Source organism: Scophthalmus maximus, chromosome 9 (genome assembly GCF_022379125.1).
Source record: "Scophthalmus maximus strain ysfricsl-2021 chromosome 9, ASM2237912v1, whole genome shotgun sequence".
NCBI classification, from domain to species: domain Eukaryota; kingdom Metazoa; phylum Chordata; class Actinopteri; order Pleuronectiformes; family Scophthalmidae; genus Scophthalmus; species Scophthalmus maximus.
The window spans coordinates 9,330,506-9,473,443 of NC_061523.1; the positions used below are offsets into that span (position 1 = coordinate 9,330,506).

The following is a 142,938-nucleotide window of genomic DNA, read 5'->3' on the forward strand; positions in this document are numbered from 1 at the left end:
AAATATGCCTCTTGTACATGCATATGAATCAGAAATGCCGGCTTGGCCCCCTGTCTGGTCACATATTGAATCACTGGTAAACAGAAGGTGGGCTAAGAAGGGGAACAGACTTCCAGATGGGACAATTAAAGAAGATTAACATAGCCCTCAGAAAAACCTACGCTTCCTCTCCTGCATTTTGTCTCCCCAGCGTTGATGTAAACCCTTTGAAAATACATCCTTTTTTTTTTTTTAAAGGCCTACAGCTGAATGTGTTTATTTTAACCCTTTGTTAGCAGAGTGACTTTTGAGTAACCGTTGTTTGGTTGATCAGTCCACCATTTTGGTCCAGACTGACATCTAAGTCAACAGCCATTGTCATAGACATTCATTGTCCCAAGAGGACGACTCCTACTGATGCTGGAAAATCCCCTGACTTTTAATCTAGTGTCACCAGCAGGTAAATGTTATACTACAACATCTCATCATCTTCTACAGTTAATGGATTGTCACCAATGTTGTACTGGCATTCATAGTTCCCAGACCCAAGTGCACAGTTTGAGTTGGGCACGACGCTGAACTGCACATTGCATCAGACCAGCATCTTGCACGGCGCCGCTCTGCCCCCAGACTGAGTTTGTGTGAATAGATGAACGAGAGGCAAAATTGTATTGCACTTTGAATAAAATCCTTTGCAAAACTCCCTGACAAATATATTGGTAATTGTAGCAGTCAATATTGGCCTCGACATGAAACCTTTTTCTAAAGAACATAATGCAAAGAAAGATGCTATGGTTAATTTAGAAATGTTGAAAATATATAAACCGATGAATCTCTCAAACAAAGAAAAAAAACATGATTTGTACCTAATTGTGCACTGAGCAAAACGAATCGTCTCCACTGCAAAGTGACCAACCGCGCACCACCCTACACTGTCACTAGCGACTGAAACCATGAACTTCACAGGAAATTGTTTGCTGACGTTATAAATCAAGTCATTATCTTCTATTTTGCAACCAGTGGATTCGCCCGCCGCTGGGCATACCAGAGAATACAGGCTTCGGGTAATTCCGCATTGGCTTCACCCTCTGGCGTCCATTTTTATAGTGTATTGTCCAGACTGAAATATCTTTCTCAGATGGATCTCCATACATGTGCAAAGTTTTGCTGTTTCCCATAGGATGAATTTTTACAACTTTGTAGAAACCTCCACTCTGACTCTATAGTTGTGGATGTACAACCTGCTAAACGTCAGCATTCTAACATTTTCACTGTCCGTGTGTTTGTATCCTGGCTGTGGATTCTTCATCCCGTTTCCTGACATGACTTGGTGATATATCTAAGGATGATGTAATTATATTAGTTCATCCTGGCATGCACTAGAGCTGTGAAACGGGTCATACAGCAGCGGGGGGGGGGGGGTTGATGATTAGGATGAGTTGAGGATCAAGACTTCTAGCATCTTTTGTACACTGTTGTGTCCTTGAGCAACACAGACAAACCCTCCCAACGGCTGGGAGGCCGTTCTGAGGGCGAACCTGACGTTTGACCTCTGTGTGGAGGAGCAGCAGGGGAAAGAGATTTGGGTCATATGACATTGTCACATGCACAGTGAGCCCTAAAGCGGCCTGCAGCGGGTTACATGGGTTACATTTGGTCAGCTGGTGAATCATGAGATTTTCTTGTTTTCGAGCTCGACACTTTATTTCCTGTCGTGTAGCTGCTTTGAGTGTAGAGAGCAGACAGCTGCACTTGTTCATCTCCTGGTCTGTTGTTGGTTATTCAACAACTTTCAACTGTAATAAAATCTGCCCGCGAGGTGGAGGCCACAGAGAAGCTGTCAGGCGTTTTTCGCATGCTTGACTTTCTCTCAGTGATGTCATCAGAGGTGAGGGAAGAGGCCGGGTTTTTCAGATGGCTGGAGTGGGAGACTCAATTTCACGGTTATGTAGCAGAAACAGAAGTGGTAACATGTTTTTTGTTTTGTTTTTGTCTACGACCAAATGAAGGATCCATCCAGATGGATGGACAGCTGTGTCTCGCTGGTGTGTGTGTGTGTGTGTGTGTGCATGCATGCATGCACCTTGCTCATGTGGTACCATCTGAACTTTCTAGAGGGTAAAAGAGGCTGCTGCTGTGCTCCTGTTTGACAAGTACATTCCTAAAATAGATTAAATTGTGTCTGCTGTCTACTTCCCTCCTATGGAATAATAAATAAAAAAACAACACAAACGTACAGCCACAGCACCGTCCTGCTGCATCTGTGAATGTTTGAGGTGTTTCTATTCCTGGACCTTCAGAGGCCTGAAGCTGTGTTGTCCTGACTCTTCCTCTCTTTTCATGTGTTTCCCTCTGCCTATTACCTCCTCCAAGGAGGTTATCTTTTCGCCCCTGTCTATTTGTTTGATTGTTTGCCAGTAGGATTGTGCAAAAAAAAAAAATCTGAATGGATTTCCACAAACTAAGAAAGAACCAATTACATCCTGGAGCAGATCCGGACAAAGCGGAAGATCCAGGAATTCTGGTAAATTTTACTACTGTAATGGCTCAGTCATCGCATCAAATATCACTGATGGCTCCTTTAAAAACAACCAGCAGCATGAGCCACTTTGGCCTCAGCAGTTAACCTCATTGGAAAAGCTTTGAGTCTTATTACTTGTAATTCTTTGTAACAACTAAAGTTAGGTCATCTATTTTTATGAAATCCATTTTTTTTTTTACACTCACCATCACTCTCCTGAAGTGACGGTACTACTTGGTCCTCATATAAAACTCATTCTTTAATTATATGCTTATAAAAGAATAAGAACATCCTCCTCAGCACACTTACTCATTTTACAAGATTTTGGTCTCAATGTTTTCCTGAGCCTATGAAGTCCAAGGTTTTTTGGCTTCTTTGACTGTGAACTGTTAAACTGCTGTGACACATACAATCTATTCATACCAGTTTTATTTTTTAAGTTTTTTTAATGCCACATTTTTTGCAAAAAGAGAATGTAGTAAAATGTGTGCTTATTAAACTTATTAAAAATTATACTCAAACTACCAAGATGTGAATTGATTAATGATGCTGCCTGAGCCGAACATTGCAGATGTGGATTCGCAGCCCTTATAGACTTTGAAACGGATCTACCAGTAAAAGCCGAAGAATGTGAACATGATCTCTCCCCTCCAGCTATCTCTCGTTCTTCTTTCATCCTTACAGGACACCATTGTTTTAAAAAATATCATTGTTGTCGTCTGTATTCATTCGAAACAAGGCCTCTAAATAATTAACTCTGATAAACGGAAAATAACAGTTTCTTTCTTTTTAAGATCTGGTGCTCACTCCTTCAAGGAAGGAGAGAGAGGACCACAGCTGCTTTAAAGCAATATTCTTATCGTACAACTTGTCACAGTCTGCTCCAAGTTTCTTCCTCAACTCTCAAGCAGTCTCTCCACCCTGCCGTCCTTATCCCCCCCCCCCCCCCCCCCTCCTTCCTGTTCTCTCCGTCTCTCAGTTGGGGATGTTTGTTCAGCTTGTCACTGTGTCGCCGCTCAAGTGGGATGTCTGTTGCAGAGTGATCTTCTGTACTGTCCTCTCGCTCTGTTAATCCCTTTTGGATGCACAGAGCAGGACCTTACAAAAAAAATGCAATGGTTATAATTAGCATTTACTCTCCCTGCCCTCTCTGTTCTCTTATTCCTGCCACAGACGTGTTTTCCTCTATTTTATGTTTAACATAATTATGACATAGGTACAACAGAGGTTTGAAATGATTCACATAATGTTTCAGCGTATACTGAAAGACACTGAAAGGAGAACAACAGTGATTCATTATTGTTTTTCCATAAGGTTGTTGAATTCACAACAGTCGGATTAAACGAAGAACAGTGAAGCAGAGGAAGAAGAAGAGGCCCAGAATTTAATTAAGTTTCTCTGGATTCCTCCACAATGTGAAGTACTTATTATGACGAGTTACCCTTTTCACCTTTTGATTTTGTTACAACGTACAAAAAACTCCATGCTGCCTTCAGGGGGAACTCTTGCTCCGGGTTACAAAGTGGGAAGTTGTGTTCACAGTGAGCCTGGTGTTCAAGTGGTTACGCTGTGAGAACACCACTGCTGAGCAATGGCAACATGGACGCTAATATTAACGTAGCTGTCGGCATCTTGAAGCCACAGAGGCCAACTGTTGGTCACTTAATGTAGTAAATACACAGCCATAATGACAGAGGGCAAAGAAGAGACCATTCAACATTTTCTCAGAAATATTATAAAATTACAAATAAAAACTTTATATGACTAAAATTACCATGTATCAACTTACCGTCTTTTGGGCCTTTCTGAAAACACCAGCTAACACATGACAACCAAGTGGTGGCAACCCACCGTGATGTCACAGTAAACACGACCCCATTTGAAGGCAGCATTAATGTGTTTTATGAAACTGGGCCACAGTTGTGGTGTGAAGAAATGTAATCAATTATTTAAAAAAAAAAAAGGCAGAAACACTTTGGGCTCTCATAAAATCTTCACACCTATCGAGTTTTGTATGTGAGATAATGTTTTTTACCCAAAATAAAATTAACCAGGGATGATAACCAGGCACGTCTTTTCACACTTGAGCCAGAGGTCATGTAAACTACAGAAATATGGAGTTGGGGCTTTGTGAGATAAGTTGGAATTTGACACATTTTTATGAAATTGCATTGCAACTTAGTCTGGCGTCAACGGACGCAGACGAATCATGAGACGTCTGTGAAGCGACGTGACAATGTCAACAGACGTAGACGTAGACGTTTTGTGGGAGAAATTTGAAGATATGTCGGTTACTTTTGGTCAAATGCTCGTTCATCAGCGGCAGCCTTGTTGTTTACAAAAGTCACTTCAGTCCGTGTTGTGGTATAAACCCCGCCCGTTATCTGATAATCGGTTGTGATTGGACCAGCAAGTTTTCTGCCGAGGGAAATCGCTTCCCACTGGAGGGGATCCAGACCGTATTCTTGCAGAGAAAATTTAATGGAGCTCCCATAATTCGTCTGGGTCCCAGGCTATGAATCACTACCCCATCTGGGAGTTCCGCTGTGAACTGAAACTGTGGAAGAGTAACCCAAAGTTCATTACTAGTTACAGTGAGAGTTCTCTCTGTAACGATGCATCAGGCATCAGAGCATCACGTGTCTCTTGATTTGTTTGTAATTCTTATTTGAAAACAGCAAATGATTGAGTGGCCCTTTTTCTTTAAATGTGTCGCAGTGTAAAGAATTAGAGTTTTGCATTAACACTGGTTGGTGCACATGGTCATCAGCTCCTGTCCTCTGTTGGTCATCTCTGTTCACTAACACGCTCCAGACAGACAGCGGCCATCATGTATCCTTCCCTCCATCAAGTACCTAACCTCAATCATGTATCCTTCCCTCCATCATGTATCCTTCCCTCCATCATGTATCCTTCCCTCATCAAGTACCTTCCCTCAATCATGTATCCTTCCCTTCATCAAGTACCTTCCCTTCATCATGTATCCTTCCCTCCATCATGTATCCTTCCCTCCATCAAGTACCTTCCCTCAATCATGTATCCTTCCCTTCATCAAGTACCTTCCCTTCATCATGTATCCTTCCATCCATCATGTATCCTTCCCTCCATCATGTATCCTTCCCTTCATCAAGTACCTTCCCTCCATCATGTATTCTTCCCTTCATCAAGTACCTTCCCTCCATCATGTATCCTTCCCTTCATCAAGTACCTTCCCTCCATCATGTATCCTTCCCTCCATCAAGTACCTTCCCTCCATCATGTATCCTTCCCTCCATCAAGTACCTTCCCTCCATCATGTATCCTTCCCTCCATCAAGTACCCTCCCTCCATCATGTATCCTTTCCCTGCACAGTTTCCGGGGCCACTCTATCCCCTCTGTCAGTTCCGGCTGCCGGGGTTGTGCATCTGCGCTCCCCCACAAACTAGTTGATTAGCATCAGCATCTTCACAATTCACCCATGGGGCATTCTACCAGTATGAGCATTAACACTGGCATCATTAACAGCATGATCTGTGCTCAGAGCCGTCTCTCTCCCAGACAGAACCTCTCTCCAGCTAAGGCTTGACATCACCCCTAATAAAAAAAAATTAAATAAAAAAAACACAATTCATCAGCCAGCATCATTTGCACCCATCTTAATATTCACTGTATAATTTGTTCTGCATTCACCGACTTGGTGTAGTACTAATTTAACAGGCCTCAGTGGCAGTCTGTGATAGGCCATAGATGAGGATGATATGTGGCCAATACATAAAATCTCTCATTAATTCTGCGGAGGATTTGATCGGACTGAATTCAGCAAAAACCCAAGTCAACTCCATTTTCAAACCGTCTTCAACGGAGGTCTTTCCATGACACTGCACTTTGGGACTATTATCTGATATTTAGTTCAGATGATTTAGGCCACAGTACTAGCAGGAGAACAAAAAGAGATATAGGGGCTTTGGAATATAAAAGAGAGAGTACTGTGAAATGTGAACGTGCTTGATATTTACTTAACAGCTGCTGTGATTTTGTCAGGAGGATGCCTGTTGCTTCTACCCCACCTTCATGTGCGACAGTATAATTCCTTGCTTTCACTCACTGTCACTTCCTGCTATTTACAGATAGCTGAATTACAGAAAACAAAAAAACCCCTGATTAAATGAGCGAAGCTCCACTGGAGCCAGTTGTGAGTGATGAATGGCAACAGGGCACTGGCAGCGGCCCGCAGCACAAACAGTAAACAGAGTGAGGGTGAAGGAAGGGAGCGGAGGGATGTGATAAGAAAGAGGCATGAAGAGCAAGAGTAAACAACGAGTGGGACTTGCCACAAAGGACTAATACTACAGGTCAAAAAAAATGTGCAGGGCCGTCTCCGGCTGGGACTTCTGTATCTATTTTTGAATCTCTGGATGAAATAGCTCCCCGGTGAAATCTGTTCTGTCTTCACTGACTTTGTAAAATTTCTTTACAAAGGCAGCCTCCGTCAGCTCAGACATTAACAAATGTTCCCCCGGATAACTTACGGGCTGGCGTGTGTGCAGCACAGTAGCGGTTCATGTCACGTTGATCTCTCCCTTCTCTATAAGTTGAAAATGAATATAATGCTGCTGTTAACCAGACACGGACGAACAGAGCGACAGCTTTTTTCATCATGCAAAGTGCATTTGTGTCTGCCAGCATGCTGATGTACTTTAGAGTCACCAACACGCTCACTCTCAGTAATGCTTATTCTTGTGTTGTGTGAGGTATTAAAAATGCATTAGGCCCTAACGCAATTATGATAGCTCTGCCAGTGAATAATACATACAGTATTTAATGGCGAGTAATGCAGATTATTGCAAACTGTTTAAATGCATTTTAAACCCTCTGGATCCCACATGAAGTGAGAGGATGGTAATGAGAAGAATAACTACATTACCATTTCACTTTATGTGGACAGGTGTGCCTCTCTTTAAGAAACAGCATGTGAGCACAGAGGACGCTTCAGATGTGACAGCAGTCTGACTTTGGTGATACTCTGTGATATTTACTGAGCCGCCTTTGAGACTCTTCTTTTTTAAGTTGCTATTGCTTGATACTTACATAAGACTCTGTCGCTCTCCTTGTCCCTTTCTTTATCTCTCCCTGTCTCAGTAAATCATCTCCCCGGGGCCAGTCATTAGCATCATCTGAAGTTGCCATGTCTAACATCACTTCTTCGACGTGCCAATCTAAGAAGACAGTATCGCTTTGAGAATCTCAGAAAGCTCCACTGGGGTTAAAAACAAGCAAAACCAAAAAAAGATAGCGAAAGGAAACAAATTCTCTTGCAGGGACTTTGGGTTGGGCGCTGGAGCAGGTGATAGTTGCGCTGCACGACACGCACACACAAACACGCACCAGTTCACCCGCACATGCCCACATACACTCTGTCTTGTCGCCACCTCAGCCATCACTCTGAATGATGTCAGTCAAATTAATTGCTGTTCCCTTCCCGTGGCACGCTTGAGGAGGTTTCACAGAGACAAGGACAGTCCGGGGCCCAGAGAAAGCAGGCTGGAAAGGACAACTCTGTGTGTGTGTGTGTGTGTGTGTGTGTGTGTGTGTGTGTGTGTGTGTGTGTGTGTGTGTGTGTGTGTGTGTGTGTGTGTGTGTGTGTGTGTGTGTGTGTGTGTGTGTGTGTGTGTGTGTGTGTGTGTGTGTGTGTGTGTTATGGTTGTGGAGGACCAGACTCGTCGCCAGAGATATCCATTAGCTTTAATAAGCAAAACCGTTAAGGCCAAATCAATTTAGATTTCCAGGTATCATTAAAGAAACCTAGGGCAGATCGGGGAGGGAATGTTTAACTGAGTCTCACAAAATAAAATCCACGACACGATAAAATCTCCCTTCACACTCCAACTACCTAGATCTCCTTCTCTATCCCCATTCAAGCATCTGAATAGATTAGGGCGTCTCAGTTCTTGCGACAGGTGCAATATACAAAAAGTTACTGAACCCCTGAAAACTTAAATTCACTGTCACCTCTGTCTCCCTGTTTCAGTTATGACCCAAAATCCATCAATCATTTAAAGGCGAAGAACGACTTGAATGCAATGAATGAAGGAAGCAAAGCCAACAGTGGGAATGAGGAGGTGTCACAGTGGTTACTCAACTTTATTGTACCAGGCTATTCACTACATATTGGGCCTTTCACTTTTGCTAATGATGGTAATACATCACCAGGATGGACACACACACACACACACACACACACACACACGAAGATGAAGATTTGAGTTATGGGAAAGTGTTTGTTTTTTTATTTGAGACACAGCTGGTCCCGGTTTCACCCTTCAGATTTTGGTGTGAAATGTGCTTCAGGAAGATTGATGTGTGGAGGTCAAAGCTGCACAGTCACACACACACACACACACACATGCACACGCGCGCACACTCACGTCGTCATGAAAATGGACAAATACACATTTATTAAGCTGTCCACCGAGATGTGTCCACATGGCTGAAGCAGACACTGCGCTGTTTCATCTGATGTTGTCGTGAACGTGACATAACGCGTATGCAATGGCCGCACCCCTGTAACAACTAATAACCGTGTAAACGCACCATCTTTTGTGTTTGTGTCATTAAAGCTCCTCGAAGCTACCGGATACAGTAAGTCAGCACTTACATAGTTAAATAAATACAGTACACACCAAACCAGAGGTAACTGTCGATAGTGATGTCCTTGCATCCTGGTCACATGCTGCTATGCAATACTTGTCTTCAGAGGATAATTTTGGGTCCTATTTTTTTAGGGTTCCGGACGATGATCCTGCAGCGAGGAGGTTTCGAAGCTTGATACTGCTGAATGGCTCATCATTATCTAAGGCTGGCTCTGTACAAAGGTTTGTAAAAAGTGTACCAACACCTCGAAAGTTCAATAATAAACATGTTATCTCATTTGGTTTGGGGGGAAAAAAAACAGACAGGTTGTGGTTTTAAGATGAGTTACGTGTTACAGTGGGCCCAAATTCCACAGTGATACTACTCTGTTTCTTCTGATATCCGAGGACACATTACAACGCTAAGAAATACAAGCAGTCAGATCATCAGATCACAGGATTCTAACTAATGAAATTAATTCAAATAAAGTAAACAATAAAATCGACTGCGAAAAAACATTCCTCCGTTAACAGTTTTAAAATTAATTCAGACAAATTATGTGTTAGTTTCATTTGTTTCTTGTTCTGCCAAGGATTATTAGAGACGTTTCTGTCTGCTCACTTTCGGTTCTGCCTCCAAATTAAGTGGCTTCAATAATCGGCCTAAACTTTCGTCTGGTTTTGCAATTTATTTTATTGTCTGTCTGCTCGTATTTCTTGCTCTGTGTGGTCTCATTGTGGTGATATCAGTGTTTGCCAGATTTCCTCCGTGATTACTTTGGGGAGTAAAATGTTAATATATAAAGCGGCTGTCGCTCAGGAGGAAGATCACCGGCTCCCCACTTCGCATGCCGAAGTGTCCTCGGGCAAGACATTGAAACCCAAATTTCCCCTGACAGCTTTACCAGCAGTGTCAAAATGTTGTGTGGTGGGAAAAGCTCTGCATTTGGAAGCGCTGTATGAATTAATGTGCAGATCAGTGGTCGAAAAACTAGAAAAAAGTCCAATTATTATCTTATAATAACACTGACAGTCAAACCTATAAAAATATGACCCATGTTGTTGTAAACCAACATTATCCTTTAATAATTCACTGTAATGGATTTACTAAAACTTTATTAAATCAAATACAATTCTGTCTCAGCCTCAAAACGAAGCTGAGCAGCCAAAGACACCACAAGTCAGGCAAAACTTGTTTTGGTCTTTGCTTGTTCTGTAAAAGAGGTCATCGGCTGTTGTTAATGAAAAATACAGGACACAAAGTAATATGAGACACTCATCCATAAAACACTTTCAAGCAGTGAAACAAATAATTTATCACATGTCTGTTTCGTACATTTGATTTAAAATCATGACGATCTGATCTCATTACAGTGAGATATAAATAACAGCTCTGAGACATAAATAACAATTGCTTGTGGATGGACTTAACCTAAAAGTTCATCTCTGTAGAAATATGATTTGGTTTGATGCTTTACCGCAGGAATCCTCGCAGGGCCCAGGATGTGAACGCAATGATGAACAGTGTTTCTGGGTGCTGTCGTGTAATTTGTTGTAGTGTGCTGCAACTGCACTGCATTCACAGGGGCATGTTTTGACAGTGTTTGTGTTTGGGTACGTGTGTGTGATGGTATTGAAGAGAGCAGTGTCTGACAGCATTAGGGGATGTGCTGCCCAGTCATGGGATTATCTATCCCAGAGGCGTGTCAGCACTGCTGCGCTCCCTGGCACAACGGCAGAGAGTCTTAATCTCAATCCCCCCCCAAATCCCCTTTCCTCTTTCAGGAGCTTCTTCCATCTAAAGACAGCGTAGCGACCATGGTGAACATGGAAAGCTCACTCTGACAGTCTGCACACAGGCGGGCCTCTCGCCTGGCGCAAACAAGGGTACATGTCGGGTCACTGTATCCTTCAGTCACACTTGGAGTTTGCACAGAGAGTAGCGTCCTCGTCTGAAGTTGATCAGACCGGCCTCAACAGGAACGCTTGGACTCTTAGCATTAAGGATGAGTCAGTGCTGTGAGAGAGTTATGAGTCATTTCTTGTTTTGACTGACCGTCTCTATGTTGTGGCCTCCTGGATACAGTCTGTGGCAGCCCAGCAGGATGGAGAAGGCCTTGCGAAAATCTGCATTGAAGGCATAGATGATGGGGTTGAGGGAGGAATTAGCCCAGCCGAACCACACGAACACATCAAACGTGGTGGGGCTGACGCAGGGGAACGCCTCCCCTCCGCTCGACTGCTCGCAGAAGGGCACCATGCAGTTGAGGATGAAGAAGGGAAGCCAGCAGCACACAAATACCCCCATGATGACGGAGAGAGTCTTCAGCACCTTGGTCTCCCTCTTGAACGTCATTTTGAAAGAGCTCTCGGACTCTGCGATGCTGGACCCTCCGCCCATGCTGTCATGTCTGTTTTTCGCACTTTCTGCTGCTCGCTCCAGTGCAGAGATCCTCCTGATTTGTCTGTGGGCGATTCTGTAGATCTGGGTGTAGGTTGCCACCATGATGGCCACAGGAATGTAAAAGCTTATCAGAGACGTTGAGATGGCGTAGGTCCTGTTCAGGCTCGAGTCACAGTTCTCTGGACTGTGGTAGGTTGTAGCATTTAAACCTGAACTGCCAGATGACCCAGTCCGAGGGCTGTAAGATTTAGTTTGGGCCTTGTGCCAGTTGAGCTGCACCGGGATGAAAGAAATGAGGACAGACAGAGTCCAGGCCACACTTATCATCACATAGGCCACTCTGGGTGTCATCTTCCTCTCATAGCGAAAGGGGCTAGAGATGGCCCAGTACCGGTCCAGGCTTATCACGCAAAGGTTCAAAATGGACGCTGTCGAGCACATGATGTCAAAAGCCACCCAGGTGTCGCAAAAGGAGCCGAATGGCCAGAACCCAGTAATCTCTGTCACAGCCTTCCATGGCATTACCAAGATGGCAACCAAGAGGTCTGACACGGCCAGGGAGATCACAAAAAAGTTGGTCACCTTGGTGCGAAGGTGTCGAAATTTGGTGACGGCCGCACACACTAGAGTGTTTCCCAGCAAGGTGGTGAGGATGAGCAGCGAGAGGAAACAGCCGGTTAGGACGCGGCTCGACGGTGCCTCGTCCAAAACCCCATCGTCCATGACAGTTGTATAGTTCTTGAGATCCATCCCTGAACATGTGCAGGTTGGCGAGTCTTCACTTAAGTCATACTGAGGAGTCATGCTACATTATATCCACTGGATTCGAATCTAGGAGGCTCCTGTGCTGCAACCTCGCGGAAAAAAAATCTCCATCTCTGAACGATGCATGCTGAAAGATCCCTTGTCCGAGGCAAACCTGCTCAGGACCGGACATTTGTCCCCTGATGTTGTAAATTAGATCTGACATCATTTGAGCTGCAGTGCTGAAGAAGTAGTGGTCACCTAATTCCTCAGTGTCTTGAATGTAGCTCCTCTGTCTGCCCTGCTGTACCTTGAGGTTACTGCTTACTAAAGTTGCCAGCAGCTCTGTGGGTTAAAGAGAGACATTAAATATTCTGATAGTTGTCATAAAAATGCAACGTTGTTAAAAAAGAAAAATCATTTTTCCTTCAATCTTTTCTTGTTTGGGAAAGCTCTGATTATATGTAAACGTCTGGATCCGATTTTATTATGTATAGTGGCCATGATCCGATTTAAAACACCATGTTGGCTTTAACTGTCAAAGCAGGATTTCCCCATGAGCGCATTTTAATTGTTGAGGCTTGACTCTAATTGACAGTTACACCTCCTCGTGCACATCGCGCACCTCAAGTGACGAGCTGTTCTATTTTCATCTTCACCACCAGACTCACCTGCAACTCACAGAGAAGTGGTCACGCCGAAGCCTGGTTCACTATTTCGAAAAGCAGATGTCCCGTCGCCTGCGCGCAGTGACAACTTCAGGGCGCGAGGTCCGTCCAAGGGCGCACTCCGTGGCTCCACGTCGGGCGGAACGCGAGACGCGGAGCAGTCCGACTCTGCCCTCGCCGGGCTCCGCATCGCAGGGTAAATGATGCGGAGCAGCAGGATTCAAACGTCACTCAGTCCATCACCGCTGCCCGCCGCGTCCTCCCGCCGCCTCGAGTGCGCGCGTCTGCGGCCGCGGACCGCGCGGTCCGGCGGCGGCGCTCTGACGTGACGCGGACCCATTGACGAGAAAGAGAAGACGGGGGCGAGGGCACGTCAACGTGGCCCCCAGACGACCACTTTTCCCACGACTGCTTAATGCACAGCGTGACCTTGTGCATCTTCTGCAGAGATTAGAGGTTAAAATAAATATATATCATCGTGCCGACTGCAACGCCCCCCCCCCCAGTGCTTTCTCTTAGATATGACCTAGTTAACTCTGCTCTCTGGTGTGTGGACTTAAATGAAATGAAGATGCTGGTTATAAAACTGAATGAGGGCAAGGGCCAAACGCGTGTAAGGCAGTGGGCTACTGAGGCCACCTAATGGAGAAAGAGAACATCTACGCCAGCAGAGGGAAATAAAGATGGAAGGACATAAAAAAAAAACCCTCCTGTGAAGGGTTTCACTTGGGGAAATAGAGATTTTATAAGAAGAGATTAAAAACAGAAACTCACATTCTCCATCCATGAGCGCTGGTAGTTTTTCTAGACTAATGTCACCTTCAGCAACGGTCACCGTGTGTCTTCTCTCTGACTGATAAATTGTGCACAGCTTGTTTAAATCCTGGCAATGTCTGTCAGTATATATACCCCTGGTTGTTTGATTCAGTCCTAGCCTGCGTCTCGCATGCAGAGCATCATGGGATGTAGAGACAATCGTGACATGCCAGCTGTCACCTTAACGTGATGTAAGTACTTCTGACAGGAGGCAAAGAAACGGCTTTTTTCCCTTTCCCCTCTCAAACGTTCACTCTGTAAGACATTTAATCGATGGGTTAGAGCCATGAGACTCGAGGAGTGATGCAGATAAGGAAATTAAACAAGAAAACACATACTTTATTTTAGTCTTCTGCCATGTTTTAATTTCTCACTCTATTCTCCAGTCTTTTGTCCAGATAATACAGTAACACAACCTTTCCAAATAATAATAATGATAATACATTTTGAAAAATAGGTTAGACTGATCCGTTTCACACAACAAAGAAATAGAAGACAAGAGCAATTTGGCAGTCCATAACATTATAATTTTGACATGTTTTATCGATAAACAATCAATATATTAAAAAATAACGTGCAGATTAAGATTAGGAAAAATATTAATTTTAAGGCTAATAATAACTCCTTTGTTCAACTGTTTTTTCTTTGTTTCTTTTGCCCGAGTTTTTGGTAAATGTCAAGTGAAGTTGACTTCAAACTGACTATCATGTGTTCGACGTGTCACCTATCTGTGTTTGATTCACCACCTCCCTCCAAAAATCATCTAAATCTTAAAAAACCTGCAAATTGGTCACATATCAGCGATTTTTCTCCCCCTGTTTTGTAATTATTGTGTTCATTGTTGTCGTGCTTTCATAAAGACAGTGTGCTCCTCTCCATTCCCTGGTCTTTCTCTGTGCATCACATTCTGAGTGCTGCCGACCTCCGAGGACATCAAAGACCATGGCAGGCGGCCAGGGTCCACGGTTCAAAGGTCGGCGGTCAGCGAGCCGCAGTGCATTGTGGACCCTCTGCGGAGCGACTCTCTCTCTCCTCTTCTCTCCCTCTCCTCTTCTCTCCCTCTCTGCTGATTTTCCATGTTCAAAGCTGCAGCTGCTGCTCCACTAACTCCTGTCCCGTGCAGCTCTCATGCCACACAGAGGCTGCTGCTGCTGCATAATACTGTGAGCTCCAGTTCCCTAAGCATGACGATTGTCAAAGTCACTGACTCTTCCATTTCTAACAATGTAATGAGTCACTGAGTAACACTTCCTCAGTGGCCGTGAGATGTGACGAACAAGATCAAAACTTGTGCAACGCTTGTTGTATATTGGACGACTTTATTAATAGACAGACATGTCTCGGCTTGTGGCCTTCATCAGGGTCATCGCGTTTTTCGACATGTTTTCGACTTGTGAAGTTGGTCTGTGTATACTGCAAGTGTTGCTGGAGCTTTGACCTCCGCCCCTGAGATGTGCCAAAAACCTCGACTCTGCGTCTTCAGCGAGATGTGACCAAAAAAAAAAAATTGTGAGAACAGATGAGAGAAGAAACCTCATCTGTAGACTTATCTTTTCTCATCATCTGTCAAACACCACAGGCTCTCATGGAGATCAGTCTCCATGATCAGTCTGGTAGGGCTTTCTGCTCCTCTGCAGATGAAGTCCTGACAAAACTCCTGAGTGTTTTCGTTTTGATGCGGGATGGCAGGTACCCGGCCACCGACGAATCATTCAAGTGCATTGAGAAGGACGACCGAGAGCAAAGCCTCAGTCCTCTCCCTGTGTTTTTGTTTGAGTAGACATATGTGCAGGTCCATATCAGTTTGTGATTTTTTTTTTTCTTTCTTGTGCTGTCATGCAAATAGTTCAGGTAGCGTTGGGTAGTTGGGTAGCGCCACTGAGTCACTTCAGCTCTCTCTTATTATGTCTGCCTGCATGTTTTTCTCTCTCTCTTGCTTGTAGCCACTCCTCCTACTTCCACAGTGTGCATCACACTTTTGGTTTGAACAGAAGGTGTTGAAGTTTGAGCCCCTTCTAATTGTGTCTTCTTCACCTCCAACTCTTCCTCGCCCACCTCTTCCCACACCCTGGAATTATAGTATGTGAGTATTGAAAGACCTTTTAAAGATTTCAAATCTGAATTTTGTCCTTTTTTTTTTTGCGCGCCCTTTGTTGAACTTTATATAAGGTGTATTATTTTGACATGCGTCTGCCTTTTCCCCCCGTTTGGAGTCCGAATAACATGTAGCAGCAGTTCAATAGGATTAAAAAAGGATTTACAAACACTCAGTGATAATAAATTATGAATGTGAATGATTTATTTCAAGGCAGCAGCACAACATTTGTAAACTGAAATATAGTTTTCACATTAATGTGACTAGTACTTTGTCCCACCCAGTTAGCTGAGTGCATTATAATACATTTCTGAAGAAAGAAAAAAAGGCATATAAATGAATAGATAAATAAATAAAAAAACATAAATAAATAATACTAATAAATACATAAATGGCTTTTTTGAAAAATTCTGAATTTGAAACTGCATAAGAATAGGTATCTAATACATTCACTGGTCCTTTCGTTTGATTTAAAATAGCACTTTAAATGACTCTGATCATTAACAGATGAAGCTGAACTGTAGAGAACAGAGAGCAGGCTGGGACCTTCATCTTTCCCTGGAGTTCAGTTTCCTGAGTAAATTAATGAACTTTCTGAAAAATAGTGCGGGCCTTTTGACCAGTTCCGTTTGGCAGTTGGGGTCAGTCTGGAAAAGGAACAGAGAGGGTTGGGAATTAAGTCTCATCTGGATACCCCCAGTATTGAAGCCCCAGTCAGAGCTCAGTATAATTTGAGAAATCACAGTGTTGCGTTGGCTTACCTGCCCATGTGGTTTCAGTTTATTCAGGTTTTCTTTAAGTTCTTGGAGAAGATTATTGTCCCCAGGCACAATCAGTTTGTCGAGCAGGAGCTCCAGTTCCCTGGTGAAGACTCCCACACGGGAAGACTAGTGAATAAATGACAGGAGATTGTCAAACAACATGCATACCATCTGAACGCAACAGATTGAGGAAAAAAAAACGAATAATGGTCGAGACCATTCAGAGGACACATGGTGTCAAGATGTGGCACTTACCAAAGGTATGCATCCATTTAATTTTGGCACATGCACCTGTGGGAAAGACTATTACTTTCATTAAAATATTACTTCGTTGATGAAAATATTAACTGACAGATAATGAAATTACTAGAGCGAAGAGTTCCACAGGAGACACGTGTCAAATTAAAAAAAAGTGAAAATATCACTAAATTATACTTACAGATGTGAAACTGATATTGTTTTTTAGTAGCTCCAGACTTTTCTGAATCTCCTCGTTTAGGTTCCTGTCTAATTTAGCAGTGTAGCAGAGATACAACAGGATAACAAGGGCAAATACAGACTTCATCATTCTGCAGCGTCTCACTCTCTTTCTGTCTGTCGGTCTGTCTTTCTCTCTCTGTGTGTGACTACTGATGTGATAACTCTCTGCCCATTCTTTTTATCTACAGAAAAAGGAAGTCACTCATCAAATCTGCCACAGATATGCAAATTATCACTCGGTTTTTTTATTGTGTGTGTGAGTTGTTGCAGCGGCAGGTATCTGCAACACACCTGACAAAATGTTTTAAAAAAAATAAGAATAAATAAAGAAAAGTACATAAATAGTGCAATTGTATGTAATGATCCATCAGTTACCACAAAATGCATTTTTTTTAAAAACCTTTCCGACTGTCTCCCCTACTTTGATGACTGGTAGATAAGACGATAAGATGATCTATATAAGTAGTTTTTTGTGATGACATATTGAGTGTGTACATTGAAATGAATACAACAGACCCACAGTCTTACACTTTCCCTTGTGGTGTGAATTTGTAGAAGTTGTCTTATTTCTGTCCAGAATTGACAACTTACAACTTCTCAGTTACAGAAAGTGAACATCATCATCCTTATCTTCATAGCACCGCTGTGGCTTATCGCATGGGGTCAAGAAGTGATGCTGTTAATCTAGTCACTGATTGTGTGCAGTCAACTGGACTCTCCATTTAAACCTTAGCAAATACAATACAGTTTACAGTTTTTCTAACATAGATTGTGGTCAGACAGTGAGCCTTCTCTCCGCTGACATCCTATCAAGATATTATCAGTGACTAAAACGTTCATGTCTTGTTCACCAGTTAACGCTGGAGGTGATACATTTAGGTCAATACACTGGTCTTAGAATAAAAGGAAGCACTGCGCACTACTGCTTTTTCCACCTCCATGGCTCTGAAAAAAAGTTTCTGACTCAAGTTTCTGTGGTCAGGAAAATCTTGTTCATGATTGTGTATCAGAAGACAACGTAATTATTAACTGAGGGTGAAGTCATAATATCTGTTTCACTGTTTTTTGTTTTTTTACGTGGATTAGTAATGCTGATGAAATATCGTATTGCCAGTTGTAAATTCTTGTTTTTCTTTACAACAGAAGTGGTGCAAGAAGGTGTGTGGGGGGATCCCCCGCGCAGACTGTGGCCAGTGAAGGCATAAGCCGTAAAGTTAATGTTTGCTACAGTTTCACTGGGTAACTTTTACGAAACTGGGTGAATGGGGGAAAATAAAATCTAAGTCACGAGCTATGTCACATTGTACAATATCAATTTGAGGCACATCAGATTGTGTAATAATGTGTGAGGACTTGTAGCTCTGCCATGTAAATAGAAAAAAAGACAGGAGTGGCGCGTCATCCGCTTGTGTCATCTATTAATTTTTTTTAGTTGTTGTAGTAGTACTGACATGTTTGTCTCCATCATTCTAGTAGGGAGTGCCAATGTGTTGTCAATTTTTTTACCATTTAAAAAAAAGAAGAAAAAAAAAGGTGCTTATGAAATACTGCACCGGCAGATGTAGTCTGTGTAATTTCATGTCCTATTCTGATTGGTTGTAGACCAATGGCTGTATATGAAGATGGATGATGCGTCTCGACCATCACAAAAAGGAAGCCAAATGAATCCCCGGATAATGGTGCTGCCAGTACCAGCGCAAAAAAAAAAAAAGTGAACATGGGGTTGTCAGTCTTAGCTGTCGATCATGCCATTTCACCCGTTTTTGTAGCATCAGATAACTTATTAAAGTCAGACTTAGCAGAATCATGAACAGTTGAACATACACCAGTTTGATAAGAACCCCCTAAAATTACAGAAACCATCTTTGGAGTAAAAATGTTTTTGGTGTGAAATTTGACTTTTTAGTTTGGCCCGTGTCCGATCTGCTAACCCAAAGTAGTAGGGGTTTATTATATATACTGCAAGCTTCCACCAGGGGGCGATCCAGATGTTATGGATTCACGTTTAGAAGCTGCTGTGCGTCCTCCATCTTTATAGGCAGCATATGTTCTAATCATGTGTCGTTGCAGCCATCACGCAAAAATTTGGTCCCACGTTTCTGATAATGTATTATTTTATTTGTACGTTGGCAGTAATCTGTCGGTATTGTGCCTGCGCTTACCTTAACTAGCTCTTTAGCTTAGCTCATTAACCAGCGAATTAGACAAGGAATTCAGGGTTAGCCTTCAAGCAAGTTATGCTTGTCATTAACTTCCACTTTCTTGTTGTCGAGTGAGAATTGCTCCACTTTCCCCCCAGATGCCATCTGTTAAAAACTTAGAGAAACCTAACAGAAAGAGGGCTGATACAGAAAGAGGCAGTGATATTGTCAACTCTAGATAGTTTACCTTTCTGTCAGAGAATAAAACATGAAGGGTGCTGGAGGTGAAACTGCTGCAGGTCCTCCTCCATCATTTTAATCAGCTTGACGCTGCTGACCTTCCCCCGTATCGTTACCGCCACAGTGGACAACGAGTTTATCCGCTGCTGCGAAAAATGGCCATTTCCATGCAGTCCACCCCAGCCAAGTAACAGTTGAGGCTTGTTGAGGTTACCCCCCATGGCCTCTGCAGCTCTCTGGGCACCAGGCCAGACGTGGCTGTCACCAATGATCTACAATGTGACTATGGGAGGGAAATGAATGAGCATAATAAATGCCCTCAGGTAATGAAAAGAATAAAGATCACTGACAGTTTTTAAATACTTTTTTAGTCCTCTGAAGACAGACAATGTTAAATCAGCTGCCGCACCACAAGTGCCCACAGTTTATGCGGTGTGGAGCAGGTGGAAGCACCACAGGTGACCATGACCTCAGCGAGGAGCGATGGACTGAAAGAAATAAACCCCTTGTAACAAATATTAAAAAGCCCTTCTTTCTCAACAGTCACATTCAAGGTGACAATCCCACACGGCGCTGTTGACAGCAGTACGCATAAATTCAGTCCACCACAGACTACTATCAGTGTCAGAACCATAAATCTGTGCAGCGTTTGCAACTGCAGTGTGGAGAATTATAACCTCGAGAGTAAGCTGTTCTGTACCCAAGCATTATCACTGAGAACTGAGATTACAGATTTTTGAATTTCCCGTATGGTATAATTCCTTAGTAGGCAAAATAAAAAAAGCCAGTGAGCTGGTCAAGGCTGATGGCAGTGGAGTTTTCTTCTTGTCAAAAGAGGGTTTTGCTTTCTCGTTGCGCGACCAGCGAAGTTTTGGGTTCCTCACTGTGGTAAGGGTCTCAACCTTGCAAATGTAAAGGGTCCTGAGTCCTCAACGGTGGAACGACCTCCCCATTGACATCAGGACAGCAGAAACCCCTTCAGTGTTTCAGACTGCGCCTTAGTTTCTGAATCATAAAAAAAAAAACTGAAATGAGCACTTGAAGCTGTTTTTTTCTATTTGATAAATGTTCATGTACATGATTCTTGCACTTGTGGGGTAATCTCTTAATGGTTGAATGCACTTATTGTAAGTCGCTATGGGGGGAAAAATGCGTCAGCTAAATTGATGTAATGTAATGTCAATGTATGTTATGGTGTGGCCCAATGCAAATAACATTCTATTGAATAGAGCATGAGGTGTAATCGTAGACATAAATGACTTTTTGATTGAAATCTTCAACCAATTTCAAAAAAAGAAGAAGCATATTATGAAAATGGACATTTCTCCTAAAAGTGACCTCTTATCTCTTCAGATCGCTGTGGAGCTGTGACTTTGTGACTCAAACTGCATCTGTGGTTGCAGCAGTTTGCAGCTGCATCATGGAAGTTACTGGGGTGCTCTTGTCTGTAACACCATCGGTGGATGAAGAATCATGATGCGTGTGTAGGTGTCAGTTCCTGGTAGACTGAGGGGAAAAGGGCCATCGCTGTGGTCTCAGCAGTGTATTGTCTCGCAGAGGGAAAGTCTCAGGATTCCAGAAAAAAAGATCTACAGCCTAATGTCACAATTCCAAGACAAAGTTCCACGGCGTCCGCATGGACACGAAAGTGCTGTTTGCTTCAGTTATGTTGACTTTACAAGTGTTGATTGGAGACCCGGTGGAGCTGGGAGCGCTTGTTAACATTGAACAATGACATCATCTGCCCAAACTGGTGGCTGACGATGTATGTGGGCAGACTTTCTGCTCGCATGGGAAACACAGGAAAGAAAGACCTGTGCGGTGGTGTGGAAAACGTGTGTGTGTGTGTGTGTGTGTGTGTGTGTGTGTGTGTGTGTGTGTGTGTGTGTGTGTGTGTGTGTGTGTGTGTGTGTGTGTGTGTGTGTGTGTGTGTGTGTGTGTGTGTGTGTGTGTGTGTGTGTGTGTGTGTGTGTGTGTGTGTGTGTGTGTGTGAACTCTCTGAGTCCACGTTGTACTGCTTGTAAATGTGATGTGGGTGAACCTGAGACTGCTGACTCACAACTCACAAGAGATCGTGTGTTGATAAGACATGAATCTTACATTTCCGTTGAAACTACATTTAAATTTGTCCTATGGCCACACTTAAAGCTTAAACTGATCTCCAACATTACTTAATTTCAAAACTGTGTACCCAGAAACTTCAGGACAGTAAAATGTCTGCCCCACACTTTACCTATCTGGTGGGTTACAGTGTGCAGTGACAATGACTAAGCAATTGTTGCTTCTTATCTTTTTTTTTTGGGGGGGGGGGGGGGGGGGGCGTATTTTTTTATTCAGGATAATATCATTACAAAGTTATTTTTTAAATATTTTACTAATAAAAATGAGGAGCAAAAGAGGATTCAAACTTTAGGTTCATCACCTAAGTGATAAAAACACAATGTGGGCAAAGGGAGGCAGATGCCGGATGGTGTGGAGTTAGTACCTTGGAGTACGTTTAATATGCTAATATCATTTTATACGCAGTCAAACTGCTGTGTTCCAATTGTAAACCACCATTTCAAAGTTGTTTGCTTGTGTGTTTGTTTTGTCATCTGGTTAGTCAGCATGGTAGTATGAAGTAAGAGGCCTCAAAGGCTTGGTTCAGACTTTTTCTTTTTTCTGTTGAAAAAACAATGAAAGAAACCATATCGTGTTATTGTTGCTGTGGAAATTGCCTGTATTTGCTTTTTTTTGCAGGGAGACAGGAGCACCAGGCTCACGCCGGTACGGTTGACCCTCACAACAGCATGATGAACCTGGACGGAGAACGCGAGAACCTCTGAGGTGCCCCTGAGCATGGCTGTTGACTGCTCAATAGCCTGCAGGTCAGGCTTTACTGGGTTGTAATAATGTGAGTGTGAATAAGACTTTGATCGACATTATTCCCACTTTGCATCATCAACTGACCATTATCCAACTATTTCATCGAGTCACATCCTCATCACAACTCTAGTCATCACAGATGATACTTGGACACAAATGGTTCAACATGCAGAGAGTCAGGGGGAGAAACAGCAGAGATGTTCCTGTGTGCCAGGGCAACATGGTTTCTAGTATCAATAAAATGGCACAATGGCTTAATGGCCTGATTAAGTGATAGGCCTTAACAACACAATGGTCTAAGGCCCAACTCTCAGTTTCTAACTCTAGGTTTTTATCTTAATTCTATTTCTGATATTATGTGTTATCATCTTTGTAATGATGTTAGAAACACAAAGATATTACATATCTGCAAACACCACATACTTCCTTTGGAAGCATGACAACATGAAAATGTGTGCTTTTATCTTTTATTATTGTGAGCCAAAGATCAAACCCTTGAAAAGTTGTTTCATTTTCGAATGCGTAACAACAGACCAAAACACTGTCAGAGAAAACTGAGAGGATGTAATACAAACGGTGATGCATTTACATATGGAACATGAATGAAGAAAATTGTGAAACCAAATTAAACATTTGGGACCCTGGTAATCATGAAGTGATATTCTATATGTAATTTATGACTAATCCTTGTGAGGGCAACTCCTGCACTCACAAGGATAAGTCACTTCACAGATATTTTACTGTGACTCCTGAAGTCTCATCCTTTCAGATGCAAGGTTTCCAAGTCTGTAAAGGTGTATTTTTTGCCATTTTCTTTCAGTGCTTTCAGCGTAATGCTCAACCCTCCAGCATCACAGAGCTGGAACTCCTCCACTGCGTCGTCGTGAGGCTGCTGAAGAGAAGCCGCGTGGACTAAGTCTGCTTCATCCTCATGACCTTCCCTCGTCTCATCTTCCTCAAAGTCATCTGGATAGTCGACTTGTTGTGAAATGTCGGGAACCTCTGGTAATGGTGTAGGAGAGAAAGAATCTGCTTTTTAAAACAACTTCTATATTTAGATGCTCACATTGTAAAACTACCAAATGTTCATCAAAGGGCACAAAGGTTTAAAAAAAATAAGTTACTGACAAAACATGAAAGAAAAACTTTACTTCATTTAACATGGTACATTCAATATTTTGTAATGATTAATACCATGTGTGTATATCTGTTTTGTAAAAACTATAATTAGCTATAAATCAAACAAAAATTTGAATCAAAATCAGACTAAGAGGACAAAATATGTATGATATGTACCATTTGATGATACTTTATACTTCTTCCTTTCTCCTCATGGTTTCATTTTGGGTCTAGAGAAAGGGACGTTTTAACAAGCTACTGATGAATTAGCAATGATAATCTAATAATCAAATTTAAAATAAATAACACTCATGTGGCCAGTTTCTCTGCAGGATAAGTCATTTTGATAATTAAATTACCCTTTGGTGATAATATTCCTGTACATTTACTTAGGCAGAATTTTTAAAGCAGGGCTTTTAGTTAATGGCTTATTTTTACACTGTGGTACTGGCACTTAAATTTAAGCGAAGCAGCTAAATAAATACGACCTCTTTGACTACTTTTAAAAGACATCTCACTGTATGTTTTTCTGGCACTTCATTACCAGTGAGGTCAGCAGAACTGCTCCTCATCAGAGACCCTGAGAGTCCGCTGCAGTCTTCTTCAGAGGACAAACTTTCATCCTCGTCAAAGTCCTCAGGATAGCGACAGTCACAATGGATTTGTTCCCCGACACACAACGCATCACAATCTTCCTCCTCCTCCTCCTCCTCCTCACCACTGACACCCTCCATAGTGTGTTCTGTCTCTTCCCATAACTGGGGTTGGCTGAGAACTTGTGGCCCCAGTGAGGTGTTCTTTCCTTCTGTATCAATGTCCCAGCTCTCCCCTTTAGATTGAGTCTCTGTGTGTTTGATATTCTCCAGGTGATCCTGCACATAGGCCCTGCTAAGTATACATGCAGCACTCGGCCTGTTTTCAGGCTTGAGGCAGAGCATCCTTTTTATTGAAGAGGAGATATTTTCAGAGTACACGTCAGGCACGGGATCATACTCCCCTTTGGTGATCTTGTATAGCAGACTCAGGAGGTTGGTGGCTGCGAACGGAGGCCTGAGAGCACAGATCTCGTAAAGCAGACAGCCAAGAGCCCAGATATCAGACTTGGAGCTGTATGGGACATCCTGACAGAGCTCAGGACTGAGGTAGCTGGGTGTCCCGACACATGTGGAGGCCAGATCAGCTGTGTTGTTCAGTACCCTGGATATACCAAAGTCCCCTAACTTTACCACACCTTGCTTTGTTAGCAGAACATTTGAGGTTTTGATGTCCCTGTGTAGTATTTTAGCCGTGTGAATATAACTTAGGGCCATAGTCACCTGCACAAACCACCCCATCACAGTATCCTCTGTAAAAAACTCCCCCGGTTTCCTCCCCTTTACTTTGTCGTCTAATGTCCCACCATCACAATAAGCCATCACAATGTAAATGAATCCGCCGTCGGAGCTCACAAAGGCTTCGCTGCATGTCACTATGTGAGGGTGCTCCAACCTCCTGATGATCTCAGCCTCTTGGAGAACAGCACTCTGTGTTTTTGCCGCCCTTGTGTGCTCCACTTTCACCCTCTTCACTGCGTGCAGGCTCTTCCGCTCCACATGCCTCATCAGGAACACGTCTGCTGCTCCCCCACTGCCCAGACACAATACCTGCTCGTACTTCTCCATGTTTCATCCGGAGCCGTGGAACAGGGTCGGTTTTTAAATGAATAAAAAATCCAATGTGGAGGTGAGGGGGGCTCTGTATGACACTAGCGGCTGTCAACAGACGCTAGACAGGCTGTTTGTGTTGTGTCCCGTTGCCATGGTAACCACCTTGCAGTGACGGTCTGAAACTTGATAGGAGGACGGCCGGAGAGTTGGAACTGTTTTTATTTGTAGTTTTTATCAGTTGCTCCCACTGATTCAAGTGAATGATTTAAAAAAAATTACGTCATGGTTATTCTTAGATCCTTAATCTAAGAATAATCATGATATAGTTACTAGAATGGCACTCAGTAGAGTCCATACCTCTGGCCAAGACCCAAACAGCCCCTTAGATTCATTCAGGGGAACCAAATTACATTAAATATGTTATTGTATATTGAATTTGTTGTATACATTATTTCTGTTTCATCTTATTTACCTTAGATTCAGTTTTCTATTCTTAGTTAATTACTTATTACATCCCCCCTTGTGCTGCTGCCTACGGTAGATCAATAAAGGTACATCTCATCTTATTTAATGTAAAAGACGATGAAAAATTAATTCCTAGATCTGTGCCAACGTGTTATGTTTTCTTTCTTGGCCAATGCATGCATTGATGGGCCCATGTCCCATTCTTCCACCAAGTTTCGTGGAAATCGTTTCTAAAGTTTTTGCATAATCCTACAAACCAACAAACAAACGGACAGTGCCGAAAACATCATGCACTGTGGTCTGGGTGAATCGTTGCTGGTGCATTACACTAGATGGCAGTGTGGACCTCAACTGGCTGTAGTCTGCCAATAATTGGCTCAAGAAGAAGAACATCCGGAGCGCTCTGCTCTGCGCATGTCACAACTCCGCATGAGCGAATGCTATTGTTTTTCTTTTTCATCCTTCTCTGAAATTCAGTTTCCTTCCGTGTGAAATGCCACCAAAGGGTAAAGGTGGCAAGGGCGGGAAAGGTGAGTGGCCACCAGCCGTGTGCTGTTCCTCAAGTGTAACGTACTTTTTTTAAAGTCAGACACATTTACTCCCCTGTGGCGCGCGACTGTCAAACATGTTTCCTCTATATGATGATGTAATGGGTCGCAGTTGTGCTCGTGCTCACTTTACTACTGTGTGTTGTGGTGGTTGTCGTCACTGTGTAGGAGCTGCTTCCGGAAGCGCAGACGCCGATAAGAAAGAGAAGACCCCTAAGGGAGGCACCGCTGTGAAGGTAATATTAGTAGTTGGGGCTTTTTCTTTGCCTCTGCAGAAGTCTAATATTATCCAACGTAGACTGTTACGGGCAGTGACGTCACTCGCCCTCTCCTCCCACAGAGTGGCCCGTGAACGAGCTGACTCGAGGGGGTTGACAAGTGTGAATTTGTGGTCGACCTGCTCTCGGCCTTTGCACGTCTGCATTATTGTCAGCAATGTAGAAGCAGGTCGTCACCTCTACAAAAATAATCTAGAAAAATTTCCAGTCGGTCACAAGATGAGTCGTGAGGAAATGATGCATGGGGTTCCAACAGGTGGTTGTGGGGAAACAAATATTTAGCATATTTTTTTCTGCTCCATCACATCATTTCTGCAGATGTGTCAAATGCACTGTCACGCTGCCAATCTTCTCCCCTGCCAAGTCCCAGATTGGATCGGAATCGGATCGGATGTGGTGCGAAGGCCACTGAACTCACTGTCATGTACATGAAAACCAGTTTGAGACGACTTATGACCTGCTGCAAGTAGCCAAAAGAAGATGGTCATCTGTGGCCATAAAGGGATGGACATGGTCTGCAACAATATTCAGATTGGAGGTGGCATTCAAACACTCAGTGATTGGTTTTGAGGGCCCAAAGTGTGTATTCATGCCTAAGTAGAATGTGATTTTCATCAGACCAGTTTACGTTTATGATTGGTCTTAAACTGTCTAGTATTGTCAGTGTTTCCCCTACCTTTGAACCCCTCCCCTCCTACGGGAGCCCCCACCCCCCTGAAAAGTGAAATTAATTTAAATATTTCATTTAAATTTGAATAAGTATTTTACATACGATGCCAAGCAGAAGTAATTTAAGGTCACATTCCTTATACACCTTATTCTTCATTCCTGTTCAAAAGATTGTGGGTGGAACTTAATGTGATTTGTGAAACCTAACCCTAACCCTAACGAGCCCTAACCATGCCCCCAAACCAGTAAACCTAGGGGAAACACTGCTTGTTGAACCTGTGCTCACTGCAGCCGCAGATTTCAGTTCTTGGCTGACAGCAGTGGAACCTGACGCGATCTTCAGTTCGACGACGTGTTGTTCCAGCTGTGATGCTGTTGCTCACCACAGGGGTAGAGAGAAGTTATCGGAGTTACCGCATCCCTTTCCGTCAGCTCCCACCCGTTTCATTAAAAGCAAAACTGCCGCATTGATCACACGTTTTCGTGTGAACATTATCTGCAGCTCATGATTTCATGCGTTACACTGCTGCAACATGATTGATTGGCTTATTGGATAATTGCATAAATAAGCAGATGTACAGATTTTCCTAATAAAGTGTCGCTGGGGTTAACATTTCCATTTATATAAAAAAAAAAGGTTGTTTCTGAAAGTCTCTCTGTGCTTCTGCTGTCTGTGTTCTCCAGGTTCGACACGTCCTCTGTGAAAAACATGGAAAATGCATGGAAGCGATGGAGAAACTGAAGACTGGAGTCCGTTTCAGTGAAGTGGCATCACAGTACAGTGAAGACAAAGCCAGACAAGGAGTAAGAACATGCTCTCATAATCAGTTGAACAGTTTTGGTCAGGTTCAACTCAATCCCTGTCCATTACTGCTTTGTTATTGCCTGTTTGAAATGATCCCAGGCACAATGTTAGTAATTACTTACTCTACACCTGCATTCACAATCTCAACACCTACACTGATGTGTCTGAGCCACTGGGAAACTTTGAGGAAGATTGAGGCTATTTTCATTGCAAGCCTTTGTTGCTCATGTTCGGTCACTTTTGTTCTGGCTTAGTACCATATAAGGTCTGTACTGTGACTGACTGTTGTTTCGATCAAAGGGTGATCTGGGTTGGATGACGCGAGGGTCGATGGTTGGACCTTTCCAGGATGCAGCATTTGCCCTTCCTGTCAGTTCCATGGATAAACCTGTCTACACAGACCCGCCTGTCAAGACCAAGTTTGGTTACCACATCATTATGGTCGAGGGGAAAAAGTGACGTGGGCAATGGGGAAGGCTCAACATCTGAAATTAGGATGTTAAAATTCTACAGATAATGATGATTCTCTGTTTTCACCTTTTTTTAAAGAATATTTAAAAAGGGATTCTATGTAATGCTGACAAGTTTGTCTTTGTTAAATGCATATTACCGTACTGACAATTAAGCCTGAAGAAATATTTTTTACAAGCTTCATTTTTACCTTCACATAATCACCTAGGTTTTTCTTTTCAGTTACACAAATAAATACATTTTCTTTCATGTAGTTCAAAATGTGTGAGGTTTGTTTCTGTGTGAGAGAGAGAGTGACAGAGAAAGACTCACTTCGAACAACTCCTGCTTTCAAGTCTTTCAGACAGGAAAATGTTGCCTTTACTGTGAGTGATATGTCATTATTATAGATTTATAAATAAAAACATTTTAAATGATGGCTAAGTCTGAACTCTTCAGAGGGTATGGAGATCATTTTTTATCAAAACAAAAATAGACATCTATTTGTTTTGATTGATAAAAAAAGAAGAAAAACAATAACACTAACAAGGCTGACATTTACCAAGGACAGTTTTTACAAATACTGCAGCCAATAATTGTCTAAATTATCACTTAATCTGCTGATTATATTCTCAATATCTGGTTCATTTGGTCTGAGTATAAGATGATGGAGAAAGGTGATGCCAACTTATAGAAATGCAGGTCACTCTCATAAAAGGACAAAGAATCACAACAAATCCGTCTCACAGTTGTGAAGCTGGAACTTGTGAAGGTACGTGACATTATTAAATGATTTTTTAAAACAGTTGATAATTTTTTTGTTGATTAAATAATTGATTAATCGACCAATTGTTTCATCATGTACTGTGACTGTTCAGTAATAGCGCAAAAGTAGTTTTAAGACAATGTATGTGTTGCAATAATGCACATTGTTTAGAAAGTCAATATGGCGATATATTTTGAGATTGGACACTCGACTCATTAAGTTAGACGTCAAAGACAAATATTTAAATATTTGTCAGAATGTACAAGTGTCTGCTGAAACACTCTTCACTAATCCACACTACTATTGTCTCTAGTTCCAGGTCCTGAATCTGATCACTGTCTGTTGTAGAGAAAGGTTTTCTCACGCAGACCGGCGCGGGGACATCCACGCCGCTAGGCGGCGGTAGTCACAGGCTGCGGCAGCTCGGCCCGCACCGGGAAAAGGCAGCTGACGTTGTTACGACTTGCTAGATGATTGGCGAGGTAAGATGGCGGCGCCAGAGGAGCCCGAATTATCCCAGGCGCAGACTGAAAAACTCCTCCAGTTTCAGGTACAAAGCCTTCATACACAGCCAACACACGTCCGTTTGAAACCCCATATGCTAATACGTTCCCACTGACTCGAAATCATTGCGAACCGGAGAAACGGTGCGCGTTAAAGCGCCTTCTGCTCAGTCAACTTCGGTAACGTTACCCGTCAACTGGACTCACAGCTAGCGTTAGCAAAGCTAGCTAGCATTAGCTAAAGTAGCTAACAAGTTAGCACAGTTTAAGGGCCACGGGTGGACTCATAGCGGGGAATCATTTGTGTTCCACCCGCAGAAATGTGGCCACTGCGACTTTGTCCGCCAACACGACTCGCGATGCGCGTGTTAATGGCATGTTTGACCTCACGTCCACTCGGCTACCGTTAGGTTTCCACTGACGCTTCCTGAAACACTCGCTGAGTTAGCGCTAGCACAGCAGTTATGGTCGAGCTGTCACTGGAGTGTCCCAGCGACACAACTGTGTGCAGATGTGTGAAGTGAGATCCATGGCGATATGAATGATGCTGTATGGATGACCCCCCCCCCCCCCCCCACACACACACACATACACACATACACACATACACACACCTTTTGACTTTGTTGCCTGTCGTAGCTCGCTACAATAGAAAGGCTGGCCGTCAAAGGCACCTGGTCATTTTGGAGAGCTAGCAAACCTCTAACCTGAGCCTGTGCAGGTTGACGTTACATTTCACATAGCTGCTTAACTCAATGGTAGTTAATCACTGTTTCATTGAAACCCTCTTTGATAAGGGAGCCAGGTCAGTTGTGTATGATAGTGAGGACACAGCAAAGCAGCAGCACACGAGCCACCGGAGGAGGCTTGTCACTGTACGTTCAAATGTGCTCCTTCGCCTCTCTGAGCAACTCGAGGCCTTGTATCTGACTTTGGTTTCGTGTCGAACAGGACCTCACTGGGTTGGAGTCTATGGACCAATGTCGCCGAACATTAGAGCAGCACAATTGGAACATAGAGGTAGTGCTTTTTTGGTTTTTTTTGTGACTGTTTACATTTGTCTTTCAATGATTATGTGAACAATTCTGTCTTGCTCTGATTCATCTGCCATGATTGTTGAATTTCTTATGATGGGTGTAACTCTTGTGTGTTTCAGTCTGCGGTACAAGACAGACTCAATGAGCAGGAAGGAGTTCCCAGTGTGTTTAACCCTCCCCCATCCAGACCGTTACAGGTCAACACGGCAGACCATAGGGTATATAGTTACATCGTGTCGAGGCCACAACCCAGGGTAGGTCCGCAGACGTTCACATCTGTGCTTTAGGATCATATCTCTGCACATTTTCAAATTTTTGTCATCTCGCAAAATAATGTATGGTATTTCTGTCACGGCCTGAACTTTCCTAATGTATATTTCTTGTTGTTAATGGTGTCTCTCAGATACTGTTCCGACATTACGACACAGGAAAGCACTCACATTTTTGTTTTAACAAACTGTATTGGTTCTTCTTCTCAGGGATTACTAGGATGGAGTTACTACATGATAATGCTACCATTCAGATTTACATATTACACACTTCTGGACATATTCAGGTAATTCAAGCATGTGGATTGAACTTGCTGCCGCTTGATTGGGGATGGGAAGTGATTGTCACGGTTTCTTTTTCTTGCAGGTTTGCCCTGCGGTTCATCAGGCCAGATCCGCGTGGTCGGGTGACAGACCCTGTCGGGGATGTTGTGTCTTTCGTTCATAGTTTTGAGGAGAGGTATGGTCGGGCACACCCTGTATTTTACCAGGGAACATACAGCCAGGTAAGTTCAGAGACATGTAGTGCAAATGCACAGTAAGAAACACACATTTTTGTGTGCTCTGAATTGAGTTTAGTCATATAACAAGGTAACACTGCAACGTGGTTTTTAAAATCTTTTGTTTACCGTGTCACATGTAGGCATTGAATGATGCCAAACGGGAGCTCCGCTACCTATTAGTGTACCTTCATGGGGATGATCATCAAGATACCAATGAGTTTTGCTGGTATGATATCTTTCTTTAAAATATATATCACCTATGTTCTAGCCTTCAGAATGTTTCATACTAACAGTTGTCTCTTTAGACAAGTTGCTAGTTTGTTTTGACTGTTTTTTAATACTTGGTTATTGCTACATGCTTTTGAAAGAACATACACTAAAACGTATAATTATTTTTATAGTCTTGGTGTTTTCTAACCATGTGCACATGAAAAATATGTTAAATAGTTTGATTGTGCTGCTGATCTGTTACTCCATAGCTCCACACTATGTACAGAAGAGGTCATTACCTTCATCAACACACAAATGCTGTTTTGGGCATGCTCCACCAGCAAGCCCGAGGGATACAGAGGTATGGAGAAGTATTGTTATTTGACTCATAACTTTTTTGTGAATTTGCTGTTACTGTAAAGTGGCTTAATGTGATCATGGAAAAAGTGTGCTAGGTTGCAATCAGACATGTCGGCACACGCAAACAGGTATTTATGTAAGAGGTGTAAGAAAAAACTTAAAAGTAAAAACAAAGATGAAGAGATGATGTAATTTATATTCCCAGGTTTTGGTTGATCTGTCATTGGAGAACTTAAAACTTAGGCGCTTTAAACTTAAATTGTGTGCACGCTACCACAAGGGCTAACTGGTATTTGGTTTGTGTCTGAAATTTTCAAATGTGCTTTTACATCACCATAGAAACAGCTGGATTTGAATAATAATGATTTTGGTATGTTTTTTAGTGTCCCAAGCACTGCGAGAGAACACCTATCCATTCCTGGCCATGATAATGCTGAAGGATCGCAAGATGACGGTGGTGGGAAGACTCGAGGGCCTGATTCAGCCGGAGGATCTCATCAATCAGCTCACCTTCATCATGGACGCCAACCAAACATATCTGATGTCCGAGCGCCTTGAGCGGTATGGAAAATCAATGATTTCATAACAGACTGCATTCCGTTCAGACATTTCATATTATGACTTAAAACAAGACAAACTGGAAGTAACATGTTATCGTTGTTTAGATTGAGGTTCAAAAAGTGTGATGGTCTGGATCAATTGACTTAGTCTCTCTTAGTCATAGTAATGACTATTCATTTTTCTGACAGGGAGGAAAGGAACCAGACACAAGTGCTAAGGCAGCAGCAGGACGAGGCCTATCTGGCCTCGCTCCGTGCCGACCAGGAGAAGGACCGAAAGAAGAGGGAGGAGCAGGAGCAGCGCAGGCAGGAGGAGGAGAATGTTCGACAGAGTGCTCTTGCTGAGGAGCGGAGACGAAGAGTGAGTCTTTTGTTCATTTATGTTGCAGAGGCCAATTTTACACACAGAAGACCTCAACTAATCATTTTTAATACATGGAATACACACGTCTTTTTTTCCTGATTCGTGCTGTCACTTTTTGTTCGTGTAACTCCAGACACTCGAAGAGGAGAAGGAGAGGAAGTCAGAGTGTCTTCCTCCTGAGCCGCCAGCAGATGATCCAGACAGTGTCAAAATAGTGTTTAAGCTGCCCAATGATTCACGAGTAGAGAGACGATTCCTCTTTGGGCAGTCTCTGACAGTGAGTACGATTTATCTCATCCAGGGTTTTCCTGCATGTTTCATGTTGTTGAGAGCAGACTTTGTTAAAGCTAAAATAAATTTTACGTGTTTATGTGAATGGATGAGTGTTGACGGGCGTAGGAAATTAGCAGTTGCTATAAATGCTGTGATGCCATGCATTGGATTATTGTTGTGGAATTCTCTGTGTATTGTATCTTTCCTTTAGTTAAATATAATAATGTTTGTCGTGGGCTGGAAAAAAAAACGTGCACTGTCCAAAGCATGTAATGCCCGGCTCATGGTTTGACACCTATAATTTGAAGTATGTTCATCTAATACAGCCTCAGCCATCATGTGAATGAAATATTTTTTTTCCAGATCCTGTTATTCCCTTCCCTGAATAATAATACATTGATTACCTACTCACTTGCCTTTTTCCTTTCTTTTACAGGTAATATACGACTTCCTGTTCTCTTTGAAAGAATCCCCAGAGAAGTTTCAGATAGTTACAAACTTCCCTCGCCGAGTCTTGCCCTGCCTTCCGACTGAAGAGCAGCCCAACCCCCCCACACTGAAAGAGGCAGGACTCAGCCGCTCCGAGGTCGTTTTTGTTCAGGACCTCACGGATGATTAATAGATGACATACCTCCTCTGTGTGGAAACGCATTTTCCTTCAATGCCCAACCCATCCCTCTCCTCTTTTTTTTTCATTTTACTTTTGTAAATGGCCATTATGCACAAGGGGATCGTTGAGATAAAATCCTGATCTGGAAAAATCGAATTCACCCTGCATCCAGTCCTCGTTTGGTTGTGTTTACAGGGTTCCCAGTAGCCTGGAAAGTCTTGAATTTTATCAAATAAATATTTCTTGAAGTCCTTCCTTGAACTCATCTTTGTATCCCCGTGGAGAAAGAAGTGTGTTTTCCATTGTCTGTACTAGTAACCAGTTAATTCTCGTCTCTCCTCACCAGTAAATGTTGCAGCAAAGTATTAATCCTCTACTGAAACAACGATAGCAAAGCTTTGTGCAAAAACCAGAACCATATCCCAAATGAGTTCCTGTCTGTTGGGAAAGTGAGGACGGCAGGTTGTATTAATACATACTGATACAGGATGCAGCACAGAGAGGTATGGACTTCTGTGATGGTGTGAATGCCTCTGCTTTATTTTTTTTGTCAAAGACTTGATGTTTGCTCCATTTTGTCCTAATTCAACAACGTTTTGCCTTAAGTTTGCACTTGCTTCCTCCACAGCGACAGACGAGCACAGAACTGGTTTGGTTTGGTACTGCTGTGATGTTGATCCATGTGGTGTGGAGAGCTACTGTACTACTTCAGGGAACAGTTGGATGGATTTGGACATAAAGGAAATATGGGAACCCTGTTTGAAATGAGCCATGACCTGTACATAAGTTAGATATTTAAAACCTCCAAAATTTACCTGACTTCTTTTTTTTGTTCTGTTTTATTTTGTTTTTGACTCATCTGTGTCATAAAATGACCAAATGCAGGTTGGTAACTATGTCAAGCAGACCGCCTCAAGCTCATGAAGTTTAAAAAGACAATTTAACAGAGGCCACAGCTTTTACATGTGGCTTTATCTAGCATAGTTCACGTCTGCCCATAGTGTGCCTGTGGTTACTCATAAATGCCTGTTTTGCCTGTAACATCTAAATGGGCTCATGTAAAGATGTAATTTTCCAACTATAAATTAAACTGATTTTAAAAACGTGGGTTTATTGAGAATGAATGACTTGCTTGTATCTAGATGCATCACATTAGCAGATTTTTTTTACATTTTCACTTAGTGTCATAACTACACCAAGTACAACAGTTTAACCTTTCAATAGCTTCAAGTCAACCACGAAACGTTTGATATTGATATACATCATACATTTATTAGTGAACAACCCTCTCAGATCAGCCACGACAATTAAAAAAAAATATGATTGCACTACTTGGTAAAGCATAACTAGCAACTTTCATTTAAAAAAAGTACAAATCTTAAAAATTTCAAACAGTATACAGATGTATATATAATACACTAACTAGTTATGTTAAATGCTACAAACAATATGATTCCAATGGAATGAAAAATTATAACAATAAGAACCATTTCCTATATATAATATATATTAGTCGTTTTCTCCCCCCCACCCACCCCCAATACAAACATGGAAAAAATGAGGTAACTGTAAATGTGCAAGTACCAAAGCAAAATATCTGCCTAACACAGGACACATGCCCCTGGCTCTGTTGGCGGGTGGGTAGTCTGGTGTTCAGGCAAAAGGACCCCAAGGGGCCAGGGAGAGTAAGAAGAGTAAACCACTATCCCACCACAGCAAAAAATCATTGGTAAACAATAAATGGCATCTACGGAGCAATCAATCACAAATCCTAAATAAGGTTTAGCTGCTTATTGGAACATATTTTTGCACCACACAAGCTGTGAGATTATTCAAGAATGCTTAACAGAAAGACTACAAGACTCTATTCTCAGTTGTTATTAAAAGTGACTTTGTTGGCTAGGCCTTAACAGGAGGTTCTCTTAATTTAACAGGGCGGCTGGATATTGTCAATTCAATATTTACTCCAAAAATGAATAGTGCCAACATCAACAGGAATCAAGGTATCTATATGTGAACCATACATTTTAAGATATTGATACACTGAGAGGAAGAGCCTGATATGCGGGTATAGTACTACACTGAAATAATTATGACAACACCATCCTTTTTTTTAATCCCTTAAACTATATTGATTTTCACTGACATTGTTAAGGGGTATTAGTATTACATGCTTTAAGAATACATGGGGTCCATGACAAACTATTGCATTCACGCAAGTGAGTTTTTCATACCTAAAAGCAGAACATCTAGCACCTTTTCACTATGGCTTTTGATAAACTACAGTAGTTTCAGAGCATGTTATTTTTCAGTCGTTAGGGCAATAACAGTAACACAATGTATGTAAGAATTTCTGGATTCAAGACCAGTTGTTTTTTTCTTTCTTTCTTTGTGTTTTTTTTCTATAAAATGAAGTTTAGCGCAATAAAATCTTGTAGTCATTCAGTTCTATTACAAATGTGTGCAGTACAATGCATGGCAGTTATCAGCTGAGCGTTAAGATCCAAACCCCCAGAATCCAAAGCCAACTAGAGCTAAAAATCAGTTGGGATCTGGTTGACAAGCATGCATATTGTGCACCACTAAATAGATCCCCCGCCAGATTTTTGAGATATCCTCCACTATAACACACTTGGTTAACTTTTTTTTTTCTTTTTTTCAAAGTCATGCAAACACCTCTGAAGTCGATTTGGGAGTGAATTAGGTAGGATAGTGTGCACTGCTGCACATTTAGAGATGGGATCACAACCGCTATGTGTCTCAACATGTGGTCCGAGTACAAGAACAAAAGTCAAACGGGTTTGAATAATACACTTGTAATGAGTTGCAGTGTACATCGCCTCTTTTCAGTGAATATTAATAACATATTTACTGATCTTTTTTTCGTGCATGCCTGTCTTTAAATGATATAATATCTACTATTTCAGACAAAACAGAATATTATAATTGATTACATTAAATTGTTTATGGTCTGAGGAAAAAGACCAAACTAAATTCAGATATACCCTTTTCATGGCATCCTTTCCATTTCAAATGGACTGTTCTCCTTTATTTTTTTATATACTGAGAGGCCCTGAGTGATTTTTTTTTTAAAACTTACAATATATGCCAGCGAATAGATATGTACACATAGGTTAATTCTCAAAGCTGTGGGTTTAACTCATTTAACTTTAAATGGCTTCTTTTTTCTCTTGAAGGTGGCACAGACGTCAAAGACTCACATTCACTTGAAGAAACAAAGGTAAAGAAAAAAAAAAGAGGCAAGAACCGTTCACACGTAAAAAGCAAAGGTTACAGTTGCCTGTTAGTGCTTACTGGGGCAGCTAAGAGACAAGAGTGAATCCAAAGCAAAAGTTCATTTGTTGCTCTTCTCCCTCCTGCCCCAAATATATTCTTTTTTTTTTCTTCTTCGTGTGACCACAAAAGCAGGGGACTAGAAGTCTAACAGTGTTCCGACACTACTGAGCACTTGACCACTGTGGGACACAGACGGCTGGCATTGCACAGAGTGTCACCAGTGACTTCTACAAGGGTTTTCAACATTCTTCTGTCTTCAAACGTTGATCTAAAATCATTCACACTCGAGCTGTACATACAGTTGCTCTATTACAACACCATCACCATGGCCTAAGACAATGACCTGACCAAGTTACCAGAATATAACACATATCATACCATACACAAACAGTGTTAGTGCTCCAACTGTTTCCTTCAAGGTTTTTTTCTCTCTAGATGATATAACCAATAAATAAACTTTTTTTTTTTTTGAAACGGCATACTTTTAAAAGTAAAGTAAAAGTGAGAAATGTCAAAGTATTTTAAGGGTTAGTAATAGGTTTGTGCTTGTCAAGGTCATTAGAAGGCAGATCTGAAAACTTGAACAGTAGGCTATATCTGTATCTTGGATTTGGCTCACAGACAAAAGAAATAAAAAGCTCAGTCTTCCTAAAAGGGCAAGAAAATGTTCATTCAAAACTTGCCACTCACTGCACATATTGCTTTCTGCACAGGCCTCCAGAGCTCTATGGCAACAGCATACCCTTTAGACGAGGGCCCCCATCCTTAAACGCAGTCAGGGTGGAACCACATGCAAGTCTTCCCTCGCGGCGCTTTCTGAATAAGCAAGCAGTTCTTTTAGTAAGCTTCTGTGTGATAGTTTGGTGGCAATGCTTGATTAAAATATTGCTAGTCTGAATCAACAGTTCATGCAAATCCTAGCATGCTGCCCTGTATCCAGTGGTTACACAATGCATCGGGTCTGTGAACAGGACAAACATACACACACAAAATGCGCCCGCGTGCGCGTACACCCTTGCCGGAGGAACTATGCTGATGTGGAGGGTGGATGTAGCACTTGTGCAGTTATGCCAGATGACCTCAAAAAGACGCAGTCCATTAATCCATGACTGCTTCTGTACAGATCTGTGTTCCAGAGTGGATTATCTGGGGTAGAAGAGAACCCGAATTTGCATGTCCCACAACCTCAGGCTCAACAGAATCTGCATTTAAACACAGCAAGTCACACTTTCACGATAGCATTGGCAAAAACCTTAAACAGATAAGGGGTAAAACTGTTGAAATGATGAATATATTATTGCAGAACATACATTATTAACAAGTGAATTCGCCCAACACCGTACACAATCATGCATCTATGATGGTCAGGCGTCGCCTCCAAACAAAGATACCCATGTTGAAGTTTTCCTATTATTTGTCTGCTAATTGCACAAGGTGTCCAGCCTATGATCCTCCACGCTCCTGACTCCTCTCCTCCAAAGCAGGACGCCCGCTATTCACGTACACCACAACCGAATCCATTAAAAGAAAAATGAAACCCTGTAAACAAAAGCAGCAAACAATGCTTTGTTGGGAAAATCTTTGGAATCTGCAACGAGGGGGCAGAGAAAGAACTGGCTGGCGATCCCAGAACTCTGGCTATAGGCTGCGATAGGCAGTGGGTTTCATGAGACTCAGACCATGAAGCACAGCAGAGGTACAACAGGCTCCAGAAACAATCCTGGATTGCTTATCATTTAGGGAGGGGGCAGGAGTGGTGGGTTGGTAAGCTAGATTTACTGGAGGACGCAGGTAAGGTGGCAGGTGTCCCCAGCTCTGGGACAGACTCTGGTGTGTGCAGCTTTCCAGTTCAGCACTCAAGAGACAGTTCTCACTCCACCTCCCGGTGTATGTCCGAGGCGTCGGCTCGGCAGATGGGACAAGTGCGATTGGTCTGGAAGTAAAGTGCAAACAACATTAAGTATAAAAACAGAGAAAAATCTTGAAATGGTTTTACTGCCATCGACTTACCTTTAACCATTTATCCACACACTTGGCATGGAATTCGTGGTTGCAAGGTAATACCCGCAGTAGCTGCCTACACTCAAAGTCACTAAAGCACACAACACACCTGCGAGGAAGAGGGGGAAAATGAGCAGAATGTAGACACGTCGATATGGACTGAACATGAGTGGTTTGCTTCATAAAGAGACGAGAAGACTCACAGCGTTTGTTCAGATAGATGGTTCTCTGAGTTGAATCTGTAGGACGGAAGTTGCTCTATATCTGCTTTTGTGAGTCCGCGTGGCTTCGCTTCACCCAACCTCTCTGCCAGATTCAGTAGTGCCTACACAGAGAGAGGGAGAGGAAACATAATGTTGATTACATTTGGACTGTTTGGACATTTTTTACGTGGGAAATATCACAAAGCATCCACGACCGATATATCGGTAAGCCGATATTATAGGCCGATGAAGTTCTTCACAATGCAAACAACGTAGAAAAGATGTGTATTTATGTTAACTTTTTTTTTTATTATTTTCTCACTGAAAAGTTCTATATATTTGGCTGTACTTGTTTTTATTTATAGTTCTAGTTTGTAATTTATGGTTAAACTGTAAAATATCAAGCCTCAATTACATTTCTTTATCTTACAGGTTTGATAATGACACCATTAGGAATCCCAAAAAAATGTATAGGTCGATAATATCAGTATTCAAAATCTTATTTCCCTAATATCAGGTTGGCCCCCCAAAACATCCATATTGGTCGGGCTCTTATCTACATCCATGACCTGTGCTCCACACAGCCACACTGCCCAACCTTTAAAGGGGGCAATGTGTACTAACTACAAACTTTCAAATTCATTCTCCAAACAAATAGGGGGCAGCTTACAACCAGAAACTCGGGGTGTCCACCCTAATCGTAAGAAATGAAGAAACGCGCTCCAAGACAGACCGAGTGTGGCCTCATTCTACTATCCTCTAACCAACACACTCACCTCGTAGTTCTCCATCTCCACATCGTCCACGTCCAGGTCTAGACTGATGGCTGGGCCCACCGCTGTTGGAGGCACAGGAAGCATGGACCTGAACAGAGAGAGAGAGAGAGAGAGAGAGAGAATTCGTTGAGCAAACTTCACTGTATAAGCAGAACCTTTTCTGAAATGAGTGCCAACGACGGACCCATTGCTTTTTAAATAGGAGAGGTGCCTAAGGAACCTAACTCAGCAGCAGTATTCTGACACAGTTGATAATAACAATAATAATAATAAATTTCATTTATAGATGATAACTGAGGCCAGTGACTTAATATTGCCCGGCATTTTACTTTCAAGTCAATAAACTGCACGATGAACGTATCTGTACTTCATAACAGGGTACTTCTACCACAGGTACTCACAGGAAGTACGGGAGGAAGCCTGGGTAGTAAGATGGAGGGGGTGGAGGAAGGGGAAGCGGTTGCTGCAACCGGTATCTCTGGGCGCTCACTCGTCGGGGCAACATGTGGGGATATGGCTGCGGAGAAACACAAACATTCATGTTAAATATGAGTCCATTACGAAAGAAGGAAAGTTCAAGATGTTGGAGAAAGAAAAGACTTTAAAAGCAGCATCGACAAGAGCAGGTTTACATTAATGTGACACTGTGTGACAATTGTTTTGGTAGCAAGTAAAGGGAATCAGATTACAATTTCAAAGTCAGTTGTTGAATGACAGTACTATGTATAAGCTACAAGTGTTCAATGTAAAAGGCTTTGGAGTTGTTGGAAAGTACTTTGGACGGAGCTGTGCTGAGCAACAGCAGGTTATGTTACATACGTTCTGTTAAGCAGGAAAAGCACAACAATAATGATTTTGTTAAAGCAATTACTGCAATGAGATGTAGCAATTTGTATTTTTAGTTACAGCTTTTCTTTGTCTGACGTTTTACTCAACATATTACCCTTGGCTTATATGCAGCCTTTTGGGTGAGAAACACTCTTGTTCCTCCTCTACCACCAAGGTGACTGTGAACAAGTTAGTTAGGCCCAAACTGCTGGACTAGAAGAGTTTGGGAAATGCAGTTTTCCTCAGGGTTTCAGCAGGATTCTTAAAGTTAAATTCAAGACATTTGAATTGCCAATAGATGCAATTTAATACCTGTTTCACTACCATACCAGCCCAAGTATATAATATGCATGTCTACGTTATTTATGAGACTTGGAACTGTACAAAAAAAAAGACTGGATGGATGATGGATGGGTAGCTGGGATCAGATTTAGAGATTGGGTAAGAAGCTCCAATATCCGAGATGAGCGGGAAGTGGAGCAGCTGCCCTTTCGCACTGAAAGGAGTCATTTGAGGTGGTTCAGGCATCTGATTAGGATGCATCTCCTGAGCACCTCCCATTGGAGGACTTCCAGGCTCATCCAACTGGGAGGAGGCCCCAGCAAAGACCCAGAACACACTGGAATCATTATATATCTCATCTGTCCTCAGGACCCCCAGGGGAAGCTGGAAAACGTTGCTGGTGAGAGGGATTTCTGGAGTACTTTGCTGCTACCCTGAACCAAACCCAGCAGGGTTAGATAAATAAATAATGCATATATATATATATATAATTTTTTGTCCATTATAAGATGATAAGTTTCATAGCTATCGTAGCAAGCAGATGTGACATTGTTTGCTCTCAGTCCGTTGGTGCATCATTCCATCCCACTTTTAGTTTATAGTTGTGTAACTTCTCTCAAATGTATATAACTAACTGTACTGTCTGCAGCAAGCAGGAGAAAATGTTGACTGAGACTTTTACAAGTTTAATTTCAAACTTTTTAATAGCCTATAATGCATTTTAAAAAGGTAACCATGGTCAATTCAAGGCTTTTTAAGACTTGCAGATTGCACATTTACTCAACCACCACCAGCTTCTGAAAGCACTGTGCTGAAGGTGTAGGTCAGGTCATGTTAAAGAATAATTGTATGTATCAATTTCCCCATGAAATAACGGACCAAAAACTTGCGAGAGGCCATCTTACCACTCCAAAGGGAAGCTCCTGATGCAGAGGCTCTTGAGGAAGGTACTGCAGGGGCAGAGAAGGAGGCAGCGCTGGTGGGTGATGAGAGGGAGGGTAGGAGAAGGTCCCTAATGGGTGCTGGTCCCCCCTTAGGTCAACTTCATTCTCTACCCTATGTAGAGGCTGAGGAGAGAGAGAAACATTGTCAGTAAGACACTAAAAACATAAAAAATTACATAAATGTGTGTAGCATATACAGTACTCACCATGCGTGGGTGCTGAGGCTGTAAAGGGACAAACTGGCTCAAAGGAGTAAGGTGCGGCGGCTGGTGGGGGGGTACAGACGGGGTTGGGTGCAATACAAAATGTTCGCTGGAGATCAGGGGTGGAAAGGCTTGATAAGACACTGGCATATGCTGCATGGTACATGCCTGTATGAGCTGAGAATTGGGGGGGAAAAAACACAAGAAGGGACATACATTTATATGTCAATTGAATTTTTTGGGGATTTCAACAATTAAACTAAATTTTTTGGAACAGCCTTCATCTAACAAAAGTAAATTAGCTCCTTTAATAGTAAAGCACTTACAGTAAAAGCATGATATAAATGTGTAGTGAACAGAAGCAATGCATTACATAAAGCCAGAGTACTGACAATATTCCCACAACGCCAAACATGTTATTATTTTTTCCAACGTCAAGGCTACATTACAAATCCTGCATAGTGACAGCAGCGGCTTATTTGTTAGTCGTGAACAGTGACACATTGCATGGCTGGTATGATGGTGTGCTATACATGGAGGCCACTGACATTTGGGCTCTTCCTTTTCAAACTCACAGGAGGAGGAAGGCAGCAGAGCAGAGAGAGCTGTCCGCTGAACATTACCGAGCATGCTGGGAGCTGCTGAGTGTTGCACCCTGGAAGGGGCTGCCCGGTGTGGATGGGAAATCCGTGTGTCGTCACCGTCGTAACAGTGTATGATATTGGAACTGATCCCTGGTGCATCTTTTGAGAAAAGAGGGGAGAGGAGATGGGGTGACTCCACAATCAGCCATAAACCAGAAGACTGTCTGCCAAAAAAAAACCAACTCATGTAAACTACACCACACCCTGCATGGTTTTTTACTAAACCTTTATATTACTGCGACATTTGGTCAGGCAACACAGCGAATCATATTCAATAAATGTTTTGCCTTCCTAATCCTCACCCACCAGGCTGGTCTAGTTCTCTTACCTGGTCATGTAGATCCACCATGATGGGACTCTGCTGGGGCAGGTGAGCAGCAGGGTGAAGCATGCGTGGTGGTGTGCTGGTGTGGCTGTATTGTCTGGACTCATCTAAAGGAACCTGTTGGTGATGCTGGGAAAAAAGCAGATGGTGGAAGTTCTCATCGTGGACCAGGGAAGTGTGCAGCACCGGTCTGTCTCGTCTCCCCCACTGGCGTCTCACTGGTGGGCTTTAAGATCATATGGGGAAAAAATGAATCATTGCCGCAGACAGTTCAATACATACAATAAGCCCTCAAGACTTATCAGGTACATGGACAGAATGTTGTTTTCTTAAAATGAGCTCTCAATGGCCTTAGTCAAGGTGGACAGTTGTTTCACACTATGACCAATTAAATGTTTTTAAATGTAAAAAAAAAAAAGAAAAAGAAAGAAGATAAAGATAAAAGTTGTTAGTCAATCACGACGCAAATTGATCAGTTACAACACTGGTTTGGTGATTTTTTTTTTTTACATCCTGAAAAATGTATCAATTTGAGCAAATGCCACTATTTACAAGCAAACTATTGACAGACACAACGTGGCCATATTTTTCCTTCCACATAAAGTATCTTGTAAAGATCAGAGTCATGTGTTTCAGTGTTTCATTATGTTGGCACGTCTTACAGTGGGGGTTTGAATATTGCTTAAAAAGAACAACAACTCTTATTCCAATAATAAAGAGATTATACCTTCTCCTGAGATGCACCGGGGCGTTGCAGGGCTCTCCGAGGAACCTCCTCGGATTCAAGGGGGCTGTTGGTGGCAGCCTATTTACTGCTATTTCCCATGGTCGCATTGGTGACGTCGTGCAGACGAGTCACTCTCTGGGAATGGAAACTGTACAGTGGAGGCACTTGAATGTTGCCTCTGATTGTCTTAACCCTGAAAAACAATACAAAAAAAAACAATAAATGGACAACTCAATACATTTCGCTTCTTATGCCAAAGAGTTTATCATATCCTTAATCTTATTAACTGGACATGCAGTTGAGAAAAATAGAAAATAAAAGTCCACCTTTTAAACTTTAAAAAAAGACAGATTTTTAGATGGATCACACCACACTGCAAAGTGGGTGTACATTATAATAATCATAATAATTACAGGGTAGTAAAAGAAAAAAAATAATAATTACACTGTTAGTATTTCTCCAAGGTACAACTACTCGACTTCTTATATTCTATATTTTCACCGTGTTCTTAGGCACATCATGCATCAGCCAACTTCTCCACAGTTGCATGACGACGACTGTTATAAGCATCCTCTACATGCATCAACATAAACGCAAGTCTGCCAAACCAGCCCAGGTGCTTTTGGACAGCAAAAGCTACATGTCCCAAAAAAAAAAAAAAAAAACTCCAAGTCATGTTGTAATTGCTTAGTGAAAAGATTTAATTCTACAAATCCCACCTCTCTCTCTCTCTCTCATGATTAGTGATGGCTGTTTCACCAACTGTCTTGTGAATTTGTGCTTTATTTGCTTGGAAAACGCACTGACAAAAGGTGAATGCACTGTTCAAAAACACAAAGGATATGCATGGACAACTATGTTGACAAACACCAGCATGGTGTCTGCTACTCGAGTCCAATGAGACGGATCAAGATCTAGGCCATATGCAAAAGAGGAAACAAACACGTGACAGAAATTAAAATATTTCATTTTGTGTTATAACAAACACTTAAAAGAATGTATTGGTTCATTCGGCAGTATAAAGGAACCTGATAAATAGGGGTCGCTGTGGCCCGCCCGGAAGGGAACATGGAGAGCCATGTGCTCAGAAGACAAAGCAACAACAAAAGATGCGGTAGGTCGCACGGACCGCTCGCCACCACACAGTCGACGAGGCCGCAGGACGAGTCGCCGTGTTCCTCACTAGCACCGCGCACAGCCGAGCCCCGCGTCGCAGCGGCGACGAGACGTGATCGCCGTTATCTCACTTCAAGGGGTAAATTCGACGTCCGCTGTTGAAGGAGGCGGGGGGGGGCTGCTAACTTTAGCCAAGCTAGGCTAACGCTTTGTCCGAGCACAGGTTGCTGCTGCAGCGCGCTAACTAGCCAGCGTGCTCGTGTGATACGAGCTCGGTCAAACCGCTGCTGGCTCGTCCCCTGTCTGTGTGTCCTGCCCACAGCAGCGGACCTGCCGCGGCTCGGACCAGGGTTGTGCGGAGACGTCCAGCTGTGTGAGTTCCTTACTTTCTTTGCTAGTTCGCTCGCTCCGGCGAGATGGAGATGGGCAGGTGTTCCAGCCTCCGACACGTCGCCTCCCTTCAACTTATCCTCGCGTGCAGCCGCGTCTCGCCGACCACCATCACCCGCTGAGCGACCGACGTTGACCGACTGCCGATCGACCCGCGGCTTCCTCCCGACAGATGTTTGACAATGTCCCCGACTGTGCTCCTATTAGCTTGCTAACGCTAACCAGCTAATGCAACGTTTATCCGACTGCCGCATGGGGGGCGGGGGGATCCGTTATATCCAGAATCGGCGAAAATGCTCCTGTCGGTTAACGGCGGTGTTCGCCTTGAGCAGGAGAACCCGTTAAAAGGTGTCAAACAGTGACGTTAGCGACACAGCAACAGAAAACATTCCCTCGCGCGTGTCTGTGCCTTGAAATGCATTGTTATGGCGAAGCCACGCCCCCGTGTGCAAGCGACCAATCGGCGCGCAGCAAACACAGACAGTCATATGTTTCAGCTACAGTGTCAATATCAACACGACCAACTTCCTGTTGTTATTTGTAATTTATGAGTTTCAAGTGAACATTTTATATGCTAAATCATTACATAGAACTGTTGGAAGTATCCCTCAATATATAAGTTAATCAAAACCATGGGTCCACCTGAAATAGACATGCTGCTTATACATTAGTAGTATAGAAATAATAATAATGGTTTTAAGGTCGAGTCATAATAAATAACACTGACAGGACACTACACAATAAGTATTTTAACTTTTGGAAAACACAATTAATTTTTTTGTTAGTACTTATCAGTGTACTTAGTACTTGTGCACTTTTTTCTCATAATATTTAGCAGGATGTAGTATTTCTATATTGTATTATCGCTACTTTTACTTTGTAGTAGACAGTTCTTCCACCACTGACTGTCATAATCACAACCTGAGCATCATCGACTTGAAAAAAGTTTGGGAGTTTCCCCAACTTAAGCATCTCTGTGGCAGCCCTTGGACAACAAAAAACATCAGTGATCAAGTTCAACCGATTGCAAAATTGCATTGTAATTCATTAGATTCAGCCCAAACAACAAATGTAAAGAACGCTACTGCAGGTCTGTGAGTCTACGGTGGCCTGCTGTCTGTTTGACTGTCACTGGAGGCCACAGTGTCCTCCTGTAGATGACCCAGCTGGTTATGTAATATTGCACTTGCTTGACTAAGTAAAGAAACACCCATCGGGATTCTCCCGGACAAGCAAAATGCAGCTGCAAAACATTGGATGTGATGCTGAACTAGAGAATCGGCCAGCTTTAATGGGCCCTTACATGTCACCAAATCGGGCCCACTTTGTCCAGGAAGAGTTAATAAATAACGTCCTCGTCTGTTTTGACTGCATCGCTGCAAAGCATAGGAGCACCGCTAGTCTCCTGAACTGATCCATACGCAGAATGACCAAACAGCTGACGAGGGAGTGTAGCAGGGGTGTGCAACACGGACTCAATGTAAACATTACAACATCGCACTCGCTAGCAGCAAAACAAGGAGGGGCTGGAGGCTGAGCAGGATGACAGCCCTGATAACCCGTTCCGTCGTATCCCCGTAAAACACGCACCGCGAATCCCCCCCCCCCCAAAAAAAACCCAGCCGAGGAGAAGCGTCGACCAGAGGCGCCGTGCAGTTACCTGATTGTTAATATGCAAACGATCCGCTCGCCGCTGTCTCCCCTCGCAACGATCACATCTCGCTGGGCGAAGCGCGGCGTCCTACGGTCAGCTGCTCCCGTGCGGAACACTCCGTGCGCGGGTCTCACCACTGCTGCGGGGGGGGTGGGGGGGGAGGTGGCGAACACTCGACCGCCGTGTCACCGCCACATCCCGTCCGAGCGTTGCGCGGGTGCGTGGCTCTGCGGACCCGAGGCGACTTCCGCGATCGCCGTTTCGTCGGCGTTGGAGACGGTGATCCGGCCGCGCGGTTGTTTCGGGTTTCCGCAGTTCCCCTGCTACACCCCCATCTCTGCGCACTTCCTGAGCGGAGAGCGTGCGCGGCGCTGCCATCTTTTTACCGTAATGCACAGAGAAACGCGCGCCCGCCAGGGCGACCGGAGAAAAGCTCGGGGACGAATGATGGACGGAAGAAGCAGTACCGAGTCAGAACCGTTAGTTAGGTCAGAGCAGTGATATCACACTGTCATATTGGGTGACAAGTAAAGGACATGCATTAGATTTTTCACATTTTTCACAAGAACAAAGTACAGAACCTGTTATGATGGTGTAATTATAATTATATATGTTGTAAAAAAAAATGGAGCATTATAACGTTGTAGAAGGTCAAGCTATAATTTATAATGACTCTGTAGGGGATATCACTGATCATTATTCTTGTTTCGTATTCTTCAAAGTAGGATAACTATTGTCACAATTATAAAGTCATTATAAATATAACTGTCAGATTATCTGACCCACTTACATATATCTGACTCAGAAATATGTAAGTGGGTCAAAGATTTACCCAGAGTTGTAGTGGAGTATATTTAAAAACTGTCACAGGTTTATGTAAGGCACTGCTCATAACCTGCACTAACATGTATCTTGGGGGATCCGGTCTCAAACTTCCAGCTTCTTGTTCATCACTTCACACATGCAGTCAAAGTTTTACTCGGAGTTGGAAAAAAAATGTAGAGAGATAATGAATGCAAACTGAAGGGTAAGCAGTGAAAGAAAGTTTAAATGTGAGTCATATATTCTTCTGATATCATCTGAAATGCATTGCTTCGAAAACTTGGAATGTGAAACGTACAAAGCTGGGAGCTGAAGCGCATTAGCTGAGGAAGCTGACTTCTGAAAAATGTTGAATGATAAACATGCCAAAGCTGGAAGTGAAAATAAAAATGCATTTGAACTAAAGAAGAAATTCCTTGTTTTAATATCAGACAGGTGAACTGCATCTCAAACATTAACATGGAAAGAATGACTCTCAGTTCTGTGTGTGTGTGTGTGTGTGTGTGTGTGTGTGTGTGTGTGTGTGTGTGTGTGTGTGTGTGTGTGTGTGTGTGTGTGTGTGTGTGTGTGTGTGTGTGTGTGTGTGTGTGTGTGTGTGTGTGTGTGTGTGTGTGTGTGTGTGTGTGTGTGGACCAGACAAACTGTGTCCATCAGCTGTGTATAGCCTGCACCAGTTAAAGATGCCCTGGTGATAAAGTATGTGGACCCTGAAAACACTGAAGCATTGTTGGTCAGAACTCGTGATAACAGACAGTGCAGCACTGAGGTTCCCATTGAACAAGACACCGTTGCTCCAAACTATTTCATTTATCTGGTACTTCTTTACAGACAGCACCAGGAAACTTTTCTAAAGATGTCCACGTGTCATTTGTGCACAAAGCGTGATAAATGACTGAGCTAGGCCAATTGTTCTGCCAAATTTTGCCCTGTATTTACATCTGATATTACTAGCCAATCAGCACGTTGCCCACTGAACATCCTTTCAGACAGGATCAAACTGTCCAATTAGGGCAGAAGAAGACCCGCCCCTACCCTGCCTCTGACCAGGGTGGAGAGCAACTCGGCCCTGACAGCTGTTGTTGTTGTTTCTGGTTGTTGCAGCTACTAGAGGGAAGTTAATTTGAAATGCAGAGGCAAAACTTCATCCTAAGCTTAATCAGTAATTAAGAATGTGAATTAGTTTCTGTCCAAACTTTAGCCCGCTTCACAAAACTGCTTCTACTAAGAAACATTAAGGAGGGTTATGTGATAATGTTCTTACCATCATTCTGTGTTGTGCTTACAGTAATCCTGTGGCTCAGTGCTGAGCTAACAGAAGGTATCAGCATAACACGTAACCTCTGATAACTCTGAAAACTGTACATGATAGCAAAAAGCTGAATAGAATTTGAATAGTTGAAAATCTCAGGACCATGAAGTCTCAATCTTAAATTATGCTCTTAAGTATTTGGATTGCAAGTGATGAATGTTTTAGAAGATTTGAACATTGTCAATTCAATAGTATAGTATAAAATGACAAATTATTTTAAACAAGATATCATTTTACTAATTCCAAATAGTAAAAAAAAAATCAAATTTCATATATTGCGATCCACAACCAGCTGAGTAGGTTGGTCCTGTAATGTGGCTTAGGATGCATTTTTGTTCACACTGTTAAAATAATGTGGCCACGTGCATCCCAGACCACATTCAAATGTGATCTGAGTGATCTGATCTCAAATGTGTCCTAAATGTGTCATGGTAGTGTTCACAGCTCTACTTGGAGATGTCCACTTTTGATTGGATCACCAGAGACCAGGTCTGAACAGGACCGAAATGTACTTAGTTACTATTCCCCCACTTCTCCTCAGTAGCCAGATATTTTGACAACATGTTTTAATATGAAGAGTATCTTTTGAGAGTTTCTTTTGAAAAATACTGTGAAGTACAGTTACTTTTCTAAATATAATAAACATACATTAGATTGAGTTAAATGTATGTTTTTATTTTATTGTCTTTTGTGATTCTCTGTTCATGTGGTCTTCACAAGATGTTAACTCAGCCAATGTTAGATCCTATTCACTTGTAATTTATTTACATTTTTTTTACCAGAAGTTGGAAAAAATTAAAGGAAAATCATTGTCAGTAGTGTACAAAAATGAAAATAAGAAATACAGAGTTTAAAAAAAAGGATACAAATACAAACCAAAATACCACTGTTATTATTCATTGCACTTAGATGAGATCATTATGTTATTCTCCTTACAAAATCATTTTTACATGACGTGCGTTGCTACTTATCAGGACACATTGTATCATATTGTGGAGAGACAACACCCTGATATCTTTCAGTCATTAAAGTTAAAGTTGGATTTTGCAATTGCTTTGGCAGTGTTTTATTATCTTTCACTCATTTATACTGTATAGTCTCATTGCAGTGGCAGTGTTGTTTTCAAAACGGCAAGTTATAAACCAAAGTCTAATTGGAAAAGATTAAGAGTCACATTACTGAGACATTGTTCATCAATATCCAGAGCTTTGAAAAGTAATATTCCTGTGGTTTATTATGACCTCGGCTTAGTGAAATGGCTAATAGATAAACTACTATTATCATGATACATTCTTGTTGCCTAATAGAGGAATTGTTAAAACTTAAGTGATGCCATAACATATGCAACCGACATTCCTATTAGCCTCCGCTGTAATTCAATTCAATTTAAATTCTATAGCGCACTCGGGTATATTGCATTGTGCTATTCTTGTTATTCTAAATGTTATCCTGCTCATTATTTAACATGCAAAGCACAACCGAAAGTTTAAAAAGATGAAGGATGCATCTCCACTGTCTCCCACTGTACAAAAATTAAGCCAAAATATTCCGCATACAAGTGCAGCCACCTTGTGCTGGTGACATAGTTTGAAGCAGTGGAGCCCATGGTGGAACCTCCATATTGACGTCCTGCCGAGCCCAACTAATCACAAGTCAATTTCAGCTTTCAATTATGACGTCTCACCTCCATTTTATCACGCCCAAAGCAGACACTACTTTTTTGTTCACACTTTGATTGATTTGCATTAATGTCATCTCTTCAAGCTTTGCCACAATCTTGGTTCCCTTAGGATGATTCCAATTTACTTTGTTGATCCCCTGAGTTTTCCATCTTGGCGAGGTTTAAATTTGTTGGAGTGAAATATCTTGATACCTACTGGGCGAGATACCATGAAAGTTGGCTCAGACATTCATGCCACCCTCAGGATGAACCATTAGCTTTGCTGATTCCCTGAGTTTTCCTCTAGCACCACATTCAGATCAAGCTTGCAAGAAAGTCTGATTATGAATGAAGCCAGTCGGTACAAGAGAGGATAACCTTTTGTGCGAGGCCCTTTAATTAGAAGAGCGGGCAGGGGTTGGGGGGCTCATTAGGGAGGTGCACAAATCTGTTTTGTCTGAATAAGGCATCGGTCCAATGATTGCCTCTGATGAGACACAGTTTAGAAAGGCCCCACAGACACATGGGGTTTTCTCGATTGAAGTAAAGTGACTGTTGTTGTTGTCATAGTGAAACAGAAGCAACCATTCAGACAAGAGAGCCGTTCACATGCTCCTGGGGTTGGGGTATGGACAGTGGTGACCCAGTGAGGCACAATTCCCTGTATTCCTGCATGGTGACAGGACTGGCCAGCCAATGATGGGAAGAAGAGTTTGCTGCATGGGACCTGTCGCTCATTCCTACCTAGGTTTTAATCCGTCAAAATGTATCCATGTATGAGGGCTAACAGCAGGTGGATAATTTGCGGGTTTTGTTTACCAAGCAAGCACAAAGAGGACGTTAGGTGCTGTATTATTGCCAGCGCGTTTGTGTATGCGTTAATCATTTATAATTACGACTGTGTGACGGTAATCTCTAGGAGGAGCAAGAGCCAAAGGTCTCATCCAGACCACAGTAAAAGAGAAGCTTCCCCCTGAATGTCGTCCGGTGAGTCTGACTGCTGCCTTTTCAATTAGATTTATACTTTATAAAATTGTCGGCGTGTTGCTTTTGGCGCCTGTACAGCCTAGCGAGGATCACAAATGTATGTACAAATCTAAAACGTTTAATTGTAGGAAATGTACGTTTAAAATGTATACTCTGTGTAAAGTATTGTGGGAGATATAAATTCCAATTCTGAGAAGCATGCAGCTTCCTGAAGTTATTAAAACTGATCATTGTCATAACATCGAAAACCTGCCACAAGTGTGCATGTGAAATTTTTTCAGCATTTACACCTGTAAGAAGAAACAGACGAATTAGTGGCAAACCCCTTTTTTTTTTTTGCTTAATTTTGTTTTGTGCCTAACTGTAATTTGAAAAGTTCAAGTGGCTTTCAAGGTATGAAATTATAGGTCATCATAAGAAAGTAAGAATTAAAAAAGCTATGACCTCAAGTGAATATATGGAAATCAATGCCCTGAGACATTATTAGAATGTTTTCCTGTTTCTTATGTTTTATTAAAATTAAATAAGATTATCTACTGCTCAACTTCTTGCTAACTTTATTATAATTTCACATACAATCTCCATTTAAGCATCTGTTCTTTTAAGTGAACATCAAACATTAAATAATCAAACAGGGCAGAAAGCTGACCCTGCTCCTTTCTCTGTAAATGAAACTTCCCAACATGTAATCCACTCAGTCATATGACATCATAGCAGGCGTTTTCATGACCTGATTAGAGGTTCTAAGCTGGGTGTTGCCAAAAGTGCAATATACCGTAAATTCCAATCAGTAAAGACAGAAATCAGGACTGTGTGTTTCCCTGGTAATGTCAATGTTTTGTTTAGCTGTAAAACGGAACATCATAGACTGCTTTCAATAACGTGTTGACGTGTTTTTCCCAAAAGCATAAAATGTGAAAATGACAAAGTTTCAATTTACAATGATACAGATGAGAGAAAAGGCCAAAAGCCTCACATTTGGGAAATTAGAATCTAAAATGATGGCTTTGTTGGTCTGTCGCCCAATTTGGGACAAACTGAAATAGCTGTACAACTTTCGTATGAAAATCCTGAACTGATATGGTCCCCAGAGCATTAATCCCCTGACTTTTCCTCTAATGCCACCAGCAGGGTGAAAGGTTTGGGCTTTAGATACGTACGCATTTGGACATTAACTAGATGGATTGCTGTGCAAATTGGTGCCCAGAGAATAAACTGAAACAACTTTGATCCCCTGCTCTTAACTTTTAGGTAGACACTTTTGGTTATGATCAAATATGTGACATGAACTAAGATGGTGCACATGTTAACCAGAAGTATGGCCATCGTGTTCACCTTAGCACGTAGTTCAAAACCCCACTGGGGTCGACTATATAACAATTCTACTTATTAGATTGCTTTTTCTTCTCATTTTCAGGCATGGAGGGGATCGCGGGAAGTATTCTACTGCTCTGCCTGATCAGCTTAACTCACGGTGACTATTAAATTAATTCTGTTACAATCTTGTCATTGTTTTTTCACTACCTAACACTCAAATACTGTGTTTCTGCAGCGAATACCAGCCCTGTAATCCACACAAAGGTTTACCATTTGTGTGAAGACATCCCCAAAGGTATATGCCTGTGTGAAACATTGAGAGCTGTTCTTCTTTCACCCTTCTGATATCATGGCTCACAAAATACTGCCTGTTGTTTTCACAGGTGCAGTTGCATTTACTATAGATGCAACAGACGCAGAAAATGATAAGCTGACGTATTCTCTCAATGGGCCCAATGCCATATACTTCAAGGTCGACACTAACACTGGGATTGTAAAAATCCGTAGCCCGCTAGACAGAGAGGTATGGTGCGGTTGAAGTAGATATCCTCCAGTCATCAATAACTTCATTTTGTGTGTCCATGTGTTTCATCCATTTGAATTTTGTATTTTATTTATTATAGAGTGATGACGTTTTGGATCTGGGAATTGTTGTCTCTGATGGTCGATATGCTGTAAGTGGCATGTAATGTAGTGCTGATATCTATTTCATATTAGTTTTGTTCATCATATTCAAAGGGTGCATCATGTATTGTCTTGCAGAAAGCTGAAAACTTAATCCTAATATTACAAGATGCCAATGACAACAAACCTATATTCAAGGAGTCTTCATATGATGTCGAGGTCCCAGAGGTAAGTCAAACATATGAGTTAATAGTTCTCTTACCCCTTTTATTTCTCAGTTTTTCTACTCCAGCATGTTATGGTGCCACTTGTACTCTGAGCCTGAGGAAAAATTTGTCAATCCATCATGTTGTCAGAACTAAATTTCACAGTCGTCAATGCTGAGAGACATTTCTCGCCTTTGATTTTTTTCATCAGAATACAGGTGTAGGTACATCTCTGTTCAAGGTAGAGGCTATTGATGAAGACACTTCCAGTGGAGGCTCTGTTCAATACAGCATTGCTGAAGTAAGCCTCCTCAGTTAACTTAATTTATTGATATTTTATTCTGATTTACCATAAACTTTACTAAAGCTTCAAGTGCCCTCTGTTTTCTAGGTCACTCCAAATGATGGATTCAGTCTGTTCAGCGTCGTAAACACAACTGGCGTGGTCAAGTTAGCGGGACATCTGAACTATACCGCACTGAGCATCTTCTATCGGCTTAAGATTAAAGCAACTGTGAGTATTTAAGGAAAAGAGGAACTAGTGACAGAACACCTTTTTAAAGCTACATATGACCTAATCATCAATGCAAACTGTTCAGAGCAATAATTGGACGTTTTGCTGAGGCACAGATGAGAGGATTGATTCTCATGTCTGTAACCTACTGCCAGCAGTCGCTAAGCTCTTAGCTTAGCATAAGAATGGGAAACAGGGAAACAGCCAGCCCATGTCATTTTTAGACCAGATTTTTTTCGGTATGAATGAATTAATTCACAAGTTAGAATGTGCTGTTTAGTGAGTGTTAGATGGCCTGTTCCAATCTTTTGCTAAACTACACAAACCATCTTCTGGCAGTAGGGAGTGGCATCGACCTTCTCATGCAACTCTTGACAGGAGAATAATCCCTTATATGGAACAGTCCTCCCATTCAAGATGAAGTATTTATGGCTTGATTTAGTTAATTGTTGAATTCCGGTTATTTCTCCCCCTTACATTTACTTATTTCATGTGCAGTACACTTAGGCTACATTAAGGGTCTGGAAGGTATGAAATTCAGGGGTTCTGTTCCTTTTTGAATGTACTCACTGTACAGTCATTACGTCTGTAGCTTTGCTGCACAGATGATTAAATATCTTTTTTACCAGTCTGTTATAATTGTTATGTTCTTTTAATTGTTCTATGCCCTGTGATTGAACCATGCTTTCATGCAGCCACAATTCAGTTAACTGTTGATGCACTTCATTTATATGCCATTCTTATTAGTAATATTATTTATTATCCCATAATTTATATTTCAATCAATCAATAATAATCACTCAAAGAATCTATAATTATTATTGTAGCAAACAGAATTTTCGAGCACAAGCTGCCTATTGTTTTGGAAATTCAACAACTCTGTGTGTCTCATTACAGGATGGTGGAGGCCGGTGTTATTTCAATGAAACAAAGTACTTCTCAAGTGTAGTCTTTTCCTTCATTACGGTTGTGGACATCCCAGACGTGAACCCACAGTTCATGGGGGTTCCCTACGCAGGGAAAGTGGCGGAGAATTCTCCGTTGGTGAGTACTGATGGATTTTATTCAGGGTGCTGCTGAATGAGGGTTTTATTGTCAATACTATATATATAATATATAGTGCCTTTCACCTTTCAATGTGTATTCTGTCCATTTCTTGTGACAAAGCTTCTGCAAAACATGATGTGAGATATGACACAAAGCCTCCATATTGTTTGGGTTTGAATGAGGAGACTTTCAGTTTCCTAAGGTTTAAGAAAATCATTTTTATCTCTTTGACAGAACTTGTCTGTGTTTAAAGTGTTGGCCATAGACCTAGACACAGGAGTCAATGATGTCATCAACTACAGCATTGAAGGTCAGCCATAACAACTTGCAGGAAATAAGACAATTTGTTGTTTGCCAGTTGGAGTATGCAAGTGAGAAATATTTTGCTCTTCTCCACATTGTTTGACAGATTCGACACCAGAGGGCCTATTTCAAATCTCAAGAACTGATGGCGTCATATCGGTGATGTCAGCAATTGACAGAGAGGTTGTTGGTGATATTGTTAACCTGACTATAAAGGTACCGTTGTACTTTTCGCCCTTATCACTAACAAATAATGTTGGAGTTCATTTGTGAAAACTGTTTATCCTTTAATGTTACTTTTTCTGTCCTTTTTAATATTTTTGTACCACGATTTGAACGAATAGGTTGAACGTTTTGGGAAAACATTTTTTGCCACATTCTTGCTTGAGATTGACAGAAAAAAAAGATTTCCTGTCTCTGTCCAAAGTTTCAAAAATCCTCATGGCAACAAGAAGACGCTGTGTTTTTGTGAAAGTTCTTTTAGTATGGATTAAAGAAATGAGATAATTTTAGAGTAAGTGAAGGAGCATATTTCCCAAAACATCAAATCAATTCAAGATGTTAAAAATCTAGTTTTACTCCACTCCTCATTGTTCTTTGAGGGTATTTATTTCTAAACAAATCCTCAAGCTCATACATCATTGTCAGCGAGATAACAGAGATTGTGTTTTGTGTCACAATTTGTGTCTAAAAACATCCTAGATTTTAGATTGTGTCTAAAAACATCCCAAAACAAAGAAAGAGTCTGTAAAGTTTAACAGAAAATAACTTTTTTGAGGGTTCTGTCCTTTTTAATCACGAAATATAACACAATATGATACAAGTTTAGTGGACAAAACTGTAAAGTGAGGAAAATAAATACATGTGAGATAAGCAAAAAAAACCAAATCATGTTGTAAATAATGTAATATACAGTCTCCCAATGACACAGTCCTTCTGCTTGATGCGTTATGTTGTGTGAAGGGTGTAATTTGTTGGTGATTATGACAAAAATGCTCACAATGTTGAAAATACATTATAACTGAATTTAATGACCCAAACGTTTTGAAAGTCTCGTTGACTTTGGAGAAACCCATTTCGTTGAGTATATTATTTTTGAAAGTGAGTGAGATGATTTTACTCTGTTTTAGGCCACAGAGTCTAAATTGAACAGTCACGGGTTACCAGCCAGCACCACTGCAACTGTACTGATCACCATCATTGACGTCAATGACATCAAACCAGAGTTTTACGTATGTGGAGCCCTGAGAGACGAGCTCCCCTGCAAGAAGGAGACTCACTTCACAGGAGAGGTCTTTGAGCACTCCCTGGGGTTGATACCCATCAACATGACGGTCAAAGACAACGATAAGGTAAGAAAGAAAGAGGACATTCATCAACTGAAAGATGAAGTTATCCTGTAATGCATGTATGTAAAGGGGCAAACTATAAATAACGAGTAATTAATGATCACGGATGAATTATCTTTTCTTTTTCTCCACAGATTTCCCGCACTAAGCTCATCCTGGAGGGAGCTGACAAGGACGTGTTTGCTGTGGAACCTCAGTATACCTCATCCGACAGCATCGTTCAGCTCCTGGTCAAGCAGCCCCAGATATTGGATTTTGAAGAGACACAGCAAATGGTCCTACAGGTACAAGAAAAGTTGAAAGCAGGCCGCGAGTCTGCGGTAATAATATTAGTGACATCCCTTTTCTTTTTGTTATCATATGTGTGATTTCTTCTTCTTCTCCTGTGTGCAGGTGGTTGCCATAGATGAAGACGAACCCAGCTTCCGCTCCACTGCTACGGTTACCATTACCATCAAGGACACCAATGACAACAGCCCCACGTTCCAACACGACACGTTCAGGTTGAGAGTATCTGAGCACTCTCCCGCTGGGACCATAGTGGCCAACATCACTGTATGTCCTAAATTTCCTTTTTTTCTTACTCAGACAATTTGAGCTTACATGTAAGAAACCTTTGAGGTGCATTCAGATGAGCTCACATTCATGTTTTTTTGTTGTTGCCCGCAGGCAGAAGATCCTGACACGATGGATCAAGGCAACATCACCTACAGACTTCTTCCAGACAGCATGTATGTCTACACTCAACCTAAACTACAGTTCTATTGGTTATTCCAATGCTGCGGCCGTGTGCTTTTCGTTTTGGTGCTCCCCGAGACAACACCACTGAGTGCATCTGTGTTTGCAGACTGCCGTATTTTGATGTGGAGCCACACACGGGCCAGATTTATGTGGTAAACGGAACTCTGTTGGATCACGAGGGCAGATCTCTATATTCAGCGACCCTGCAGGCCAGAGACACGGACGGCAAGCCCGCCAGCACAGTGCTGGAGATCACCGTGACTGACATCAACGACGAGCATCCAGTCTTCAACAGAGACTCTTACCTGGTGTTTGTGGAAGAGGGTGGACAGCTTGAAGTTAAGATAGAGGTAACAGTGACGGAATGAAAAGGCAATGTTGAGGCAGTGTTTAACAGGATTGTTTTTTGAGGACTGAAGATTGTTTGAGTGAAAGGCCGCTACTTACAATTTAGCCAAGTCTTAAAAAGAGCACGGCACATATTTACAACGCTGATGGACATATGATGGACACGAGCGATGGACTTTTTCCACGTTTCATTCTTCCTAGCAACGGTCTGACAACAGCTTTGGGAGGGTTTCAACATCACAATGCCCCTGAGCACAAAGCCAGGTCCATAAAGACGTGTCTTTTGTGGGGAAGAACTGACTGGTCTTCCATATGAATGATGCACTCCCAACTAATGCTGAATGGGAGCAAAGGGCCTGCAACCAAACCCTTGCGGAAAGCCTTCCCACAAGAGTGAATGCTGTCAATGCAGCATATTCACGCCTAGAGTTCAGGAATGAAAAGTTTACCAGTTACACACAAGCATTCTTTCCACATGGTGTCCACATGGTTATGGTAATGTAATGTACTAATATCAAATAAGGAACAGGAAGCCGTAACCATTTCCTCTAATGTTTTGGACAGGCTACTGATGCAGATGCCCCTGATACAGTAAACAGCCAAATCGTGTATGGAATCGAGCTGAGCAGGTACAGCGATAACTTCACCATCGACCCAAACACAGGCGTGTTGAAAAACAGTGGCGTGCTGGATCGCGAGGCCCTGGCCCCGGATCTGGATGGGAGGCTGGAACTCAACGTAACTGCCACTGACAAAGGAACTCCGCCGTTGTCCAGCGTCGTCGAAGTTGTCATCAATATAGAGGTAGAACTCGAGTCATTTTTATTTACATTGGTGCCATGAGGCTGCTGATGCTGCCGCCCCTTGAGAGGATGATGACTGTCTTCTTTTGATGCAGGATATCAATGACAACATACCACAATTCGGGGCCTCCTCTTACAATTTCTCTGTGAAAGAAGGAGAACAGGGTCAGTATAAGTTTGCGCATTTCTTTCAAGTGTTGAGAATTGTGTGGCTCGATTTTAATTGAATTTCCCCCCCACCCAAATCAGGTGCGTATGTGGGTTCTGTTTACGCCGAGGATTTGGACCAAACGACAGACTTTAATCGCATTTCCTTCAGCATCATCGATGGAAGCTTTGGCAGCTTCATCATTCGCACCTTTGCAGACGAGCGGGGCTACAGGGGGAACATCACCGTGGACCCGGACATTGAGCTGGACTATGAGAGCGCCCGCAAGCAATTCAAACTGAGGGTAGAGGCAACGGATCTGGAGCAGAAGAAGGCCGTAGCCACGGTGGTGGTGAACGTGTTGGATGTGAATGACGAGAGGCCCGAGTTCAAGCCGACAGACCCTGTGTCGGTAAAGGAGAACACCACCATCAGTGGGGCTGTCGGGAGTTTCTCAGGGCAGGACAAAGATGGAAACTACTCACTGGTGTACAAGCTGGAATCCATGAAATGCAGATGCAACGGCTCGCTGACACCCTGCAACTGGTTTATCCTCGAGCCAACAGGGGAAGTCCGACTCAACCCAGAGTCCACGGCGGATTATGAAGAATGTGACCAGGCGGTGGTGGAGGCAGAGGTGGTGGACGAGTACACAGAGAAGGGAGAAAACAGCAGTGTTACCACAGGTCAGGTCTGGGTTGTTTACAGATTACAAAGACATATGAGGATTAAAAGCATAAAATCAGACACACACGTTTGTTCACTCTGTGTTTCTTTGATCTATTTCAGGACAAATGGTGATCAACATTATAGACATCAACGACAATGCTCCAGAGTTCATCCCCTCAGATTCTGTGTTTGGTTAGCAAATGTCTGAGCGTGTTTATTTTTTTATTGTTTTTTTTTTTTTTCAATTGTGACTTAACCTGAAGACGGTCTGTTCTGCTTCCCTTTCCTCTCCCTACTTTAGTCGTGGTGTCGGAGAGCGCAAGTAAAGGGACGTCCGTTGCAGGAGTCACTGTGAGTACGAAAGGAAAACAACCAGGTGACACGATTTCAGCCTGTTGACAACATACGTGACATCTCCTGCTGCTTTCAGGCAACAGATCCTGACTCTGGAGTAAACAGGCAGATTGATTTTAAAGTAACAGAAGTCCAATTCGAAGACACCAACAATCAGACAAGTGACATGAGGACGCTGTTTGAGGCCGTCACCACTCAGCAAAAGGATATTTACGTCGGGATTATTCAGTGAGTAAAAAGTCATAAGCATCACCAGTCGTCTACCTCTCGACAAAATATCCTCTTGGGATTTGGGAAACACAATTTTATGACATTTTATGGACCAAACAAAATCGACAGATGAATCAATTATGAAAACAATCGTTAGTTGCAGCCCTAAACATAACCAAAGAAAACTAAAATCCACCACCAAGAAATGAAAAGAAAATGACTACAAAGAGATGCAAAGTGTTCATCCAGAGGTACATAATGATTACAAGCAGATGAAATATTAATGTTCAAATTAAAAACGGAGCAACAAAACAATAGTACACAGTAGATAGAGACAGAGAAGGGACACAATATTCTGTGTCTGAAACAAAACCCCCATAAAAATGTCTACAAAAAGACAGAAAATAACAATAACCAGATGCCAAACCCTCACAAAGAAACACCAGAAGACCACAGAGACCTCTGCTGGGTGTCCTGCCTCCTTATAGGAGGAAAGGAGGCTCTGTTCCTGTCCACTCATAATGTGTCCATGGCTGCTCTCATGATATTTTTGACTCTCCACAGAACAACCGAAGGGCTTGAAATGTCACTGAAGGGGAAGTATCTAGTAACGGTTACTGCAACTGACACCGGCGGGCTCTCCAGCAGCACCGTCCTGGATGTGAGTGACTGAAATCACGTGAGGCAATAAGTTGTGGAAACAAAAAAAACTGGAGCCTTGTTTTTACACCTCTGCTCTTTTTCCCGTCGCAGATTTTCACAGTTGACGAATCGTACAAAGTCGAACTTCAGTTTACAAGAAGCGTAGAGGAAGTTGAACTAAATCGCAATATAATCATCAGGTACGCACTTCTCCAGGCCACACTGTGTGTTGGTAAAAATGTGAATCTGGTCACAGAGAACTGAAGCATTTCTTCATTTTCTCCGACCTCTACATTTCCAGGTCGCTTACCGCTGCCACCAAAGCTGCTGTGGAAGTTGTCGCAATCAAGTCTGAGACTACCGAAGCATCCAGGCGAGTTGTTTTTCACATTGCCTCCAACTTTGAATCACCTTACATCATAAATATATTCTACAGTCTGTGATTTCAGATCATAAATCATGTGCTGGTGTTAATGGAACCTCTCCCTGTACACTCGCTGTTTTGGACCACTAGGTGGTGCAAGTTCACCTGCAAACAGTCGTAATATGGAGAACTCTCTTGATGATAGTTGATGATAATTAACTAGCAGATTAAAATTAAAAACGTTAATCTACGCTTGTTATGTCAAGCTTGTGAGTGTTTTGTTTTCTGGTCTCAGGGCTTCAGCCATCACTGTCATGGTGGCATATTTTGTGTACTCCAACGGGACGGCTCTCACCTCCAATGAAGTGGAAAGGATGGTCTCTGGTCCGGAGCATTATCCTGTGCTCGCTGACCTTGGCCTCAGGTACATTGTAAGTGGGAGCCCTTTTTAAATTTGGATTTTCTGTAAGCCTGTTATGCTTTCTTTACGTTACATTATCAACTTAATCACCTTAACGTTCCTCTGGTGAATTCTTGAGTCTGTTTTCCATCACTCATTTCCCCGCTGCTCTTAAAGCATTATTTTTGTTCTCTGTAGCGGAAGAGATTTTCTTTGCTGTGTGACAGATGAGATGATTTGTGGCTACTGATTTTGTAAGGGGAGATGTTTTAATCTTTTAATGAGATCCATAAGAGCTGGAACAGAAGGATCACGTTGTCCACATATTGTAGAGAGCTCAGCGAACTGCAAAGTTTAAATACAGGCTGAAGTCATACGTCTTCAGCCTGTCATTACTTACTGCAGTTGCTAAAGGCTCAATTGCGATCATAAACGAGAGAGGTGATGTAGGCAATCCTCTCTTTTGGTTTGGAGAGATTGTTATCGGTAACTATTTTTTGCATATGTCAATGTTAAAAGGTTTCTCCAATTTACAAAATTGTCCATTGCAGCCTGTCAAAAGCTTTCTCTGTATCTAATGACAGGGTACCTGTCTCTCTGGGGATGTTATGTTTGAAATCCTTCTGACTTTGAAAGAGTGAATCCTGACTGATTATAGTATGTTTTAAGTGTAATGTTACTTGAACTTCACAGGTCAACCGACAACAATACGCTAAAGACAGATTTCTCACTCGTGTTTCAGGGGAAGCCTTCTGTGAACGATCCAGACATAGACGCTCTGAAGTACATACTGCTGGGGATGGTGGGAGGCCTCGTCATCGTGCTGGCTATCCTCACCACCTCCCTCATGTGCACACGCAGAAAGTAAGAAAATCTATTTGGAATAAAAGTTACAGACAGGACAAAAACATATCGTCTGTCCCGGTAAAGACCCATGTCCTAGAGGTTCTGTGTGTACTAACGTTTACCACTCACTTCTTACAACAGCTACAGGAGGAAGCTGAAGGCAGCCAAAGCCATGAACTCTGCATCCATGGTGACGTCTGACAACCAGAAAAGTGGCCCTGTGGTACCTGGCACCAACAAGTACACGATGGAGGGGTGAGGAGACAACAGCGAGTCATGTGAATGAACAATAGGAAATACGGCCCACTTTTGACTGTGCGTGTCCTTATTCTTCGACAGGGCCAATCCTGTTCTCAACCTCAACATGGTCCTCGACTTGGACGAGGAAAGTTCCGACGTGGACAAAGTCAGGTAAAGACAACCTCCCTGACTGTCAGGTTTATCTCCATCGCCGTCTGCTGATAGCAGTTATTTGCCACAGTTGGACAAGGTGGTGACTCACAGTGACACACGACCTCTCTCTCTGCTCTGTAGCAGTGCGGGTTAATAAGGTGGGACGGTGTCCAGGTGAACATTTTGTCACAGTCTGCCAGTTCTGACAGAGAGCTGGTCTTCAGCTCCCATCCGTGCCATGTGACCTTTATCTAAATCAAAAACCTAAACACTGATATGTCTTTGAGAGAAGACTGACTGTGGATATTGGGATTTGTTTGATCATTTCTTTTTCTTTGTCACTAAAGCCTCAACTCCCTAGACTACACTGATGACATGTCCGTTCATGGAAATGACATAAAAACTAACATGGTGAGATTACATTTGAGAACCCATCCTCTTTTTTCAACATTTTATTCGAATACGGTCGAATATTAATACTTGCCTGCTCCTCATTAGCTGATGATCGAGGAGGAGGAGGAGGAGGACTACGACGACAGCGGGCCACCAGAGTACATTGAGCCTCTGGGTGCGGCGCTGGCCCAGCGGGGGAAGAAATTAGACAAACCTCATGTGGGTTTTAACAACCCTGCATTCAGCACCACAGACCTGTGATGAAATAATGGAGAGAGGCGCCAAGCTCAGGCCTCAGATGAACTTATGTTGCCTCTCTGTAACCGAGTTGACCAAATAACAAATCAAACGTATAGGGCCCCATCTTACACCTGGTGCAAAGTGGCACCGAGCACAATGCAAGTGTCTTTGCCAGCTGTCATTTCCCCGTCATGCACCCATGTTGTTTAAAAAGTAAATTCACCCGCGCCATATGCTTTTGTCCATGCACTTAGATTGTTAAAATGGAGACCATAGTTGCATGAAGACCTCGTTCTTTAAATAGCCTCCTGTTCTTACCAATATCAAATCTATTATTGAGATTCTAGTATGGATTCTGCACAAGATTTATTGCATCTTTAGTTATGCGTTTGCTTTGTCTACATTTTTTTATTAAAGGAAGATTTTACTCTGTGAAATCAATATAATGGACACATATACTATACTTTCTTTTTTCCTTTGATAAGAAGAAAATAATAATTCCACAGTCATATCAGCCCATCTAAGTTTTGTGTAAAAACTGAAAACAGGGGAGAGACGTTTAAAAAGAAAAAAATCATCTGGATGATTGTGTAATTCAAACAGCTGTTTCCAGTCTTGTTCTTAGCTAATTGCAAAGCAAAGCTCAGTTAATTGAAGCTTCTTACTTAACGGAGATGAGAGTTGTATTTATCTTCTCATCTATCTCTCAGCAAGGAGACAAAAAAGAGACACGGTTTCCAAAATGTCAAACTCCTCCTTTAACACGGTCTTAACTTATCTAGACGAGGCGCGGACAATGTGCAGCCTCCAGACTGTATATACGGCCCACGGGACAGTTTGATCCGGCCTTAGAGCCGAGGCAGTTCATAAATACAACAAACAACCATTTTTTTTCCTGCGATAAAAGAAACATAGAGAGGTTTGGAGTGATATACGTGTTCAATAATTTATGTCCCTCGGAGGATGTTGTAAAAATCGTAATGGACCTTGAGAGGATAAGAGTTCCCCCCCTCCGGATCCAGACAGAGAGAAGCTGGACAAAATCTATGTATAAAACAAACAAAGCAAATGTTTGTTGCACATGTGAATCACTTTATTTTGCTCACACATCAAGCAAGGGTTTAAAAACGGTTTGGTTTGCTTTAAAATTAACTGTATCATAAGTTATGTCAACACAAAATGCTAATTTGCTTGTTAGAACTGACGCTACTAGAAAAAGAAAAAAACAACAGAAAAAGAGGAACACAGAAGAATATTGCATAATCCTTATTTATGACGGCGGGCCTACGCTTACATTGTCAGAGTTCGCTTGGGGTTTGAGATACTTAGAAATAACACCTCATGCAGTGAGACTTTGTGACGTCCTACAGGCAGCAGATTGAAAAAGATAATTTCACTGTTTACTGACATCTAAATGAATGTATTACAAGTGCAATCCGTGAATAAAACCATTTCCTTCAAACGTGGATTCGAGCCCACCTTTATGAAATGAACGTATGATCACCAACACTGACACTGTCACATCCTCTGAATTAAAACACATTTAAAGCAAGTTTCATCACCTAAGTTACAACTGAATCACGTCATGGCGTTAAAATAAGCAAGTCGTCTTCTGAAATGATCCTGATTGTGCTTGTCGTCAGTACATTTTAACACTTTTCACAATACAAACAAGTCATTGTGCCAAATCTAAAAGCAGAATATAAGACATACAAGAGCCTGCACTAATGTTAGAGACTCCTCCCACACACAGAAGGCAACATTTAGATCAATTCAAATTTCCACACATCCAAACTAAAATGACCCCTAGAATGTGCTGACAGACCAGGAGGTCGTCGATCATGACCAAAACTGTAACTGTAAAGTCATCTCTCTCCGCTGAAGCTGTTAGGCTTGTTAGCAACCAGGAGAAGGATAGCTGGTTGCCATGGCTTCACATTGTCTGAGGTGCAAAAAAAGAAGAAAAGGCATCAACAGCGGAAATGACTCAGTGGGCAATTGGAAGGTCTCAATGAAATACACGAAAGGATAAGAGCATAAGAAAGACATTGATATATGACCCTCATTTTCCAAACATAGAGTCCATTGTTCTGTCAGTCCGCACAGCGAGAAGTCCCAGAAAATGTGTGAAAAAGAGAAATCCAATAAAAGAGAAACAAAGAAAATATTCAATGGCAGCTTCTCAGAGACGAATGCTCCACAATAGAAACAGTGTATTAAATGCTTTTGTGCCCCCCCCCCCCCCATGTGACTTGCTTCTCACACTTTCGCGACAGTGTCACGCTGAAGTGAACCACAGAGCATCACAGCCACTTGTGTGGCCGGATCAGATGTCATGTGATTTCACAGCACAGATTTCTTTTTCTCTCCCGCCTCAGCTGTTGCTTTACTCCACTCGGTGTCACTCGGTGGTGTGAGCTCTGGAGCAGCAGTGTGGCTGCTGCACGTTCTCCATCAGCAGACGGAAGGGGTTCCTTCTGCGTCGGCCCACCTTCCCGTCCCGCTCCCCTCTCTTCCCGGCCCGGCATTTACCCGGCCCCGAGCCCCCCTGGGCGGGCTCCGCGAGGAGGGGTGTGGCCGAGAGGTTGAGCGGAGGCGGGGGCGGCATGGAGGGCTGCTTCTTCTGCTTCTTTACCTGCTTCTCCAGGTGTTTCTGGATGACTGAGCCCAGCACGGCCACCTCCACCACCGCCCCGTACACCTCCCACGTCATCCCTTTCTCGTCCCAGCTCACCTCCTGCACCGGCTCCTCACATTTCTCCTCACATTTCTCCTTCAGATTTATTGCTTCCGTTTCGTCCTCTTCTGCGGCCCCTTCCACTTTTTTCTCTTCAGCGGCTTTCTCCTCATCTCCGGGTACTTCCTCTTTGTCCTCCTCAACCTGCTCGTTTTTGGCCTCTGCCTCCTCCACTATCTTCTCTTTTGTGCTTGCCTCCCTTTTGATCTCAGGAAAAGCGGTGGTGGTGGGCGTTCTCGGGGTCATGGGCGCTGTAGCGACGGAGCGAAACTCCACTTGTTGACCCGCCTGCAGCTCAGCGTCTTTGGCCTCTGCACCCACAGTCCCACATCCCCCATAGGAGCTTGGGAAGTAGAAGGCATGGTCCCCGTCAGGAGGGGTCATGGGGCTGGTAGCCACTGACTGACACTGCACCACCTCCAGGCTTACCTGCGTGCGGATGTTGTGGCAACCGAACGGAGCTGGAGATTCAGGGATGTGAGGTTTGGTCAGGGACACATCAGTGGACTCTTCACATGCATCTTTGTCTCCTCCGCCCTCTGAACTGTCGGATTTTATGTTGGTTACTGATTGACTGGCAGGGACAGATGATCCTACAGTTTTGTTCTGTGGAGGATTTGTGTAGTGTGCCTGATCAGGAGCAGCGTTTTCCGTGGGGAGACTTTCCTTTCCATCCCGCCTCTTTTCATCACTCCTGTTTTCACCGAGTTCCTTAAATTCGTCGATCTTGACCATCTCCGGCTCCACAGAATAAAAAGACAGCTCAGTATTCCCTTCCTCTTCCTCCTCATTGTTGCCGTAGTGCGTCACCAGGATGGTAATGTCCTGATCCATACTTCCCATCCTCTGCTGCTTACACTGCCGATTACAATCCTCCAGTCTTACTTGTGGCTCCATTACCTCGGCAGCTGGGCAGCCGGCGGAGCTCTCTGAAGATGCATTCGAGCTGAAGCCTTCAGTCATTTTCCAAGCTCCAGTTGTCTCTGACTCAGCTCCTGCCAGACTCCTTGTCGCGGGGAAACTCTCTCGCTGGCCACCCTCCCTCTGCTCCTCACGCCTCTTCACTTGCTCCCCCTTCTGCACCGTCTCCCTCCCGATCAGCTCCGGGAAAGCAGTGGCCGACGGCGTCTTTGGAGTCATGGGGGACGTGGCGACAGAGCAGAACTCCAACAGCTGACCCACTTGTAGCTCGGCGTCTTTCGTGTCAGAACCCACGGCTCCGGTTCCCCCAAATGAGCTTGGGAAGAAGACGGGGTGGCCGCCCTCGGGAGGAGTCATGGGGCTCGTGGCTGCGGAGCGACACTGGACCACCTCGAGGCTCACCTGGGTGCGCATGTGGTGCAGCCCGAAGGGCGCCGGGGAACGGGGGTCTGGAGAACGTGGGTTGGAAGGGTCTGAAGTTGATGGCACAGGCACCAAGACGCTCTCAGCTTCAGGCTCCTTTTCTCTGTCCGGACTCATGCTCTTATCCTCAGACGTCTCCCTCTGAACTTCGGCATCTGCCGCTCCATTGTTCAGGAACTTATTAGAGATTGGCATGTGTTTATGTGCAGCTGCTGCTGTTTTATCAGCTTCAGGTTGTTGTGGCAGAGGGCTGGTGTCAGCCTGTGTGCAGTCTTTAACTTGCATACAATCCGGATTGTCGCTGTTCTCCCCCGAAAGCGCTTGATCTTTGGATATTGGGCTCTTGCCTCCCTCCTCGGAGTAGCTGGCATTCATGTGGAGTCTTGGCTGACGGTCCCCTTGGGTTGTGGACTCTTGACTCGTGTTTGTCTGAGGTGCCTCGGGCACAGAGCTGCCATCTGAGCCACCCGGACGCTCTGCATCGTCTGTGCTCTCGTGAGGCTGGTGGTCCTCTCTGAGACCTCTCATCTCGTCCTTTACACTTCCCATTCTGTCTCTGCGTTTAAAGTGGTACAAGTGCCTGCAGGGTACAACACAGGGATGTTTGTGCTATTTGTAATCACTAACTATAACAACAAGCCCCAGCAGATTTGTTGTGTGAAAAAATATTCCGTCATGCGATGCTGATCGTATGATCGTCCCGCCAAGTATCCAAACGCTGAAACACAAATTACATCACTGCTACTACTTCATGGAAATTTTAGTCTCCCACTGTAATCTGTCTCATATAGACTATTCTTGAACACTTCGTGAACTGCATCTTAAATGTTAGGTTTTTTTTAGAATTTTTTACTGCTCGACTATGATTCAGACCTTTCTACCTTAACACTGCAATCACACAGCTCACATTTAAATTCTTTTTATATCTATTATAACAAGTGCATGCACAGGAGTCCGGAGCTAGTGGTCAATTTTTTACTGTGACAGCAAACATGGTCAAACAAATTGAGGGAAATCACGAGTCAAAGACATACCTCAGCAGTCCAAGTCGAACTGAAGTCCCCCCATAACTCTGTCTCAGATTTGGGTCAAACACAGCAAATCTCAGCGACGATGGAGACCCACATCTGTCCGTGCATCTCCCCCGTTGAAAGTGATTGCAGTGGCTACAGGTTTGTCTCTAGAAGAATCTATCTTAGGCAATCCTCCCTCTTTAAGCTGTGGCTGTGTCTATTGAAAAGCTTCACATTTCCAGTTTCCCTGGAAACCACGGCCGGGTGCTGGCAGTGAGTGGTAATGTAATGACAAAATCTCTGTTCAGCTCTCTCATCATCAGTAAATCATAGTAATTAGCTCCAGGTTCTCATAGCAACATAAAGGCGACTGTGTGCAGTGAGAGGAAAAAAACAACTGTGAATATGGTTTGCTGGAAAAAAATTTGTAGAAGAGAAACACATCGGTGAAAAACACTGCTGAAGGAAGGCTGAAGTGAGCAGTGGAGGGATTTCTCTTCTTTATAATCGTTTTACGTAACACAGCAATGTGTCTGCAAAGGCCACGTGTGTGTGTGGTCTTTACATGTAAAGACAATGTAAAGATCAATGACTTTACATTGATCACTAATGTAAAGACATTAGTGATCAATTGTAGTTTAAGATAACAAAAGAAACAGGGCACATCCTCTAACCCATATTTAGTTGTTTGAAGGACAATTATCAAAAGCTCATTACAGGACCAGAAAACTAATGCAAACTCAGGTCTTATGGAGGAAATTTGATAAATACTCTATTTATACCGCTGCAACTGTGAAAGTACGCGAAAGACAACAGAGCACGTCAGCTGAGGAAGGAGCCGCGAGGAAGCAGAGCTGCACCTCCCACACAAACAAACTCTTGTAAATCACATCTTTCATACTCCAGCCCCCCCCCCCCAACCGCTGCGGTTCGACACACATTTATCTAGAGCCTCTGTAATTCTGCTCGCTGCGAGTAATTGTCTGGGACTGAGGATGTTTGTATTTCTGTCATTTTTGAGAATCTTCCCTCGTCTTGGTTCTACTGTAGTGGTGGGCTGAAGCTTGGCCAGAACACTATGTACTGACTGAGGCATTCTCACCATTAATTCAAAGGCCTCCACCAATCCCTTGCCGCCTCACAGTGCTGTTGCCTGGCAACCGCATAGTGCGGTGGAGGGAGGTGTGCTGCTGAGGGCCAAGGTAGACGGCTCTGATCAAATTCTCATCAGGAGCCATCAGCCTGCCAAAGGCCACCTTCTCAGCAATGTGTGGATGATAACAACCGTAGTGATTCATTGATGAGTGCTCTCCATCACAGACTCATTGGCTCCACAGCCACTGACAACTGTTATTCCCTTTGTGGCAGGAAGATTCATTTTATAAACCTGAGAAACAGGTTGGCAACTGTTTTTATTTCCCAAAATAGCCAGATGTAATGAAATGCATAAAAGGCAAGAAACACTTAATGGAAATAAAGGGAAAAACAACAATTTATAAAGATCTCTAATGGAATGTTAGCGGTGGCGATATATAATCTCTACATATCTTTTGTCTGGTTTTCTGATGCCAACATGCTTCCATTCCGACAATTACTACTTGTCTATGAACTATGGATGACCACTCAAGTTCAGCTGGAGCTGTTCATATTCATGGATCATTTGCTCTCCAATTTCTGTCCAAACTCCTTTATGGTGTCCGTGGCCTTTTCCGCAGCTTTTCCTATGGCTTCTTGGGTCTGTCTGCTGGCTTCTTGAGCAGCTTCAAAGAGTCAGGGGGAAGAAGAAGAGAAATATTCAGGAACTTGAAAAAATACTAATAACTATTAGGCAAAAAAAACGGAATATGAATAAGACTGTAAAACTTGTTTTATCAAATCACATGCAACATCTGATACATTCTCTAAAAATGTTACATGATGAACGTTTAAAGACAGAGGAGTGTGCAGGTTACCTGTGTTGGCTGTGTCTTTGGAGGAGTCTGCCACCTGCTGCACGGCCTCTTTAGCAGTCTGAACTGAAAACACACCATGGGGATTTAGAGCGACTGAACCCAGGAGGAAAACTACAGCAAGTTGACCGATTTTCCTTTTTTGGGATTTCAACTCCACAATTTGTAACACAAAAGAGAAATGACTCCTTGACAAGTCATTATCTATCAGACATGTCATTTTACAGCTGCAGCTCTGTACCTGCAGCGTCTGTGACTCCCTTCGCAGCCGAGTGGCTCGTGCCTTTCAGGCTCTCAAAGGACTTCTTGAACGAGGCCATGGCTCCTGTCTTTATCCCTGCAGCGTCCACACAGCCGTCTGAGCCGACAGCGGCGGCAGCGGCTGTTTAATACCCTGTTTGAGCCCGACACCACCGGGCCCGCACGTTCCAGCTGGATTAACTCAAACAAAGACCTGCCCAAAGAGGCCTGAATCAGACTGGCATCCCAGCTATGGCAGAGTCCCGCCAGGGGCCAGAGCTCGCTCAGCAGATTCTGCAAATCCTGTCATCAGACCCCCCGACAAGACTGAGCAAAAAGGGAAGCATGCGAGGACGATGCATAATAGATCGACAGGCAGGAAAACAGCACTGATTACAAGAGGTTTAACATCTACTGGGCGGATCAATGCCAAGGGGCAGTTTAAACATTATCAAGCCAACGCTAACAAATGGTTTATTTTTTTTTACTCTTTATTTACAGAGGATTTGTAAGTCTGGCTTAACACATGAACCGTGATATTGACAAGTCCTGCAATTGAAAGCACATTTTGATTTGACAACCATTATGATTTCAAGACATCATATATTGACTTGTTAAAATCTTCAGTACACACAAACATACACATACACACACACACACACACACACACACACACACACACACACACACACACACACACACACACACACACACACACACACACACACACACACACACACACACACACACACACACACACACACACACACACACACACACACACACACACACACACACACACAATGTATACTCTGTCCATTTCTAACAGATAGTTTACTGGAATGATTTCACAAGCAACTATAAAGATACAATGTAAAAAACTCTTACTTCAAAAACGCTCAAATAAATTCCCAAAGAAATGTGAAAAGAAAAGACCCACAAACAGGCATTGTCGACACTTAAGGGGATATTATTGTATTCATATCTGCTTGCAACCGGACATATTTATTTTTTCCACTCCCAATGTCTCATTGGAAGATGATGAACATCTATTGCACATTTCGAAATACACGTACACACAAGTACAAAGTCACAAGCCCTGGCTGTGGTCTCATTTCATTGGGAGGGAATCAAGGAAATGAGACTGACAGGACAAATCCTACATCTCAATTAACACCTACACCCAACACATTACATTAATAACATGACATTTACAATATGTAATAATAAAAGATTTGTCTTGAAGGAAGAACATTTTTCAGTGGGAATGCTTGTCTTTTTTGTTGTTTTTTGCAACAGGGGTAGAATTGGAATAGTTTCAGCATTTGTCCTTTTTATTATTAGAAATATTATTGTGCTGCTGGTTGGATGGTGGCATGGACTGAGGCTTTTACGCTTCTGGCTCGTAATCCTGGCTCTCCTGGGAAAAGAAGAGCAGATTTTTAGTGACAGGAAGGCCACACAGAGAAGCTCCAGAGTAAATTCATCAGTCAGACTTTAATTGAAACCTAAGCCACATGAAGATCAACTTAAATCAGTTTAAGGAGATTGTGTATGACTGAAAACTTATGGTAAGACTTGATAGCTCTGTTGAAGAAAATGATGTCACTCCATCACAGCCGAGCTCCTCTGCTGGTCCAGTGTCTCTCTACAGCCTGCAGGGGGCAGCACAGGCCCATGCCAGCTTCAAGGACGTGTCGTGAGCACAACCCCATCATTCTTGTAACCCTGCACACCCCTCCTCCACCCACACACGATCATAAAATAAAAAGCAGCCTCCAGGAATTTTGCTATAGTCTTGGGTCATCTGATGGGTTCATAAAACCTGAGTGTGAGACAGGCTGGGGTGGATTTTCATCACTAAATCCATCCTGAGAAGGTTCAACTCACTCTGCAGCACTCAGACTCCATATTTACAGCAATGCAGGGAGACCCTGACATTACCCACAATGCAACAAGGCAGAGAGCGTCATCGCCACACCCATTCAGGCAGAGCTCGCACATTGCTGGTGTTAGCAGAGGATGGGGGAGGGGAAAGAGATGGAGGAGGACACGGATGATATGAACTACTGCCTCTGAGAAAATCACTTAGAATTTGTATCTCAGGAAATATCTCCCATTTCTATTCCCTTTAAAAGCTTTAATGCAATAATCCAGTCGGAGGCTGTAAACGGGAATGAAGAGAAAATCCGTGCGAATGCACTGAATAAATTTAACATCATCGCCGATCTTATACAATCTCACATTTAATCTTCTTCCAACTGGAGCCCATTCTGAATTAATGTCATAGGTTTCTGCTTTAAATCATTATATATATATACACACCCAAGTGAAATGATCCTTTCCAACATTATGTTGACTGAAGGACATTATCAAATACTATTAGAGCCATTTAAAATCTTTTTTTCAGAGCAATAGGTTCTGCAAAGTTTGTCTCGCCCCTGAGAGTCAAATTCCAAAAATAGCCATCTGTGCCAGACTCGCATCCTTCCTCCGTGCGCACACACACACACACACACACACACACACACACACACACACACACACACACACACACACACACACACACACACACACACACACACACACACACACACACACACACACACACACACACACACACACACACACACACACACACAACGCTCTGTATAGGTAGGTGGTGGTATATTCACTGTACTCGCTATGTGGCAATTGCTGTGTTAAACCCTCCGCTTTTTTATTTCCAGAGACGAGGAGAATTACCTCAGCGGGAGCTGCAGTTCTCGTGTGGGACCGAAGTGGAGGGCAAGTGTTGAGGGCCATTGAAATGCAATACAGCTACAATGTGTGTAACCATGCAGAGCTGGTGAACACTGATGAGTCTCTGGCTACTGTAAGTGAATGGACTCATCCCCGCCTGCGGTCCCTAGCCCAATCTTTTCATGTAACATACAAATAGCTATTAATCATATTGTGTTATTCAAACACTGAGACGTGAGATATACTGTAATGTAGAGCAGACATGTGTGAGTTTTGTGTCGTGTGGGCTAATTACCTGCTGGGTCTCATCATATGTCTCTCCTTCTGGCTCCAGCATCGCCTCTCCCTGGCCCTCCATGGCCTCCTGCCCATACTCCTCAGGCTGCAGAGAGACAGACAGAGATGACGCTGAGGTGAGGAAGTATCAGAATCACCGATACATATTCACGGTTAACTTAAAAAATGACTCAAGAAAATGGACACTTTTTCTCAGCAAAATGTTCCACCAACAGAATTACTGTGGTATATAGTGCATTTGCTGGGGAACTATTTCCAGCTGTGAAAATGTATTTAGAACAGAATGTTTGTGAAATAGTTTCAGGACAGCAATGGAGCACAAACAAATAAGATTCATCAGGCATTGGAAACAGACCAAACGTGTTAGCCGATTAATTCGATTATGATTTTGTGGTTTTGTTCCTTTGATACTTTTTTTTGTATTTAGGTTATCACCACTCTTATTCTTTAGCTTCATATCTTGACATTAGCCTCAAACACATTGTATCTCCCTCTGAGATCTCTGAGGCCGACAGCACTTCCATCATTGCTGCACCTGCTACTACAAGCCCTGAAAAACAAAGCTAGTGGGTCGCCACACATTTATTTTTAAACCCAGCACTAATCAAGTCAATTAGGTCAGAGAAGAAGACACCATAATCCTGTGTGCCGTATCAGGCTGGCGTTACTGATGTAAGTCCACCAACACGATTAGCATGGCCTTACGCTACACAATGGGAAAGCTCCACTAAGACACGTGTAATCAGCCGGATCGTTGTCCGAGAAGAAAAGTGAACATGAAGATCACCGTTCATGTGGAGAAAGTGAAAATAAATATCTGCGATCTGCTCCAAAATGTAATGGGTTCTTCCCTGGGTCATGCCCCACAGCAGCACAAAAATTTCATGGAAATCGGTTGAGTAGCCTAAGTATCTTATCTAATAATCCTATAGTTGAATATGTTATTGTATGAACGGATGTGTAGCTGTACATATAGTGCAAAAATGTTTTTCTTCTATCAAATATCTGCAGGGTAGACAAAGACAAAGTGGGTGCACAGTCCAGTACCAGCTCAAACTGAACCAAAAAGAAGCTCTGCAGCAATATATGGACAATATGGACAGATGACGTGTCCCAACTGTACTAAAATAAATCCAAAATATCCCCGATAACGGCACTGCCATCTTGCACTGGTGACAAAAAGTTTGGGCAGCACTGATCATGGGAGACCCACCAACCAATCGTGAGTCAATCTGAGCTGTCAATCTTGACGTCCCCCCCCCCCCCCCCCCCACGTTTTTACAGCATCAAATAACAAATTAAAACACTTACACATACATCAGGGTGATAGGAACCACATAAAATTACAGAAACCATCTTTGGAAAAAAAAATTGGGGCATGCACTTTGTCTAGCAGTATATAGGCTTGTCTACGAGCCATACTGCAGCCAGCCACCAGGAGGTGGTTGAGACTCTTTGGCCTCACAGTCATGTCGTCCTGCGCATGTGATAACAATGTCAGCAGTTTAACAGTCTTGTTGTCAGGGTGTTAAAATAAGCAGTGCCATCACTCAGACAGTGTCTTCAACGGAAGCCTGTTAGATCAGGCTGTCAGATTTGCTAGATTAGAGGGTCCAGTCTGAAGGATGAGGGCTTTAAACAGGACGAGGACCTCTGTGTTTCACTGAGTCGGACAGAGAGAGACCAAAATGTCAATATGCTGACACCCATGGGCCAAAATAGTCTTTGATAGAATGTGCATCACCTAAAAACTATATGTTGGTTCATCCATTTTCTATGTTTGTAGGATCTCTTTGACCTTTCTCCTCGTATGATCGCGGTGTATAAACTGATGTGAGCAGTGACATTAGCAGAGGTCACCGGGGGGGGAGGGTGTAGTGTACTGTGTGTTGAGGAAAGCTGATAGTCCCACCGAGAGACTGCTCATGTCATTCAAAGGCACCTGGACATTAGACTTGTGAAAAGCGCAGGCTGTGCAGAGCAATTCATCCAAACAGACCCTGGGGTTCCTCTCAAAAAAAAACCCAAGCGTAAAACAAGACCTCACTGTAGTTTCGTCAAATGTAAAAGAAGGATTTTAGGATGTCATTGTTCTGTACTAAGCTGTCGATCGGATGTCGTCTTAAAAAACCTAAAGAGCAAACCAAAAGATTTCCTCAGCTATGAGGAAAAACTCAACTAAAGAAACCGTGTTTACTGACAGCTGAGGGTTAAAACAGATGAGATGCAGACTGGAAACTGAGTTTTGGAACGTCACGCGGATTTATCAGGCTTAATTTGGCTCTGCTACAACCACAATCGACTCTAATGAACACGGCTCACAAGAAGATGCCAACTTAGTAAGTGAGCTCTGGCTCGGGCTCCTATACGTCTTTGACTTGCACATGTGAAGCTGCAGAAGCACAAACATAAAGGCTCAATCAAGAATAACAGTGAGCTTTTCTGTTGTTGCCATGCAGGCTCGAGGCAGTTTTTCCTCGTCGTTTGATCAGAGCCATGTATTTAAAAGCGCACTCCACTGATTTTATGCATATCTCTTCTATGACGCTGAAGGACGTTTGTTTAAAACAGGAATCCTGATGATGTCATCAGGTTTTCGCCTCAGTGTGAGCTTGAGACGTACGATCCAGTGTTTTTGGAGATTGACTGATTTCAGTGGTTAAAAATGAAAAAAGAACAGATTTTAACTTGCTGGAGTGTCCCTTTAAATTAACTTTGTGTTTCATTTTGGGGCATAACGTTTAGCTTTGGAGAAAAAAAAGTCTTATTTCAGAAATCTGCACCTCTTGGTCATCTTCACATCATGAAAGAAAGGGCAGAGGTCAAGATAAGTTGAAAAACATTACTGTGCTGTACATTTCCCAATTCTAATTTCTGAGAAGATTGAACATATTGGAATTGTAAGTTAAACTGTGAATCGATCAACCAAAAATTGAACACAATTGGAATCTTTTCTCAAACAAGTTCCAAATCCAACTTCTCGAATGAGAGGATTTTTCTGCTTTTCGTTGTTTTAGAATGATACCACTTACTTTAGTTTTTAAAAAAAAGAAGATATATTTTTAGACTGCACGATCAGAAAATCAATTGATCGATCAATCATTAATAAAGAATAAGATGTTGCAGCTAACTAGTTGTATGTACTCCACAACACGTGTTCTCAGTTCATGCCCTATAACGTGAACACATTGCAATATTTTGTCTACTAACAGAAAATGAAATAGTGTGTAACAGTAGAGAGTTTGCCATGTGGCCTGATGGTTGTCATGTAGTTGTACATACGTTCATGTCGGAGGGGAACTCGTCCTTCTTCACCAGGCCAGTGGCAGCAGCGATGTTCCCCATAGCCCCAGTGGTCCTCTCAGCCACTGTGGAGTCACACACAAACAGCATGTACTCTCACACACACACACACAGGTAACATGATCCCAACAGATTCTGCAGATGAAAAGCATGCCCATGATCTTAGCCCTCTTTACTTACTTGCACATAATTACCACTTAGACTTTGCCCCTGCCACACACAAACCCTCCCTCTTCACCAGCATGAATTACCAGTTAGACGTTTTCTAGTTACTGCAGTGAAACAAACCTCACAGCAATGTTACGGTTCGACAAACAGGTCAAAACTCACCTGTGCCCACGCTGTCTTTGGCCTTGTTACCTGAATTAAGAAAAAGAAAAAGGAGGTTAGTTTGAAATTGTGAATCACGTACGGTTCGGCGTGTCGAGATTTGTTTTCTTTTGTGCTGGTACACTCTTCTAAAACAAACCACCTAAGCGCTACTGCCATTCATTCAGAGAGGAATGAATAAAAAATCCACGCAGTCTGAATATGAGGCTGCCATTGTGCTTTGTGGAAAAACTACTTTTTTTCAGTTGAGCCGCTGTCAATCGTCTCCTAACAGATGACACACTGGCGCTACAGTGGGCCGACACGATGAAGCGCGGAGTTAATTCAGTGTTACAGCAGCGCAGCTTCTTTTCATAACCGATCCCATTATAAAATTGACATGAGCAGGAACTTTCCCCAGGAACTAGGAGGCTTCGCAGGAACCCTGTGCTTTTTCCACCGCAGGGAGCAGGGTCTACATTAAGTTCCGGGGAAAAGTCCCTGCTTGGGAGGGATAGTACTTAAAAGACAGTTCAGCAACCTTTGGGGTGGGAATTGCAGCGCTGAACATGCCTGGTTGGTCGAATCCTCCAGCGTTTCATTTCAGACGGTCAATTTCTGCAGTAGCTCAAAATCGGTTTCTCCACTTTGAGTCTGACATCAGCGAAACACTGCAAAAAGCATGAACTTTGAACCCTGACTGTCGACCGGTTAGCTTTTATGCAAGTCCAGAAAAAAATGCGTCACAGCCCTTGACCACTCTGTACATGCACACGTTAGCTGCAGCCTCTCATTTTTGATTTTGTTGGATTTTTTATTTCGGATTCACAGCTCGCCACGGCTTTGCCGGCACAACCGAGCAATCGAAGCATCTTGGCACTTCTATTGTGAGACTAGTTGGTAAACCATGCGGCAGATTTCAACCACAGCCACAGCCATTCTTTAATTCTCTGACCTTTGGCAGGTCTCATTCATCTACGCTGTGCTCCGTCGAGCTATTTGGGCAATCTACCGGGGGCTCAGTGGTCCTGATCACTCATGCCTTGTCATTCTCTCTACTGTGCAGCAGTCACATGCCTTATTGGTCCCTGAGGGCCTTTTAAAAGCCAACCGAGGAGAAATGAAATGAAGATGAAGTACAGGACCGTCTCTACAAAAAACGAGGCCACAAGCAAAACATACATCCGAGAGATGCATCTATTTAAGCATGCAACACAAATGGATGATAGCTGTAGCGGTTATAGCCGAAATATATTAGTATAACAAGTACAAATGATTATTGAGTTTCTATAGTTCGTCCAGAAAAACAACCTTTGACAATAGTGTCTGTAACATGTTATTTTGATCAAAAGAATGGACGTCACCTGGTCCGCTAAATGAAGCCAATGCCTAAGTGCCTGAAAACTGTATTTTTCTGGAATGACCAGCAGAGGGCGACTCCACTGGCTGCAAAAAGAAGTCAGTTCTTATAAAAAGTCTGAGAAAATGACTCTACTACGAGCTTGATTTATAACGTCAGTAAAAAAATTTACTGAGGAGTTCATGGTCTCAATCTCTAGTTTCAATCTTCTTCACTAAAGCATGATGTTAGTTTTGTAAATTGTGATCTCATTTAGAGTAAAATAGACGAAAAATCACAGTATGCATTGGGGGCGAGGATGCATTGCGATTGACAGCTATTACTGTGGGTGATGTCACAGTTGCCAATTGGTCTCAAACTAGTAAAACACTAAAACATGGCAGAATTTCAAAATCTCAATTCTCAGTTAATGACTCCTCATAGCACATGACACACTTTGTTAATTTCAATGGTATTTCCCTTAAATATATAAAGTAGTTAACTAATATTGTCATTATTTTATAATCCAATTTGAGGCTGTAGCAATTGTTTAAGAAAGTGTAGAAAATGGATTGCCATATACTGACACTGATATGGTGTGACTGCACGTTTTCACCGCAGTAATTGCATTGCTTTTAAAATAGCACTGTATAAATACTCCCGCCCGCCATAGTCTGGTACATAAACGCCCTGTGAATGTTGTGACAGTAAATGCCATCTAGTACAGCAGGGCTTTCTCACTGCCACCGCTCCTCCTCGACGCGCTCCGCTCAGCTGGGTGGGCGGTCTGCAGCTGCAGCAGCTGTCAAAAGGTGGGCCACAGACCTATCAGATCACCCTTACCCCTCCTCCAAGAGGGGCCTTCAAGCAAATCATACGCAGCTTTCTAGGACACCACCACGCTCAACAAGCAGCACGCAGAAGCACACAGATGCCAAGGAAACGCTCTGTTCCCTTTCCTGTGTACAACAGGCAAAAGGCAAGATGAGGCGTAAGACGCAGGAGATGAAAACAAGCACACGCATGTCGTGACATTGTTGTGCGGCGCTGATGTGCGACAGCGACGTGGTGCTCGATATGTAGGGTAATTCAATTCCACCTCACCGCAGACACATCTGACAACTTCACCTGGAATGTTCTCCATCTAAATTGAATGCACCCAAAACATGCGGTCACCGAGTCAACGGTGCGAGCTGGTGAGTGTAGACCTACCAGTAGGGGGTGTCAGTGGAAATTGGCCCGCCCGACAGTTCAACAGCTCAACAATTGACAAAATAAATATGTGTAATGCCTGGCAGGTTCAGGGCCTCTGTCCAGCTCTGGGTCCCCCGAGTCAGCCAGCCTTCCTCCCACTCACCCCTAACAGACCAACGGGAGGGTAACAAGCAGAGCCAGCCAGTATAGGAGAAAATATTCATCATAAACAACATGGTGAGATTCGTCAGTATGGATATATTGTTAAACAATCATTTTCTAAACCAAATGATTTAGTGAATAATTAAGAAAACAATCGTCGGATTTAAAAAAAATAATTGACAGCATCCTTGATCGCAGCCCAGGACACGCTAGAACCAAAACTAGACTAAAATCTGGTTTTCTGAATCATGCTTATTTTCTTCACCATTTTCATTTACTGAGCTGGGTATTAAACATTTAGACAATAGAATTGGTTATCACGCCATTCAAATTTCAACATTGTTATTTTGACGCCATTAAAGAACAATAGTAAAAATGAATTATTGGCCAGCAACACAGATAATGTCATTACAAATGAAGCAAAACAGAGAGTGAACTGGAACTGTGTTTTTCATAAGGTTATGAACTTAACTTGATCAAAGAAAGGCGGTATGATCAAATTCCATTTTACCTTTCCCGGCGGCTTTCTCATGCTCTCGCGTGTTATTTAAAAAATGATTCAATGCAAGTCATATCAGATCAATAATCTTAGCCACCTAATTGGCAACTCTGCTTTGAAATCATGACACCGAGGTACTCATCCGTGTAGATGTGTGTGATGGTGTTATGTTAGAAATTAGGTAGCCTTTCGCCTCTGCCTCCGGGAGGTGATCGGGGGTTTAGACTGTTTTGCAATCTGTTGCCATCCAATGCACGGACATGTGGCAAGAGCTGCTCCCACCATCTTGCTGCCCCACCCCCACCCCTGCTCCCATCTCCTGCCTGTAGCCCTGTCAAGTAGGGCGAGAGGGCATAAGGACATCCAGAGCCGTGTATGACATCATCTACATAGAAAGAACCCCTCCTCATCCCCAGTGTATCGCGTATCAGTGTATAGTTACCAACATGTATGGGCACAAATGCTTGATCACTGGTTTTGGTATGATGAGTAAAATAGCTGGTTGTTAATATGCTTCATGAGCCTGCATTAGTAAAACACAATATTGATTCTTCAGAAAGAAAAGGTGTGGACACAACCATTCTAAATGAAAAAGGGCCGTTACTGCTGCTAAAATAAAAAGTAGTAGATTCAGTATTATTTCACTCTAGGAATCAGTTAGCGTTCTAGTTGGTATTGCTGCCTACCTGCTGAGGGATCGTGCGGGATGCTGCAGTTTGTCGAGCTAATAGAGGAAGCTATTGTATAATTCAACCATTTGTTTCAGGACTTATGGAAATGCTGCATGAGCGGAACCATTAAATATTCTCCCTGCTCATCCGCTGCTGCTCCTGCATGGAGCGGGGACATCGGCAGTCTCCGTTGGCCCGTGTGTGATTCGCACGTGAAGAATCTTACCTACAAACATAACCCCTTCTTTAGTCTTTTCAGCTGCAACCGCAACTCCTTCCTTGGTCTTCTCTGCAGCCACAGCCATCCCCTCTTTCGCTTTATTCAATCCCTTCATGAACACATCCATCTTGGCCGAGCTGCTGTGGAGAGAGAGATGGACCAGAAGTGCGGTCAGTGACCATAGCTGCTGTCACTGTGTACACTTGTTTTTTTATTTTTTATGACATTGAATGACTCAAGACTATTACTATGCAGTTTACGGGGGTTCATTTCAATATTTTTCTACCAGGCTACATACATTTCATTCAGACCATACGTTGTGGTAGAAGAAGGCAGCACCGCCTCCTGTGGCAGGTCCTGACAGGTGCAGTCCAGCCGCCAGGCTGTAGTAACCCCCCCCCCCCCCCCCCCCCCCCCCCCCCGTTCACTCATGCATTCAACCTTTTCACATCCTCATCAATGCATGAAATATTAAAAGGCAAAAAAAAGATTTCAATGAAATGGTTATCTGTGGAGGTGCTCATTAATTATTGCTCGCCTGTAATGCTACTCTCGGTGGCAGCGAGATGGCAGGACTGCGCCTGGGAATCCTTTTTTTTGTTGTTGTTGTTGAAAAAGCGCAAGCCATTTTCATGGGACTATAAGCTACAGCGTATTACTGTAAACTAGAAGGTGGCACTTACTGCAAGAGCCACATATCGTTGCTGGGGGATGGGGAAGCGCGATGTCCACTATGACACGCACGCGCGCATCACGGCCGCAGCGTCGAACCGTGCGGCTGTAACCCGAGCTCCGCGCGCAGGGACCTCTGCAGACTTTAACGGCTCGCATTGGACCCTTGGGCATCGGGCACGAATTGTTCAGAGCCCCCGGACGCTGCAGGTCAAGCCTCGGAATTGCTACACGCACCAATGTACGACGTCCACCATTTCTCACGTTTTGCATCCGCGCCTGGCTGCACATGGCGGATATTCCAGCCCGTGCCATCTCGCCCGAACAGAGTGGATAACGCACCCGAGACGGAAAAGCAAGACTGTGTAAAGAGATTTAATATATTTTTTTCCAAAGCAATGCCTTTTCCCATGACGCTTCCATGCATAGCCCTCAAATGGTGGTGACCTCTATATATTTAAAAGTAAAAATAATACAGGAATTGTAAGGGGAAAAAAGCAACGAGTCCTTACCTATTTACAATTAGCCTTCGACTTGTCCCCTTATGATTCTGTCGCACAGTCGCGTCTAACTATCGTCTAAATGGGAGATATCTTCAAATGATCACTAGGTGGGCCTTCCTCGGTCTGATCTCCACCAACAGGGACGGCCCCCTTCACGGTGCGGCTGAGACTATCACGCCCAGGCACCCCCGCCCCCCCCACCCCCTCCTCCTCCTCCTCCCCACACTCCCTCCACTATTGATCGATCTCGGATGTCAACTGGTCCAGCGAGGAAAAAATGAGCGTAACAGAGGCTTTTGTCTGTGGCAGTACTGATTGTTGATGTCCAACAATGTAACCTATTACATACAGGAATATTACAGAAGCTACAGACCTCCAAGTGAGATCTAAACGATGGCTCTGGACAGAGAGTCCCAATATGAGAAGTGCATTTTCATTGGTTGTATATATATATATATATATATAGCACAACCTGTCGATATCTACTTGGCGTGTTAAAGGACAAGCCGACACCATGCGGCCATGATTCGAGGGTTCGTCGTGTATCACTGTGCGTGACTGCGTCGACCGCGCCTCAGCCAACCGGAGCGGAGGATGCGCTCCGAGCGCATCACGACGTGACGTCCCTCGGGGGCTAGAATGTCTCGACCGCCGCGTTTCGTCGTGATTCATTCATGAGCTCCGGTGTCAAACCCTAAAACGTGCACTCGACCACACGCGGCCCCCGCGTCTCTCTGGTCAGATTTGAGGCGGAGATGAAAGGTCAAGAGCCACCTTCGCCCCCTTTCACCCCCCCCTCCCCCTGTCCTCTGACGTATGTGCAGTGACGCCATTCTCTCTGTAGTGGGCGGATGATTGAAATCCCCCCTCGCCCCAACCCCTCTCCAGATGAGGAAATCCCAGATAGCTACATCCCCTTGAATTGTGCTGTCCCGTCTCATCTGCTCTCTGTGAGCATGAGTAGGCCCAAGGCAGGCTGTGGCTGTGGCTCCGACCAGTATGTGTCATGTCTAGAATGGAGGGAACCTACTTAGGCATGACCACCATGGTGTCCTGTCCTAGCAGCAACATGCGGCTTTCTCTCTGGCAGAAATGTGTACATCAAGTATAATGACCTCAATGTCCTTCCTCACATAAATGTCATACAACTTAGTGTGGGATTTGTGGGCCAACACAAAATTCATCTGCCCTCAGCCCACGCGTCATGCAGCCAGGAGCTGTCCAGGGTGCTGAACCGAAGTGCGACTGTCCATGGTGTTGATCGCCTCCAGCCAACATTTATCAGGGGGCCGTAAAAGGGGGGGCAGCACTGACAGGGGCCCCTGAGATTACAGTATTATTATAATAATTATTTCAACATTATTGTTATCATAAGTTAATGTATTTTAGATGAAACTCCTATCTATTAAAACGAGTGGATGGTTTGTTTCTGCATTTTTGGAAAAATTATCAGAGAGGCTTAATATTTCACCCCCCTCTATTTATTGCGTGGTTCAGTCTAGCACGCTAGAATCTTCCAGTCGGCGTGCTTATAAGCATATCCAGGGGTATAGCGGACCAGGTACACGGGGGACATGCCCCACACACTTCCCATATCCGTCCCGTCTGTCTCCCGCACTTTTCAGACCTGTTATCCCAAGTATCCCAACAGCTCATTTAATTTCTGAGTCGAGTTTAGTTTTTTCCAAGTTGTGTTGAACGCACCATGAGTGGGCAGGGGAGGTACTGCCAACATTTTAAGCAGGTAGGCAGAGAAAAGGAATGTTGCTATCACCATGGTAACCTTTCACTGAATCTGCAGACACACCGCTGATTACTGCAGCTCGACACATACACACTCCAACCCATGATTTGGACATTTTCATACTTTTCCAAGCAGTTCTCATGTCTTATCACTGGTAGTTTCCGCTACAAACTTCATTCAAACCTTAAAATGGTCCACATCCTTCATAGTTTTATTCAACTTGTGAATCCCATTCATACTAATTCGACCCACTTTTCCAACTCTTCATACTCCTTCATCCAAATTCAAACCAGCAGTCCAGTTTAAAGTCAGCCTTTCAGCAGCCAGCGTTCACACAGCAATTTTGCCTTTTTTATTTTTTAGTTTTTTTGGCCCTCTTCTCCTTCAACATTTTTCAACCAAGAAACTTTGTTCAAGCATGATAAAGTTCAATTCGGTCCTGACATGCCTTGTTGCTTTTAGTGTACGATTAAAGAAAATACATGAGATCTCATGTCGTTGGCCCCAAAGGAGACGTGACAATACGCATGCGCAACCCGTGAACCAATGAACGAGCTCATTCTTATCACGTTGTTGGTACCTTGTTGTACAAATTGTGCTTCTCTCTCCGGGTGGTGGTCTAGGTCAGGATTTGTATTTTCAAATGTGGTCAGTGTCTTGCCTGTCTGCTATAATTCAAATGGGATTCTGAGAGGATTCACGACCTCTTTAAATGCATTGAGATCACAGGAGTGTGTGTGCCTTTGATCCTTTGATCAGCGATTATTTGTCTGATCATAGGGATTATTTGTTTGATCAGTGATTATTCTTTTAACAATATATTGTTCATTTTGATGGGTTCGAAAAAAGTCATACTTTGATGTTAAGTTTAGTGTACAACAACGAAATCTTTCCTGACTCTTACCCTCACCTGATATAAATTCAATTCTGAATTTAAATGCTTTTAAAGTGTCAAATAAGAAATAAAATACGTAAGATGTTACGTTGTTGCCTGCCATCTTTGGAATCAGGAGACGTGACAATACGCATGCGCAAGCGGTGAAACCTCTCCCGTGTCTTACTCTTACCCAATTTAAAATAAATTCAGGAGTTAAATGCTTTCAAAATGTCAAATAAAAAAATATGCGAGATGTTACGTATTGCCTGCCATTTTTGGAATCAGGAGACATGGCAATATACATGCAGACATACCTAAGAAATTGTGCTTGTCTTACCGGGTGGTGGTCTCGGTCAGGATTTGTATTTGCAAATGTGGTCAAGTAACTCAGTGTCTCGCCTCTGTGTCTGCTATAATTCAAATGGGATTCTGAGAGGATTCACTACCTGTTCTATGCGATGAGATCACAGATCAGAGGAGTGTGTGTGCACCTTTGATCCTTTGATTATAGTGGTTATATTGTAGTGATTTTTTTTTAAAAACAATATATTCATTTTGATGGGTTCAAAAAAAGTTATCGTGTTGGTGTCAAATTTAGTGTGCAACAACACCTTTCATATATCGCAGAATTGAAATGCTTTAAAAGTATTGAATAAAAAAATTACATGAGATCTTACGTTGTTGTCCGCTATCTTTGGAATCAGCTAACGTGACAATACGCATGCGCAAGTGCTGAACCAATGAACAAAGTCATTTTAATCATGTTGTCAGTACCTCGTTGTCGGCCTCAGACATACCTCAGAAATTTTGCTTGTCTTTCCGGGTGGTGGTCTCTTCGGGATTTGTATTTGCAAATGTGGTGAAATGACTCAGTGACTCAGTGACTTGCCTCTGTGTCTGTTATAATTCAAGTGGGATTCTAAGAGGATTCACTACATGTTATATGCAGTGAGTCCACAGATCACAGGAGCGTGTGAGCTTTTGATCCTGTGATCATTGCATCAATTGGGATGACATCACACTGGCATCATAATGGACTGTGTTCATTTGATTGTTTTTGTTTTACAGCTGCACTAAATTCTTCTGAATCTTTAAAAAAAAAAAACTAAATAAAACAAGAATGAAACTGGCCACCTGAGAGACACATGTAGTACACAGTGATATATTTTTGTAATGTATTCAGTAATACATTGTTGTTATCCTGTAGAACATTCATCATTTAGAAATCAAATTAGCCGTACATACAGATGCTCATATTAACATCTACAAGAAAATGAGTAGTGACCACTAGTGGGTAAACAGACACAGCTGCTTGGATTGAATTCCATATATATGTATGATATGTGTATATATATATATATATATATATCTACTTGTATGCTTTTATGGGGCCCAAAATCTCTAGCGGCGCACCTGCCTGCAAGAGAATGTGCGAGACAAAAGGGGTCATGGTAGCTTCATTAACAAACTGCAAGATAACTTAAAACCTGCCCAGGCGCACATGAATTCCCTGTCTTGGTGTCCTCGCCTGCTGCTTGTACTTGTAGGACACATCTGCCCTCTTGTGGTGTGTTGTAGTAAATACATTCTGTGAGGTTGAACGTCAACATTAAATGCAAGAGCTGTTAATGAGACGATGACATTATGTTCTTACAACAACAGTGGCACTAGCCAAAATGAAGTACTCCATCTGTGAATGGTCTGTTAAAAAATAGGAACATTCTCATTATTTTAGTACGAACAACATGACATTACTTCACAGGAATTTAACTGACGCTTAGTCCAAAAACTACTTACAATAAGTGCACTCAACCAACATCAACAACATTAGTATCAACTAACCCCAATTCAGCTATGGTTCCTTTTTAAAATGAGTTTGCACATTTGCTCATTTACTATAAAACACATTAAAGGGTTTACTCTTATTGAAAAGTGCTAGATGGATGAAATGGCCCTGCCTCAACCCCAGGAATAACTAATGCTTCTAAAACATCCTTTAAGTACACGTATGCCACCATTTCATTATGTGCACCCTTTTTTTTTTCTTTCAAGAAAAGCTGACATGTTTGAAAAAAAATGATTAGGTGGAAAATATCTATAGTGATGAAATACAGTTGGTCATGATTTTTTAAAGAGTGTCATTATCAGTACACATCTTACACACAGACGATGCTCGGTACGCACACATTCGAGGTGGAGGTTTTTTTTGTACCCTGTGTGTTCAGAGATAAATGTTGTTTTCATACACACCATTGATGCACTGCAGATAGATCTGTTTCAGGTTGGATGCTGTGCGGCTGACTTCACGCAGAGCTTTTTCACAATCACTGGATGCAGCCGGTGCCTGAGCCACAGCAGGACGACTGAAGATTCACTGAGCAGAATGTGACTCTCTTCAAAGGGAAGTACATATGGGATGTATTTCTCCCCCTTCTCCGTCTCTTTCTCTCTTTGAAGTCCCTAAAGAGGCCTTAAAAGTTGCCAAATCTACTGACACAGTTGCTAAAATGTAGGAGTAAAGGGTGTGTCAAGTCAGCCCAATTGGGTTGTGCTCCCTTTAAACAACGTGTCTCAGTCAGTTGGTGAAGATCTTTCATTCTTCTACACTTTGAACAATGACTCACCAACTCATCCTGTCAGTTTAACGGGTTCAATACACTTTACAGATATGAGCCTCAGCCGTCTGCTGTCACATCACACTGAATTCTCAGCTTTGGTTTCCAGTAACATATATTAACTCAAAAGATGATTTGCAGGTTTAGTTTATTACACATTAATCATCAGAGCTTTTACAGCCACATTCAGATCCATATTAATGACATTGATATCACATCTGTGGTTGAGGTGACTAATGATTGTGGGAATACATGTTGAAATGGATCCTGAGATTTATAACCTGTGATGCCGCTTTATAGGAAAATACACACACACACACACACAGACACGCACGCACGCACGCACGCACTCGCACACACACACACACACACACACACACACACACACACACAGACACGCACGCACTCGCACACTCGCACACACACACACACACACACACACACACACACACACACACACACACACACACACACACACACACACACACACACACACACACACACACACACACACACACACACACACACACACACACACACACACTAGTCATTAGTCCCCTTCATGTATCTCTTTAAGTGGATATTGGAGTGTTAAACACAATGTATGCTGGCAGTTTAGTCACATTGGACAAAATAATTGATCAAATTGAATGTAAAGACATGAAAACATGCTAATAAGCCAAAAAAAAAATTGGTGTACTTCAGCCAATCATTTTCATCATTCACCTGTGGTACTTGGAATACTCTGTCTTTTTCAATAAGAGATGAAATTGTATTGATCACAAACACTATTATAATTCAAACTGTGCAGATCAAAGAAAAATTTGAATAAATGAATTTGAAATCAATAAATTGACTGACCTGTTACCAAAAACACATAAAACAATAAGTGAATTATCTTAATAATCACATTCATTGATATTTCCCAAAAGGAATTGGATTTTATTATTATTTAAAAAAAAAATCTGCTACTTAAAAAAGTTAGCATTCATTCCAGTCAACACGTCACAGTTGGTCTTGTGATCAGTTCCCCTTGGTGAGAAACATTCCCTCCAGTGAACAGCACAGTAATGAACAACACTTTGTAACGCCTCCTCTCAGCAGGTTGAGCTTGTTTGAATTAGAGGATCTTGCTGTTTGCTGCAAATACGGGTCTGGTGTTCAGACTATGTTGGTTTTCCAATCCATTTAACAAATACCCCTCTTACTGCACCGTGTAAACTTGCACAACACTCTGAAGGACACCGCTCACATCCCGAGCTGCAGCATATTCATGAAAATCAAATAATATCGGTTTCTAAACCTCCAGTGTTTGTCAAATATATATGCTCAGCAGTCCACATCAGAAGATGATGGTGCTGCCCAGTAGTTTTAGAGGGAATGAGTAGCAGTAACAGGACTCCTAAAGAACACTGTGCCAGCTCCACAGACCCAGCAGGCCAAAAATAAGGGTGATTCATCATGTGTTATATTCTGGGAAATAAATTGTGAAATAAAATGCCTCTCTATGTGCAGTTCCAAAATCGCTAGCGCAGTCAGATTCCTCAGCCTCAGTCGGGCAGTGGTCTTTCAGCCCCCAGTGAACCTGCCTTTATCTATCAAGGCTTCTTTACAGCCCGAGCTCCTGCATGATGCTTTCCCCTTTCACAGATCCATTGGAGTGAGCGAGTCAGTCAGTCACGGCAAACATTATATAAGTCCAATCAATCTGAGTTATAAAAACCTTGACATAGGCTGAGGCCGCGGCACTGCAGAAATTTACAGCTGCTTAGATTGCAGGTCATTTCCCCGTGTCATGTGCGTACACACACTGCATGTGCCCGCTGCAGCAGTGAAAATAAAACCCTGCTTGTGAGAGACTACGAATCAGAGTTTTACTCCCTCTTTGGAGCAATCATGAATGACTGGGTACATTTACGGCATCAGATGACTTTAATATTCTTTGGTTGGCCATAAACTGAGAGGGTGTTGTGCTTGCTGCAGGTCTTTGTGTAGAAAGCTTGACGCTTTTAGGAATGATGACTACACTGGCAGACTGAAGTAGCCCTCAAGACCTCTAGGTGGCGGCAGAGACTGTTAATCTTCCCGAGGGGAGTGATTACTATTCACAGCACTAACCAGGGTACATATCAACCCAGGACGTACACGAATCGATTCAGTTTAATGTATACCCAGGGTTGCACAGAATGAAATATTTACTCGTATATGACTCGAGAGTGGCTGTTATTAGATGGCGCAGGATGCTGCTGTCATCACCTTGGGAATACTTAGCTCTGTGTCTCTAGATGCACGTGTGTGACCGGCAAGTTTTTAGCATCCACATCCAAAATGATTCAAGAAAAAATGCTGTCTCACTCCAAAGGCACTGGGGGGAAGCACATTCTGTATGTGTATGCGCGCGCGCACACACACACACACACACACACACACACACACACACACACACACACACACACACACACACACACACACACACACACACACACACACACACACACACACACACACACACACACACACACACACACACACACACACACACACACACACACACACACTGCAGCCTGGCCTCTCCCCGACTGTCTTGATGTGCCCTGTTTGCAGCTCTCGCTGAGGATTTGTGCTGCGTTCGTCTTTGTTTATTACACAAGTCTGTATTTGTCATGGAGGTGGCTGTGAACTCTTCGTATCTCCAAAAACACACCCACACCTTTACTAATGTGTGTTAATTTATGTAACATTTGTTGTTCGCATATTTGTTTCAGTGATCCTTTATCCTCTGTGTACAGCATACACAGAGCGGGCATGTCTATAGTCTGCAGATGGAACTACCCGTTGGGTATAATAATATATGCACTGAAATTAAAGGCATTATGCAAATTGAACATACAATGTGCTCAAAGCTATATCTCCATCTTCTTTATGCATGCAGGCTGGATTCGATGAATCTCTGTGAGAGCACTTAAACCAATGATTGAAGTCGATATACTGCACCTGAACGGACGCCAAGCTATACAGATTAACAATATGACATACTGGAAGCAATATTACAGTTATGTTAGGGCAATCTGTTAAACTGTCTCAAGGCTGACCACATGAAGAGAAGGAGGATTTATGGTTTTGGTGCGCCTGCATGTGTGTTTTCTCCTTACAGGAAAAGGTTTTCAATTTCCCTGTTATTTGTCAATTTTTGGCAGTTATATAAACCCTACCCCAGCTGGCTGGTTTCCTGCACAATTGACTGCTATTAATGTTTATGCATAATTGCATTACATAATGTGTTGTGCTGTGTTTTAGAGGAGTCAAGCAGCTGTGGCTATTGGTTGTCTCTGCCGTGCACGAGAGTCAAGCACTTAGCTACACTGCCAGACAACAGGCTGATCATAAACGGGGGCTGTCACAGGTCATTGTCAGTTTCAAGCCATATCAATGGGGCTTTTGTAACCTCTACAGTACTTCAATATATTTTGTCAATGAATTGTAAGATTTTAAGTCCAGGGAGATTTGATTCATTTATATTCCTTTTATCAGACCGTCGCTAATTTAAACACAGCAGTCGTACAATGTCATCAGTGACAGACAGAGAAATCAATCTCTGTTATAGAGAGAGAGAGTGGAGAGAGAGAGAGAGAGAGAGAGAGAGAGAGAGAGAGAGAGAGAGAGAGGGAGACGTGGAAGGAGAGGCGAACATTTGCTGCGGCTGACTCTGCCCGTCCGTTCCCCAGCAGATGGTGGTGCAGCATCGCAGAGGAGCTTCTCTCAGAACAGGATGAAAATGGTGCAGGAGGCGAGCTGTCTGAAAATGAACGCTGCAGATTCTGAGGTACGAAACTTGATGGGATAATGGGATCATATCTTACCTACACCATCATTGTGCAAGGCAGCACACTTGAAAGAAAAAAAGACAGAACAAGATTGACAGCAGTATATCTTTCAGCATCTCCCATATGGTGTACCCAGGGGGACGATTCAAAGTGGAGCACATTGATAGCTGGGGTGCAATGAATGTATGTGCGTATGGCTGCAGTTTTGAATCCAGTCACTTACGTAAATGAATCCAGGATTGAGTGCAATCATAATATTCAAACTGCAGATTAAATACTTGATATGGCAGGGGCGAAGACATTCAGCTGGGTTTGCAGAAAACAAGTATGAGGGCAAATATCAAATTTGCTCATGTGCGATAAGTCCAATGTGTACACGGCGCTTCATTTGCATCACAAAGAGCATATTTGACAGGAGGACTCGGGATGTTTGTGTCATCAGACGTTGCTGTGTTGTGCAGAATGTCGGCATGTGAGAAGTTGTTCTTTTGATGTCAAGTATGAAACACCGTCTACCTGTTACCAGGCTGCAACACTTGCCTGTTTCAGATGAGGACTTTTCGAATTCACCACGCTGTAAGTGCGTGTTGAAGAGCGATCAAACTGGCTGATTGATGAGCGCTTCCAACTGGCTCTGCCCCACAACACAAAGTCAAGTATTGTTTCTGTGCTGTATTGCGTGTCGATTGGGAAATATCGCGGCTGTCTCTCTTCTCTATTGGATGGGCGCAGACAGACTCAACCTCTCAAAAGTGCTCGAGAAAGTGTGGCGAAGGGCGTTTGTCACACCGTGCGAATGCACAAAACAGTCTCCAAACAGCAATGGTGATACATAACGATGCAGCATTTTATACGCTCACCTAGATGGACGTACGGGGCAGGATGTCATGCTCAGGGTGACAGGAGCCCAGGGCAAAATTCATCAGCAAGAGCTCGGACATATACGGTAGAGGTATCTACCGTATATGTCTGAAAGCATCAGGGCCTGGTTCAGCGAGGCAGGGTTGAGTCGTTTGATGTTGCGCAAATCGGGTCTCATCAGATAAAAAGCTCTGTAGACGGAGACATCCAGCATAAAAAAAGTGCTGTGATTGGGAACCTGGTAAGCTAATGAGTTTGCACTTCTATCTCCTCAATTTGTACAGGCTTTTGTGCCAAGGCCTTTGAGGCTTTTCTGTGCCAGGTCTTGTAATAGTGTTCCCATTGTTCGCCTCAGAATCGGACACTTTTTCATGAAACTTAGGGGAAATCCATCTCTCAACTTTTTTTTCACATGAGAAAGACAAGGGGAGGAAATCACTGTGAATTATGGATTTTGCTGCAGTGAAATTAAGATGACAAAGAAATGGCAGGGAAAAAAAAGATTCCTGTCTTACAAAGGCTCCAACGGGGGGATATTTCACGACTGCATCTGAGCTGCAATGCGGTCTAACAAGTCATAAGTGGTTCTTGTTAAAGACTTATGAATTTATATTGCAAAACCCCTCCCTGTGTGTGTCAGCCGGAGAGACTGAACTCCTGCACTCTTATAGGTAATAACCATCTCTAACTATTAGCTATCGGCTCCTCAATTAATGTATATATTAGACTCTCATTTGTCAGGCTTTTTGCAATAGAAGTGAAATTATTCAGGGCTGGATGCGTAGTTTAGTCATCGCCCTCTGCTCCCTGTCTCTCTTGCTCCCTCTTTGGTTTCTCTCTGTCTTAAGCAAACCACATAACATCTGATAAATGAGCTACAAATGAGAACGGGGGGTTTTACACTTGGGTGTTGTTGAAATTATTGGGAGGGCAGAGACCACAGTGCTTATTTGAGCTTAAGATGCAGGCTCTGGAGATTTGCTGGGAGCACATCTAGAGGCTGGTTTAGTCTTCAGGCAAGTCAGATCCTATCCATTCAACCATTAATGCCTGAGAGTAGGCCAGAGGAAACATTACAGCCCTCAGATCAACTCTGAGGCTGCAAAGTCCTGGGTCCCTCTCCTCCTCAGACTCGCTGTTTCGCCCGTTTAAAAATTCAATAAGTCTTACACATGTCAGGACAGTAGAGAATCTCTCCATATCCTCCTCCTCACTATTTTATTATTATTATTTAACTATGTTAAGCTCAACAATTATTCTTTTTTTAATTATAGTTACCTTCAATGTAATTATCAGTTTGGGGATAAACATACAGCGCAGAATAGACAGTGCACATTATGCACTTTGTTGTGTATATAAAACCGATTTCCATAAATATTCCATAGGTCAAACTTCCTCGCAGCAGTTTAATGAGATATTGAAGAGAAAATTAAAATGAATGCCTTCAATGTAAAAGCGTGACTTCATCTGCACAGTGTGCCATACAAACAGACCACCCACCTCCCTCTGTAATTCACAGGCACACACACACAAACACGCACGTAGTAATTCTATGAGGCTCAAGGTTGTCGTGCTTATTGAATATATCAACTTAACCACTGATGTCATTGATCAAAAAGCCAATTCCAGTTCTATTATTGTGTTAGAGGGTAAAACAATTGCCAAATGACTTTGTAAGGTGCACTCACTTGGTAAACAGATCTGAGATCCATTAAAGCCTCGGAGATTATCAAGCCTCAGTCCAACAATTTGTGGAGATTGCTCTAAACACCTTGCCGGTGACCTTCCTCGTCCAGTTGAAAGTCAATGGGAAACGTGGCGAGGAGCCCGCCAGTGGCACCAGCGCCCCCCCTGCACTTTAATTACACCGCACCTCAACGGCCGGCTATATCCATGTGCCCCTGCCAATACCTCGGACCCACTTATACAGTCCGAATGTGCCATAGGCATAATAGTCCCCATGACACTGCTGGCCACACTTGATCAGGGTATCTTTGCTCCATGATACACACGGCGTAGCGTGGAGTCCATCTGATTAATATTAATGCCGGGGCTTTGTTCCATGCTGTGCTTTGTGGTTTACTGTAGCTGCCTCTCTCTGACCTCTGGGTGAGGAACGTGGATGTTTTCCATGTGCTTAATCATAATGCACAGTGCCTACTGCATTGATAGGTTAATGTACCCGAGAGGATCAATGCAGTCTCGAGGACGTCTAGTACGCCAGACATTTAGAGGTTCGGGAAAAGCTTTAACAATGAGTGCAGTGTGTCTACGTTGGGGTCTCGTTCCGGCTTAATTAAATGGGGTTGTGTAAGGTCTGGTGACGAGTGCGATGAGTTCCTCTAGATAATTGGCAAAAGCAGCTGTTGTAAAAGAATGCAAATTTAACCGAGAGCTCATTAAAGGCACATAAACAATATTTTCTACTGATCTTTGAAAACCTGCTCCAAAAGATCGGCATTCGTTCAGCGGTACCGAAAAGCCGACCGCGTGATGAATGTTTACAACCTACGGGGTCGTAAATCAGATGAAACTCAAAGCTGACTTGAAGTGGTTTACCCCACAGTTACATAACGTTGGAGGGATATTTAGGATATCTGTAGATGCCTGATGCCTGAATTACACTGACTGGCAAGGGAGCAACAGTCTAAGCATTTCAAAAAAAAAAAAATCCCTGGTAATCTCCATAAAACTTGATGGGAATCTGCCCGGAAAAAAGGGATATGCACAGACACACAGTGAACTCAGCAATAAGGGAAACATGAGTCAGAAACTATTTTTAATCCTCTGTGTGAAGAAAATGTTTTCATTCCGGTATTTGTAAAGTGGACTTGGCCTTCAAACATGAAAAAGTGTTTCTTTAGCTCTTTCTTACTTTATAAAATAACGTTGGGTTACTGTATCTTTGTCCTCTGAAGGGGGAAAAAGCCTCCGCAAGGATACAGAGAAAAACATTTGCTCCCAATGAATAAATAATGAAAGGAAACGAGGTGCTTGCATTAATTTGCAAAGCAGAAATTTTCACAGAGTTTAAAGCCAAGGTTTTTTGGGAGGATCATTTACCTTTCGGCGTGAGTTGTGCTACAATATGCAGCCAAATATAGCAGCACTTTGGTGAGGAAACTTTAAAAATGCAGTCTACTTGACAGTAAATGAAATGGAAGACATTCCACAACCTCTTTATCTTGAACGGTCTGGTGCTGATTCCCAATGTAAACTGAGAGGAATGGCCGAGTGTGTTTTTGAATTGAAGAATATAAATCTAAAAGGCTGGTACAAAATGTATAATATACTGTATATGTTGAAAAATGAGTGTTTTATTTATTCACCTGTACAACTTAACTTTTTCCACATCCCTGTGTTTGTTAATGTGCATCGTATTTATACATGGCACCATTGCCAACATTCGCTGCTGTAGTGACACTGTCGTTCCTTTACTGCTGCACAGCTGATGAAGACCACACTCCCTGGATTTACAGACGACCATTGAGCATCTGCAGATCTGCAGACCAATTGTCTTTTTTTTTCTATTTCCCAGTGTCTGGCAAGCCATAGCGGAGCTTTACGGTCCAAGAAGAGGAAAGCTGCTGTCTTTTCTCGGTGGAGACACGAAAGCAAACACAGTCGTGTGCCAGTGACTGGTCGGTGCGACATTTATCTTTAGAGGACGAGCCGTATTGTAAATGTGAGTATAAAGATGTTGAATTAGATCTCTCACTAAACAGCTCTGCAGAGTAATAATTAATATGGAACCCAAGGATTGTGTCCTGGCATGGGCCCGCTCCTATGGTGATACAGCAGAAAATGCCCCCAGCAGACATGAGTTCATTTATGTCCAACATCAAATTACTAATTCATTAAATGATCTCACATTCTCTGAAGGAACCGCGTAGTTGCTGTACCGCAGCGCTGAGGAATATCTTCCGTATCTCGATGTGGAGAAGAAATCCTGACAAAGTAGGTAAACATTTTGACATCCTCTTCTTGGCGAGTATTTGAGTGAGCAACGATCTGTCCCACATGAAGAATTATTTGTGACTATGAAGTATTACATCACTTAACGGTAAGACTTAGGGGAAAAAAAAAACTTAATTAGCGCCTCCAGAGAGCAGAACCAGATCCAAGATTTCAAGGGTAACACTCAGCCAAAATCTCAGCCAATATATTATCTCTCACATTAGTCGGTGCTCCACTGCAAGACAGCCCTCTTTTCATTTAGAGATATACAATATGGCAGGCGCTGATGAATAAATGTAAATCCTGGTCGCGAGCCCAAATATTTTCCATGTTAAATTAACCTGCCATCAAGCTACTCCTACTCCACTTTTACCCAAGTCAGACTTGTATCATACCACCATTATGTATGTAAAGCTGCATTTCATATCAGAGAGCAAAGGAAGATAGGATCTTTGTTTTCCATTTCTATTATTGTAAAGGAGAAGAGGTGATATGGTGCATGTTGAGCGTGTCAAAGAGGGGCTTCTGAGGCTTCGGTGTGTTTCAAACTAGTGGAATAAGATTGAGCCATACGGCTCCTGGTCGGGACTGAAGGTCTTAATTGGCATGTGATTGGCTGTCATGAGACATCACAGGAATGCTGGGTGCTTTTCAATGACGCTCGCTGTGTGCAAACACGTGGATCCAACAGATGGCAACATTGTTCCTTTCCTTACCAGAACAGGTAACGTGGCGGTGCGCCGGCGAGGTACGGGTGCATCGACAAACCCTCCAAAATAAAAAACAGCCATCAAACACAAGTGTGGGCGATGACGATGTGACTAATTGTTGCCATGGTGATCTGGCCTTTGAGATAACGTCTAACGGTGAGGGGGAAAAGGAGCCAGCCATTCAGAGAGCACAGGAGAAAATGAGAAAGGAAGGAGGGGGAGATGAAGAGGGTGAAAGAAGAGGAGCGCTAATGTTCCTTGTGGGAGAAGAGGAAGGAGAGAAGTCCCCTCATAATGTAAGGTCAATTCAATGTCCATTCATTTATTCAAGAAATGGCCTTCATCCTTTGAGACTATCACTTCTCATTCTACAATTACTAGTGTTCAAAATGGATTTTAACCGATCAAGCGATCAACCGGTCAACGTCACCAAGGTTATTGTGAGTAGTGAGGGTTGGTCTCTGTGTTTCGCTCAGTGGCTCTGCGATATCTGAGCAATGCCACAAATTGCTCAGATAAAAGAGCCAAGGGTGTTCTTTTGCCCACCTTTAATTATGTTTATTACATTCCCCTAACAGCAGGGATATGTAAGCCTATCCAAAAGTATTACAGTCCAGGACAAAAAGCCTTCTCGCACTCGTCTTCTAAAAGTCAAAAATTACATGCTCGTGTGCTTCTTTCTGGGGAAAAAAACTGGGATTTAAACCTGCCATGAGCTGCAGACTGCGGGATGTACTTATCCATTCAATCACATTTCCGCCAGGCATTGTCTATGACCGAGGTAGCATGGCTGGCGTGCGCCCGCGTGTGTGTTTGCTCAAGCAGTGTTACCCAGCAGCGAGTGCCGCGTCAGGGTCTGCTGTGTTTATGTTGTGCCAGGGAGAGACGCTTGGCCACAGACTGTTGCATCAGCCCTTTCTTTTGTGGAACAGGACAATGAACACTGGATGCTAGTAAATGCGAGACAGAAAAAAAGTGAGAGAAAAAAATTAGAGAGCATGAAAAGGAGAGCGTAACATCATCCCGCCACTTTGTTAAAAAAAAAAGAAGAAGAAAGAATCAGACTAATCCAGTTTTCCCCCTGGTGAAGGTCAGCTCTTTAATAAGGCAGATATAAATCACCATTGGGTTCATATTTCCCCTCGCTGCTATCTGTGACCCTGCAGTGCTGTTGTGTTAGGTATTATCCCGTGGGAGCTGCCAGTGGTGTGAGCGAACTATGCCGAGCAGTGGCTTGTCGCGGCGCTGTGTGTCATATGACAACCTGCTACCTGGCAATAGTTTCCACCGGGGCTGAGCGATAAGAGGGGTGCTGCAGATAAGATGTCTCCCTTTCTGGATGTGGCCAGGAGCCCGTGCCATTCATCAAGAGAGGCACTGATCATTTTTAAAGCAGTGCCAGGACTCTTGTTCCACAGCACACGCTGCATTTGTTTCTCACAGCAGGAGACAGCCTCCGTAGTGTGTTTGATGTCTCCCGACGGAAGCGTCATTAACGGCAGGAATTTTTGGGTTTCCATCACTGCAGCGTCTCTCTGTCCAAGGTGACTGGTGAATAGCAGCCACCACTGTACGCGACTAACCATTACTCACGCCTCTGACTGCAGTGTGCCCGACAGCGACGCAGGGAACGTGGACTTGTCCTCACTCCCACACAGGCTGCTAAGTGACGCGTCCTGACGCTCGTGACATGAGACACGTCGTCCTGCGTCGAGCAAAATTCGTCAGTAACACTCGCCGTCACCGTGCTCCTGCTAGTCATCGCTGTGCCTGTCAATGCAATGTTACAACAGGAGAGGGGGGGTGGGGGGGCTCACCCCATTCCCTGTTCCCCAAAATGTTTAATCCAACAGGATCTCCTGATGTTCTAAATAACAGAAGAGCCCTCGCTTTTGTACATTTTATAATGCATGAAAATTGCTGCAAATGTATTTTTCCCCTCGCCACATTGTGCTGGGAGAGAATGGTGTTTTTGTCATGTAATGAACTCCTGGGTGTGCTCTCTGCTCTCTGCTTGTGTTTACAGGACAGTTTGTTTCTGCAACAACCTCTCAGCAGGAGTGTGTTAAATTAGTGGGGCGTGTGTGTGTGTGCGTGTGTGTGTGTGTGTTTGTGTGTGTGTGTGTGTTTGTGTGTGTGTGTGTGTGTGTTTGCAGGCCTGTGTGGGCTAGTGTGCACCGGGCTGTTGTCCTGTGCATGTGTCTGTGTGTATACGCTTTCTCATGTGCTCCACGTAAGCTTAAACGAGGCAGTTGCGAGGAACGCCACGTAATAGCAATCAGCTAAGGCTTCATTAAAATGTAAATTCCACCCGAGTCTCTTGTGAGTCTTTACGGTGCTTCCAAAATAACTGCACAAAGGCCTTCTGGGGCCTCAACGTATGATCTAATCTGTGTGTCTTATTTGAAACCTCCCCCTCTCTGTGCAAGCAGAATTGGAGAGCCCCATCTGATCTGGGGGGAACGGAACACTTAGGGCCGATGTCTGGCTGGCTTTCAGACCGTCCCGTTTTCACTGTTTATTTGCTTTTCAAGAGCAGCACAAAGCTAATTAGACAGCTGGTGTTGAGCCAATTTGTGTCCCTCAGTCTGTTGTTTACCCACTTTTTGCATAATTCAGACGCGATTGTTGACATTGTATGATGCCGCCACGCGGCCACAAGTGGCCATTTGGTTTGTTTTCCCTCGGTGCAGCCTGCGTGGCAGGATGCAGGGCCGGGGGGGGGGGGGGGGGGGGGGGGGGGGGGGGGGTGCGCTACATGGGTGTCAATTATGCGTCTTTGTGTCCTATAAGCAGTCTCCCATTTACAAGTAAGAGCCATGCACGCTAAACACAATGCCAACATAGAAAGAGAGGTTGGGGGCAATGTTCAGTGAGCAGAATGAAATCAGGAACATCGAGGATATAGGAGGATCTTAAAGATTGTAAAGATGTAAATTATATTTCCCCCAATTTAATCTGAAACTATCCAAAATTAGATTCCCCCACATTTATGACAGAGATACAATACTTTTTTTCTTTTTACTACACTACATTTGCATGATAGTTGTAGTAAAGATTTAATGAGTAAAATCCATGACTCACTTTGAAAGTTTAAGTACTTTGCTCCGTCAGTGAAGTCGCAACCTGCATCATTAAAATGCAGGTTCAAGGTCAATCTAAAACTTTAACTGGTCTCTGTCAAAAACAAACATTCATTTACCTTCAGCTCTTGTTTTCTTGTCAACATTCAATATTAACATTTTGAATATGTTGACATATAATGGATTGTTTTAACATAGTAATGTGTCTACTTTTGCTCAAGTAAGCACCTGCATACGTCTCCCCTTGAATGTGTATAGTTTTCATAAACTCACTCCATCTTACTTTATGTGCCAAAGGATTCAATATTATGAATACTGCTTAAAGGGCTCCAATGAGAGTTGGAAGGAAAAAACGATTTGCCTGAGTGTGACTCTTACACTCTTGATACTTATTAAATCGATGCATATTGACATGTAACATCCATCCATCCTGTTTCCATCGTCTCTTGGAGTCTCTGGGGGGCCGCGGCCTATAGATGTTACACACTCTGCACTGCACAGGTCACCAGTTTATCACAAGGCTAACACATACAGAAGAACACATTGACACCCACTGCACACACACAATCTAAGGGGTTTTGTGCTTTAAGAGATAAAAAAAAGGCGCAACAGGATGAAAGCCATGCAGATACCAAGATAAAATGCAAACTCCCTACTGTAAAGCCCCATGCAGCTGGTCGGGTTGGGGGTCTTGCTGTGAGGCGTCAGTACAAACCACTGAGCCACTGCTTTTGCATTCATGCAGCAACCAACACAGGCCAACTAAGCTTTTCTAAAACATTTTGTCTTGATGCACTTTTTCAGACTCAGCTGGGGGTTGAATGTTAAATACTCTTTGTTGTAAAAATGAATGATAGAAAATACAAAATGGATCAAAGTAACATGAAATACAGAATTGCACAATCTCATCTGCCACATTAGCATTATTGTTCCTGGTTGTCTTATCCTGGGTGGATTTTTGTACCAAGAATTTTTATGTGTTATTTTCTAATATTTGCCGTTGAAAGCTTATCGTGGGAAAGCAGAGTATGGGATACTTTATGACAAAGGAGTCGTAAGGAACATTAGCTGTCGTGTCATATCATTTACACACGCTCATAGTATGTAATAATACATCGTTCCACCTCCTCTGTGACAAACTGGGCAGAGTCCTGAGTGTGTTCGATTAGAGGACGACATCACTTGGCAGTGATAAAAGTTTGATGAAGCAGGCATCTGCTCGTGGACAGAAACGTTGTTTTGGGCTTGTTGATCTCGTTCCTCTGCCCAAGTGACACAAGAAAATATTTCTAGCGGTTTGAAAATACGAGAATACACAGTAGCCCACTTAGTCGGAGGAAATGACACTAATATTATTCCATGCATTCACCATGGCGTCAATGAAAGCATGGTGTGTTGTATTACAAATGTGCATTTTAAATACATGCAGCAGTCATTCATTTTCCGTGTAATTCAATATCATACATTGACATCCAGGGAGAGCAAAAAGAGCAGAAGTGATTTGAATAAGAAGCAGGTTTATCACGGGAGACCTGAGAATTAGTTTAACAGCTTTCAATCATGTTGTACTTGAGGTGAAGCTCTTTGAAGAATACTTCACTAAAGAGATATATGACAGGGTGCGAGCGGATGAGAAATGAGAGGACTCAACAAGTTGAATCACATTAGGAATCGCCTGCATACAATATGTATGTATTCCTTCTCAGGATATAGCCGTTCATACAGTATTAATATACAGTCCTGCTAGACTGTATATTAATACTGATACTGATAATATACGGTCCTGCTAGACTGTATATTAATACACGACTGTGGAGTGTTTGACTTACACCAGTATGATGATATAAACAGTTAGACAGAATAAATCTTTCTACCACCAGAGATTCTGTTTATACTGTGCCACTGTACCAATCTCTTACACCACTGAGCCCTGTATAAGGCCACAGAGGCCATGTAATATGGTGTTTTATGGTTTTAATATGATTGTGTTTTTGTATCAGTGTGGCAGAGTGACAAAGTAATTTGTTTTTTTCCAATCCATTAAAATTGATTTTTACAGACAATGTATTGATCACAATGCATACTAACAGTTTGATATCTAATTAAAAAGAAAACGGTCACAGGGATAACTCTGAGAGAGCAGGCCTTCGCCAGGGCCATCGCTACACCTCGCCATGTTAAAGAAAGTGACAAAAAAATAATTCCTGTCCCAAAGTACAATAGGTTCTTCCCCGGGTCATGCCCCACCCCGCCACAAAATTTCATTAGGTAGGTAAATGGAATTCACGCACCATTCACACTATGACGGAAAAGCTGTCAGGGGCAATTTAGGGTCCAGTGGACACTTTAGCATGTGGACCGGAGAGTATGGTGGATGACCCGCTCTATCTCCTGAGCCAGAGTTATTGTGAAAACATAACCTTTTTTGGCAGAGGTAAAAATTGAAACTGGGCTAACTAACCCTGAGAGCCTGTCATCCTACTCATAAGAGAGAATTATGTTCTTTTTGAAACGTATAGAGTTGAGACGTATGTGGTCGTTTTAAAGACCACTGACCTCTAGCGGTAGTTATGCACACGGCCACTAGAGGTCAGTGGTAAGTACGTCAAGTATGCATGGTGAAGCCCATTATGCTCTAAGTCGAAAAAAGTATTTGAGGGGTACCTCCTGCCACCGTTAGTATGAGGCGATATTTTATTGTACGACATAGTTCGTCGTATGAGTTTGAGGACTTGTTGTACCCTGAAACAATGGGTTGTTCTGACCTCTTGAGGCCCCAGTTTTTTTGGGTGTGAATTTAACCCACTATATATTAAACTGGGTCAGTTTTGGCCCAGTGATTTTTATTGTGAAGTTGTCTTAAAATGTAATGATGTCAAGCTGTCTCCGAAATGGCCATAATACCAGCAACAATAAAAGTCTTTTGAGCTCTGCTTAACAAAGATAAAAATATATAAGCTATGAAGATAGAATATTACAGAGAATCATAATCATCCTCACAAACCCACTGAGACCGTCCTGCCGGGCACCACGCTGCTGGCTGGTTCAAAATTGTGAAATTTGTGACAAGCAGAGCCGAATATGCACACAGAGTTTGTTTTTTTACCCCAGTGGAAAGCTTACTTGTATGGAGGCAGATCAAGAAGAGTCTTTTTCTCAAAGGGTTTCATGCTGCCGACCACGAGAAGCTTTTGAAGGCAACCAAAGTGAGTGTAGTATTATTTCAGTGGTATATGCAGCTCTTTATTTGCTGTAGAGATATTGTAATATCCATTAAAACCTAAAGGGCAAACTTTTTCATTATATCAAGCCGAGAATATCGGTTTTAATGAAGCGCTGCAATATCCCTCATGTACAGTATAAATATTACTGTACGCTAGGTGGTCTCCTGTCTTCTCCAAGTGAACCTATGTTGGTGTGTTTTTGCAGCAATTTACCAAACTAACCAAATTATTTTCACATCTGTGTTTTCGAATTATTTCCATGAATCCAATTGTCTTTGATGCTAAATTTGTCAGCGCAGAAGTTAAAATATAAGCATTGCAAACATTGTTAAGTCATGAGCCGCCAAATTCGCAAGATCAAATTAAAAGTACGAGTCTAAGTAGCTGAATAGTGAATAACGACCGCTCTGGACCAAAGCGTGCTGGGATAAAAGTTGGCATATTGAGCTGCGGAAAAGCTTCAGACAAGGGAGTAATTGGTTTCTGTGGGACATGTGGCAGGGCGTCAATGGAAAGGTTACAAGAGGCCTTCAGACATGCAGCTCCCCAGACCACGACACCAGAGACAATTTTATGAATGCCTCATTACCTCCCATTCACATCATGTTTATCATTTAATCAATATCTGTATAGCTACCAGGTATCTTGGAATAAAATAATGCCTTGATACTATACCATTGGAAACTTCTTTGTTCCATTAAATTTTGCTTTTAGTTTTTTTTTATGTGACTGCATACCATAAAAAAAGATCAAAGAGAAACAAAATAAAAGTTCAGCGCAGAGGGGGTCAGAGGTCAGCCAAGAAAAGATTAGGCAATAACGGATGCGCCGTTCTAAAACTGTCTGTTTGCTAATTTGCCTGCGTGTGCTTTTGATGTGCACGCGAGCGTATTCTCTTTTAATGCTTCTCGTAGTCAGACGGAGCGATATGAGAGCTATGTTTGGATGGCGAGGGGCTTTGTTTAAATGTGACTCTTTACTTCCTTTGTCTGGAGGAAGTCAGATCGCGACCCTGTGCTTCTGTCAGTCATCCTTTCAGCCCAGAGGGGAGCAGTCGGTCTCCATCACGCGGGCCTTCCATCAAGAGCTGTCCTTTTGTTTCAGACTCTATTCATAGATCATGAAAGGGGAGACTTTCTTTCACATTTCTCTCTCCCTCTGTAATCCTACTTTGGTCCTTGTGGGGCTTGATTAAGTTGTCATGTGCGAGTCTTATCGTCTCACAGCCTGTTCACAGTGTAATAATTATCACAATGGATGCATCTCATGCGCGCACACACACACACACACACACACACACACACACACACACACACACACACACACACACACACACACACACACACACACACACACACACACACACACACACACACACACACACACACACACACACACACAGGGGGAGACTGCAGGTGTGGTGCCCATGTCTCTTATCATCAACAAACAAAATCAATCAGTGATCATGTTCCGGTGAGAGTCCTCTTATCACAGTGGGGGTAAACTGGGCTTTGTGTGATACAGAAGCATGTTAAAAATATTTTCATGTGTTTATATTTGCACACGTGTTCATGTATCTTAGTGTGTGTGTGTGTGAAATGTGTGTGTGTGCACGCGTCTGCGCGTCTGCCTGGCTGCACTGTATGCCTGAGTGAGCCATGTACAGTAGCTGCTCGCAGCGTACTTAGCCAGAGGAGCTGTCTGCTGTTTGAATAAGGGCAGTCAGTCACCGGCACTAAAGAGAACATTCATCAAGCACTTTCGCAGCTTACACCTGTTTCAGCTGGCTAAGACAGACAAGCCGGGGCGGCTGCGTTTGCCACATCACTCACCGCGCCTTTCCCCCCTCAAAGTGTTCCTGAGGGGGCTGTGCGCACATATTGTCCCTGATGCTTCTCGCATTAGCTCCCTGCAGTGGCCATCACCATTTGCAGGTAAATAAAGATAACCTGCCCCGCTGTGACAAGAGGCGAGAGGACGGTGGTTACTAATGTCCCTAAATCAGACATTCAGCCGCATCACGGCGGTAGCGGCGCGTTTCGAAACAACATTAGGGCATCATCATCATCATCATCATCATCATCATCATCATCATCGTCGTCATCCCTTGTGCATGATTTCGCCGAGGAGGGCCTGACCTCACACACTGCCGGGGGTTTCGATACAGTTGTTGCCGGTAACAGCGGGCGACCGCGCCTGATGCTCAGCCTTGTTGAACCCTGTGACTAAAGCGGTGCTTAATTTTCCCACTAATATGACAGCTGTGTTCTCATCATGATAAAGGGCTTCCGGTGCTGCATCAGGACCCGGTGGCTTCACCTCGCTGCTCAAAGCCTTGCACCCTTTCAGTGCTCTGCGGTATCACACATAATTGCCTAACTCTATTCGGACATGGCCACTCAGTGGAATTGGGCCTTGCTGCTGGCTTCACCTATCACACTCCTCTCTGTGGTGAGGTGTGTGTGTGTGTGTGTGTGTGTCTGGCGTGTCTCACGTTTGATTGGTCGCTCACGTGGACAGGATATGGGCATTATTAGTGGGCTCCATCAGAGGACATGCGTTACTCTTTCATATGTTCTTTAAAGCGGGTGGAATATTACAGCGGGTTTGATATTGCACTCTTATCTCCTCGGCACCCCTGTTGTCTGCCGTGGTGCACGGGGGGAAAAAAGCCTTCTCCGCTCCTCCCACACGCAGTACACATTCACGGCTTTATCGATTTTCCTTTAAAATTGTATTTGCAGAAAACAGGAAGACTGTGGGCTTCAATATTTCCTATTCTCCGCAACACCTGGTCTGGGGTTGCTAGGTAACACGTTGCACGGCCGTGTTTGATGTGTGTGCGCTCTTTGCAAATGGCTTTGATCCTCAGCACACTGACAGTCTCTCCGCAGAGTTACCTTCCCCTGGTAGTTTTGGCACTTCATCACACCGCGGAGACCCAAAATGTATCTGAAAGCTCCCAAGTGAAATGGAATGCCTACCTTGTTAGGCAAAGTAGGAAAAGGAAGCTGTCCAGAAAAGTTTACGCTTTAAACTCTTTTCATGGGGAACACCACTGGACAGGCCAGGCGTTGCCTCCAAGTCATGAAGTCATATGGCAAACCAGACGGCGGTTCTCTCAGAGCGATAGGCTGCAATATGTTATGCAGCTATTGAGGATTAAAAACTCGTATAATCAACATCTTAAGGAATCCCAATGTGAAATGCTTGTAATTAATAAATTATGCAGTTGCAATCAATCGACACAAAGGTCAAGTATGCTAATGACAGCGTCCTTTAAATGGAGAGATGTGGGATCCTCCGAGTGAGACCTCACCATGTTGCATGTAAATCATAATTAAATAAACACTTTCCAAAACACTCCCAGCATGCAATTTCACTCAGAAACCATAACATTTTATGTCTTCAGTGTAGTAAACTCGCACTGTCGCCTAAGCACAAGAAATGCGTTGTTATGGGGAGAAAAAAATTATAACTTACTTTGCTGACAGAGGAACCAGTCGAATTTATTGCTCGAGAAAACACATTATGGCAGCTGTTTGGGTAAATGGGTAAAGTTTTACGAGTAACCCGTTCTGAAGATAATCAAATCTTTTTAATGCATGATTTATAAAATTTATTTTCAGCAGAGGCACACAAATCAATATATATTGCTGTTGTAAACAATGCCAGTCCTGGAGATACGAGATAATGTTTAATTTTCTGCAAAAATTATTTATGTGTCCATCAAAGGGAGCGAGCTCAAGAGGAACGTGTCCTGCGATGAAACAGAAATTCCAGATAAAGCAGGTGAATAATTTGAACGAAATGGAAGCACACACTTTACTAGGGCGTCAAACCATGTGAACTAACTCGAAAAATGTGGTTTTAGGGTCGACACATTCCGAGGTCAAATAACTGTGTCCGAAATTAATCATCCTCAGTTTGCCATTTCCACACAGACCACACAGCACTTAGATCTGGGCCAAAGAAAAGACAAGAGAGAGGAGGAAGAGAGGGAGAATTGTGCGCTGTCGTGTCTGGCCGAGCACACGGCTGCATTCGAGGGTGCGTGAGGTTATTACAGGTTTGATTATTTAGTTCCACGGGGCAATTGGCTCAAATGAGGGCTGATAGCTTTGGAGGGAAACAAACAGCTGGAGAGCTCCTCTGCCAGCAGCCATATTAAGACCATTTCCCTCCCAGGTGCATCGGCTGCTATGATCCGTGATTAAAAGCATAACTAATGAAGAGTTGATGAAAGGAATCAGGTGCCACCGCATCTGTAGACGCTTCCAAGATGCTGGAACTGTATCCTCACAGCCTCAGAGAAAACCAAACAAAAAAGATGTTTTAATAACGACACTGAATTGAGATTTGAAGGTGCAAATCCAGCATTGAAGTGCAATCTTTACAAGTAGCTCATATTGTCACTGTCCTCTAAAAGATCGGCACAGTGAGCTTCTCTGTCACAGCCATGTGACCAAGCGCCAATATGTCAATATACAGCATCACGCATCTATCACTCCATATTATTTACCAATTCATATCTGTAACCCAGCAGCCAATCAATGGCTGGCAGCCAGGCAACGCAAACTGACCGGCTCCATTGCTTTGTACATCTGTGTGGAAACATTCACTGTGTCTCAATTTGTGTACTTTCATACCCACACCTGCTTTTTTTTCCAGTGCGTCATTGAGTTCACGATGCCAATTATGTCATCATGTAAATTTAAAAAAAAAGTCAGGTTGTCAAACTCCGGACTCTACAGTACGTAGTGGAAGGGAAGGCATCACCGCCATCGCAGGCAGTGTAATTGACATGTTGCGTGAACAGGCGGAACACACAAGAAGGTAAAACATACATTTTTAAGTCAAGTGAGCAAAGAGGCCGGGGGGATCTTTTGGCGAACACGGAACTCGTTCAATCGGAGACAACACACTGCACCACAGAATCCACGCACGTTGCCAGTGAGTATGTACAGTGTACTACATGTAGGTGCACATTGGAAGTGTCTGACTGTGTGTGGCACTCCCTCACTTGCTACGTTGCTTAATTGTTAACGTGAACGTCTTTAGTTTAGGGAAACTAAACTACACTGCCAGAATTAAATTATCTTTTGAATTTGTTATTTGGATTTGGCTGAAGTCCAGGTGCATCCATTTTTGAGAGAGTCAACACTTATTGCAGAATGATGTCTGGTGGAAATGAAATGACATAATCTCTCCTTAGTGCAATATGTATGAGCAACCACTCAGAGCGGAGAAAGACAAATTTGGCCCGATGTAGTGCACAGCGTGGGTGTTCGGACCCCTGAGCAAGTTGTAATTGCATTTCATAATGGTTATTTCTTCCTCCTCACACTTTTCTCTCGCGATATGAAAGGTTAATGAATACTGCATGGGTTTTATTTACTAGGTTCAAAAGAATCTGCGAGATTTCACTCGAAAACAGAAAGCTGTGATTTCAACATTACCAAATACACATCCTGTAATTTGGCAGCTGGGGAGCCCACAACACACACTGAGAGCAGCAGCAGGTTTCATTCATCAATCAGTTCTTCGGAGAAGGAGAAGTAGCCTGTCACTTGTTGTGCTGAAAAACAATGAATGATGAATTACAGATATCAATTAGGTGACAGCAGCTGTCACCCAGCCTAGTTCAACTATTTGCAGTACTGATCCCGAGAAAGCAGTGTCTCTGCCTCTTTTTTTTCTTCTCTTCTTCCAGTCCTGCTTGAGGTCTCGTCTCCTGTTGACAAATGTAACACCAGTGTAGAGGACAGGAAGCTGAATTGCAACTCAAGTCGGTTCCCATGTAATATTCATTGTCAGCCGAGACCACAGCGGCCTTAAGTTTTAGATCAAAAGCATTTCTATTCAGCAACAAGGCAAAGCACTTGAGTGTGGAGGAGGAATTCACAAAACGCCCTGGTCTCTCTTTGATATTTTAGTTTTCTATCAGACCTTTGCCTTTGAAGGAGTACAGTCCATGGACTATTATGCTAATGACAAAGAGCTGCATCTTTGGGGAGTCACAGCATTTAGTGGCATAAAGTTGGATGATTCATCAATCAAGCGTAGCGTAAGTTAAGGCAGGAATATTTTTTTTTCATGTTCTGCACCGAGTCAAATGCACATTATGTCTACACCAAGCAGAAGCATTAATCTTCTTTCCTGCCATAGACGTTGCTTGTATTGATGCCGTTCCTCCACACAGTCCTAATGCTGTCAGCCATTCAACCACAGTGGGCTAATGTGGCTCAACATCTACAGCAGCTGTGCTTATGCAAAAAATGTATTGTAATTGTGATCCTCACACAAGAAATGGACGTTAATGAACGGGAGCAGTTTAATCCAGACAAGATAGAGACTAGCACCTTGTGGTACGGCACAGAGACACAACTGGAAATGGAGATCTACATAGATAAAATCATATCTTTTTTTCTTATTTCATTTTGCATCATCATAATATGGGATTCTGGTATTATTTGCACAATGTCAGCCACCCATTCGCTGTCAGCTGTCGCTGTCGCTACCGGTCCTCAGAGTCGTCTCACTGACATTTTCAGCAGAATCTTATCTCCTCTGCCTCGAGCGACGACTAAAGATATCTAAATTTAGGCTACAGAATGTGAATATCATGTGAATTATGGGTGTAAATGAGTTGCTTCAGACTAATACCATTCAGAGCACATACACGACTCTAGTATTCTTCAATAAATGGACAATCTTATCTTTGTATCTTTGTACATACAGTACTAATGCTTAAATTTCACCCCCAGGATAATGCCAGATAAAATGCGAGATACAATGTAGTCTGCGTCGGTATAAAATTCCTTCGTAGGAGTTGACATGATACACCCAATGGTCTAATTTAAGACTCTGGTGATGAGATAAACTACATTCATTTCATAACCAAAAGAATTCGTCTTCTTCATCCATTTCTTCCTCCCACATACTGTATGTGCACATGTTGAAGTGATATATTGAATTCCAGCCAGTTCATTAAATATCCATCCTTAATTTCCTGAGCTAGTACAGATAGCCAGCCTATTACATATTTAGTTGGCTCCTCTGCTGCACGGCACAGAAATCAATTGGCAGGGAGATACAAAGTACAGTAGCCAATGTGAGGGACCCCCCCCTTACCCGCATTTATACATGTTTCATTACTTTCCTCTCACAATTGATCAGGATCTCTTCTGACTAACACTCAGAAGACATCTGTCATATGTGATACTCAAAAAGGCATCAGAAACTGCTGCCACCGATGATGAATAGGTTATGGAGTGTCATTGTACAAAGAGATACCAGCTCAAAGCCAAGCTGGAAGAGCAAAAGTCTGAAGAAATCTGATCTGAATCTCTGCAGGGATCCTTCCCTCTGTACCGTCCACCCAGTTTTTACACAACTATAAACATAGTTTTGCATTTGTTTCCTGTACCACTGAGCATAATTCATTCATTATTCACACTTTGCAATACTGATGAAATGCTGTTTTTTTTACGGTAGTGGTCAGAAAGATGTGACGAATCATGAGCTACTCTTGCGGAAAGAATTTCCCTGCAGCAAACTGCCTGAGATCACAGCAAATGATGACAGCTTTTCCACAAACCCATGTTTAAGCTCAGGGTACACAGTGCATGAGTCTCCGCAAGAGGAGAGCAGCAGAAGGCAGCTTTACACACGTATTTTAAAAAAAAAACCTTTGTGCATGACATGATTTGCATTTGAAAGGAAATATTTATTTTGAGATCCAACAGCAAACGGATTATATAGCAGTCAACACAGTGTTTAGCTGCTATGGAAACCAGCATAGAAGTCCTATATGAATTAAGACATTATGGGCAAGGCATGGGATTGATAAAACATTACACGAGTTATTAATTTACTGGAATCAGAGAACACATGCAAAAACAGCATTTCATGTATAAAGAAGTACAATTAACTGATTGTGAACTAATGTGGAACAAGACGCATTATGATGATTTAGCTCAGGGAAAAGACAGTGAGTTCCTTTGAGCTGCCAAGCACGCCAAGGTCTAAAGTACTGATGATAGTCGAAAGTGTTAGATTGATGGGATACTTAGTTCCTGAGTGAAACACACCATTTATAACAGGCCGAGCACAGCATGTCCCTGACAGCATAAACTCACCTAATAATCCTTGAAACCCTGGACAACCTGACTTCTGCACTTCAGTACCAAATAAGTGCTTTGGAATGGGCCGGGAAACTCTACCATAAGTTAGTTTTTTTTATTTTATGGAGGTTACTTTTACACAATATCTCTTTACATTATTGCCTCTACAAAATATGTATCTTTTCCTTTAGCTGCATAAATATCATGAGGTCATTTACAGTGTAGAACAATACCAGTAAGCTGAGGGACAGGTAGGAGGCGAGGGTTAAATCATCCGGGATTTTTGTGTCCCAGATGATTAAATTTAGTGCGAGTGAGGGGCCATCCTTGGGACTGATAAGTGCTTGTGTGTCAGGGGAAGATCCTGTCTTCTCCTGGTCCGTGTAACATGCTTACTCGCAGGGTTTAATTCTGCACATCACCAAGTCCTGAGGGATGGCGGAAGGCCGACTGTTGTTGCATCTCACTCCTCTTTCTGTCGGGAAAGTGGGGTTATGTAGATAAGCTATGGTTCCACTGTGGTTCATCCAGTGTAACACCAACTGTGTGTGGGGGATAGAGAGTAATGCCCTCAAAAAACCTGGCAGTTCAGCTGAGAGAAGAAAAGAGGTTAATGGGAAGCCCTCACATTTATAGGCTGTTATCTAATGCCCGAGTTAGGGTGAAATACAGTTATCATCAATGGCATCGCTCAATGAAACTCATTTGAATAATTTCGAGATTCACTTTTACGCTTGCCAGAGCGAATGTGAGTGTTGCCAGGCGATCGGCCCTCCTAGCAGTGGAGGCTGTGGTAATAATATGCACGATCCAACGGGACAAAAACTGTTTGGACAGAGCTTGTCCTGATCTGGATTTACAAAGCAAGAGAACGGCTGATTGCACGAGTCAACAGCCAGGTATGTGCCTTCAATAAATAATGTATGCACAGGACAGACAGTCACCTCTGCTCCTGAGAAGCACGAGAGAGAAGACAAAAAGCGACAGCTTTCTGAGGCAAGAGAGTACGCACAAATATGTGTCTTTCATCCAGGGTGCGCCCCGGGTGACAACACATCAATACCAATGGAGTAAACACAGTCAGCTGCCAACTAAACGGCGACGAGAGATACAAAAGGCAGGTAAACTGCCAAATTAGTTCCTAACATTGAGTGACGAATTACACTTAAACATGCGGGGACATTATCACCTGGTTAAGCGGAACTGAATAGACAAGAGGTGAGTGTTAACACGAGAGATTATGATAACATTTGATAAGAAAAGTAACAACTTATCTGACCCTCCCAAAGTTTGATATCGCTATAAATGGTTCCTCCTGAATTCCTCGCCCACTTTTGAAGATATCACCTTACATCATATGAAATCTTCCCCCCCTAAATCACTAGTGCAGTGTGCGTTCAAAACATGGCTGTTTTGTGGCCAAACGTGATGAGCTGGACACACTATGTCCAATGTGATACGTTAACATACAAACATTTTATTGGCTAGACATATTTTTATTCAATGTTCGTGATCATGACTATTAATATTGAATGTATTGTGTGTCCAAATCTGACACCCTTAATAACACACGTGCCAAGTGTGAAGCCGATGGCATGAACAGTTTTTGACAAATGTGATCCACATACAGACAGATGGACATATGCTCCTTGCTTTATCGTTGGATTATTGTTATTATTACAGTTAAGTTATAGTATGATAACAATTACAACAATAGCATAATGATGTTTATCAATCATAAATACAGGCTACATTATGATATGTATATATCACATACAACATCTTTAATATCAATCTGGAAATCAGTATTAACACGTAAAAATCTAATAATTATCTATTAATACAGTTTTACCACCACTAAAAATAAGGAACATTTCCCCCAAGGTGTGCTAAGCTGATATTTAACCGTTTTTTATGTATGAATAGTCACGTTCTGCCAGGTTATGGATAAAGACAGCTGTAGCTGTGCCGACGCCAGACTGAGGGAATGACTACGTGAGCGTGGCAGGTCTTTAGCTGGGATGTTGACGGGTTTGTCAAATGACTATCCAATAAATCCAACTCTGTGAACTAGGCCAAGAAATATATATATACAGGGAACTCAGATTAACAGCAGCTTTAGCTGATCAGCAAAAGTTGAAAGTTTTCAGAGTTCATCACAGAGTCAAGTAGCGAGGGGGAAGGAAGTTAGCGCACGCCATGTCTGCTGCTGGACGAGGGAAGCAGGCCAAGCTGTCCTGGAGGAATTCACACTTCTGAACTGTAGCACATTAAGAAAGATGGAGGCTGAGCTGCCATCTGCAACTTGTATGCACTCCTGTGTTTCCTTGAGCGAGGTGGGTTAGAGCGCTCTCATCAAAGGGATCACAACCTGATGCAAGGAGGCCTGTCATCTGAATTGGGATGGCAGGCGGAGGACTGCACAGAGGCCAGAGTGGTCAAAAGAGGTGGGTGTAACTTGTCCAACATTTCACTACAAGGGGAGCTAGCGCTTTGTGCTTCAGCACACTCACACCTCTCATCCCGAGAAAGCCAGGGCTTTAGAAAAAAACCATATCAAAGCACTGCTGTAGGTATTTCTTTCCCATGTGGATACAGTGGCAGAGAAAAGGAGGGGTTACCCTACACTAGTTGGACATTTGCCAAGCTGACACAGCCCGGGCAGATGGAGAGTGTGCCCAATGAGGGGAGGTTGAAGTAACAACCTGAACACAAGCTGCCTGAACCTACTCGTGCCGCCTGCCTGGCGACTCACACAAATTGACATTGCTCTCTTGCAGGAAAAGATCTAAGAACAGCAGAGCACCTGCACCGATAAAAGTAGTCGTAGTAGTAGTAGTAGATACTTTATTTATCCCGAGGGCAATTCAGGCATCCAGCAGCATTTACGTACATTTAACACACACACATTAAACATACATCAATCCTACATAAAAATAAAAATACAAAATTAAATATTAAACTATAAAAACTAGCTTATGACAGTGCAAAACGGGAACAGTGCAAATGGATGTGCAAATGAAGGTAGAAATACATTGTCCTATTCTATTGTCCTCCCTGCCTTGACTAGGAGCTGTTGTACAACTGTAAAAGGTCAAGATCGTGAAACCAAACTCAATCTCGTACTTTAAATCAGGGCTGCAGCAAACTTTCATCGGCGATTAATCTTTTTTTGTTGATTCAATGATGACCTGTTTATAATATCGTGAAGTGAAAAAAAATGTCCACTATAATTTCACATTGTCACATTGAAACAGTTTCTAAAAATATTATATACTTCAGATTTTTCAAAATATAGCTATAGCTATAATTCTCAAACCACCAGCGCTCTCATTCAAATCTGTCACGGTTTTTGAATTTATAAAATTTGTATTTCATTCGCAACGAGATGTATGTTCTTGGTAAGAGAAGATGATTTGCTCCGAGTGAAAAAGAGTATTTTTATCTCTTGAAGTATAATTTGCGGTTTAGCCTGCCCAGTTATTTGCCTGGGAGGAAACTCCTTTTTATCTTTTCCCAATATGTGCACACAGTGTGCACATGCATGCACGTATGACGCTCCTGGGGGTCAGATAGCTCTCTGTATATGACCTGGATTATGAGGATGTTCAGTTTTGCCTGGGAACAGGTTCTGCTTCAAGTGAGCGATTTAGCCCTTGGTAGTTGTCAACTGTGCTTCTAAAAAAGCTTAATATACGTTTACGACAACCTTCTCGTTTTATATACTCCGCAGGCTGTGTATTGTAGTGAGAGTATGATTTTGACAGATGGAGGAGGAAAAGAAAAATCTGAAGAACTTCCCTTGGGGACATCTTAATGGGATTCATTTCATTCTTTGACTGCATTTCTAAACAGGGAGGAATGCAATGAGCTGACACATCAAACATTATCATGGCAAGTTGAAAGTGGAGTTAAGCTCTTTATGTGGACCCCTCTAAATGGAAGTTTTATTGAATCCTGCCGCTGAACTCATTCATGCTACATTCGGATGCACTCTATTGTCTTTCCCGCCTCTTTGCGTCTCATGTTTTGATTTAACAAGTATGTTAAGTCGCCATCATCACAAATCTCAGAGAGCTTTCAGCGTTCCTTTGCCCATGAAAACACCTCCATTTATTAGTCCTGTAACCTTGAGCTGCAACAGGGAGCAAGAGTTGCATTTTAGGGCCTCGATGGAGGATATCAATCAGCCATAGTCGACTAATAACTTGTGCAGCATTTATCCCCTTGTCAAAAAAAGGGAGGCGAAACAGTGATGAAGGGGGACAACCTCTAGTGCTGTTCGCATTACAGCGTGGCTTTCCGCAGCCCTCGGGGTAAGGGGGAATGTCAAGGGGGGAATCTGAAAGGAGCGGTGAGTGGAGGGAATAAAGGCAGGGACTTGAGACGACATGCCGAACAGTGAGCCGAGCCGAGACCTTTTGAAAAGTCAGACAGTTAACTTCTGACTGATTCACTTCATCTCCATCAGCATTGTTTATTTATGTGGCAGATGGGTCGCATAAATTTCATTGTGGACCTCACCGTTATAAACCTAACTCAATTAGCCAGCCGGGGTGTTAGCAGACACTCTCTGGATCCATCGCAGCAAATCAGAATGGGCAGATGGGTGATATTTTTCATTTTTGGTGGGCTACGGCTCAAACCCATTATTTTTCCTTGTTTGTGTGAGCGCCTGACTCATTGAGTAATCAGTTTGATTAATAAAACCAGTCTCCCCGGGCACAATGTTTTTGGCTCAAACTGTGATGTGGACCCCGGCGTCTCTCAGCCTCTCTCGTTCACTGTGTTCTCATGTGCTGGCTGAGTTCTTTTTGTTTTTATTGTCCAACATTGTTACGAATAATGTGACAAATTAATCCAATTAATTCAAATTAACTTAGCTCATCACATCGTGTTTCCTCCACCTGGCACCCTTTGCCTTCCACTTCCAACCCCTCATTACTCTTTCACACACCTTTCCATATTTCCATTCCCATTGTCCATTTACCCGTGTCGTCCTCAATCAATCCATCTTTCACATTCCATCATTTCTCCCTCATTTTAAATATTTCTCACGTCTCACGTCACTTCATCTACATACCAGTCCGCTCTCCCCGCCTCCTTGTCCATTGCTCACTTCATATCTCCCTCTTTCTCTCCCTGCCAGTGAGCCCACCCTGGCAGCCTTGGCCCTCTTAAATGCATCATTTCTTCCAAGAGATATCCTTCTGCACTGACCTCTGTGCTAGCTGGCTGCCTGCCATCTCCACTCAATGGACTCATCAATCCATCTTGGTTCTTGGATGGCCTTGATTTTATTGTCTCTCACAGCCCTCTGTCGTCCTGTTCATCTCTCATCCTTAATGTCATCCTTTCAGATTTTAACATGTCTGCATTTTCTGAGCGCAGAGCGTTTGATTACATTGAGCTAGAACGGCAGAGTCCAGGTGGGCCATTGTTATTAAGTCCTTGCAGGGGCATCGGATTTGCCATTTTTACTGAGTTAATCATTGGATTGTGGAGCAGTGGCTATTTTCAAACTCAATTTATCTTTACTGATGCTTGATTGGACATTTTAATGTATTGATGCTTCAAGTAAAACCGACGCGTGCATACATGTGTGTTTATCGATCATGCAAAACTACAGCATTGTCGATTTGTACAACATGATCTCATGATGAAAATTGTAGAGACTCTATGAACTGCGGGGCAAGGGTCATGTGACCAGCAGACACAGATAAAGGTGTCAGTCGGCTTTTTGTATCTTTACGACAATATCTACTTGTACTCCAGAGGAACAGAAAAGAAACCTGTAACACTTTAACAGCCTTTCACCTACATAAAGTATTTTCTAAATTGTAATTTAAACAATGCCAAATAAATCAAATATGATCACAAGAGAAGCCGATTATGAATTATATCAAATATAACATCTCGCTAATCGGACTTTGAAGATCTATTACCACTCGCCCAGGTTCATATTTCCAGCAGCACTGTTCAGTATGTCAAGAGAAATGTCAACACCTTAATGCCTTTGATTGACGATCAATAAAGAATGACATATTAGAAATACATCAGTTAAACATCTATGTATGATAAATCATCCCCCGGGTTCACCCGACAGTTGTCAGGTTCGTGGAGTGGAGCTAGCAGTGCTATCTCAGTTACCCTCGGCGATAATGTGGCTCTCGCCCACAGGTCAACACGGTGCAGCGAGAGTCTCCCTGGATACTCTGAGGAGCAAGTGCAAGGGTCACTTGCAGATGAAGCTCTCTACATTATAGAAGATGTTTGAGCATTGCTTAAAATCAACACCCAACATGTACTCAGTATGCATTATACATTTCTATCTACTTTCACTCTGATTGCTTGTTTAACTGCTCTCTTTTCTCTCCTCTCTGGGTGAGTGGGGTCAAGAGGAGAATGAATAAATGCAAGACCATTTACGCCTTGTTCCTTATTTTCTGAGAAATGCCTTCATGAGGCAATCGCAGATCAATAAGTACTCCGCCACGCTACCTACGGGACAAGTTACGGGCAGGTCTGGGAGTTTTCTGTAATATATGGACATGCTAAATGTCAGTCATGCTTCCGCAGCTCTCCGAGGCCATTATGAGCATTTGCTCGGCACTATTTATAGAGAGCCTCAGCATGTTTAGTCATGAAACACCTGACCCTTCAAATCAGAGCCCACTGAGTTGAACATTGGAAACTTGCTTGTATCATGATTTTCTTTACCTCCACAGCAGCAGCATGAAGCAAATGAACCTTGAGAAAAAATGCAAATCTGTCCCTGTAACCTTCACCTTTAACTGTCATCAGCCTTTTTTTACCCATTCTTGACCTGTCCCTCTTTCAAATACCCCCCCCCCCCAAGTCCTCCAGCTCCTGGCAATGTCGAAAAATGCAGCACACACACACACACACACACACACACACACACACACACACACACACACACACACACACACACACACACACACACACACACACACACACACACACACACACACACACAGACACTCATCTCTGTGCTTCTGCCTCCGACTGAACCCTGAGGTTTAGACCTTACTATCCATATATTCTGTTTTCCCAGCGACCCCACTGAGCAAACTTCAGAGACAAGGAACAGCGACAGAGGGCACTTAGTGCTTTCACACTCCAAAGAGAGAAACTCGTTTGCTTTCAGCTTGATTCAAATCGGGTTCACTCATAAAATTATTTAAAATGTGCTCCTGACATTTCAACACACTCTTTCAATTTGAATTTGGAATTAGACAACACTTTTCCGTGGAAATGAATGGCAATAATGAAATTTGCATATTATCACAAGACCGCAAATGCGTTTTTCTGAGGGTTGCATGAAAAATCGATGAGAGGCAGAGTTATTTAAAATAAAATCATAGTTTGCTTGAGACGCACTTCAATGGTTTTGTAATCATCCTTTGCCTTTTTTTTCTGCCTACAAAGGCAAAATGGCATTTAATTGCTATTGCAAATGTACATCTGTGTGCCTGTGAATATAAATGAGACTGCCAGGCCTCTTGTTCTCATGGTAACACAAGTAGGATGTGAGGCGCTGATTGACCTTGGGGGTGTGGAATTTCCATGCCCACATGAATTTAGCAGCGAGGTGAGTCTCTGGGTGTCTGCACGGTAACACTTTTGCCGTTTCTGATGGCAAACTGTCAAATGTGGTTGTTTGCATCAGCTCATTCTCTGCGACTGCATTTGAATTTGAAGAAGTCTCCGTAGTTCATGTAATGAGAAAACAAGTCTGTCAGAAAAAGAAATTGCATTCATTTCATTCACTGCACTTATCTTATTAGGAAATTACTGCAACCATTCAGGTGATCCTCGTGTAATGTTTCAATTTACACAGGCGATGCATTAAAATGATACATGGATTATTGTGTTGCCATGGCGGTGCGTCAGCAGGCCTGTGGGGGGCACTCCAGCACTTCCCCCTCCGCCCGTAGCTCTCATCCCTCCATCTCCACGTTTTCTTAGCTCTCCCTCTCCATTTTCTGTCTTCGGACTCTGTGTTTTCTGTTCTGTGACTCTATCACTCCTCACTCTTCCTCTCTCTCGTGCTCGTACTAATGCGCTCTCTCATCACTGCTTCTCTTTGCTCTCTCTCTCTCCCTCACACCCTCTCTCAAGTTCTTACGCCACTATTTCACTTTTGGTAGACACTTGTTTTCTCTCCTTCACTCCCTCTTTCTTCTCCGCCCCTCATGCTCATTTCTGTTGTCTGTCTGCCACTTCTTTTTGTTCTGGATTTTTAGCTGATTCCTGTACCATCCACTTGTTCTCCTCCCTTCACATGACATAACACGTACACACATACAAGACATAAGTAGCTTGACCTTCTTTGTGTTGGACCTATTTCTCATTCATTACATTTCCATATTGCAGCAGGGTATAATTAGTATGGCTATCCATACGGGAGCATTATCAGGTTGCTGTTAGATGAAAAAAAGAAGAAATAATGGGAGTGTGAGGACACAGGACGTTCTTTTTTTCCCTGCAATTTTCCAGGGAGCGATAGTGAGTTTGACGTCAGCTCATCACTCATTGCACAGATTCTTGCTCATTCAATGGGTTTAATCCTCGGGCAGCTGTGAAAGATAACTGGCCATCAAATTAAGGGGATGCATTTGTGTTAAATTTTCAGAAATATAAAATATGCTGAATGCTTTGAGAGATATTAAAGAGGAGCTCTGTAATCCAATCTTTCCCTGAATAAATCCATCCCTCTCTATGGAGCGACCAGAAAAAGGCAGAAATATTTAATCATTTTTTGCTTTTGTTTCAAATCATTTGCAGATTCACAAACAATCACCCAACCATTTAATCTTGTTGGCGCTCCAGGCTTAAAACTGTCTTCTCAAGTAGACAGATATTTATCTAAAAAATGTCACCGTGCCAGGAGTATTCAGTCATGCCAGGAGTTGTAATCGAGTTGACAACATCTGCACTCAGGGATTAAGAGTAAGAACAGCAAAATGCTGGGATAGATTGGGCAAATTATATTCAATCACCCTGCCTGTGGATAAATAGAGCCACTCGAAAGTTTGATGTGACTTTCCTTTGTGCAAACAGACTGTCAGCTAAACCTACAGCACCCAATGTGTTTCACTAAAACACTATTGATTTCACCTTTGTCACAAATTATAATAAAATGCAGGCCATGTCAAAAGATGGTAATTAATGATTAGCCCTTCTATGTATTACTTTGTCAGGAAGTGACCGATAGCCGCTTGATGGCTGATGGCCATGACCTTGACTGGGGAAATTACCACCAAGGGGGCAGACATAGGAGATAGGTTGCATGAAGCAGCCATTTCTTAATGGCTGACTTATATCATATCGTCTCTTATGGCTTCATGGCCCAAGAACACAGACGCAATCAATTTCAAACCACATCACCAAGTTTAATTTTACCAGTATCCACAGACCAATGCTAATAATTCAGTGATTCATCAGTTATTAATCATCCCTGTGAACAATTTGATTGGTTGAAATATGGTAACCAACGATGATGAGTTGGAGTTGCAGAAAGTTGAGTTTTCAACGACTGTAAGGGCTTCACACATGAATTAAATGAACGCACCTCTTCCACTGCTCTCCAGAGATGAACGGTAACTGATTTGCAGGAAAGAAAAACAAATAGAAAGAAAAAAATAAAATACTGCCAAGTCGTTTTCTAGCAGCTGTTAGTTAGACTCCAGTTAATGCCACATTCATGTTATATGGGATAGATTGTAGGTAAGTAATCAAGACAGTTATATTATCAAAGAGCTTGGTGGGTGATGATTGAAATACTGTTCATTTACATGTCAGCCTCAAATCGGGTTTACAGTATTCATATTGAATGGCTGATATGAGGAATCCACATTAACCATAGAAATCTATCTAGAAATTACAACTTGGACGTTGAAATCTATTTTTGTAAACTCGTAATTTACATGAACTCCAGAATGACAAGCACTCAGCAAAAAGGGAAAACTACAAATTTCGACAGAATGTGAAAACAACTACTGAATTAACACAACTGCGGACGTTACAGTAATAACTAATGTTGTGGACAAGCAGTACTTTCTAACAATATCAGTAGGATTAAAGCGTTCCCAATGATTAGATTTAGGAAGAAGAATGGATGGTAATTTCATCCAAATATCTAACAAAGTTTCAGCAGTCTAGAGACAGTTCTGTGAGTTCAGCAGTTTGTGAGAGTAATTCAAAATGTACACAATAGTTCATGTAATTAACAACAAGACAGGATAAGTGGAGACTTTACTCTTCTGCTAATTTGGACAAACTCACTACGGGGTTGTCGCTTAATTAATGAGATGTTTTTCACAAATCTGTAACTGGTGATTTGGTACACCACGATCTATCATCGAACTATTTCTACAGGAGAGAAAAAAGAGGGGAAAAGGAATATTTATCATTTATATTATGCGAATGATCTTTAACTAAATACAATGCTCAATTGGCATACAGAAAGAAGACCCAGAAAATTGACAGAGGGGCAATCCTGCACGGTGGCAAACATGGACGAGTCCCAGAATATGGATCAAGTGTGAAAGCGTCAGAGGTGGATAATATCTGCCGTGAAGTGAGGGATTATTTTGTCAAAGTACGGAAAGTCTGCCAATACACAGGCCTATACCCACATGGTGAGGGGCTCAGACAGAAGCATTTAGACACTATTTTCAGGTTATCACTGTGCTGCATTCTGGACTGAGAGGAGGGAGCCTCAACTTCAATTAATGGATCAGAAAACAGCCTCCATGTTGAGATGCTGGATAACAGAGATTGTGCTTGTAGCATGTGCTCGGTTTGATTCGATACAACTTTTCATCCACAGAAACAATTTCACAAGCTTCTGGCTTCAAGTACAATGTCAACACCACCCACTGCGCAGAGGCTGCTGCCTCTAAAAGTAAATAGATGTTATGAAAAACCTTGATGCTCGCAAATTCGATTAACTCAACAGAGTATCGTTGTGTCCTAGAGAGTAATTAGTTGTTCCTAAACTGTAGCCGTACATTTAGTCTGCATATTACTTGCATATACAGTTCAGTATTATGCATGCGCTTACTTGCCTGTCTATGAATAACACACAAACACATGCACACGCACTTGGAGTGGATGGGTAAGAGGTGGTAGGTACTCTCCAGCAGACAAGTATAATCTCCCCTATAAATCTGTATCAGAGCAGCTCTGCTCCGAGCAGCTTATCCAAAGTCCAGCCGCATGAGTAGGAGGCGCTTGTGCAACAAAATGTCACAAACCAATGCTATATGGTATTTGCTGCAATTATATGCAATTCAAGTTGGAGTGGAAATCACAGAGGTCAACGGAATCCCCCATCAAATCAATGACAGTTCTGGGAACATAGAAGCAGGATGGACCCCTGTTCTCGGGAGACGGTGGTTTAATAACCCTCTTGGGTATTTTTTTCCAAGCAATATTCCTCCTGAATCAAACAACATAGATGGTAAAGCATCAGCTTGTTAGACACTGCACCTTTTGACTCTGAAAGCTTGTTTAAAAACCTCATCTATACATTTTGATAGAACCTTCACCAGCTTTTAAAAAAAATCCCTAAAGTGAATCATGAAATCAGCAACGGGGAGCGGGTAGATTCAAAATTAGAAAACTGCAATAGCACAACACGTAACTGATTGTCCTCTAATTCAACACTGCCGGTTTCATCCATTAGTGGTCGGATTTCTCTCCTCATATGCTTGGTTAAAGCAAAATCAATTATCTGTGATTAAAACAATCCAGCAGCCGCCGGTCCCTAAAGCAGGAGGTGATTTAGAATTATCTGTCAGCCATGTCAGTGAGGAGATGGCATGAGGCCATGCTCGTGTGGTGATGGATATGGTGGAATGGAACAGAAAAGGCTACATCTCTCCAGGCGAGAGTGGGGATCATTCTGCCACGCAGAAGCAGAGACTTTCACATTTTCTGTGCTGCTGTCCTCAAACTATGCAATAAAAATCGAAATTTTCGAGTTCATCATACTCATTTTCTGTTTTCTCTGCCCTCACTGTGAAATGACCCTCCCTGAGTTCGCCCTGCTTCTGTCATAAGAGGCAATATGCTCCCACAAAAAAGGTTGACTAGCCTCCACCCATCCTCCTCCTCCTCCTCCCTTTAATGAAATTGCAGCAGCCAGACTATGGTGTCATTTGTAGCTTGCATTGAGGAGACAGAAAAATCCTTGAGGCTAACATCGTTTGAATGTGTCCAGCTCAAACAGACTCCCCGAACCAAACAGAACTGCTCGCACAAGTCTCACACTCTGCCCTTATTCTTGTGGAGTGCTCTGCCGCTCGAAATCATAGACATTCTCTGCAAACCCCTGCAGCACAGTGAATCAATGAGCCAAAAGTACATAAAGATTGTGCCAATGTCTCACCACAAATCAAACATTTATGGCTTCATATCCACACATTTTCTCATCTAAATTGGATGTGGAGCCCTCTAAAATTTGAAGAAGTTGGTCAACTGGACTCTCAACGCTCTCTGCAAAATCCCAAGCGACCTACACATTTTGTTTGATGTACAACTGATTAAAAATGGCACTGGTGCCGTAACACTGGTAATCATTCAGAACACTGGCTGAGTGGTGAACAAACCATAGCGCTCAGACAAAAGCCTAGTCGTGTTTGTCCTGTCGTCTACATGACAACAAACCTGTGGTGATCCATAATGATTACTCGCAGTCTTTTTGAGCCGAGCCGCATGAATGGTGAGGCTGAGTTGAAGGGAGCCGGGGCTACTTCAAAGTCTAATTGAAAGAAATGCATTTCAGCGGGGCTCTTAGCCGTCCTGCCTTTTAGTTGAAAGTCTGGGCTCTGAAGCCAGCAGGTAGGCTTTTACACTTCTCATGGTTAGCTCATTAGCTAAGCTGCCTCCCCCAGACAGAGCCCGAGCTCTGACAACATGCCAAAAAATTAAAGTCAGGAGCAGCCAAAGTGACTTCATTGGCAACCAGCAATACAGTGTGTGTGTTCACACTATGATAGTTGGCGTAGATACGGATGCTGTGTTTCTGCTCCGCGCCTAGTTGTAAGAGCTTCAGGCTAAATTGGCAAGATCCACAGTAGATGTAGAGGATATGCTCTTGCATGGGAGAATGTACGGATTTCCTTTAAGAACATTTTTACAGCTGGTAAATTTACCCTGCATGCATGTCTGAATCGCAGCCAGCTCCCTGAGCGATGAGAACGTGAATTTCGGACCATCTCTGTGACCTCCGGCTCTTCAGTACTGCCACGGTTTCTCAACACTGCGAACTGCTCTGTAAAGTACTCGGCCTTAAGAATGTTACATTTTGCCGGAAACAAAAGAAATCATTCTGCATTCATTGTTCCCACTGTTAACATATGTAATGAGACAATAGTACTGCTCTCTCAATTAGATGGAACAACAGAATGAATGACCACTTAATGGACATGAATGTCCAAACTTGTTTTCCTTCAGAACAAAGAGATTTGTAACACAGAGTCTAATTTATTTCAAATGTGAACCCTGGGATTAACAGACAGCTGCAAAACAATTATAAAACACACAAGTGACTTTTTTTTTGTTTTTTTTAACGGCTGCAATGAATATCCAGGGTCAACAACTTAATTTGCTTTTGCAGCCCCTGAGTGCAAATGCGAGCGGTAGATTAGCTCTGCAGACAACAGCGTTGATGGGGATAATGTTTTTATTCAATTATTGAGTGAACATAAATTCCATAAGAGACAACACAGAGTCAAAGTTAAGCCAATAGCACTGTGGCTTGAATTTAACAAGATATGGTAATTTGTCTTGCTATTGGGAGTATGTAATTTGCTGTCTTAACTTAATTTGTCATGCAGTTTAACAAGGCGATTGCGTCTGTCTGTGGATTGGGATGTGTGTCTCCAGTTGACGAAATGTGTGAAGACTCCGTGCACTTGATATTCTTGACGCACATTTCAATCTATAAAATTTTCAGACAGGTAGCGTCTGACCCGTGCCCTGCCCCTGACAATAACAAGGTCTCCTGTGCTGCTGAAGCTGAATAGCCAGAGACGGCCTTTGTGCTGTATCTCATTATCATATTGGCTGCTCTTCGTCTTCTCTCCCGTGACGTAGCATACGGAGAGTCTCTGTGCTCTCTGCATGATCCCACGGATGTCACTGAATCTGGGCTATGAGCCTACCAGTTATGCTGCAAGTTGAGGGATCCTTCTCGGAACTAATGCATACAGTGAGCAGCAGTGGCCAAATACATACAATGAGCACGAGTGGCCAAGGAGCAAATACTTTCAAGACAAAGCCCTGGAAATGGTGACTCACTGTCAGACTGCCGTTCAGAGTCCAGACGTTATTACAATGCCCACCTCTTGTATTCTGGTAGACGAAGGCACCGCCAGGACTAGAATAGCTTACTGAAAAGTGGCCAAGAGTGATGGAAAAGTCTCACTGGCAATGTGTGTTTGTATTGTCAAAACAGGAAGAAAAATTGATGAAATATAGGTGCAAAAAATAACAATAGCTGGCCCTGAGAAGAAGGAACATTATGTGAAAGGAACAACTCATTAGCTGCAATGGTTTTTGGATGTTCAAAACAATGTGTCCCCACACATTTGAAAATGACATCCTGCTGAGACAAACAGACAACATTCCTCTCCTGTCGCCGTGCTGAAAGTCAGAAGGAACATAAAGCCCATACAGAGAGAATAATCTTCAAGACTTCAGTATCTCCCCTCCCTCTGAAACTCTGAGTTTTTCTCTTTCTTTTCAAATAATGTAAGCACTTTATCTATATTTACACATGCAGTGCACATAGGCTCACGTAAGAAGCTTTAATTCAGCACGTTTTAATTTGACGAGGCAAATATCATTTTATTCAAAACAAACAAGCAAATAAATAAATAACCGAACACCATCGGACTAGTTCAAAGCAGTGCTTTCTAAGCTCGGCTCACTGATCGAGGAACCTGAAAAGGGGCCCCAGGAGATGGTGGGTTTCACATACCTGCGTGATTTATGGTCTACCATAACAAATCAACAAGTTTAACTTTAATTGTTTTCTTTGCGATGGGAGGTGGGGGTAGTTAATACAGAGCAATGATTGATGGCACAGGGCACCAAGTTTGGCTCGGTACTTTGTCTTATGGAGTGCAGCTCAGGAATTGAACCAGTTGATAGAAACAATTAATTTGAGGTGTTTTTTTTCTTTTTTGATTCAGGATTCAGGGGGTCCTAAAAATATCCTGCAAATTGTGCAATTGCTGTGTCATCGAATACAACACGGCCTTGTGGTGTGTTATGAATTAAGTCTTTGATGAACCAGGCCTTTTGTATTTTTATTTGTTCTAATTAACATGGGTTTACACCTGCACCCATTCACGTTGGAATAATTTGAGTAAAACTTTATCTGAGAGAGTGACATTTCATGCGGTTTAATAAAGTTAGCCTCTGTTTAAGCTACATTAGCTTGCTAAGTAATTGAGACAACCATTTAATTAAATGCTTTGCTGATGATGCTTCTCTTGGAATAGTGGCTGTTAACCATTAATCAGCGGTGCACACCTAATTTACAAGGACAACAGTGAAGGAACGGGGTCTGCACAGAAGAGGAAATGGTCACGCTCTTACTCTAAATCACCCTAAATCACCATTACTAATTAGTGAAGCTAGTGACACCAGCAGCACCGAGGGTGCTGTCAAACCCACTATATTATGTATATCTATGTACATATACACACGCATTAAAACCAGTGACTGGTTTTAATGTGTCGGCTGATGGGTGTATTGCAATTACACTTTGTCACGGGATGAAATAACACAACCGTAACTATATATAACTATAGCTGGCATCAGGGCTGATCAGCACTCCATGAATCATAGGACAGTGTCTGTGATAAGTGTCAGCATGTGGTCTAGAGGTGCCTCCGAGTGCTCCACAGAGCAACCTCGCAGTTCCTGCCAGTAACTCAGGGCATGCCAGAGTAGGTCTATTTATTCTTTGCATTTGTTCCAGCCGTCTGGCAACTGATGCAGTAGGATAGAGGATTTACCTCTGTTGATTATTGAATCATAGGGGGGGGGCTGCACAGTTTTAATTAAGTTTGGACAAAAACTGGTCTTTCCTCAGTCAATTCATAAAAATGACCTTCATTGTGAATTATAGTAATGAAATATGATGAGCACAGCTTGAGAGCGTTGATTCTAACCATACAGGGGGGTGGGCAGAATGATTGTTGTTCTGTAAGTGAGGCCGCATGGAAAGTTTCTGTGGGCACAATGGCTACACAGAACTGAAACGGCAAAGACAATAAATCAAACATAATTGATTGCAATACTGTCCCGGAGTGTTTTTGCAAGCATCAATCACATTCACGATGGATTACAAGGGCTGCTGCAAATGCCTATGATGCAGAACAAACTGAGAAGGACTCACCACAACAAACAAATGATATTGTTGTGTTTGATTTGAAGAAGGTGAACAGTTCACTGGGTTCAGATTCTAATTAAAAAGAATACAAATGAGTGATAATCAGACACATCATTTGATTAGACAAATTGGTCAGACATTGAATCCCGCATCCTAATTTGCAATATTTGGCTTTAAGCTGGGGGGGAAAAAACAAACATCTTCATTTTATTTTCCTTGTAAAATTAAGTCTGCTATGACTTATACAAAACACTCAAAGCATTGATTTAAAAAAAAGAAAACATGACAATATTCTGAAAGATGCTTCAACAGATTATGCTCTATGGAAACTTCATTAGGTAACATGATCTACCAGTTCCAGGTATTAAAATCAATATCATGATTATATTAACATTTGTGAATGTCAGACAAGAAGATCGATGCCACACTCACAGATGAAGGCAGGCCAAAGATGTAGCTAGCATGTAGCTAGCTTAGCTTAGCAAAAAGACAGGAAACAAGTTAGCCTCGCTCGATCAAATATGAACAAAAAGCATGTAAAAGCACCTCTAAAGCTCACTTGTGGACGTGTTATGAAACTAAACTGGACGAGCTGGACTCGTTTTGGTTTATGTTTTAATGAACACTACATGCAGAAACAAGAAGACACCACACATTAAACAAGGTGGACCGCTGTGCATAGCCCACTTGTTCCATAGATTCTAAAACCTTATGAAAATTATAAACTTATAATTATATTTTTCACAAAATGTGTAACATTGAACAGGAAGTTCACAATCAAACTGTAACAACACTTTCCCAGCCCAGGCCTAGGACACATCTTTAGTTAGGAAACTGGGCAAACGCAAAGATATCACGACAGGAAAGCCCAGGGTATACGAGACATTAAAACCTTCCGCAGTCAATAAGGACTGAGGACAGACGGGAGGTTGGGTCCACCCACACGGAAATGAAGTGAAAAATAAAGCCGAGTGAGGAGAATCGAGGCATGAGGCAGGGGCCGATAAAGGCACAAAGGGGCAGTCAGAGGTGGAAATGCACATAAGAGACAGTACGAATGTGCTTCTTTCAAGAGGTTTGACATAAAAAACCTTGACATGGTTTTTACCTACTCCAGGTCACCAGGCTAACCTGGTGGGAGCACTGTTATCAACATCCCTCACCTCAAAGTCACATTCATTTTGGTCCATCGTGACCCCCGACCAATTTCCTCCCTGCAGCATCCTCCTCACCTCTCCTCCTATAGCTCCCTTCAGACTCTCTGAACTTTTTGGCTTCTTCCAGCTCACTGTTGCGATTTTACGTCACACGGGTTCACTGCTGTGGTTTGATCGCACTAAAGTAATATCCAGTCCATCGGCCCACGTATAGTGACACACTACCCAGTCAACAACTGTCATTGCTTAGAGACGAACTTAGTGACTGGCGAACAGGGTGCAGCGCTAAGCAGCTCGAGAGCCTGATCCTTCCCTCATGCATTTACGGAATTTAAATCAGAACTAGACGGAGACTGAATATTGGATGGCTCTTGTCCAACCACATGTAAAATGCAAGTAAAGAGAACAGCTTTATTGTCTCCTCTCCTACATGAGCTGTCCTCTGAAGTTGGCCATCCTCCTCTCTCAGTCCTTCACTCCTCTCTGTTCCCTTTTTTAGCTCCGACCTCTGTACCTTCTTCCTTGCTCTAAAGGCTCACCGAGGCTCTGCCTTTGCAAGTGTTTAACGATGCATGCAAATGCAAATAAACCAATGGACATTTCAGAATATTGGTCCTAACCCAGAGGGAATGCACAGTGCAGGGCAAACAGACTTTTCCTACTTCCAGAGAGAATCCTTTTTAACCCCGATCCCCAGGTTGGAAAAACACATACATAAAATCAGTACAGCAGCAGAAACCAATTACCCCTCCCTCTGCCGTTGCTCCGCACAACAAACTCTTTCATTGATCTGGTGATAATTACCTCAGTCACATCATAAAGTACCTGGAACAGATTGGTGGCTCAAATTATTGATTACCCCTGGGCTACCCTTCGTCGTTCATTGTATTGCCGCTATACATTACTTGATGAGATCTGCTCTGCCGTGCTTTCTCCCTGCATTTCTCACTGCCGCCGTGCAGGGATACATTGACAAAGGGTTCTGGTGGTCAGATACACACTTCCAGAGTCATTTCTCATTTTTCCTCAGGCTTCTGGTTGTCCTGTGTGCCACCACAAACCAAGGTTAACATACAGTACGCCCAAAGTTAGCTGGTGGGGGCACCTCCTACCCAGCGCCACAAAAAAACTATATTAATCTCATACACTTTTGGTCCAAAATGACCTTTCATCCCTGTTTGTAACTTGGGGCCTGCCCTGGCAAGCAGCAGCTGTGTATAATGCTTCATTACGCAGCTTCCTTGAGGCATGTCAGTACGTGACCCTGCAACCTCTGCCCACGAGCCACACATACGTCCACTAGTCCCCAACCACAGTCACAACAATGGTCTGCCTTCCGCTGAGGCCATTGCATTTTGTCGGCAATAAATAACAAGGCTCGCATTTTGGCTTCAGCTCATTATTCGCTAAAGTATTTCACAAAACTTACTAGAAGGTGCCTGTTTTATTTTACAGGCCTAAATTTTTTTATAGATCACCATGGCATCTTGTCATAAGTCTCCCCCAGCTTGTTCCCATTGAAAAGAGAACAACAAGACAACACACAGGAGATGTTCTGCTTTGTCACTGAGTCGGTTTAGCTTTGTGCCTGTCTGGTTATCAGAGAAACAATGGCTCCTGGCATTTCCCCGGATTCCTCTCTCTTCAAACACAATGAAAATATATCAGGATCAGAACCAGAAATTGCTACGGAACTTACAGAGAGAAGTCTGTGGGTGAAACTGGTTGTTTTTCAAATATTCACCTCTTTTTTTTGCCCACATAGTAAACTTTGAGAATTGTTGACTTCCAAAGCAATGAACTCATTCGCATGTTGACTGGATGAAAACATGAAAATGGTTATTTTATAATTCATTTTTATCAAAGTACATTTCTTAAGAGTTAATGGATTCATTAAATACAACTGGATTAATCAGCATGTCAAGCACACGGAGCAGCTTTTTATTGTTGATTCCACGACATGTAGGATGTCGGCAAAAGATTAATAATAGGAACTATATTCAGGATATATAATTATTGTGATATGTAATTGCATTTTGCCATCCTCTAGTGAAAAACTCATTTTCCGTTTATGTACAGTAACAAGCTTATCAGTTTATAATAAATAGCTGCCTCTGTTTCGTGCATCAATACTATCCTGACAAGTGGCTTAATTAGAGGACTATAAGATACCAAATGATTTTTCACTGTGAGAGCATTATTCTTAATATGTATTCAAACACAGACGTCCCTTTGAGAACTGGAACATAATCCAATAAAAACCACATGAACAGCTGCAGGAAGAAGGCATGAAGCCTTTTTGAAAACAGCACAAAAACCTGATAAAAATGAGATATCAACTCCAATAGGACTCCTTTGGATTATTAGAAGGAATACGAGGATCATATTATACACAAATAAGCAATATCGGGCAACATTTTAAAAAGAAAAAAAAATCTGTACAGGAAAAAAAACATCCACTCACTTGTGTTGTTGATTGATCTATCGTCCTCCATTCATCAACACTAATTCTATTTTCTCCCCCGACTGTGCAGCTTCTCATATTCAATATTGGAGGAAACTAATATCAGGGCAGGAATAAACCTGACTGAAAGAGTGCAGCTCTCTCCGTGCACAAGGTACCGCCTGCAGGAAAGGTTGTTGAGGACAGCAAGCTCACCTTAGCCATCTGCAGTGAACCAAACCGGCTCTGGGCAGGTGTTCAACATGGCCAGGTGGTGAGCAGCGGACAGACATACAGTAGGTCCAGCACGCTATTTGTCACTTTAAATAACAATTGTTTCTTCAATATTAGAAGTGGACAGGAGTGAGCACCCAGCCAGTCTCCCTCATTCTCCTCTAATTCAGGCAATTAAAAAGAAAGGTCGTGAGGAAACAGATGGCTAAACTTTATCTGTGTGCCGAGTCTGGAGGCTGAAAGAGACAATGTACCATTCGAACTCTCAGTGTATATGGGATGAAGACAGTAAATGGCCAAATGAGTTCCCATTTTATTTACTCGAGGCGCCAAAGGCGTTGCGGAAAATTCCAAGGGAAGGCTTTATAGTTTCTAGCACATGTAGTTCAAACATAACATGTTAAACTTGTTGCACACAGTGCCACTTTTCATAGAAGACATTCTGATCCCTCCGTATGTAATGTTTCACAGCTTTGCATCCTTTTATTACGTTTGTTTTCAACAAGTTACTGATATTCATCTGCTCAATCTCAAACATGATGTGTTGCCAGCAGGAACTTGAAGTAGTTTCTCTTTAATCATTTACTGTACTGCAGTAGGAACTACTGTAGCCTACACAACTATAAAGAAAGAACAACTATAAAACCAGCTGAGGAATGCATGTGGGAGAAGAAAGGATACATTTCCTGTGCTCAGGGACAGGACAATTAAAGTAGAATAAAGTCTACAAAAGTTTAAACAGCCTGCTGAACCTCCCCGGAGTAATGCAGGAAGCTTGTGTAGGCAGTAAGGTGGGGAGGAACAGCAAACAGAATGTTGTCACACTTTCGCTCCCTGCGGAGCCAAGCTAAAAGGAGGGGAGACATGGATCTGGAAACAGAACACTGCCTCCAGCTTCTGCTGTTTTTCTGTCGCAATGTTTGTGAAATTCCTGCTGATGAGGTGATTATACTGGAACACGTGTCTGACTAGTCACTGACAGAGGTTATTGTCTAAGTGCACGTGACGTCATCCACTGTAATACGCGATGCTGCAGATGTACATTTACCTGTATATTTAGTACTATTGTTAATATTTTTAACAACAAAGCAATTTCCCTGCGGGGATCAGTTTTTCCCATTTGAATTCTGGATTTTTAAAAACTGAAAGCAGCGGGTACAGTAGGTGACCTGGCGGGGTGTTGTTTAGCACTGGGATTTGTTTAAGGTCAGTGTGTGCACTTTTATTCCAACATCTGACCCCAATGTACATACAGACACACTCGGCAAACAGTATTTGCTCTGGGGATTTTGTGGGGGAGTTTTTTTTTTTTCTTTAGCCGACATCCGCTGGTTGTTAAGGTTCAGTGAGCCTTTTGAAGAAGAGAGTGCAGAGTGTATGCACTGTGACAGACAATTTTGTTTCAGCCTGGTCATCATTTCACCTAATAACACCGCTGCTATTGGATGGATGCAAGATGAAAGTTGTCTCCATACTTCAAAACCTAATGTCGAAACACTGTGTCTGTATGCAGAATGTTAAGGTCCCTGCAGGGAGGGAGCTTTCCTGGAGGCTCGTGAAGTTGTTCCGTTGTGCCTTTGGGGAAAGCTAACTTTTCCAGTTTATGGAGCATTTGACAACACTTACTGATAGTGCCAAGCATGTTTTTAATGGTGCCACTTGGGCACTTGAGCATTGAGTAGGATCGCATCATCTGCTACTACAGAAAGTGTGCGTCTTTTTAGGGGTGTGTGTGTTGACGCGACTCTCTGTGAGTAAGCCACAGCTTGCGTCCGACAGTATACGCACCTCTTCACTCAACAACACTGACTATGGCATCACACAATATAAAACAACAAGCTAATCAAAACTCCAATTAGTAAAACTCCAAAAACTGCACAGAACACACAACCCCCAAAGAGAGCGATAACCTGGTAACTGCGTCACCAAAGTCAACAGATGGTGAATAGATGACTAGATGAGCAGCCAAGGTTTTTTTTCTTTTTTTTCTAACACTACAGACAGTAACAAATTAGAAACATTTATCTCCACCACAGGATACTTAACCTGGGAATGATGAACAAGCATCTGCTTTGTTCCGTTACAGGAAATGTGACACTGAAATAAAAGCATGGTTTTGAGTGAGGGATGTTTGAAAGTTGTAAGATGACTTCATTAAGGCAGGCATATTATCTAGTTTCACAGTAAACATATTTTATACATATAGAATATATATTGTGACCTGAATGACCTGGATTTCTTATTTAAGGTCATTTATGGGTCCAGCTGCCTTTGGGCCACATTTATAGAGTTGGTTAGAGTCAGAAACATAAGCCAACACAAGTACCAAGTCTACAGGGAAACACTGTGCTTTGCTAACGCTGTGTGTAACACTGTGTGCAATAGTGTGACTGTAGGGTGTGTGTAGCAGTTGACATTGACGTTTGTCATTATATGGAACTGCATGCATTTTGTGGAGCCCATTCGGCTCCAATCTGTGGTAGATAAGATTGAAAATCATGTAGTGCTTAAGCGACACAGTTAGGATACAGTATGAGAAAATGTGTCTCGTGTAATATCATAAGAATCTACTCATGTGTTGGATTGAATTTAATGATAACCTTGTTTGTGAAGAAGATCACTCTTTGTGCACACCAAAAAAAATCTTTAGCATTGAAAATACATCAGAATCAAATTTGTTCTTTTCTATGCCCTTAGTGGGGGGGGGGAAACTAACCCTAACCCATGAAAGTAAAGAGTTTTAAAAACATATTTATCAATAACGAAAGGGAAGTGTTTAATTTAGAAGTTGAAGCCAAAAAGGCATTTTTTTCCCCTTATCTTTCCTGGACTGTCTTGTGTGAGGAGAAAAAACTTGGATTGCAATAACAGAGGCAGTGATGCTGTGCCCATGTCACCGTGAAGTCTTCAGCTCTGCTGATGTTAATTAATACAGTAGAGTTTGATATGGAAATTAAGAAACAGCTTAATGATGGCTGTGACTGCAAACAAGGCCAACCTTAAAGCTGCACTGAGAGATATTAGGTGATCAACCTTTTATTGCCGTCCACCACATGCAGACTGAAAACATCATATCTAGTTCATATATTTCACTGCTACACACAATGTCCAAACTAGGCCACACAAAATACATTGGTGGTGGCCACGGATCCTCTGAACTAACGGTGCCTTCAGTTCCATTAACCTTCTCAGATTAAATAGTACGTCAGCAGTTTTCTCAGCGAAGTTTGCAACATGTTGAGCATAAACAGGCACACGGACTGTGAGCAGGGACGAAAGTTGAGTGTTTTGTAAGATCTGGCTAAAGGAGTTGAAGGATGAGAACTTAAAAGGTCATTGAGTATTAGATTTAAATTGATCAGAAAGGTGGCCAGAAACATGTGTATGATTATTTATTCAAAAGGGACAATGCACATTAATTAACCTGATTATGTATGTTCAACATTTAAATCTGCCGGATTTAGCCATGCAGGCTAGTTTTCGTCTGCAGCTCCTTGCAGGTTGATAGTAAAAAAGTCAAATGACACATAGACACATGTATAAAAAAAGGAGTACACATACATACACTGAAAAAAGAAATGACACTAATGGGCTGATAATGGTGCCCCTTGTCAACTGAATCTACGTGTGTTGGACGTTAGACCATTCGATCAACCAATTACATCTCTGTGTTTTGGCATATTTATTTTGAAATCCCACATTCATGCAACTTTAATGATAACAACTTGAGAGTTACTGAATTTTTGAGGGAGATACTGCCATCAAAATTTGCCAAAATGTAATTGCGTATAACATATGAACATAAAACATAGACAAATATTTTTGTGATGAGAATATGTTCTCATGTGACCAAGACATGTACTATGCAGGATATTTTTACACTTACAGAAAACAAATATCAGTGCTCCCCTGTGGATAAATTATGTAATGGTGACACAATGTCTACATTACCTTAAAAATATCTTTGGCATTCCTGCACTGACAGACAATTTAACAGTCTAGCTCTAATAATTTTGTACTGATTGTATTTCTAATGGTCCAATTAAATTTAGTTTGGTCATATCACTTTCACACTGGGGGATTTTTGCATAAGGCAGTTCTAGAGTTAATTAATAAATGCAATGATTGGTTGTAATATGTGTGTGTATGTGTTTAAGCATGGATCTTTGTGTAATCTTGACGAGACTCTTAGTCACTTAGATCCCCACCTAGAAGAACAACTGTTTACTGTGTCTCCAGTTCGACAAGAATCACAGTGAATCTTAATTAAAAGAGGATGAAACACCAGCTCCAGTGGCCATATACAAAAATGACATACTTTGATAATATGTGGGCATTACTCTCACAGTTACTGAGACAGTTAAAGTCATTTGAGAGAGTAGTTCATTACCCCCACTGCCCTTTCAGCCAGATATGACCTTGCGAGCCCCTGTACCAGAGGACCAGCTGCAGTCCATGATTCATTTAACATCTTCTGCGACTCGAGACACGCTCCAGGCACATGCACTGTCGTTTAAGCGCTTTGTGTGAAAATTCATATTTAAGGCATACGCCACATGAAAATGAATGACGACCAGCCAACCAACACAGTGCTGAAGAGCCATGATGGGCTATTTATCAGAAAATTTACAATTTATTCTGTAATAATCTCAATGTTTCTTCCATATGCAGTTTAATGTAATGCACATTTGCGAGGGGGTGGAATTATAAGGGATCCGAGAAGGCTACTCTTAAAATGATATAAATGTCATTACAGTGCATTCAAGCAGGAAATCTAGTACAGGGACCGAGAGATTCGCCTCTGGGTGGGAACGCTCCACATATGTCCACAAGAGGCTAACGGACTCAGTGAGCGAATGAATGGTAATTGAGAAATCTCTAGTGAAGTTTTTGTATGGCTCTGAATCTAGTATGAAATTTAGAGAGGGATCTGCACATCTTTAGAACTAGGCCACAGTGAATTTCAAGGGAATCTGCCATGCCTTGCTTACTGTCTGTCTAAGGATTTATACTTTAGTGGACCCAAAAAGGCAGAACACAGAGTCTGAGCAAAAATTGAAGTGGTTATTTATTGCAATAATTTAAATGATCTGGGATGAATGGGGGATGGAGGTACTGTTCTTTTAGGTTTCTGGAGCAGAGCAGACTTTTGGCGAAAACAGCAGAACTGGATTGGGGTTGGTGAAGGTGACGGGGCAGCACTACTTGAAGTCTTGGACCAATCAGGATCGAAGCAGGTAATAAACAATTATTGAGGTGGATGCTGTTTAACGTCAGAGGCAGGGAATAGAGCATTGCCTTGCAAGGATGCAAAATAAGACAAGCAAATCTAACTGCAGTACACTAGGAAGTGCGCTGGTCAATGGTATGATCTGTCGAAGACTGGACAGATAAGTTGGGGAATACAGTAGATATCATCATGGGTGGAGTAGATGATGAAACCAATGAGCTCCAGACCCTGTTCAGACCTGGTATCAACATTCACCTCAGTAAAGAAAGCACCAAAAATGCAGGACACATTTGGCCATATTCTTTCAACAGAGTGAAATGCAAATATGTCATGGGCCACACTGAAGGACCCCCTTCTCAGCTGACATCATCTGACCCACTAAAGTTTCATAATGTACTAAAAATACTTTTACACTTCTCAGTGTTTCCTCATACATTGATTTATTAATGGCCTCCACCACAATATTCACTCTGCCCACAACATATTGATTTTCTATTTTCACAAGTACTCACCAGAGACACATGTGGAGATGCATTCTAATGCCAGGAGTGAACTGATGTACTCAGAGCTGTCCAACTGCGCTCTGATCACTTGAGATGCATGTGAATACCAGATCTCAACCATAGACTGTATATGAACAGGCCTCAGTTGTTCAGGCGATTTGGAGGAAGAAAAACTAGGTCACCAGCCATGCTAAACTAAAGGAAAACCTTTTACCCTTTGTTGTTAATATCTGTCATGTCTTCTCTTTCAGCTCCTTCTGCTTGCATATGTTCTGATAATATCTTCCATTTCACCTGCAGCTTGTACTGTAACAGTGCACATCTTGGATTTGACACAACATCACCAGCAGCTTGTTGATCGAAGCAATTCATCATGTGGAGTTCAAGGGTTATACTCCAGGTCTGTGCTTGCTCCGAGATCTAACACCTTACCCCCCATCTGTCCTAGACCTTACATAAGTGTCACTTTGCATCTGGCTGGTTGACAGCTTTGTTTATTAAAATGCACAAGGCTATGTCCGTTCCAGTTCTTTCAAAGGATAACACTTTCATGAATGGGGATTTAATTACGTTTATGACGCGAGACAATGTCACCAGTTTTGTGAACACTCTACCCCTCAATGACAAAGCATATAGATTTCATGCCAAATTACCTGTACTGATTTAAGATGTAGGAGGAGTAAAAACTCAAACTCAGAGCCTTGTGTGGAGCAGAATAATAACAACACAGCTTTACAGCTTTTAGCATTCTATCATTAAGGCTCCATTGCTGGTGATGGTTGGTTTGTTGGTTGATTTGTCCACCACTTTGGTTCAGATTAATGTATCTCAACAACTTTTAGATGAATTGCCATGCAATTTGGTATAGACATTCATTGGGCCCACAGGATAAATCTGTGACTCCGCGACCTCTCATCTACTACTCCTGAGTCATTTAAAAAATATATATATATATTCCGGTAAAATATTTTACCATCAATCTCCCTGATTTACATTTTTGGTTCAGAGTGAAATATCTCAAAAATGTTTGGATGAATTGCTTTCGAATTGCGTAACAGACATTCATGGGCCTTTAGTGATCCCCTTTGATCTAGCACCATCACCAGGTTCAACACAGTGGTCATACACAACAAAGTTTATGGCATAAATTGTTCAGTTTAGGTAATAGCTAAACTTGCTAAACTAACTAAAGCTGTTTTCAGTCACGAACTCCGGAAAAATGTCTGAAAAAAGGTCCATACCTTAGTACATGTCTAGCTAGGATAGTGGATAGAGGAAGTAGGGTAGTGACAATAATGGTACATGTTATACCTGCTGAACAACAATATGTCAGCATGCTGACATTAGCATCAAGCTAATGAACTACCTCGCACAACTGTAAGTATGGCTGTAAACTTTTTTCAAAGTCAGTGTTTTATATGTAAAGGTGAAGGTTCATTGCATGGTTGGTACTGCATTGATTTTGACAACATTTGTGTCTCTATCACAGGCTTTGTTTGAAGCTGAAAAAAGGCTGCTCCTCCTCATTATTTGAAAATGTATTAACACTACGTAGGTCTGTGCTCTTATCTCTAGAAAACAAAATTATAACCTTCAGGCTGGCTTTGTAACATCCACAGCACATCTGCATTTGTTCTTTTAGGAATCTGGCATTTATTTGCTGAGGACTTCTGAGATTAACAGTTCAGCACAAACAGATCCAAGAAATATTCATCTCCGTCTGTTTGATTAAAAATTAACATGCTGGTGTCTTTATAGCTACATACTCTATGTATGAGCTTGTAACTGTGATTTACAAATGCTCCCCCACATTAGAGCATTTTGCTACAATTATTCTATGAAATCCACATCTGAATGAAAATCTAATGAATCACACTTTGATACTCCAAGACTGGGTGTCCCAGGGTTCATACAAGCATGTACACACATGCTTGTGTAAGTTAGTTTTTTTAGTTTGTGTCTGCTAATACAAAAAGGGTTTAATTTGTCTAAAAGTAAATACTTAGTGCTTCTGCAAGAAGTCATAAACTGTGAAGATGATGAGTGAAAACATAATGTATTAGTCTTTTCTACATTACATACATAAAATGAATAACGGCCACTTTGCCTTTTAAGATTTTTGTATTTAGTACTATCATCTCAAATCTTTAAGCAGTTCTTCAACAACATATATATAACAAAATGTTAAGTAGAAAGATGTCAGTCTTAGATGAACATTTATAGCAAAGAGAGCAGTACATTAGTGATATTTGAGCGATAATATTGATTCAATATAATGACTAATGAGTCATTCCCTTCTTTAGGTAATGGTCAAACATATTTTCAGAATGAGAGGGAGTTTACATGCACTTCAGAGAGTGGATGATACCCAGTTCTTGGCCGTGGCTTTGTTTCTGGCACAAAATGAAATGTGAGAACTTGAAACCTGCTTTTCCTTCATCAGGTAAAAGAAGAAAGAGAAACTTTGGCTTTTGTCAGATGCATTAAGGACCAGTAGTTATCAGTTCAGGGGTGTCTTACTAAGACAGTTGAGAAGCGAATAACAGTAATCAAGCATGGCGGAATTTAATGAATGTATATTCATGTCCGTTTCATCTACATGCACGATGGGCCTGAGTTTAGGTACGTTTCTCAGTTTATAGAAACAGGAGCGAAGCACATCATTCACATGCTGGACAAAACTAAAACACTGTCCAAGGCCAGAAATAAGAAAGTGCATTTTGTTGTTATTCAGTAGTAGATAATTATCAGCCATCTGGCCATTCAGTAGAACAGAAAGGCTTGAAACATGTTAAACAAAATGTAAAATTGAATATTGTATTGGTAAGAGACACAACGTTAACATTAACTATTTTCTCCAAAAGTTAGCAAGTACAATCCAAACAGCCTCGGGCCCAGGATAGACCCTTGGGAACACCACAAAACAGGAATTCAGTTGGTGTGCCATAATCCTGGACTGTAACTGCCCTGTCTTACAGGTACGAGCAGAATCACTCCACATCTCCTCCAGAAATACCCACCACATTTTAACAACCAGGGACCTGCAACCACTTATCAGCCACTTGCACTGCTATACTGACAACCCCACCATGTCACTTTCACACTAATTCACACTTCATACTACATGTGACCTCCATATTTCACATTCGATGTCAGTGACCCTCATTTGACATAAATGTGTAAATGACTCCTAAGGTTTCTAGACCTTTGAACTTGAGGTGAGCTGAAAGAGCCTCCTGGTCGAGTGGAGTTGAATGTGTTCAAGACTAAAGAAGGAAATCCAGCTACCTCTCACAAAGTTTCCCTAGATAACCCATCACCTAAACCTGAAACGTCACAGGTATTTTTTTTTCATTGTGAGAATTTGCATGAGAAAGGCTCAGGGTAGCAGCATTATCACCGTGGCAGAAGTTAGATAGATGGAGGTTATATTTTTGACCTGTTACTAAACTACTACTGTTTAATTAAGTAACCCAATAAAATCCTGTTATCACAGGTGGTAGTAGTTTTCTGCGATGTAATCAACAATCCGGTTAAGTTGTAATGTTGGTCATGTGGGCATACTTTGTCTGCAGTCATCGTGATAAAATGGAGCTAAATGGGAATACTGTGAGAAATAGCACTGCGGCACAGTGGTGCAGCTCTCACGCAGGACATGCAGGTGTGTTGGTCATGGGGGCAGAGTGAGGTCAACGCCGAGCTGTAAATGAAACAGGAAATGTTCTTTATGGGATATAGTTTGTCAAGATATATATTTTTTTTTAAATGCTACAGCTCTGTAAGAACCTGAACCTCTGAGTCCAACCACAGTCATGAGGCTAAAGCAGATTGTTTTGGAAACAGCAGTCCACAGTCTTTGTTAAAATAATTTCTCTATAATAAACTATACTGTCACTGAACAACATCTAACTTTCAGAATAATGAGATAAAAGCCCATGAATAGTTAATCAGATCTGATAGCTGTAAGAGTTGTTTGGGCTAACAAACACCTCAAACGATTTATATATATATATATATATATATATATATATATATTACACAGTCTATTTTTTTTATTACATTTTTGTTCAGTACAAAGAATCATCAGGGGGTTCACTCTGACGACTGGTGTCATTAACGCTAAGGTAAACGCAACAATTAATCCTGATGTTGAGATTTTGTTGATCACCCAGCCCTACAGGAGAATACATAGTCTGTCAGAGGACTACGGTGGCAGACATGATGCTTTTTTCTATTCAGCCGGTGCTCATCAGGTGTGTTCACACTGAATGCAAAGCAGAACAAAGAGGTGGCATGATTGCATATGCAAGGACGTAAGTGGATGCCAATAAACAGGCCTGCCCTGGGCAACGTGAACAAAGTAAAGACTCGTCCATTTGAGCTGAAAAGTTCAACATGAATGAAACGTTTGTGCTTATCCCAGAGGCTTTCTGACTTCAGTTCATGAGGGTACAGAGAGAGAGAGAGACAAAAAAAACAGAGGGGTGTGGTGGAAAACAACAAAGAGCCGGCATTTCTGGAAAGTTTCAGGCCCATTTAATAGCAGGGCTGTCAGAGTCAGGCACAGGAACAGTCAAATAAACACAGACTAAACAAACTTTCCAGGTCAAATTCAAAAAATTGGGAGGTTTACTAGTCTATTAAACCTATTAAACACCCAATATAATTCATTTGATTGTTTATATACTCTAGGTGAACCTATTCAACTGGAAATCAGCATATTGCACTGCATGCAAAATGTGTAAGCCGCTTTCTTGCTCGAACATGCTTTCTCACATTACTGTGTGTGTACATACAAGCCTCAGCCAGAGACACGCACACAGGAACACACAGTCAAACACAGTGAATTAACTTAGCCAAAGCAATAAGGAGGAGAGAAGT

At 42.5% G+C, this 142,938-nt stretch overlaps 8 protein-coding genes and 3 long non-coding RNA genes across 21 annotated transcripts; 5 read left to right on the top strand and 6 right to left on the bottom strand.

The window, feature by feature from the left end:
- Positions 1–10,206: 10,206 nt before the first annotated feature.
- On the bottom strand, positions 10,207–13,070 carry drd1a (dopamine receptor D1a). Its single transcript, XM_035648979.2, has 2 exons — positions 12,929–13,070; positions 10,207–12,602 (listed from the first exon to the last, which is right to left on the bottom strand). The coding sequence occupies exon 2, from the start codon at positions 12,315–12,317 to the stop codon at positions 11,145–11,147; it is 1,173 nt and encodes a 390-aa protein (XP_035504872.1). The 5' UTR covers positions 12,318–12,602; positions 12,929–13,070; the 3' UTR covers positions 10,207–11,144.
- A 521-nt stretch (positions 13,071–13,591) lies between these two features.
- On the top strand, positions 13,592–23,762 carry LOC118318967. The gene is made up of 3 exons (XR_007031506.1): positions 13,592–15,824; positions 20,812–22,351; positions 23,144–23,762. It is a non-coding gene; the product is annotated as an uncharacterized LOC118318967 (long non-coding RNA).
- On the bottom strand, positions 15,830–17,259 carry LOC118318968. 2 transcript variants are annotated; one of them, XR_004795867.2, is made up of 4 exons: positions 17,037–17,259; positions 16,853–16,900; positions 16,598–16,723; positions 15,830–16,483 (listed from the first exon to the last, which is right to left on the bottom strand). It is a non-coding gene; the product is annotated as an uncharacterized LOC118318968 (long non-coding RNA). The 2 variants fall into 2 exon arrangements; XR_007031507.1 differs by having other exon boundaries at positions 16,598–17,259.
- Positions 22,777–25,228, bottom strand: nek12 (NIMA-related kinase 12). Of its 2 annotated transcripts, none has more exons than XM_035648972.1 (2): positions 23,987–25,228; positions 22,777–23,325 (listed from the first exon to the last, which is right to left on the bottom strand). In XM_035648972.1, the coding sequence occupies exons 1-2, from the start codon at positions 25,101–25,103 to the stop codon at positions 23,081–23,083; spliced, it is 1,362 nt and encodes a 453-aa protein (XP_035504865.1). In that variant the 5' UTR covers positions 25,104–25,228; the 3' UTR covers positions 22,777–23,080. The 2 variants fall into 2 exon arrangements, with proteins under 2 accessions (XP_035504865.1, XP_035504867.1); XM_035648974.2 differs by having other exon boundaries at positions 23,105–23,325; positions 23,961–25,228.
- A 693-nt stretch (positions 25,229–25,921) lies between these two features.
- On the top strand, positions 25,922–28,577 carry pin4 (protein (peptidylprolyl cis/trans isomerase) NIMA-interacting, 4 (parvulin)). The gene is made up of 4 exons (XM_035648981.2): positions 25,922–26,083; positions 26,270–26,337; positions 27,733–27,852; positions 28,154–28,577. The coding sequence occupies exons 1-4, from the start codon at positions 26,047–26,049 to the stop codon at positions 28,310–28,312; spliced, it is 384 nt and encodes a 127-aa protein (XP_035504874.1). The 5' UTR covers positions 25,922–26,046; the 3' UTR covers positions 28,313–28,577.
- Positions 28,578–29,468: 891 nt separating this feature from the next.
- faf2 (Fas associated factor family member 2) lies at positions 29,469–34,865 on the top strand. 2 transcript variants are annotated; one of them, XR_004795865.2, is made up of 12 exons: positions 29,469–29,619; positions 30,524–30,592; positions 30,729–30,863; positions 31,089–31,165; positions 31,246–31,384; positions 31,522–31,607; positions 31,861–31,952; positions 32,335–32,512; positions 32,701–32,872; positions 33,009–33,152; positions 33,585–34,261; positions 34,387–34,865. XR_004795865.2 is itself a non-coding variant. In XM_035648975.2 (11 exons), the coding sequence occupies exons 1-11, from the start codon at positions 29,557–29,559 to the stop codon at positions 33,765–33,767; spliced, it is 1,338 nt and encodes a 445-aa protein (XP_035504868.1). In that variant the 5' UTR covers positions 29,469–29,556; the 3' UTR covers positions 33,768–34,865. The 2 variants fall into 2 exon arrangements, 1 of the variants encoding a protein (XP_035504868.1); XM_035648975.2 differs by having other exon boundaries at positions 33,585–34,865.
- Positions 34,866–35,003: 138 nt separating this feature from the next.
- On the bottom strand, positions 35,004–47,505 carry rnf44 (ring finger protein 44). 3 transcript variants are annotated; one of them, XM_035648976.2, is made up of 11 exons: positions 47,155–47,505; positions 43,989–44,181; positions 43,265–43,487; positions 42,868–43,035; positions 42,296–42,469; positions 42,051–42,212; positions 40,437–40,552; positions 40,036–40,123; positions 39,260–39,381; positions 39,066–39,165; positions 35,004–38,988 (listed from the first exon to the last, which is right to left on the bottom strand). In XM_035648976.2, the coding sequence occupies exons 2-11, from the start codon at positions 44,093–44,095 to the stop codon at positions 38,926–38,928; spliced, it is 1,323 nt and encodes a 440-aa protein (XP_035504869.2). In that variant the 5' UTR covers positions 44,096–44,181; positions 47,155–47,505; the 3' UTR covers positions 35,004–38,925. The 3 variants fall into 3 exon arrangements, with proteins under 3 accessions (XP_035504869.2, XP_035504871.2, XP_035504870.2); XM_035648978.2 differs by having other exon boundaries at positions 42,916–43,035; positions 47,155–47,504; XM_035648977.2 differs by lacking the exon at positions 47,155–47,505 and adding an exon at positions 45,491–46,846.
- Positions 47,506–51,834: 4,329 nt separating this feature from the next.
- Positions 51,835–65,303, top strand: cdhr2 (cadherin related family member 2). Of its 2 annotated transcripts, none has more exons than XM_035649885.2 (31): positions 51,835–51,926; positions 53,344–53,400; positions 53,479–53,538; positions 53,627–53,766; positions 53,867–53,917; positions 54,006–54,095; positions 54,285–54,374; positions 54,465–54,587; positions 55,485–55,631; positions 55,869–55,944; positions 56,044–56,153; positions 57,068–57,289; positions 57,421–57,570; positions 57,680–57,841; positions 57,956–58,017; positions 58,134–58,377; positions 58,940–59,179; positions 59,274–59,343; positions 59,428–60,012; positions 60,116–60,187; positions 60,297–60,346; positions 60,426–60,577; positions 61,124–61,220; positions 61,313–61,401; positions 61,503–61,574; positions 61,861–61,996; positions 62,708–62,829; positions 62,953–63,066; positions 63,151–63,222; positions 63,552–63,615; positions 63,703–65,303. In XM_035649885.2, exons 1-31 carry the CDS (start codon positions 51,917–51,919, stop codon positions 63,856–63,858), a joined length of 3,885 nt encoding a protein of 1,294 aa, XP_035505778.2. In that variant the 5' UTR covers positions 51,835–51,916; the 3' UTR covers positions 63,859–65,303. The 2 variants fall into 2 exon arrangements, with proteins under 2 accessions (XP_035505778.2, XP_035505780.2); XM_035649887.2 differs by lacking the exon at positions 51,835–51,926 and adding an exon at positions 51,952–52,023.
- On the bottom strand, positions 64,909–69,763 carry LOC118319476 (G protein-regulated inducer of neurite outgrowth 1). The gene is made up of 2 exons (XM_035649888.2): positions 68,953–69,763; positions 64,909–68,498 (listed from the first exon to the last, which is right to left on the bottom strand). The coding sequence occupies exon 2, from the start codon at positions 68,465–68,467 to the stop codon at positions 66,239–66,241; it is 2,229 nt and encodes a 742-aa protein (XP_035505781.2). The 5' UTR covers positions 68,468–68,498; positions 68,953–69,763; the 3' UTR covers positions 64,909–66,238.
- A 2,311-nt stretch (positions 69,764–72,074) lies between these two features.
- On the bottom strand, positions 72,075–86,585 carry sncb (synuclein, beta). Of its 5 annotated transcripts, none has more exons than XM_035649889.2 (6): positions 86,450–86,585; positions 81,863–81,996; positions 77,793–77,822; positions 77,442–77,527; positions 74,158–74,244; positions 72,075–72,540 (listed from the first exon to the last, which is right to left on the bottom strand). In XM_035649889.2, the coding sequence occupies exons 2-6, from the start codon at positions 81,981–81,983 to the stop codon at positions 72,511–72,513; spliced, it is 354 nt and encodes a 117-aa protein (XP_035505782.1). In that variant the 5' UTR covers positions 81,984–81,996; positions 86,450–86,585; the 3' UTR covers positions 72,075–72,510. The 5 variants fall into 5 exon arrangements, with proteins under 5 accessions (XP_035505782.1, XP_035505783.1, XP_035505786.1 ...); XM_035649890.2 differs by lacking the exon at positions 86,450–86,585 and adding an exon at positions 85,990–86,103; XM_035649893.2 differs by lacking the exon at positions 86,450–86,585 and adding an exon at positions 85,967–86,060.
- Positions 86,586–89,271: 2,686 nt separating this feature from the next.
- Positions 89,272–96,910, top strand: LOC118320046. The gene is made up of 3 exons (XR_004796201.2): positions 89,272–92,090; positions 96,491–96,637; positions 96,835–96,910. It is a non-coding gene; the product is annotated as an uncharacterized LOC118320046 (long non-coding RNA).
- Positions 96,911–142,938: the final 46,028 nt, after the last annotated feature.

Excerpts from the sequence above, each read along its gene's own strand:
- drd1a (XM_035648979.2), bottom strand. The coding sequence starts at position 12,317 with ATGACTCCTCAGTATGACTTAAGTGAAGACTCGCCAACCTGCACATGT.
- nek12 (XM_035648972.1), bottom strand. The coding sequence starts at position 25,103 with ATGGAGAAGTACGAGCAGGTATTGTGTCTGGGCAGTGGGGGAGCAGCA. Across the intron at positions 23,326-23,986 it reads CAGTTCTGCTGACCTCACTG|AGGTTCCCGACATTTCACAA; the intron begins GTAATGAAGTGC and ends CACCATTACCAG.
- pin4 (XM_035648981.2), top strand. The coding sequence starts at position 26,047 with ATGCCACCAAAGGGTAAAGGTGGCAAGGGCGGGAAAG. Across the intron at positions 26,084-26,269 it reads AGGTGGCAAGGGCGGGAAAG|GAGCTGCTTCCGGAAGCGCA; the intron begins GTGAGTGGCCAC and ends GTCACTGTGTAG. Across the intron at positions 27,853-28,153 it reads AAGACAAAGCCAGACAAGGA|GGTGATCTGGGTTGGATGAC; the intron begins GTAAGAACATGC and ends TTTCGATCAAAG.
- faf2 (XM_035648975.2), top strand. The coding sequence starts at position 29,557 with ATGGCGGCGCCAGAGGAGCCCGAATTATCCCAGGCGCAGACTGAAAAA. Across the intron at positions 31,385-31,521 it reads ACCAGGGAACATACAGCCAG|GCATTGAATGATGCCAAACG; the intron begins GTAAGTTCAGAG and ends TGTCACATGTAG. Across the intron at positions 31,953-32,334 it reads CAAGCCCGAGGGATACAGAG|TGTCCCAAGCACTGCGAGAG; the intron begins GTATGGAGAAGT and ends TATGTTTTTTAG.
- rnf44 (XM_035648976.2), bottom strand. The coding sequence starts at position 44,095 with ATGCGACCATGGGAAATAGCAGTAAATAGGCTGCCACCAACAGCCCCC. Across the intron at positions 42,213-42,295 it reads AGCCTCAGCACCCACGCATG|CCTCTACATAGGGTAGAGAA; the intron begins GTGAGTACTGTA and ends CTCTCTCCTCAG. Across the intron at positions 40,124-40,436 it reads GGCTTCCTCCCGTACTTCCT|GTCCATGCTTCCTGTGCCTC; the intron begins GTGAGTACCTGT and ends CTCTCTGTTCAG.
- cdhr2 (XM_035649885.2), top strand. Across the intron at positions 60,347-60,425 it reads CGTCCGTTGCAGGAGTCACT|GCAACAGATCCTGACTCTGG; the intron begins GTGAGTACGAAA and ends TGCTGCTTTCAG. Across the intron at positions 63,223-63,551 it reads TCCGACGTGGACAAAGTCAG|CCTCAACTCCCTAGACTACA; the intron begins GTAAAGACAACC and ends TTGTCACTAAAG.
- LOC118319476 (XM_035649888.2), bottom strand. The coding sequence starts at position 68,467 with ATGGGAAGTGTAAAGGACGAGATGAGAGGTCTCAGAGAGGACCACCAG.
- sncb (XM_035649889.2), bottom strand. The coding sequence starts at position 81,983 with ATGGATGTGTTCATGAAGGGATTGAATAAAGCGAAAGAGGGGATGGCT. Across the intron at positions 77,823-81,862 it reads AGAAGGGGTTATGTTTGTAG|GTAACAAGGCCAAAGACAGC; the intron begins GTAAGATTCTTC and ends TTCTTAATTCAG. Across the intron at positions 77,528-77,792 it reads CAAAGACAGCGTGGGCACAG|TGGCTGAGAGGACCACTGGG; the intron begins GTGAGTTTTGAC and ends GTGACTCCACAG.